This window comes from Ceratotherium simum, chromosome 1, assembly GCF_057802395.1.
Source record: "Ceratotherium simum simum isolate JZ-2026a chromosome 1, ASM5780239v1, whole genome shotgun sequence".
Classification (NCBI taxonomy): Eukaryota; Metazoa; Chordata; class Mammalia; order Perissodactyla; family Rhinocerotidae; genus Ceratotherium; species Ceratotherium simum.
In genome coordinates, this window is record NC_141900.1 from 18,933,257 (window position 1) to 19,077,435 (window position 144,179).

A 144,179-nucleotide genomic window follows, 5' to 3' on the forward strand; every position below is an offset into this window, starting at 1 on the left:
TGATTCCCTGTGTAGGCTTCTCTGACACCACACCAGTGGGGGTGGTGGGGTGCCTTGTTACAGACTGGTGAGGGTAGAAGCCATGGTTTTTTTTTTTTTGGTGGTGTTTTGCTGTATTAGATAATTATTTTCGAAAAGTTTTGTCTTGCTAGGCTGCTCTTTTCCTGGTCCTATAGCTAGGGACAACAAGATTTTGTTGGGGCTTTTTATGTCTACATCTGTTGGCGTTTCTGGGTTCCTGGCTTCTTCAGCACTCAGTCTGAGATGGGTGCTGAAAAGAGAAAAAAAGAAAACCCAGGGAACTCACTGCTGTGTTTTTCTTCGGGTTCTAAGGTCCCTAGCCTGTCTGCTTTCTCCTCTCCATTTTTCAGAGTCTTCTTATGTTCATTTTATATATAATGTCCAGGGTTATAAGTTTCAAGTCACAGGAGGAATAGGGAAAGTACATGTATTCCATCTTCCTAGAAGTGGAAGTCCTAGCCTCTCAGTTTGTAAGGTCTTTGTGTGTTTCACATTAAGCAGTTTTAGAGCATATCAGAGCTTCGAGATAACTTTTGTAGAAAAATCTAAATTACTTTAGAATGGTTCTAATGAGAAGTCTGAAATTTTTCTTGATGACTCATGCTCTATTTAGTTTCATTCAAACTAAAAATTGATGCTGTCTCCTTGGATTAAACACAAGAATGTTGGAAACAACTCTGGACTGACAGAAACCCAGGTTCTAGTTCAAGGTCTTCCACCATTCAGCTGTGTGAACTTGGGCAGATCTCTTGGCATCTCAATATTCTCATTTGAATTAAGAGTGTTGGACTCATTAGATGATCTCTAAGTTTCCTTCTAGCTCTAACATTTTGATTGTCCCCTCATCAATCTATCACTTACAAAACATCTCTAGACTCCCACTGTAAAATGGGGTTAAACTAAGTAAAATCCTCATAATTAGATAAGACAAACAAGGATAACTATTATTTATTGGATGCTTAGTGTGATCCAGGCACCATAGTGAATGTTTTACAAACGTCATCTCATCCAATCCTCAAAACAGTCCACTGAAATAGAGATTATGCCGATTTTATAGGTGAGAAAACTGAGGCTCAGAAAGGTAAACAGCATGCCCAAGGATATTTTGATTTCAGAGCTGATGCTCACAACCACTTATATATACTTTTTATTTTTCAGCCCCTTTTCAAGAAGCAAATTATTTTATAGAAGTGGATCTTAAAGCAGAGGTTCTGGGTAGCTAAGAGATATATTTTATTTTTAATATCTCCAGTCACTTTATTCTGCTTGGATTCATTTTTTAACTACATAAGTTATAAATTCAGAAAATATACACATATAGCTAGTTTTTTTTCTGTTTATTCTTATTATCCACCACTTATCAGTTACAGAAAGCATCATTCCCCTTGAGAGGTAAAGGAATAAACTCAGGATTTTAAATCATCATTCCTCAAGAACAAAAATTTAATTTTCCAACTTTCCATAAACTTTATAGTGTCTCTGTATAGTGTATAGTGTCTCAGGAGAGTCCTGGGAACTAGAAGAAATACGTTATCTTTATGTGTAAATTTTACTTACTTATGGGGAATGGATAAGGAACCATTTGTAAGAATATCTGAGCTAATACAAAGGTAGAGGTCAAGAAGAAATGTAAAAATAAGAAATTGAGGAAACAGAAGAATAGAGAGAGCAAACAATGAGAAATTTAAAACTATACAATAATTTAAACACTTTAACATGATACTAATTCCTAAAAATATTTCATAAAAAATATTGTTTGGTTTTAAATAAACAAGCATGTATTATAAAATGAACTATTGAATACTCTGCAATTTGTTGAGATGTCTTCTTAGAATCAAAATTGTGTTGAAAAAAGATTTATCCTCTTCATTGAAATCAATTCTATAAGTTTGTGTAGATGCCCGGTATGTATTTATGTGGCAAAAGACCCTGAAGTGCTTATAATATGATTAACCTGGAAGGGAGGGAATAACAATATGAGAAGCCAGGAATACATAAATTATTTTACTCTTTTCTTTCATTATGAAGTCCCCTTACTATTCTGCTGGCTTACTCTGAGTTTTTCTATGTCAATATGCAGGGGCATTCCAATGGAACTTATTCAAATCTCACATTATTATGTGTTCCCAGAATTATCAAGAGAACTAACTGTGTTGTAAAGAGTTGTTGTAATATCATTTCTTTATAAGGACTTAGGATGCTGGTAATTGGCTCTATCATCTTGTTCTGAGATGAGGGTGTGCTTTTCTAGGAAAATGATTTTCTCTTCTGAATGTTACTATGATTTTGGAAGGTAGAGAATTGGTCTCCCGGTAAGAAGTTTTGTTTTTGCCATAAACCCACTGTATGAAAAGGGTGCTCTGGTATAGAGAAGCAACTTGCAGAATATTTTTGTTTTAGTTTTTATTGAAACTAAACAAAAAAAAAATTATCTGGTTCAAACAAAATATTATCTGTAAGTCCAAGATAGGACAGATAAAAACTGCTCAATTCTGGGTGGTAGAGCTCTGTCCCTTGGTCACTCCATTCATGCATAAAGCATTTTCTATTGAACCTCTTAGAGTCTGGGCAGCACAATTTGAAAAACCTCCAGTGAAATATAAAGACCTAAACCATAGTCCTAGTCCTGCTATCAACAAGCCATATTACTGAACCCCTGTGGGTCCAAATTTCCTCATCTGTGAAGTAAGGAGATTGAACTAGGTATCTTTCAGCTCAAATATCGGAGGGAACCATTAGCAACTATATGCAAATTACAAAACTTCTGTGCTTTATCAGTTCTCTACTGCAAAATATGATGCTCACTGAAGGGTAAAATTTGCATGCCTACCTCAAAGTTCTAAGTATTAGGAGATTTTTTTGACCTTAAAAGTTAAGAGAGTGAAGAGAAAATTACAAGATAAATGTAAAATATAAAATTGTCCTGTTCCAGGTGATTTCAGTATCTTTCTTTCTCACCTCATTTCAAATAATCAGTGGTATTTCATTGATTTACTCAGCAACCATAGAGTGCCCACTATCTGACAGGCACTGAGCTAAGGACTGAGGATAGAAAAGACGACTCAAGAACGTCCACTACTCTATAAGCATTCATAATCCCCTCCCCTCAAATACAAAAGGTAATGTATTAACAACTGTTCTTTTCAACAGAACATTTTTGGTTGTCTGTGATGCTGCGTCCTTTCTAAATGATAGAGATGGTGCTGCACATGGACATACTAAAACTAAAAGTGAAGTGCACTTATGTAGAAAGAACTATGTATTTAAAAACAAGGATATTTTCTTTCAGGAGAATGGCTTTGTTGCAACGGAGCTTTGATCAACTTGAGCAAAGAGTATTTAGTTTTATAGGTATAATAGGCTTTGCTTTCCTGATAAGCAGAGTATCTATCTCTAAGTATGAAGATGGTTCCATTGTGTAGAAAAGTAGACAGTCTCACCGGTGCCGCCCATAGTACCTGAATGATTCTGGATTACTAGTGGTTGCTTGAAATGGACTGGGGCCAAAAGAGGGAAGAGCTGGATGATCGCTAAGAGGTCTTTGAAGGTTTAGAAGGGAACTGTGCAAGGCCCATTCCCTCTAGACTTAAGCCCAAATTCCCTTGCTGTGGTACAAGCAACAGCCCTTGGGCACGTCTCCCTTTGTTCCTCAGACTGGTAGATCTCCCAGCTCAATCACAAATGCACACCCACTCACTCTGAGAGTGGCTGTCCCCAAGGTGGAGCTGAAGGCCACCCCTTACTCTAGACATGGCACCCACCCCATGTACCCACCCAACTGTTGACTCGCGTTCAAAGACCACCACCATCACCCATCCCAGCACCATCTTCCAGGAACTGGCCTCTCCCCCATAAGCCCCCGCCCTCTTCCGAGAGCACCCAATGGGTGGAGTCGGGGCTGCGGTGGGCGGGGCCTGAGGCGGGCACATTTAAAGAAAGGCAGAGGGCGAAAGGAGGCAAGAGAGGAGAAGAAAGAGAAACCAGGGGGGCGAGGCGCCGTCCAATGACAAAGCCCAGGGGTGGGCGCCGGCCGCCATCTTGTACCGGGCGGCCGTAGATCCGCCCGCGTCTTCCGCCCTCAGAGGGGGAGGGGCGGCGGCGGAGGCGAGAAAAGTAGGAGACGCGCCGGGCGGGAGGCGCCAGCAGCGGCCGCCGGCGGCAGCGGGACCCGGCGAGCGGGGCGGCCCCGAGCGGCCTGCGATGCGGCGCGGCGTGAAGAGGCGGCGGCGCCGGCCCCCGGCGGCCCCGGCCGCGGCCGCCCGGGGCGACGGCTGGAGGGCCGGAGGAGGGGCCGGGCTTGAGGCGCGGGAGGAGAAGGTGGTGTACTCGCGGTCGCAACTGTCGCTGGCCGACAGCACCCAGGCGCTGGGCGACGCCTTCAAGCTCTTCATGCCCCGCAGCACGGAGTTCATGAGCTCGGACGCCGAGCTCTGGAGCTTCCTCTGCAGCCTCAAGCACCAGTTCTCCCCGCACATCCTGCGCAGCAAGGACGTCTACGGCTACTCCTCCTGCCGCGCCCTGGTGCCCGAGCCCCCCGCGCCGCCCGCCGCCCGCCGCCCGCCGCGCAGGCCGGCCCCGAGCGCCGCGGCCAGGAGGAGGCGCCGCGGAGCCAGGGCGGCCGCCGCCGCCCGCACGAGGAAGCCCCCGCCGCCGCCGCCCGACCCCGAGGAGAGCTGCCCCGCCAAGCCCGCGGCCCCCGCGACCCCCGCGCCCTGCTTCGGGGGCCGCAGCCTGGAGGAGATCTGGAGGGCGGCCACCCCGACGCTGACCACCTTCCCCACCATCCGCGTCGGCGGCGACGTGTGGGCCGAGCGCAGCCTGGCGGCGGCGCGGCGCCGGGCGCGCCAGGTGCTGCGGGTGGACCTGGACCCCGTGGTGAGGCTCCGCCGCTTCCCGGTGCCCCGGGCGTGAGGCGCGGCCCCCGGACCCTGGACCGGAGCTTCCGCCTGGAGGAGTGAACGAGTGTCAGTCGAGTGTTTACAGATCCGACCAGGACCCCGTCCCCTAGTGCACTTTACGGGCGAAGAAGTCACCGGATGGCTCTCCGGCCCCGCGCCCCCGAGATGCGGCGCCGCCGTCTGGGACTCCGGGCCAAGTGTGTCCTCTGCTGCCCCCCCCGGCACCGGGTCTGTGGAGGAGGAGACAGCTGGACCCGCGGGGAGGTCCCTTTTCTTCCTGACCCCGGATTGAGACGTCTCCAGGACTATAGGGGCAGATCCGTTTTCTCTCTTTTGGACTCTACCTCACTGGTCTGGAAGTCCTCCGAAGAAGTTAATATTTTTCCAAAGGAATTTGGTTTCGTACTTGTGTAATAAAGCCGGAATTGACTTGTGTTTTTATCCCTCTCCCCCGCCTTTTTTCTTTTTGACTGCCACCCCTCTTTCTGGACGAAAGATCGAACGTATTTTGTGGTGTTGCACTAGTTTGTGCTCAGGGTATTCTGAATCCCCTTCGTTTCCTAATTTTAACTGGATTCCAAAGCTTTGACCAAGGATATTTTCTAAGAGATTCAAGCTTGTGACTGTTAATAGTGCAAGGACGCGTATGGCTTTGAATTTCATGGGCTCAGTGATTACAAACAAAGAGATGCAAAGTACAACTGTTTAAACATTTTTAAGGTGTTTCTAAAGATTTTATATTGAAATTTAATGTGTATATTTACTGAGCTCCTAAAGAAAATGGTAGAAACTCATAAAAAGTTTCGTTTAGGAAAAGTTGACTTGTTAAATTCTTTTTAATTGAATAAAAGTTAAAGTGCATTGAAACCACATGGCTTGTGATTAAAAAAAACAACAACTAAATGAATGACTATATTATAAAGATCTGGTGTCAGTTAAAGAGATGGATGGAACCCGATTGGAAATGATTTGGCCTCCTTGTACTGGTCTAACATACAAATACAGGAATATTTCAAGGATAAGTTATTTTAGAATGAGAATAGCCTCGGAGAAATGAATGTGTGTAAACTTTGTGATTAAAATGATAAACAGAATACCCGTTAGAATTCTCAGAACTATTAATGATCTAGAGGGGTGGGGGCATTTCTTGGTATCAAATTACTGATTGAAGTTACTTTGGGCAAAATAGATTTCTCTTTCTTTCCTTCTTTTTGTTTTTGTTGTTGGATGACAAGAAATGTCCGGACTGATATCTGTCACTTTTATAAACATAATGATGATTAGTTGACTTTTTGCTCCACGAGTTTCCTTTCTTTTCTTATTTCCATTCATAATTGTGTTTGCAGTTACCGGTCTTTGACAGCTGAAGACCACAGGAATGGAACAGGCGAGCCACACAAGAGTGCTGACCCTCCTTTTACATGTTTATAATAGTGTTTATACCATATGGCCCAGTGTGGAATTCTTGATTATCCAAGTGCCTTTGGTCATTGGTGGCAGCAAGACTTAACGGTTTTTAGCCAGCGGTGCCACAGCCAGCTTTTACTGCAATACCTAAAGGGTCAAGTAGTGTTTTTGTACCACTGTTATTCTAAATGTAGGTATTCTGCCATGGAGCAGTGCATACCGGGCTGGAACTTGACATGAAATCCTCAATATTAAGGTTTATCTCTGCTTGGCAGCTTCTTAGTGGAATAATGAGAATTGCAATTTTGACTCTTGTGTTCTTAGGATTCAAATGGCATAGCTTTCTGAAATTAGTTTTTCAAATTTAATAGTCCATAGTAGGAGTTTTGTGACTTTAATTTCAGTGTCCTTGTTTTGTAAAAAAAAAAAAAAATATATATATATATATGACTTTATGCCAGTTTCCCAGTAAGCCTCTTATTCTTTTATTCACTACTCAATGATAATGCATTGTTAAAAACACTGTCACATGAGTAAATAAAAGTGAGTAATGACTTAGAAGATGGAGAGTGTTAAATTATATATGTGTGATAGGAAGCTTATATATATTCTTTTGGTTATTAGCTTCCATTGCCAATTGTAATTCAGATACAGAGGGTTTTCTTCCCCCCCAAAACTGTTAACTTTTTTAGCTAACTTAGCACCTGAGGAAAAAAAATATGTATTTGTACCACTTCACTATTGTATATAGTTTTATAATAATTAAAAAATAAATCCAATGGCCATATTAGAATGTAATTTCAACATCTAGCTTATCTTGATGGTTTCCCAGAGGATTTTGAAATTAGACTTAGCGGGGAGGAAACCTTTGCTCAGCACAAAACTGAAACATAACCATTGATGGACACCAGGCGTTTATTTTCACGGAGATTCTTAACATTTTTTCCTCTTATGCCTTGTTACTTTGGTGCACTTGAACTCGCATAAATGTTTCTTTGGGCTGTCTGATTTCAGTTTGGATCTGATTGCCCATCCTGAATTCAATATGTTATTCATCTGGTCTCTGAAAAATCAAACCATTTCTAGTTTGTGAAATAAGATGTAAAAATGTCTTTATTTTTGCCAAGTTTTCTTTAGCAAAACCTTGCTAAAGTTAGTTGTTTTACAAGTTCTAAAATGTGAAGAAACAACCAATCCAGTTGATTAGTATAGTCATGGGAAAGTGAAAGTATTTTATGGGGACTTTTGGGCAGAATGTGAAAAGGAACTTGGCGCGGTGGCCTATGGTGAGGCATCCGTTCACTGTCCTCTAAAGTGAGGACGTAGCTTCTCTTGTGTATAGTTTTTTAGAAGAAATCCCATGATCTGTATTCATTCTTTTCCTTTCTCTTATATCTCATATGGCACAGTGGAGGAGGAAGCCAGGAGGAAGTTTATCGCCTTGCTTTGCTTTTATTTTATTTTTCACTCCTGAGTGCCTAAATGTGGTGACGGGCATCTCACATAACCTTTTGAAATTCCTGATGTCATTTTTATCTTCCTTCCTGTCAACCAGCAACTTATTTTTCCTTACTGAAACCAGTAATGTCATGATTGTTGAGGGCAAGGTACATTGTCGATAGTGCAAAGTGTCGCTGTTGTGTTGTGTATTATTTTGTCTGAGATTGAGTACCCTAGTGGACAAGTGTAGCTTAAGCTGGTGGCTGACACCTATTGATTTGCTATGTGCAAACGATAGTACTATTTTTCTGAAAACTCTTCAATAAAAAAATGAAAAATATTTGAATACAAAAAAATCTGAGCAATTTTGAACTCAAAAGTTTTTTTGTTTTAAGGAGTTGCCACAGCACTCTTTAAATTGGTGGTTTTTAATGGACATTTATACATAATATTTACTTTATTGGTGTTTAAAATATTTTTCGGTAGACTGTTGAGTGTCTTGAGTGCATTAGAAAGCAATTGTTTGTAATGGAACTGAATTGTTTCCTTGGACAGTTTGATGTGCATATGATTAAGATTTACAATCTGATTGTACTTTGCTTTTTAACTTATTAACTGTAAATAAATTTTAGAGAATATACAGTGTCTGATTTTTCTAGTGATGCTGAAAGTTTTTGAAATGGGATTTTATGTTTGCATGTGAATTGGAAAGCATTTTAATTCATAATGTGATAAATTTTGACTTTTTGTGAACTTCAGCTCTTGGAAGTCTCGAGATACGTATTTTGTGCTATCTTGGGAGTCTATGTTACATCAACTCTTTAATGATCTAGTGAATCTCCAGGACAATGTTTCATGCTCTAGCCCAAGCCATTACCCAGTTTGCCAGCAATAAAGACTTTAAAAATGCATCAAAATTCAGTTTTGAGTCCTCACCCCAAAGTCCCCCTGTGGTGGTGATCAAAGGTCTAAAGCTCACATTCTTTCGTATTGTGAAAGAAAGAGTGCTCCACGTAAGCAGCAGCACAGAATAAGAGAAGAGCCAGAATTTTCGTTACAGTGTAGAAGGTAGAAGTGGAGTATGAGCAACGGCGAGATTCATAGCACTTTGTGGCCTGAATTTGTCTTTGTACCTGAAGTTCCTTCCTGTCGATAACTGGAGGCAGCATAGTGTAATAGCTGTGAATCATGGTGCCTGGGATGGAATTAAGGCTTGTCACCACTTGCAAGCGTTGTAACTCTAGGTAAATTACATAAACTTTGTGCCTTAGCTTCCTCGAGTATCAAATGTGCTTAGTAAAAGGAACTATTGGGCTATTGAAAGGATTAAAAGGGATGTTAATGGTAGACATATAGGAAGTACTTAATAAAAGCTATTAATTGGAGGCATGTGTGCTGAGAATAAGTGTGTATGTTGAGAGTGGTCCTTTGGGAGTTCAGCATCCCTGGAATAGAGTGTGCTCTGGGAAAGCTAAAAGACAAATTAAGACAAGGTAATTTGTGCGTGAATTGAATTGAAGACAGAGAAATCTTTATTTTCTTTTAGCCTGCTGACAAACAATACAGCAAGAGGTTGGATTAAGTTGATTTATTAGACAGTTTTCACTGTTGGAAGTTTTCTAGGCTTTTTAAAAAATTTGGGGTCTTTTATATCTCTGAAAGATTTTTAAAATGTGCTGTTATGTATTTTAAACTGAGAATTTATAAAAAGTAATAGCTGAAGTTGTTGATCCAAGAACTTGCCAAATTTCCACACTAAATTTTCACCTGGAGTAAGTTCAGTAAGGTTTGCTTAAAAACCATGTTAATTTACATACACAGAACTAGATTGTAATTAATTTGTGTGAGGTTTGTACTTCCTGTGTTAAATGGAAACAAGTGAGCACAATAGTTATGTTTGGAACAGCAGAAAATTATTACTGAAAGTAAAAAATATCCTCATATTTGAAGCGTTGACACACTCATCTTTAGGTTTTGGGTGTAAAGCCTGTAATTTAGCTCTAATTCCTCTTAGCACAAAGAATAATGGAACATATTCTAGCTTGATGAGCAAGCCAAAGTTGCTGTATCTGAAGTTGACACAGGAATTTCCTTAGATGGAAGTTGTCCAGCAGTAAGATGCTCAAGACTGAGCTTGAGCGCAGACTTCACACGAGCAGTGATTTTTATTTTATTTTTATTGCAGTCACATTGGTTTATGACTGTATAAATTTCAGGTGTACCTCATTATACTTCTGTTTCTGCATGGATTACATCATGTTCTCATGTTCACCACCCAAATACTAATTACAGTCCATCACCACACACATGAGCCTAATCATCCCTTTCGCCCTCCTCCCTCCCCCCTTCCCCTCTGGTAACCACCAATCCAATCTCTGTCTCTATGTGTTTGTTTGTTGTTGTTTTTATCTACTACTTATGAGTGAGATCATACGGTATTTGACCTTCTCCCTCTGACTTATTTCACTTAGCATAATACCCTCAATGTCCATCCATGTCTTATGTCAGCACTCACTCATCTGGGTGAATGTCATCCTAAACTATGATCTATAACCTGATAAACTTATCCAGAGCCCAACTGGAAGGTAACGATCATAACACCAAACACTATGGCTAGCCCAGTAAGTTTAAATAAATATTCTACTGAAGTCAAAACTGGACTTCTTTTGCTTCTGAATGTATTCGTAGGACTGTTAATGTTGAGATTCTTCCAAGTACTGAAATTAACTGTAAAATGCATATATACTTGTCTCTTCTAGGGTTTTTTCAGGTACATATCTTTATTTAAATGGTTAGCAGAAAGAGTATAGAAAAAAGAGTGTGACTTAGGGTTCTAAACTCTTAGGCTAAAAAAATTACTGAAGCATAGTATACATATAAAAAGTACATACATTAAACATATTATAAGGACAGCTTGATGAAATTTCATAAATTCAATATACTTGGGGAACCAGCACTCAGATTTAAAAAAACAGGACATTACCAGTATCCCAGAAGACCCCTTCATGCTCCTTCCATTCTCTACCCATCTTCCTTCCAAGATAACCATTATTCTGACTTCTTACAGCCTCGTTAACTTTTGCCTGTTTTTGGACTTTATGTAAATGGAATTGTTGTCATATGCCTAGCCTCTTTCACTCAAAATGATGTTTGTGAGATTCATTCATATTATTACATGTAGTTGTAAATCATTTATTCTCATTGGTATATAGAATTCTAGTGTGTGAATATTCTACAATGTTTCTGCAACTCTTGATGGGCATTTAGGTAGATTCCAGTTTAGGGCAATTATGAGTAAGGCTTCAATGAGCATTATAGAACACGTCCTTTGGTGAACATATATTTTTTTTGGAGTATTTATCTAGGAGTGAATTTGCTGGGTCACATATTGCACAAATGATCAGCCTTGGTAGATACTGCCAAACAGTTTTCCAAAGTGGTTATACCAATTTACATGAACTTTTATAGTAGTATATGAGAGATCTGGATATTTCGTATCCTTGCCAACACCAGGTATCTTTGGTCTTTTTCATTTTAGCCTTCCTGGAAGATTTAAAAAAAAATTAAAAACGTTTTAATCCAAGTAATGTATACACATAGTCTAAAATAATAAAACACCTTAAATAACACATAAGGGCTTACAATAAAAAACAAAATGCCCTGCCTCACCCGCAAACACCCCTTCCCTAGCGGTAACATTTTTTTTTAAAGTCGGGGTTTTTTAGTAGGCTATTTTTTTAGGGCAGTTTTAGTTTTAGAGACTAATCGCAGAGCAAGTACAGAGTCTCACCCCTCCTCCCCCAACACACACAGTTTCTACAGTTATTAATATCTTGCATTAATGTGGTACATTTATTATAACTGATGGGTGAGCCATTATTGATACTTGTTATTATTGACTAACATTAGGGTTCACTCTTTGGTTTGTACAGGGTCATAAGTTTTGACAAATGCATCATGTCATGTATCTACCATTACAGTATCATACAGAATAGTTTCACTGCCCTAAAAATGCTCTTTGCCGCACCTATTCATCACTTCTCTTCTGAGCCCCTGGCAACCACTGGTCTTTTTACTGTTTCTATAGTTTTGCCTTTTTCAGAATGTCATATAGTTGGAATCATACAGTGTATATACGTATAGCTTTTTCAGATTGGCTTCTTTCACTTAGTAATATGCATTTAAGTTTCCTCCATGTCTTTTAGATAGCTCTCTTCCTCCCTTCCTCCCTCCCTTTCTTCCTTCCTTCCTTCCTTTCATTAATGGAGTTTATTTTTTAAAACAGTTTTAGGTTTACAGTAAAATTGACTGGAAAGTACAGAGAGTTCCCGTGTAAACCACCCCCTTCACACACACGGTTTCCCCTGTTATTAACATCTTACATTAGTGTAGAGCATTTGTTACAATTGATTAGCCAATATGGATTCTATTATTAACTGAAGTCCGTAGTTTATCTTAGGGTTCACTCTTTGTGTTGTACAGTTTTATGGGTTTTGACAAATGCCTAATGTCATGTATCCACCATTACAGTATCATACAGAATAGTTTTGCTGCCATAAAAATGCCCTATGCTCCATGTATTCATCTCTCCCTTCCTTCCCCGGGTCCTGGCAACCACAGATCTTTTTGCTGTCTCCGTAGTTTGAGGCAACACTTTTAACTGTTTCAGGTTTTTATTCTTTTTTTTTTTTTTGCTCCCCAAAGCCCCAGTGCATGGTTGTATATCCTAGTTTTAAGTCCTTCTAGTTCTTCTCCATGAGCCGTCACCTCAGTATGGCAACTGACAGATGGTTGGTGTGGTTCTGCGACCGGGAAGCGAACCTGTGCTGCCAAAGTGGTGAGCATTGAACTTTAACCATTAGACCATCCGGGCTGGCTCAGGTTTTTATTGGTTATCTTCATAATTCTAAATAAAAGACTGTACTGCTCTTTATTGATTTATCAATTTTAGGTACCATCTACTGACTTCCTATGAAGATGAGAAGTAGTTCACTTACACCGCCTTTCTTCTCTCTCCTCTCTTCCCAATATGCTTATGTTACTGAATTCCTATCTTTATTATTGTTGCAGTCAGGGTGCAGCCAGAAAGTGAGTCACTATAGGTATTCTAAACATTTACAGAAGTGATGGGAGATCCGAGAAGCAAACAAAGGATGGTGAAGCAAGCAAGAATTAGTATCATCAGAGAGCTGTTTCCACCCCCAGGGCTGGAGAAACAGAGAGCCGTGCCTGCTAGGAGCTGGGATCACAGGAGAAGGGGCTGCCCGGAAAGGAGCCAGAATCTCTGAGGACATAAAATCACTGCTAGAGATTGGAGTGGGAGAGAGAAAAGTATCTGGGCTTCTACCTTCCTCCCTTTCTCCAGTCGAGCCTCCATTGGTCAAACCACTGTAGAAGCCAGTTGGCAAGGAACTTAGGAAACAGTAGTTTGTAGGCGAAGTGAAGGAGCTGGATCTGAGGGCAGACAGGCATAATGGATGAAGTTAAAGTATGTGTGTTAGTCAGGGTTCTCCAGAGAGACACTATCGATGGGAGCTGGCTCACATGACTATGGAAGCTGAGAAGTGTAGACCCAGGGGAGCCAGTGGTGTAGTTCCAGTCCAAGTTTGAAGGCCTGAGAAGCAGGAGAGCTGATGGTGCAAGTGCCATTCCAAGTCTGAGTCTGAAGGCAGGAGAAGACCAATATCCCAGCTCGAAGACAGTCAGGCAAGGAGAGTGAATTCTTTCTTATTCAGCCGTATTCAGGCCTTCAACGGATTAGGTGAGGCCCACCAACATTTGGGAGGGCAATCTGCTTTACTCAGTCCACTGATTCAAATTTTAACCACATCCAGAAATATCCTCACAGACACACCAGAAATAATGTTTAACCAAATATCTGAGCACCCTGTGGTCCAGTCAAGTTGAAACATAAAATTAACCATCACAATGTGTAATTTTAAACTAGATACTTAAGTGTCTATTATTTATTTTATCAAGTGTCACTCCCTAGGTTATAAGATAAATGTCTCCATTATCCTTTCTGCACTTTTTCTTTCTCCTCCACCCGCTGTCAGCTTTGGATTTTACTTTGTCATTTTTGTTAATATTTTTATTCTGCCCTGCAATCGAGTTTTTTTTAGGTTGTTCATATGTTGATTGTAAAAATTGAAAACCAATAAATGGTTTACATTGTCATGACTATGTAAATAGTATTCAAATCTTAAAACACTGATCCTTCATTGCAACCCTTGGACCTCTTGAATGAAGACGTCCCTAGCATCAAACTGAAATGGACTCTTTTTCTTTATACTCCATCAATGCTTTAAACCATGCCATATTTTGGTTGGTTCATTCAGACTAAGGTAATCTTATGGATATGTTTTGGTTTTCCTTAATTTTCTAATTGCTCTTCTTTGTTTTCTTGTGCTCTTTCTGTATTGCCAAATCATGCCATCTATGAAGTCATCTTATTTCCCCCCGAGTGTGGTCTTATTGGAGCCTTCTCTTTTCCTGCCCCAGGTTAGACTGGGGCCTCAATAGCCCTGCTTCATAGCTTTCATCCTGAGGTTTTTCTCTGCTGCTTTCCCAATTTGGTTCCACAATTTTATGGTAACATGACTCTCTGGGAAGGTAGGGAGTATTTAAGAGCATGGGCTCTGGAGCCAGACAGCCCAGGGTTAGATCTTAGTTCTGTCACTTACAAACTGTGTGATCCTAGATAAGTTATTTGGCCCCTTTATAACTCAATTTCCTCATCTATAAGATAATAATAGCAAGAATATATACTTCATAGGATCGTTGTGTGGCTAAATGTAATAATACGTGAAAAGCACTCACAACAATGCCTGGCACAATGTAAGCACTCAGTAAATGTTGGCTCTTCTTATCTTCTTTCTTTATTTCCCCTCTCCTTGTTTTGCTGGAGTACATGCTCTGATAACTTCCTAATAAAGGGTGAATAGAGTCTGAAGCTTTGCATGTCTGAAAATATCTTTATTCTGCTAAAATACCTTTACTCTGCTCTCACATTTAATTAACAGTTGTGATATATTTAGAATCCTAGGTTGTAATGACTAGTTGCCCCTCCCTAAGTTCCCCCAGACTAAAACACTGTTGGAATGATCATATGTACTTTTTATAGTGTTTCGGACTTGTACTGCCACTTTTACCTTATCCTATTCTTTTGAGACGATCCGCTAAGTCCAGCCCACACTCAAGCCAAGGGGAAAGAGGGTCCACCTTTTGAAGGGCCTAAAAGAGAATTTATGAACATATTTTAAACTACCACAGTCTGCCCTCTGGCCTCAAATTATTTACATTCACCTCACATGCAAAATGTCCTCACCCTGTCCTAAGAATCTCCCCTTTCAATGTCCCAGCCCTTTATAACATCAGCTCAAAGTCCAGGATGTTGTCATCTAAATTAGGTCTGTATGTGGATGAGGCTCCTCAGGTGCAGTTTCTTAAACACAGGTCTTTGAGTATACTTCTTCTCAGTCTGAAGGACTGTGAATTAAAGACGCAACCAACACTCCATGGTGGGACAGTCATAGGATAACCAGAATAGACACTGCTGACAAACAAGAAGGAAAACAGGAGGTTTACATGAGTCACTGGCCCATAGCAGTTCTGAAATTCTGCTGGGCACAGGTTGGCTGTTCCTTCATTGGGACTCAAGGCCTGGGAATGAGTTTCCATGGTTCTAGCTCCCTCTGGGCTCTTGATTTCATTCTTTGAGTCATTATTCCTTTTTCATGAAAGGTAGCCTGTGTCTGCAGCTGTATAGCTGTCCCAGTCTATTACTGATTGTAGAAGTTTGTGGGTCCAAAGCCCTCTTCCACTGTACTGTCTCTGTTCTTTTAAAAACTCTTCTCTATCTTGGGCTTCTGCTGAGATTGATGAAGAACAACACTCTTAAACTTCCAGTTATGTAGTAACAAAGAGAACCGCAGGTCCTACAGTTTACTTTGCTCTATGAGGGTATGCTTCTATTATAGAATACTGGGATTTTCCAAGACTCTACTTCATTTAGGAAAGTTTTCTGGCATCTTTTCTCAAATGTCATCTATTCAGCTTTGTTCTTAATTTCACCTTTGATGAGGGCTGCATCATTAATGTTATCTGTGCCAATAAAATGTGAAACTATATTTTAATGGTATTGACTAAATGCAAACAGTATCAGTTATGAATGCATTCAGCTGCAAGTAACAGAAAGCTGCCACCAGTGACTTAAACAGAGCGAGAAATTTACTCACAAAACAGGCTGCAGGCTGCACTGCTTTAAGGCAGTAGTGTCATCTGAAGCAAGCTGCATGGAATGGCAGAGCTGCCAATTTCTTTGTAACCTACTTTAAAATATTGGGAGAAATGTTGGCAATCATTAATACTAATAATACCAATATTTACTGATCACTTACTACTTGCCCTCTTCAAGGTGCATTATGTGAATGAGCATTTCAGGCTCACAATAAATAGAGGTGGAGTGGTTGATGTCATTTGAAAGTCATTTCTTTCTTTTTTTTTTTTGAGGAAGATTAGCCCTGAGCTAATATCTGTGCCCATCTTCCTCTACTTTATATGGAACGCCGCCACAGCATGGCTTGATAAGCGGTGCATCGGTGCGCACCCGGGATCCAAACCTGTGAACCCTGGGACACTGAAGCAGAGTGTGCAAACTTAACTGCTACGCCACTGGGCCGGCCCCTGAAAGTCATTTCTTTTCTTCTTCTTCTCCAAGTCACAAACTAGCTGTAATATTTCCAGGGCACATGGCTTCACCAAAATTCCTTCAAAGTTTCCTTTGTTTATCAAGACATCAAGCAAACTTACAAGAATTCTAGAATCTAATACTTTTGGGTTGTGGAGAAACCAGTTCAGTCTTTTCAAATCATGTTGGAGATCCATGCTGTTCAATATGCTTTCAGGATGAACCCTCAGAAGATACTCCTGTGAGTGTATTGGCTTTGTGCATTTTTTGGCAAAAACCTTGCTTCCCAGGAAGCACTGCAACTTTTATATAATTATCAATTAAATCATAATTATCAATTATAATTATCAATTAAAGTAAAAAAGGATTTTAGTTTGTCTTCTTGTTGACATTTTCTAACGTATGCTAAATTAACAAGTTTCATTTTATTTAATTCTTATCATCATATAACTATTCTAGTATCATCACAGAACAATGGTGGCCCCAGGTGTAGCATCAGCTCTGGAAACTTCAGATGTGGTTTTCAAAGCTCTGTAAGGTCTTCGTCAGTATAAATTTAGAGCTTTTTTGAGATCTGGATCCTACTCTCCAATTTTTTTTTTTTTTTTGGTGAGGAAAATTGGCCCTGAGCTAATATCTGTTGCCAATCTTCCTCTTTTTGCTTGAGGAAGGTTGTCCCTGACCTAACATCTGTGCCAGTCCTCCTCTATTTTGTATGTGGGACGCTGCCACAGCATGGCTTAACGAGTGGTGTATAGGTCTGCGCCGGGGATCTGAACCCACGAACCCCAAGCTGCCGAAGCAGAGCATGTGAATTTAACCACTGTGCCACTGGGCTGGCCCATCTCCAATTTTTTATTACCTTTCAATGCTGTTTCCTCCAGAGCTTTCTTTACTTCCTTTACGTTATTCCATTAGGCATTTGACCAAACGTGTCAAATAAAATTTTTCTCAAATTGAATATGAACATTTGGAAGAGCACTGACATATTCAATACCCAAATATTTTATTATCTCTGGTAGGAGTTAGTTCTCTCTATGGAAGATGAATAAGTAAACCAATGTCTTTTTTTGGTCTCAAATGAAAATGTCTTCTCTATTGATCAGCGAATATATGTGCAAGGAAACATGTTAGGTATTGCAAGGGGGAATAAGAAGGTTAGGAGTACAAATTAGATTTCCTTTCTGTTATGGAAGAAAAGATTAACTTTTTATTTGATTAATTAAGATAAACTGTGCTTTAAAAAAATAAAAGGAAAGATAGCCATGAAATTAGATAAAAGTTAAGCAATGAAATATTTTTTCCCTAGGGCAGCAAGGACTTATGAGACATACCATAACCTGTAAATTTTATACTAAAAAAGTTGCTGCTAGTAAGATTATAAAATTTATCTTTAAAAAGTTTGCTTTGTGTAGTACTATTATTCCTTTGTTCTTCAAAGCTGAAGAAGTTTTTTTCTTTCTGCTTTTAATGTGAAATGAAAAGACATTTTTTCCCTGCATTTTCTTCCTGCAGTTTTAAAGCTGAACTTTTAAAAAAGTCTTTTATGTATTAATTCTTTTTCTCTCCATCCTTTGTACAAAACCAGTTATGAGATTGGGAATAATGTTGACTATTGTTAACCCAAGTCCAGTGAACTTAAATTGTCATAAAACGAAGCATTTGAGCAGACTTTGAGTTCATCTCCTGGAGTTCCTTGTCCAGCCCTTGGGCAGGATTCCATTCAAATAATCCATAATATAGTGGCGACCCTGTCTCTGGAAAGAACTGTCTGATTTGACCTTATATGTTGATTTTTCTAGAAATCTAGGCATTGAGAGGGCCAGGGGTTGAGTGGTGGGAGAGGGAGACTTTGTAGAAGTGCAGACTATCCAGGTTTACTTGAAGCCAACTGAGCAGAGGAAAGTTCTATCTTGGAAAGGCTTGGCTCAGCCGGGCTTAGCTCTCAATTGTTGTGGAATTAGTGAAAATTATTCTTAGAACTCACATGAAGGATGCCTCCAGAACTCTAAAAGGGACTTGTTCCTTCTTTATTCAATAAAGGGTCTCGGGGGATATTGACTTCACCCTCATGTATCCTCAATAGTTCTTCACACCAATTATGTTGTAATTACCTCCTTATGTAGTTCTCTTTCTCCCCTCCTAGACCATGAATCCCTCATTGGCAGGACTCATCTTTCTATCATTACAGTGGTGCTGGCTATGTGCAAACTGCTCAGTAAATATTGAATGAGTGCATTGTGTTTATAGAGTTCAGACAAACCCGGGACATAGGCTCCCAAATTTACAGAAGAACTAGCCATGTCATTTCAGTTTTATGTGTAACAAAAGCAATCGGTAATGGAAAAAAAAAATATATATATATTTTTTACAGAAACCTATGGAATGAAGTTTTGATGAATTCCTAGCATTTTGTGATCAAATGAATTGGCTGAAAACTATGACACCTCTTAGGATCCTACTTGCGGCCCAAGACCACTTCATCATCATGACCTTAGAGTCCCTCAGCAAGAGGCAGTGTAGTGCAGTGGTTAACAGGGTGGCCTCTGGAGCCAGGCTGCCTGGGTTCAAAATCCTCCCTCGCTTTCTTACTAGCAGCAGACCTTTGGACAAGCTACTTAATCCCTCTGTTCCTCAGTTTTTTAGCTGTAAAAACAGGTGTAATATAGCACCTACCTCATAGAGCTCTTATAAGAGTTAAGTGAATTAACGTAGGTGAAACTCTTAGAATAGTGGCTGCAGCTTGGTTAGCTTTAAGTCAGTGAATGTTAGCTTTTATTAGTAATAATGTAAAAGCTTTAGAAAGTCTCAGTTTGCTTATTTGAAATTTTCACGTTGACATGTGTTGAAAGCAAAGAACAGCTCTAGTACATAAAATGTCATATTAGAATAAAACATTTGGGAGAATGAGGTCAACTTCACTAACATTGGAACGTGCAAAAGGATGCTCTAGGTCTTGTTAGGAGCACCGAGATGCACAAGACTTGCCCTCAGTACAGACTGATAGCAAAATGGTCAGAAATAGGGGGGTAACAGAGGGAACAAAGTAACTTTGATTTAATCCCTACCATTCACCAGGTACTATTCTGTGCACTTTATGCTTGTTTTTCTTTTGAGCAAAACTAACAATCTTATGAGGTAGGAATTGTTCCTATTTAATAGATGAATAAACTAAAGCTTAGAGAGCTTAAGAAATTTGCCAGATATCACAAGTCTATGCAGCAGAGATTTGAACCCACAGCTGTCACATCCCACTCCCCCAGTAATCTTTATAAACATTTTTTGAGGAAGTGAAATAAATGAATCACTTCTGGGAAGAACCTACTATGGGACTGTGAAATCCCTAGGTGGAAGACAAATCAATTTAAGAAGCCTGTTTCGTTCACCTTTGTATTTCTCCTGGTGTACAGCATAGGTGTTCAGTGTTTATGAAATGAATAAGCTTATGAATGAGTGAGCAAAAGAATGAATTCCTTTGCTCCTATGATTAGGTTGTTTAGTTTGGCCGAGGATCTCGGGGCAATCTGGCTCATGTCTAAAGCCCTTGTGCGTGCCTCCTGTTCTAACTGCCACAGGCAGGTGAAAGAGAAGGTTAGTTAGTGTAACATTTGTCTCAAGTTACTTGTAAGCCAGTGAAAAACAGACTTCCCCCAGATGGAACCACGGGGAGTCATATGCAGTTTTAAACCCTGACTCCTCTACCCCCTAGTTGCCATCCTGGAGCCTCTCTGTCCTGGCATCCTGCAGGCCCCACTGCAGACGCCTCTTCCAATTTATAAAGGTATCAGCTCTGGGGACTGCGACATGATGACAACGTGGACTAGGTTCTGAATACATGCTAATTCCCCTTTACCTCCTAAACACCTTCATAAAGTTTTAATTCCCAGGTTTTACTTAGATAAACTACAGAGCTGACAAAAAAAGAAAACAAAATGGAATAATGGACCCAGAACCAGAGATATCCTGAAATCAGGGCAGGGTATGTGGGGGAGAATGGCAGGTGGGAAAGGGACGGGGGCACCCAGAGAGTCTTTACATGGAAGTTCGCATTCCAGCAAAGGAGGAGAGTTGGTGCTTGTATTGCTTTGTGGGAACTTCTTGTCCCCAGCACGTGGTATGCACTTACTGAACATTTCAAAGGTGCAGGAGGGCTCAGCTGCCCCTTGCAGTCACGGGAGAAAACACCATCAAGTCCGCTCATTCTCTTGCCCTCTGATGTTTCCCTCCGGCTGGCATTGCTAAAACACCTATTTTCCTAATGACACCATAGAACAGGTAGATTTACCTCTACCGGCCTTTGCTTGCTTTCTTCTTCTCAGTTTGTCTATCCACCCATGGCTTCATTCAGCAAAAAGTGATTGGGCCTGGGCCTCTGTGGGCCAGGATCTGTTCTAGAGGTGAACCCCTGCCCCAGTGGCTCTTACAGGCGGGTAGTGATTCTTATGTCTGGTGCTTGCAGCCTCTACATCAGGCCGGCCACTCTGTCACCTTCCGTTGCCTTTTCATTGTCATTTGGCAGATGGCTGCCTGCTTCTTTTCTCTATTTATGTACCGAGTGGAATCCAGTGCTTTGGGGATATGGACAATTACAGTGAACGGACTCCTGGATGTGTCTATTATCTTGATGGATTGTACGTATTTCTTTCAAAATCTAGTTTACTCTTGAGCTAGATATGTTAAACAAAGCAAAACAACCAGAAGAGGCTTGTCAAAATTGTATGTCCTAAGGGTTTGACAAACATTCAGTGGCTTTTCCCAGAAGCATTTGGTTAAGGGACTAGTCATTGAGTGAGTCCCCAAACCTGGAGGCAAATGCAGATTGGGCTATCAGGCCTCTGAGAGTGGAGCTTGACCCTTGGCTGACAACCCCCCTGGCTGTCCCCAGGACTTGCCTTAGAAGCGATGGAAGGAGGAGCTGCTGCCAGGGTGTACCTGATGTGACTCCATCATTCATGGACTCTTTGATGCTTGGGGGCTCTTTATTTCAATTAAAGTGCAGCCAACCTGGACTTTGAAAAGTGTACCTTAGAACAACCTCTGGAAACAACCCAGCCCAGCCCCTCATTTTACTGTTTCAGTCCAGAGAACCATAGGGCCTTGCTCAGCTAGTGAGTGGTACAGCTGGGACGAGAATCCTCATAGTCTGAGTCTCTATCCGGTGTTTTTTCTCCCGATCGATTTGCCTGGGAGGGCTTTGCCCTTCTTGGACTTGTATTGTGTTTTGCTGTAGGAATCAAACATGAGGTAGATTTCTCAGGTAGTTATAGCTGGGGGAAGGGGCTGTGACAGCAGAGTGGGGTGAGAGGCAGGGAGACCTGGAAGGAGAGACGATACAAAAGCCAGGAGAGTGGGCGTGAGGGCCTCCTTCCATTTCGCTCTGGGCTGGCCTTAGTAAAGACGTCTGGGCAGCCTGGTCCTGAGTGCTGGTGGAGTTTTGTGCATCAGCGATGGCCTGGAGGAGGGGACACCTTCGGTAGGTTCTGGCAGTCTGTGGGAAATAGGGGTGTGTGTGTGTGTGTGCGTGTGTGTGTGTGTGTGTGTGTGTGTGTGTCTGAGAGAGGAAGAGAGGATCACAGTGGAGGGATGTGATATTTACTCTGATTGCCTATTCAAATCATTTTCACATGACTCAAATCATGGGGCATTTTCCTTAAAAAAGAAAGTAAATCCTAAAGAAGAAGAATAATAAATAATAAAATTAGATCTAGAAATTGATGTTCATTGTTTTAAAAAAATTCCTTCTAAATGTGTATTTTTGATTTTAGAAGTTGGCTCTGCTCTCCTCTGAATCCCGGAAGATGTAATGGTATATTAATGATGGTTTGGAATGGCACCTTCATTGGTGTGATTTTTAATTCATTTCACAGGTCAAGCATTCTGGCAGGAGAAACCCGAAATGCACAGGCAAACCAGTTACCCCAACCAACGTGGAGTAGAGAGCAGGGCAGGATGGGGTGAGTTCGGAGAGCGCAAGGTTTGGAAGCTGAGTTCACAGTCAGCACAACTACTGACCTGCTGTGGCTGTGAGGATTCAGGCAAATCAGGGTTCTTTCTACTCCGAAGTTTCATGATGCAGGTTAAAATTCTACATGAATTCTGTACAGTCAAAATGCATGCCTGGGGGCCGGCCCTGTGGCGTAGCGGTTAGGTGCGTGCACTCCACTGCTGGCGGCCCCGGTTCGGATCCTGGGCGCGCACTGATGCACCGCTTGTCAGGCCATGCTGTGGTGGCGTCCCATATAAAGTGGAGGAAGATGGGCACAGATGTTAGCCCAGGGCCAGTCTTCCTCAGCAAAAAGAGGAGGATTGGCATGGATGTTAGCTCAGGGCTGATCTTGCTCACAAAAAAAAAAAAAAAAAAAGCATGCCTGCATGAGTAATACAGCTTCTGATGGAGCTATTCAGACAGAAATTGTTCATCTTTCAAGTCAGTGATAGAAAATGATGATCAGAGCTCCAGGATCATATGGCTGGGGTTCAGAAATTTTATTCCTTCACCATGAGGATATTTTGAAACTGAATTTAACATTCAGGTTTAGTTCTTCGATTTTGATCACTTTTTAGTTAAAATGTTAAGTAAGCAGTGTGTTTATCTTAGTTATGGCAGAGCTAGTGTCTGTATAGGGAGATCACTTGAAAATTAATGAATAAGGTTTTTCTGTTTCTATTATAAAGGAGAGTCATCCATTAGCATAAACTATGCCTTGAGAGAGTGACCACTACATGAAAGAATATTGTGAGCCTAGGATTCTATTGTGGCATACAGGATTTGTTACGTTGAAAGATGATTATGAAAATTCCGACATTCTTACTCATTGGCACTGATGGTTAAAAGAAGAGGGGTATCTTAGTTGAAATAGGTGACTGCTCTTGAAAATAGAAATGTAAATAGGATTCTGGTGAATTATTTTGCTAATTGTTCTTCATTAAACCAAATAATGTATTATAAATGGAAAAACTAATCTCTCTTCTTGAGGAAAAATATTATTCAAGAAAACTTTGATTATAAAGGGCCCCTGGAAATGTCACAGAAGATACTCTTGTCTGTAGATTTGTTCATTTTCTCACTACCCCCTAGACGTTGTTCTGATGTTTTAGGTTGGTGTTCTAGATTAGGATGCTGCCTCCCTCAAACACTTTAAGTCTTTTCTTGTATGATTGCTTCATGTTAAAAAAAAAAAAAAGTATATTTAAGATTTCTATGATAGACCCATTCTTGTGATGATAGGCACGTAAGCTGTTGCCACCTTTTCTGGAGAGCAAATTGGCAATAAATATCCAGAGTCTTAAACTACTGCTCATACCCTTTTGCTCAGTAATTTCACATCTAGAGTTTTGTTCTAATGCAATAATCAGAGATGAAAGGCTAAATTGGTGTCCAGGGATGTTCATGTAAGAATATATGTAAGAAAATTGGAAATAAACAACATCCAATAATGGGACAATAATTGTGTAAAATATACCCAGGCAATTTTATGTCATCATTAAAGTCATGTTTTCATAGCACTTTTAGTGCTCTGTTGTTAAATGAAAAAGAGAAGCAGTATATGAAGTAATATAGAAGATATATTCCCAGTTTTATTTTATTTTTCAATCAAATACCTTAAAACATTTTGAGGTATAATTTACATTCAATAAGATTTTCCCTTTTCGGGTATATACTTTGATTAGTTTTGACAAATATGTCTATCAAGATATAGACTCTACCACCCCAAAATTTCCTCTTGCCCCTTTGTCAGCACCCTCCCTCTACTCCCAGTCCCTGGCAAACTATAGTTTTGCATTTTCCAGAATGTCAGATAAATGGAATCATACAGTATGTTGCCTTTTGCATCTGGTTTCTTTCACTTCTGAGATTCATGTGTGCTGTGTGCATCAGTACTTCATTCTTTTTATTGTGGAGCAACATCACGTTGTATGAACATACCACAATGTGCTTATTCACCAGTCCATAGACATCTGGGTTGTTTCCGGTTTCTGATGCTCATGAACCATTTGTGTACAGGATGTAATGTGTTTATTTCTCTGGGGTAAAAATCTTAGGAGAAGGATTACTGGGTTATATGGTAAGTATATGTTTAAGAAATTGCCCATCTCTTTTTCGAAGTGCCTGCACCATTTTGCGTTCCTACCAGCAATGAGAGTTCTAATTGTTTTGCATCCTCTAAGCTTGTGGTATTGTCCATTTTTAAAGTTTTAGCCATTCTAATAGGTGTGTAATGGTATCTCATTTTCCTAGTGACTGATGTCAAGCATCTTTTCATGTGCTTATAGGTCATCCATATAACTTCTCTAGTGAAATGTCTATTTAAATCTTTTAAAATTTGAGTTGTTTGTTTTCTTATTATTGAGTTTTAAGAGTTCTTTATATATGCTGTATACAATTCCTTTGTCAGATATGTGATTTGTAAATGTTTTTCCAAGTTTATAGCTTATCTTTTCATTTTCATATAGTATCTTTTAAAGAGCAAAAGTTTTTAATCTATCAACTTAACTATTTTTAATTTTATGATTCATGCTTTCCTTTAATAAACATTTTAGTTTAGAATAGTTTTAGATTTATAAAAACTAATGCAAAAATAGCACAGAGAGTTTCCCTACACCCCACACCCAACTTTCTCTCTTATTAATCATAGTATGGCTCATTTGTCACAACAAATGATTATGGTTTATGTTTTTTGTGATCTACCTAAGAAACCTTTACCTGCCTCGAAGTCACCATGATTTTCTATGTTTTTATATAGAAATTTTACAGTTTTAGCTTTTAGGTTTAGGTCTATGATACATTTTGAATTAATTTTTGTGTAATGTTGAGGTTCATTTTTTTCTTGTTTTAGCACTATTTGTTGAATAGACCTTTTTGTTTTAATATATATAAATATATAAAATATTGAAGGATATGCTTGAATGGTGGTTATTTTATTTTTTCCTCTGATATTTTCTATATGTCTCTACAATTAGCATGAGTAAGCAGAAGTTTTGAGTGAACAGACAATATGGTGAAGAAAGACAGTGAAAATAAGTGCAGTAGAAGCAGAGACTGAGAGAAGCTGGCCTCTGAAAGAGGGATCATCAGATTATGTTGCTGAGAGGGTGATGGATACCTCAGTTACCCATTTGTCGATTTCTGAACCACACTGCAGAGCCTGAGAGGCCTGGCTCTGTTGTGGTTCCTCTTATATGTGGTCTAGTCCAGTGGTTGAGAATCCTGTATTTTTTACTTCCACATCTGCCCTTACAATAAACCTCCATTACTTTAGACATCTTGAGTGGGTCGCTGTTTCTTGCAACCTAAAGGAAACTTACCAGCAAACCTACACACAGATGCAGCAGGCACCTCTTTATGGGGTAAGGATGAATGACTAAGGAAGAACATGTGCTGGCCCCAAAACTCCTCCAGGGTTTGGCCTCCATGTGTGAAATTAGAGCTATGTCTTTTATTGTAACATTATATTTCTGATACTTGTAAATATATTGCTAAGATCAAGGGATAACATATTAATATATTAACCATTTATTATTTTAAAATTTATTTTTCATATTATTCCAGCTCAGAGACCAGAATTCTGAAAACAAGTAAATTCTGATTTGGGGTGGAGAGAGAGGGTTGCAAGTAGAACATTTCTGAACATGGGCCAAGACTTGTACTTGTGAATCTGGTATCAGAGATGGCAAAAGGGTCGCCAAAGCTGGATTTTGTGTAATTGAGATATAGTACCTCATGGTTAAGGTCATGGGCTGAGGGGTCAGAATGCCTGGGTTTCAAGGCCAGCTCCGTGACTTTCTTAGCTGGGTGAACTTGAGCAGTTTACAAAGCCTCCTTAAGCCTCAGTTTCTTCTGCAAACAGGGGTGCTTGGGAGGCTTCTGTCAGGTAATGTGCTGGCACAGCGGAAGTGCTGCATAACTGTCAGCTCATCTCATTGCTCCCTAATATTCCCCAGCTCTCATGCCGGGGGGCCTGGAGGCCGTGTGTTCGTGCATGCCTGAATCTTCAGGCTAATGGTTCACTTTGCGATGAAGGCCTCCCATTTCACTGAGCCCTTGAACCACCCCATCTGTTCAGCCGTCTCTGTCTCCCTGTGTGGGTTCCCTTCTCCTTTTTAAGACCCTTAATTAGTTTTGGGTGATAGAATGATCCGCACCACCTGGGCATCAGTTATTAGCAATAAATGCAGCTCCTCTGAGTAGCCACGGCATACTAATTATTTCCACATGAAGGTAGTTTTCTGCAACTCTCATTACCTGCTAAATTATACTGGTGCATATTTTAAAATTTTTGTTTGTTTCTTTTTAAATCATTCACCTTAGGTTCATCTAGTCAATCCAGAAATACCTGCAATAACATCTGGATAAAATTCTTTTGTTTAATTTTTTTTCAATTTTTAACTCCAGCGCATTTTTGTTTTTTAGCATCCCGTTGGGAAGTTCTATTTCTTCTCTTTTCTGGCTCATGTTTCCTAAATAGCCAATTAATTGTCTAATAGATGTTATCTCTGGGAGGTTGCCGCTCTTTGCCAGGCATTAGTATTGTCAAGCCAGGCCTAGCATGTTAATTCTTTCCCTGACTTTTGCTCCAGGTCCACATGACAAAGGCAATATGCCAAAGAAGCTACTGAGTTGAAACAGCTAGAATTTCAATTTAACTAGGATTAGGTTAGCGCTTGCTAGAGATAGTGGGCATGGTGGTTAGGGTAGCAGACACGGAAACAAACCACACATGATCAAAATTGGCTGGATGTAAGAAAAAACCCTCTATTTCTAGCACTATCGTCAAGCTTTCTTTTTTTTTTGTTAAGCTATGGTGTAAGTGTGTAACATACTACAAACACATATTCTTTTGGATGCTTATTTTAATTTTCACATTGGGTCTCAGTGTTGGGGTTACATAGGGAGTGGTGTTCATGCCCTATCTAAAGGAGGTATTTAGATCTGACCGATTTTTTTCTTTATAATATTTTGTAAATAGAAATATTTTATAATTAATTAATTAAAAAACCAGACTTCAAGATTGTAATTGGGAGGAAATCTAGTCATGAGTCATTGAGGTAGTCCAGGACAGGTAAAAGTGATAGGGGTTAGAGTGGGGGCAGGAAATGGAGAGATGAGGACAGATTTGGGAATTTTTTTAAAATTCTTTTTGTTGTTTAATTAACGTACTGTAAGAATAACTTCTTTTGGTGTATAGTGCTATGAGTTTTAACAAATGTATAGAGTCAGGTAAACACCACCCCTATCATAATATAGAACAGTTCCATCACCTCCCAGTATTTCCTCGTGTTGTAGTCAACCCCTCCACCACCCCTAACCACTGACAACCACCCATCGCCTTCCCTACAGCTTTGCCTTTTCTATAATATCATATGAATGGAACCTTATTGTATTTAACTTTTTGAGACTGGTTTCTTTCATTCAGCATAATGTGTTTGAGAGACATCCATGTTAGTCATATATCAATAGTTCATTCTTTTTTTTCCAAGTAGCATTCCGTTATATGGATATACCAGAGTTTGTTTAACCATTTATCTCCTGAAGGATATTTGTGTTATGCCCAGTTTTTGTCGATTATGAATAGAACTGCTATAAACATCTGTGTACAAGTTTTTGTATAAACATAAGGTTTCACTTCTCTAGAGTAAATACCTAGGAGTGGGATTAATGGGTCAAATGATAAGTGTATGTTTCACTTTATAAGAAGCTGCCAAACTATTTTTCAAGGTGGATGTACCATGTTGCATTCCCACAAGGAATGCATGAGAGTTGCACCTGCTCTGCATCCTTGCAAGTATTTGGTATTGTCTTTTGTTAGAAAAGTCATTTTAGTAGGTGTGTAGCCGTACCTCACTGTGGCTTTAATTTGCATTTCCCTAAAGCCTGACGATGTTGAGCATCTTTTCATGTACTTAAATATTTGATATTCTGGATAAGAGACCTTTGCTGGATATATGATTTGCAAATATTTTTTCCCAGTCTGTAGCTTGTCTTTCTGTTCTCTTAACAATGTCTTTGAAACAGCAAAAGTTGTAATTTTGATGAAGTTCAATTTACTGATTTTTTTCTTTTAAATAAATCTAGTTTATAAAGCTTAAAACTTTAGACATAAAATTTGTGTTCTTTGTGGGCATGCATTTGCTGTTATATACCAGCATTGGAATGTTTTCAGATTTGCTGCTTATGGTTGCACTAGTTGTGCACTGCACAACTCTGGGAGGCATAATTTACTTGGACTATAATGAGAATGGCACCACCAAGAGCTGTAAAGTGTACAACTTGTGCAAGCATACATTATCTCTCTGGTGTCTTCCTTACTGCACAGATTGCCGTCATTGCTGTGGTCTTGTTTTATTTCTCCTGCCATTTATTGTTATTATTCGGAGTCTATATTAAAGCTCTGTTTAAGAAGCTCCTGTATATGAACCGTCTGCAGCTAACTTCTTCCCAGTGACTCTTCAGCTAGCTGACGGCCTATCCTTGGGGTTCCAGCAACCTCATGCTTTCGGGCTGGTTTCCTCAGCTGACGCTTCCCATCAATTCACGTTGATGGAAATTGGAAACTCCCTGCACTCAGCCAGTTGTAGCTGTCTAGACAGCCAGGGTTTTGAAACTTGAGTCTAAACAAATGACTAAGAACTTAAGATTTGTAGCATCATCCATTATGCAACTCTCATTTGCATTAAAAAGCGACCGAATATAAAGACAGAAATGCCACTTGCAGGTAATATTTTGGCTGTGAGTAATGCATCATTAACTCTGAGTAGCTCTGAGTAAACTCAGAGGGGGCACATGACCTCCCTCTGACAATGTGAGGTACTGTTCAGCGTCTGAGATTTTATATTCTGAATGCGTGACTGGTTGTACTTTCTTGCTCCCAGTTAAAGATGGGACCACAAGCTGTTAATCAGTCAACTGTTATTGTGAGAGCAGAACCAGAAAAGCTTCAACAGAAGAGAATTGTTCTCCGTGTGCTGCTACATCATCATCTTCCTCAGTTAATACAGGCTCTGAAGTGCTACACTGTGAGGCGGGGATAGGGAAGAAGGAGCAAGTGTCCTGTTTATGAATTGTTTTATTCAAAATCAGGCTGATTATGTTTTTATGTAGGGAAGGCACAGAATCTGATTGTGTCTTGCGAGTGAGGATAGCTTAAATGAGGAAGTTGTTAAGGAGGGCATCTTGGAAGGTGTGGACTTGGAAGGCTGAAGGTTTGGGAAGAGGGGGTGTGTAATATCATAGGTAGGTAAAAAGGTCGATTAAGAAGGGATCACTGCTTGGAGGGTCCAAAGAAATGGTTTGAGGGATGAGGGAAGGGAATGATTTAATTCTGGGCCATTGATCCTGCTCTAAGAAGTGATGATAAACAAAGGGGTAGAACCAACAGGTGTTTTCGTTTTGTAAATAAGCCCATGATGGTACTACAGGGAAGGTGATCTTTTGGGTGTCTTCCACCTACCTGGCTTCTTCATAATCAGCTATAGTATGATTTCAGAAAGCATCCGGTTTTTCACCATTAAATATGATGCTAGCTATAGGTTTTTTTTGTTTTATAGATGTTCTTTACCAAGTTGATTAATTCTCCCTTTATTCCTAGTTTGCTGAGATTTTTTTTTTTTATTTTTTATGAATGGGTATTGGATTTTGCCAAATGCTTTTTCACATCTATTGTTAAGATCATATGACTTTTCTAATTTGGCCTGCTGATGTGATGGATTACATTAATTGATTTTCAAGTGTTGAAGCCGTCTTGCATACCTGCAATAAATCCCACCTGGTCATGGTATGTAATTCTTTTTATACATTGTTGCATTTGATTTGCTAACATTTTATTGAGGATTTTTGCATCTATGTAAATAAAAGATATTGGTCTGTAGTTTTCGTGTCTTATAATGTCTTTATCTCATTTTGTTATTAGCTGGTTTTGTTAATGCTGACCTCCTAGGATGAGTTAGGAAGTGTTTTCTCTGCTTTTATTTTCAGAAAGAGATTGTACAGAATTAGCATCATTTTTCCTTTAAATGTTTAGTAGAATTCACCAATGAAACCATGTGAGCCTGATGCTTTCTTTTTTGGAAGGTTATTAAGTCTTGATTAAATTTACATAATAAATATAAGCCTATCCAGATAATCTGTTTCTCCTTGTGTGAGTTTTAGTAGTGTGTGCCTTTTAAAAAAATGGTCCATTTCATCTAATGCCCCAAATTTTGGGGCATAGAGTTATTCATAACATTCTTTTATTATTCTTTTAATGTTCACGGAATCAGTAGTGGTTTCCTACTTTCATTTCTGATATTAGCAATTTGCGCCTTCTTTTTTTTTTTGGTTGGCCTGGCTAGAGGTTTATCAATTTTATTGATCTTTTCAAAAAACTAGCTTTTGGTTTCTCTATTGATTTCCTGTTTTTTATTTCATTGATTTCTGCTCTAATTTTTATTATTTCTTTTCTTCTGCTTGCTTTAGTCTTCATTTGTACTTCTTCCTCTAGTTTCATAAGGTGGAAGTTTAGGCTACTAATTTTAGATCTTTCTTCTTTTCTAATATATACCTTCAATGCTATAAGTTTCACTCTAAGCAATGCTTTCAGTGCATCTCATACATTTTGATAGGTTGTATTTTCATTTTCATTTAGTTAAAAATACTTTTAAATTTCTCTCAAGACTTCTTTGACTCATGTGTTATTTAGAAGTATGTTATTTAATCTCTAAATATTTTGGGACTTTTTTCAGCTATCTTTCTGTTATTGATTTCTAGTTTAATTCCATTGCGTCCTGAGAGCATACTCTGTATGATTTCTATTTTTTTAAATTTGTTAAGATGTGTTTTATGGCCCAGAATGTGGTCTATCTTGGTAAATGTTCTATGTGAACTTGAGAAGCATGTTTATCCAACTATTGTTGGATGAACTATTGATATAAATATCAATTAGATCCAGTTGATTGATGCTGCTGTTTAGTTCAGCTGTATCCTCACTAATTTCCTACCTTCTGGATCTGTCAGTTATTGACAGAGGGGTGTTAAGTCTCCATCTATACTAGTGAATTTTTCTCTTTCTCCTTGCAATTATATGAGTTTTTTCCTCAAGTATTTTGATGCTCTCTTGTTGAGTATATATAAGTTAGGGATTGTTATGTCTTCTTGGAGAACTGATACCATTATTATTATATAATGCCCCTCCTTATCCTCAGAATTTTCCTTGTTCTGAAGTCTGCTTTGTCTGAAATTAATGTAATTATTCCAGCTTTCTTTGGATTAGTGTTAGCATGGTATATCTTTCTTCATCCCTTTACTTTTAATGTGTCTTTACATATATATAAAATGAGTTTCTTGTAGACAACGTATAGTTGGGTCTTGTTTTTTTATCCACTCTGACAGTCTCTGACTTTTAATTGGTGTATTTAGACCATTCACATTTGATGTGATTATTGATATAGTTGGATTCATATCTACCATATTTTTAACTGTTTTTCTATTCATTGCACTTGTACTTTTGCTTCTTTTTTATCTTTCCCTATTTTTCTGCCTTCTTTGATTTTACTTGAGCAGTTCATATTATTCTACTTTCTTTCCTTTCTTAGTAGATCAATACTTCTTTTTTGAAAAGTTTTAATGGTTTCCCTAGTGTTTGCGATATGCATTTACAACTAATCTAAGTCCATTTTCAAACAACACTATACCACTTCACAGGTAGTACAGGTATCTTATAATGGAGTATTCCCAATTCCTCTCTTCCATCCCTTATAACATTCCTGTCATCTATTTCACTTATCCACATGCTATACTCACCCAATATGTTGCTGCTATCATTACTTTGAACAAATGGTTATCTATTAGATCAATTAAGAATAAGAAAAATAAAAGACTTTATTTTATCTTTATTTATTCCTTCTTTAATGCTCTTCCTTTCTTTGTGTAGATCTGAATTTCTGACCTGTATCATTTTCCTTCTCTGTGATGAACTTCTTCTAACATTTCTTGCAAGGCAGGTCTACTAGTGATAAATTTCCTACGTTTTTGTTTATCTGAGAAACTTTCTATTTCTCCTTCAGTTTTGAAAGATAATTTTGCTGGATATGGAATTCTAAGTTGATGCTTTTTCTCCTTTCAACACGTTAAAATATTTTACTCCACTCTCTTCTTGCTTGCCTGGTTTCTGAAGCGATATCCTATGTTATTCTTATCTTTTTTTCTCTATAGGTAAGGTATTTTTTCTTTCTTACAATTTCCATCTCTCTGCTTACATTACCCATCTGTTCTTGGATATTATTTGCTTTCTTTTCCCATTAGAGCCCTTAACATATTAATCATAGTTAAACTCCCTGTCTTTAAATCCAAAATCTGTGTTGTCTCTAAGTCTGCTTCTGATGCTTGCTTTGTCTTTTTAGACTGTTTTTTTTCTTCTGGCCTTTTAGTAAATGTGCTTTTTAATTTTTTTGTTGAAAGCCAGACATAATGTATCTGATAATAGGAACTGAGATAATCAGGCTTTTATTTGAGGCTCTATGTTAATCTGGGTAGGAGCTGGGCTGTGTTTAATGCTTGCTGTAGCTGTAGGTTCTGGAGGCTTCAGTTTCTTTTTTTCCTCCCTTGTTGTCTTTGGGTTTCCCTAAGAATACCTTCTTAAATAGGGTCTATGTCTTGTGTCTCTCTCAGTTGTAATCTACTATTATTATACTGGAGTCCTGTTGATGTGGTGGTAAGATGTTGACGAGGAAAGCACTCTATAATCTTGTGTTTAATTTAGAATTTTTTTAGTGGTTTGAGTCTCTGATCTATGACCTTCAGAAGCATTTCTTAGCTTTTTTTCCTCCCCTTATGTGACACAGGAAGGCTAGAGGGGCTGGCGTTGTCTAATTGCCCTCCCCCCAGGTGGGCTAAGTCTCTGGTAAAAGACTTTCCCTTCAGGGCAGGTTTTTATTATGGAAGAGCTTTGGGTGTAGTTCAAAATGTTTACTTTTTCCCTCCCCCTGCCAGAAGCTTAAGGGAATTTTTTTCTTTAATCTTTACCTTGAGAACCAGATGGGGCTTCTGGAGGTAAAACCCATGAAAGTCTGGGGGCTCCTCTAACACTGGGCCCCCAGAGGTTTTAACTCCCAAATTAGTCCAAACACAGCCTCCAGCAATTCATTGATTATGGTTTAAATGTTCTTGCCAGTCACTGGCTCCAGTGGCTCCTCTCCCGGTAAGCTGATCTCAACCTCAATTCTCTGTGTTCTCCTGTCTGTCTAGTTTTGGGGTGGCAGTTTGCCGTGTGACCTCAATTTTTTGATGGGTCGAAGAAAAGTCACTGATTTTTCCATTTGTTCAGTTTTTATCTTGTTGTGAGGATGAGAGTGATGACTTCTGAGTTCTTTGCCTGTTAGAGCTGAAACCAAAAGTCCTCACTGTAGCTTTTTTTATGATTCACTTTTAAACTTTACACACAGTCAAATTCACTCATTTGGTATAAAGTTCTATGTTTGATAGAATGATATAGCCATCACCACAATCAAGATACAGACAGTCCCCTTAGCCCCAAGACTCCTGTGCTGCCTCATGTGGTCAGTCTCTCTCCTACTCCCAACCCCTGACAACTACTGATCTGTCTTAGAACTTTTTGTTCTTAGGTCATCTGTGGGATTGGGAACCCTCTGGGACTGCCATGGGGTGTATATTTGTGGGCATGAATAGGTCAAAGAAGAAACCTCCTTTGGGCAGATCCCAGGTAATGTAATGCACTATAGCTCCCAACTGTGTGCTTTCTGCCACTTAAAAAAAGTAAGCAATAAGAAAACAGAAATAAAATTAAGTAAGAATAAATTCAGCAAAAGTAAAAAAAAAAATAGACAAAGTGGTAATAAAGAAAGTTCAATTTAAAACAAATTTCATAGCTCCTTCTTTGAAATATTCACGTAAACAGTAGTATACAGGTGCTCTGTGCAAGGGAAGTGACCAAGATGACTACTCTCTCAAGGGCATCTTATGATATTGAGCTGGACAAACTTTGGAGATGACTTAGTGACCTAAGGAGGAGTCAACAAACTATAACTCACCAGCCACATCTGGCATATTACCTGTTTTTGTATGGCCCCAGGCTAGAATGATATATTTTTTTTTTTTGCTGAGGAAGATTCACCCTGAGCTAACATCTGTTGCCAATCTTCCTCTTTTTGCTTGAGGAAGATTCACCCTGAGCTAACATTCGTGCCAATCGTCCTCTATTTTGTATGTGGGTTGCCATCACACATGGCCGCCAATGAGTGGTATAGGTCCACACCTGGGAACCAAACCTAGTGCCTTAACCACTAGGCCACGGGGCCAGCCCCAAGAATGATTTATATATTTATAAATAATTGGAAAAAAAATAAAGAAGAATATTTCATGGCAGATGAAAGTTATATGAAATTCAAATTTCACTGTCCGCAAATAAAGTTTTATTGAAACCCAGCTACACTCATCTATTTACATATTGTCTATGTGCTTTCAAGAAAAGCACATAGAAATTCTGTCTGTGGCAGAATTGAGTAGTTGTGATAGACTGTATATGGCACTCTCATCACTGTGGACTGATGCTTGGCACACTGCAAATTGCAGTGATGCAGTTATAATTCAACAGTGTTTCAAATGTCGTATGATGACATCCCTCCCTCCTTCACGTTCTCCTTCCTTCCTTCTTTCCCTTCTCTTTCTCTCCCTCCTCCCATTTATTTACTTCAATTTATAGTAAATACCCATCAAGTCAAAACAAGGAAGGAAAAGTGGACTTTGAATATCATGCTTTTAAGACACAGTGCAGTGTAAATTATTTTGTAATAGAATTAGAGGGCAAAGCATTTTGCTTCCTATACAATGACATTATAGTTGTGCCAAAAGAATGCAATATATATCAACATAACCAAACAATCATCACAATATTCCCAGCTCACAGGAAAGCAATGGTTAGAAAAATAGAAAAACTTAAACAGCATTTCTCATTACAGCAGAATTTCTTCACAAAAATAAAAAATGAAAATGAGCCTGCAGCCAAAGAAAGTTTCAGAGTGGCCCATTTGTTAGCCAACCAAGGAAAGCTGTTTGCCAATGGTGAATTAACTAAATTGTGATTGATTGCAGCAAAGAAATGCGTCCAGAGAAAATAAACTTGTTTGAGACTTTTACCTTTTCAGTGAGAAAAGTTGCTCAGAGAGTTGAAGACATTGGGAGCAACGTCATTAGTCAATTAAGAAATTAGACAAATATTTTGGTGTTGTTTTCCTTGGCTCTTGATGAGCCGACAGATATTACTGATTCTGCTCGGTGGATGCTGTTTATTCCAGGAGTCAACGCCGAGTTTGAAGTGACTGCATGGAACAACTACAGGTGAGAATATTTTCAAAGAATTTGAGAAAGCTAATTCAGTACAACTTGAGGTGGAATCTGCTAACAAGTGTTACAGTTGATAGCAGTAAAGCTACGTGTGGAGCAGTAAAGGCTTAGTTGGACAAATTTACAAAGTTTGAGAAAATGGAAGGTATTTAAAGCCTGTGGTTATTTATCGTGTTATTCATCAGCATGTACTTTGCAGAAAAGACTTGGATCTGTCATGCGTCACTGATCCAGTAGTTCTGTTGGTGAATTCATTTGCTCTCATGGACCTGACCATAGTCAGTTTCATGAATTTTTGCCAGAAAAAGAAGCTGAACATCCTGACTTGTGCCACCCAGCAGTTCAATGGCAGTGGTAAAGTTTTAGGGTGATTTTTTGAGCATGGGGCTAAGATTGAAATTTTTTTAAATGAGAAGAACTGCCTTCAGCCACTACTAGTGAACACTGAATGGCTTGGGAAATTAGTTTTTGCTACACACTTGATGTTTCTTAATGAACTCAACCTAAAATAATAAGGCCAAACAGCGCTCATATGAGAAACTTACACTGCTGTAAAGTCATTTCGACAACTAACATGGTTTGAATGTCAAGCTGCCTTATTCACTTCCAGTGGTGTCAGAAGATAAAACAAGAGGTGAGATCTCCATTTCCATATAAGTTTGCAGTGGATATATTTTCTGAGTTCAAACTGCAGTTCCAGCAGCATTTTTTGGACTTCAATGCAAGTGGAAAGAAAATCTCCATATTTCAAAACCCATTTAACTGAGCAGTTGAGGAGCTTCCACCTAACTTCCATTGGAAGTGATGAATCTGCAATTTAAGGGTATGCTAAAAGACAACTATCAACATAGAAATTTAATGGAATGCCATAAATGCCTTTCAAGTGATCAATATGCTCAATTAAAATCATATGCTCATGAATTGATATCAGTATTTGGCAATACTTTTCTGTGTGAGAAGCCATTTTCAAAGATGCAATATTTGTCTTTGAATTGAAATACTCAATGAGGCAAAATCTCATTGTAGGTCAGCATTAACAGATGAGCATTAGCAACCCATGTTGATAATAGGCCGATTACACTTGAACCCCAATGAAGTGAAATGTTATCACCCCACAAAGAATTTCATTCTTCTCATTATAGACCTATGCTATAAAAAAGTTGTACTGAATTATTATTATATTTTGAATTTTGTCAGTAAAAAATGTGTGGAAATTTGGTTTCTTTCTTGTTACATAAGTGATTATATAGTATCCTTGATTTTGCCTTTTGGTCTAAAATATTTACTATCTGCCCCTTTACAGAAACTGTGTGCCGACCCCTGACCTAGACTGTTCTTGACTTTCCATGTGCTAGAAGACAGTCTGAGGTCCTCAAATGAGAAGCCCCAGGCACAGAGCCAATAATCTGCAAAGACCCCTGTACATTATAAATGGAACAAAAAAAGCTTTCAGGGCTTGGTCAGCTGACCTGTCAGTCAAACTGTCTCTTAATAAAACCTGGTGCTTAAACAAAAGAGGGTGCCTCTTTTCTAACACATCTGTATTAGTTTCTTAGGGCTGCTGTAAAAGAAACTGCCGCAAGCGGGGGGCTTAAAACAACAGAAATTTATTCTCCCACAAGTCTGGAGGCCACGAGGCTGAAATCAAAGTATTAGCAAGGCCATGCTTCCTCTGAAGCCTCTAGAAAAAAATCTTATTTTGCCTCTTTCTAGCTTCTGGTGGTTGCCAGCAGTCCTCAGCATTCTTTGGCTCGTGGCTTCATCATTTCGGTCTCTACCTCCATCATCACGTGACCTTCTTCCCGGTGTGTCTCTGTGTCTGAACCTCCTCTTCTTATAAGGATGCCGGTCGTATTGGATTTAGGGCCCACCCTACTCCAGTATGACCTCATCTTAACTAATTACATCTGCAAAGATCCTATTACCAAACAAGGTCACATTCTGACGGTCTAGATGGACATGAATTTGGCCAGAGTGGGGGGGCACAATTCAACTCACTATATTTTAGCAGTGAAAGGAGGAAGTGATCAGAAGCGTGCTTGGCTAGAAAGCTTCAGGACCTGTGGTAGACAGAAAAATGACTCTCCTCCCCAAAAGCATTCACATCCTAATCCCTGAGATATGTGACTATATTGCTTTCTACGTCAAAAAGGGACTTTGCTGATGTAATTACACTAAAGATTTTGAGATGGGGAGATTATCCTGGATTATCTGGATGTGCCCAGTGTAATCACAAGGGTCCTCATAAGAGGGAGGCAGGAGAGTCAAAGGCAGAAGAAGGAGATGGAATGACAGAGCAGGAGTTGGAATGATGACCTTTGAAGATGGGAGAAGGGGCACTGAGCCAAGGAATGCCTGCAGCCTCCAGAAGCTGGAAGAGAAAAGAAAGTAGATTCTCCCTGGAGCTTCCAGAAGGAACACAGCCTTACTAACATCTTTATTTTAGCCTCATCAGAGTCATTTGGGACTTCTGACCCCCAGAACTGTAAAAGAATAAATTTGTATTATTTTAAACCGCTAAGTTTGTGGTAATTTGTTATAGCAGCAACAGAAAGAGAGCTAGTTCACCTGGTTCCTACAGCTGGACTGAGTGCGTCCTGGCTGTGGATGAAGGAAGGAAACGGTGGGGAAACGGATGCAGGAAAGATCGTGCAGCATTGGGTGCGTGTGCAGCTGGGGCGAAGGAGAAATCAGAGGTACCTTCTGTGCTTCTGCCCTGTTACAGGCACATGTTCTTTAGGAGAAGATTTCAAAAGACAGGCAAATTCCATTTTTGGCCTGAAATTTTAAATAAAAATGATTTAAGTTTGTAGAAAAGAGGTGTTTTTTTTTTAAATGAACCCCAGCACTTCGGAGGTACATGCAGTTTTTCAGATTCAAAACACTCCCAAGTGATCTTCAGAACCTTCGTTCCTTCCAGATGGCCTCCCACAGATGCCCTTGTTCACTTCACAAAACACACGCGTGCTGGAAGGACCTCTCAGAGTTTTGTATCCAGGGATGTTAAAGTCTCCACTTTGGCTTAGGGAGCTAAGAAATACTTGTAGCTAAGCAAACATTTCATAGATGGGATGTTCCCTGAAAAGGACGGTTTGCCCACAAGCATAGAAAAGTGTCAGGGCAGGAAAGAGAAGTTTGGCGTTACTGTTTGCTGTGGAGCTTGGATCCGAACCTCTAAGCTATAAATAAACTCTGCTAGCCAGCTCATTCTGTCATGACCCCAGACTTCTTAGGAAACAGTAATGCTGGAACTGTTTTTCAAAGACATAGCAAATTAAGAGAACATCATGCCAAACAGGGGATAAAAGATCAGATGCCCAGAAAAGGACTTCAAAACCATTTAAAAATTATAAAAGCAATCTTTTATTTGAAAAATAAATTATGATTACTGCAAGTTTCTTTTAATACTTGATTTTATTTCTTTTAAAGAGGAACACTATTTTATAAGGCAAGGGAGATTCTAAAATTGTGTCCCCAGAGATTCTTAAATAAATAAATAAAAATAACAAGGCATCTATTTTCCTGGGAAATAGAATATATTCCTGGATATATTCCTGGATATAGAAAATAACTGCCCATTCATAGGTGAAAAGATGAGATCAGAACTTTTTAAATTTGGCTGCCAATGGTTTTGAAGTGCTTTTCTCCAGTTAGAGAGCTTTAAAAAATACTGATGCCCAGGCCCGAAATCTGGATATTCTGATATAACTGGCTGAGAAATAGGACTAGATGGGGCCTGGAGTTCCTTGAAAATGTAAAAATTCCTTGATTCACAGATATTTTATAATTATGATCACAATTTTAATAAAGTGATCATATTTATGGTTACTTTAATTTTAACAAAGTTATTTAATTTTATACTTATGGTCAAAATCTTAAAATTATGACCACTTTAGTGGGATGAATTCTTTAACAGATTTTCATTTAGCAAACATTTATCACGTACTAGATATGAAGGCTTACTTTTAAGAAACCCTGGTTCAGTAGGGAAGTGACGCATGTAAAAAAGTCAGAATTCTCAAGCTGTGTGACATGTACCAGCACGGAATTGTGTTTAAATTAGGAGGTAGCAGAGTGGGAGGAGAGGTTAGATCTGTTCAGGGTGGGCTGGGGGTGATGTAGAGATAAGAGAAAGCTCTGGTCTTAGCTGGGTTTGAAAAGCTTACTAGAGTTTGTCGGGTTGGCAAGAAAAGAGGGTATTTCCAGAGCCAGAGAAAGCATGTGAAAAATCACAGATATGAGTGAGCATGTTCAGGAGATGATCGTTAATGTTGCTAGAGGGTGACAGAGGGTAATGTTGCTAGAGATAAAGCAGGAGTTGGGAATTGGCAGAAGGTAGGAGGTGAGGCTAGAGAGTCAGGCTGGCCCCACGAAGGGTGGGGGACCTTCACCTGTTCAGGCCTCGGGAGCCACATCCTGGACACGATCAGACTTGCTCTCTTGCAGGATCCCTCTGGCGGCCCCAGGAAAGATGAGTCTAGGAGGAGTAAGACTGGGGGCAGGGAGATGAGTAAGGAGGCTGCTGCCAAACCCAAGAAGAAGATTTGAACTAACATGAATAGAGAGGAAAGGATAGATCTAAAATGTATCAGGGAAGCAGAATGAACCAGACCTGGCCAATGGTGATAGATACAAAGGAGACAGGGAGTCAAGTTGACCTCCAGGTTTTTTTATTTGACCAGCCAGACAGCTTATGACAGCCAGCAGGCACTAAACGTTGAAGCACAATTTGTTCTGTAGACTCAGTCATACAGGAACAGATATCTTCAGGCTTAGCTCAGCAGCATGGAAAGTGAACCGAGTTTCTGCAGGTCACCCCAGCCTCAAATGTGTAGATGTGGGGATAGGGGTGTGGAGTGTGTGTGTAGGTGTTCAGGGTAGAATATAGGAATGAAGTAATGGCTTTTGTTTTGTTTTGTTTTTTTAAATTATAGTAAAATACAAAAACTTAAAATTTACCATCTTAACCATTGTTAAATGTACAGTTCAGTGGTATTAAGTATATTTACATTGTGCTGCAAGTATTACCACCATCCATCTCCAGAACTCTTTTCATCTTGCAAAACTGAAACTGTACTCATTAAATAAAAATTCCTTATTCCCCTCCTCCTCAGACCCTGGCAAGCCTGACTCTACTTTCTGTTTCTATGAATTTGACTGCTCTAGGGACCTCATATAAGTGGAATCATATAGTATTTGTCTTTTTGTGACAAGCTTACTTCACTTAGTATAATGTCCTCAAGGGTCATCCATCTTACAGCATATATCAGAATTTCCTTCATTTTTATGGCTGAATAATATTCCATTGTATTGTATACCACATTTCGTTTATCCATTCACCCATTGATGGACACTTGGATTACTTCCACCTTTTGGCCATGGTGAACAATGCTCTATGAACACGGGTGTACAAATATCTCTTCAGCACCTTGCTTTCAATTCTTTTGGATACATACCCGGAAGTACTATTGCTGGAGCGTATGGCAGTTCTAGTTTCAACTTTTTTGAGGAGCCACCATACTGTTTTCCACAGTGGCTGCACCATCTTGCATCTCACCAACAGTGCACAGGTGTTCCAATTTTTCTCCATCTTCACCAGCACTTGTTAATTTCTGTTTTTTAAATTTTTTTTTATTTTTAGTAGCAGCCATCATAGTGGGTGTGAGGTGGGATGTCATTGTGATTTGGCAATGGCCTTTTGCTCCAGCCTCCATTAGCTAGAGCAGCTGTCACCTCAACCTTCAAATCGTCCCTTACAGGTGAGGGTCCATGCGGTTTTCTCAGGGGGCTCATACCACTGCTCGTGCCCTTGCTTTTTCCTGGCCACTGTCATGATAGCCCTTCTAGACATGGATGTTGTTCTGTTGCTGAGCCAGTGTCCAAAATGGCCACTCCTGCCATCCCTCATGATGTGCCCACACTGGCAGGTGGCTACTTCTTGCTCTGCCCCAGTAGCCATTAAGCTGAGCAGGACAACCACCCTCCTCCCACTGCCTATCAGTCCCCACAGCCTTGCCCTCGCAGCCTGTTTTCCTCCGGTGCTCTGAACCAATCATGTGACTTGCATTTCAGTCCATTGCTGCGCTTTCTCTAACCACCTGACACAAGCAGAAGGGCCGGATAATAAGACGGAAGACACGAAACTGGGCTGTACTCCAGTGTTGCCCCTCTTTGCAGGCTAAGCCTGTCCCCTGTCACTCCCTCCTCGTCCCCTTGTGCAAGTCCCTCCCCTAGCCTGGATATTGTCTTGGAGATGAAGGAACAACCCCTGGTCTCCACCTACTTGGAGCCTTAGCCCTGCAGGATGGCTTCCAGCCCCACAGGATCCAACCACTGTCCACATGAGGCTTATGGGGTTTTCCTGCACAGAAAACCCTGGTCGGCCTACTCAGGCGTCCTGAATTCAGCCAAGGGTATGAGCTTAGGTCTTCCCACTGGCCTCTTGCTTTAATGTCCTAGAGATTTCAGGCAAGATTGTTAGAATTTTAGCACATTCTTCTCTCTAATATAGAAATTATTCAATTGCAAGTGTTGTATAAATCCTGGCTAACCAGGTTCCTGCAGTAGGTCAAAGTAATACTTCCTGAAAGTAATTTTCTATTCACTTCTGTGCTCAGACCTGAGGCATGGGGCCTGTGTTAGCTTTCCAGGGCTGCTGCCACAAATTACTACAGACTGGGTGGCTTAAAACAACCCAGACCTTTCTTCTCCTACAATTCTAGAGGCCAGAAGTCCAAAATCCAAGTGTCAGCAGGGCTAGTTGTTTCTGGAGCGTCTGAGGAAGTATCTGTTCCATGCCTGTCTTCTAGGTTGTGGTGGCTGCCGGCAACTCTCGGCATTCCTTGGCTTGTGGCAGCAGAACTCCAATGTCTGCCTCTGTCTTCACATGTTCTCCTTCTCAGTGTCTCTGTGTTAAGTCTCCCTTTCCTTTCTCTTATAAGGATACCCATCATTGGATTTGGGGCCACCCGAAATCCGGGGTGATCTCATCTCAAGATCCTTAACTTAATTACATCTGTAAGACCCCATTTCCAAATAAGGTGACATTCATAGGTATAGGGGGTCAGGACTTGGATATATCTTTTTGGAGCCACTATTCAACCCACGACAGGACCCAATGTCATTTCTGCATCAATTGTTCCACCAAGGTGGTGACCTAGAAAAAAGGTTTGTCTGATAATTGAGTTTTTGGAATAAACTGGGAGATGGCCCCCTTCTGCCTTTAAGGTTAGGAAGATTATATTTGGTGCTCTGAAGAGTACTAATTATTAACGGGGTTTAGGGTCACACACACATTCCAAAAACAAATTTATTGTAATTTTCTACTTTAAATAATCCTCCCATTTGCTGGGGTGAATTCCCCTCTCAGTTTTCCACAAGACATTCCATCCTCTATCTTTGCCCAGAGTTGGACAAGTGATTTACCTTTTTAAAGAGTGTCTTTCACTTGTATTCCTTAAGGCAGCCCTGGCATAGGGAATGCCTCTTCTCCACACGTCCCCCCGCGTGAATTTGATGGTGAAAGGATTCCTGACTACCCCACCCTCCAGTGGACTCCAGCTGGCAATGACCACGTGCTCCTCCTGCTCAGAAGCCGGCAGGAAACAGCACCTGGGATGATGGCACTACTTAGAGTCGTGTGATTAGTTCTCATGTTGCTTGACACACAGGCTTTGCCATTTGATGAACTTATAACATCGGCTGCTGATATCGGTTTCCACTTAGTAACTAAGAAGAATTACTACTTACATCATCCCAGATTGATGACTTGGAACCTTTTAGGAAAAAAAGACTCAGAGACGAGATTTATTGCCATTCTCAAGTACTTCCTGAGCGGAATCAAAAACTTTCTTGGAAAAGACTGTGAAATAAGAGTCTCCTTGGCCAAGAGAGAATAATCTAAAGTCTACAGAGACCAGACACAAATACCAAGCAAGGAAACAAAGTCCCCTGGGAGAAAGAGGGATGACGAGGACATGTGGCAGCCAGAGAGAGAGAGAGAGAGAGAGAGAGCTAATGTCAGCCTGTTCCCAAGAACAGCCACCCTGCTTACCGCAGGGGAGCAGAGGCCAGTACGGAGAGGGGGCTCTTCTAATGAAGGCCTCAGTCCCTGTTCCTTTGCCCCATCACTCGTACCCACTCTGTGTTAGACGATGCCAAGGCCAGGAAAAAAATAGTGGCTGAATCTCATTGAAGGGTCCCTTAGTCTCAGTGGTGACACTTAAATGAAGTCCCCTTTAGATACCTTCAGAATTGGTTGGACACCTTGGGATTGGCTCTGGAAGAATTAAATCTGTGGGGCGGAGTTAAATAGAGACGAGAACAAGCTTCCCAAGATTAATGCCGGATATAGGACTATGCAAAAAAGGACTGAGACCAGAAGGTGAGGTAAAACACCTTAAATAAAGGGTTACAGTATTCTTTACATTCACTGGACTGAAGCGGCTACAAATGAGGTGTATTTCACCTCCTTAAATTAATGTGGTAAGATGCTCCTTATCTTCCTGGGACCGAAACAGCTACAATAACCTACACATGTATTTAATTTAATTTAATTTAGTGACAAATTGTTAAATAACCTTTTTTCCATTTTACCTGCCTAAGTTTGCCCAGAGGAAGGAGACTCGAAATCACACTATTGGCTACTGCCTGCTGTCCTCTGGGCAAAAAGTCTCTCAATATGGAAAAGACAATCAACCTGAATAGCTCAGGAATAAGGGAATTCATCCATCCATCCATCCATTCATCATCCTACAAACACATTGACTACCTAGGATGTATTGGGCTCTGTAAGGGATGTAAAGAACATATCATGGTGCTGAAATCACATGGCTTTCAACCTCAGGATCCTGTGATTCTGTAGTTTTCCCCTTCAGATGATAAATCCACCAGTCTTCCTTTAGCCACACTAAACAGTTGAGTACCAGAGAAAGAGGTGTCTGAAGTTAAAAAGTTTAGATTCAAGTCCCAGCCCTATCACAAGTTGTTTGATTATGGGTTAATTAGCTGAACTCTCTGGACCACAGTTTCCTCATTTATAAGTGAGAAATAATTCCAACTTCAGGGAGTTATGTGGAATAAAGAAAATATTTAAAACTCCTGCATATAGTAGTACTCTTCCTCTTAACTCTTATAGGAAGATCTATCCCTCTAACAGGAATGTGGCATTTCTCTCTAAAATAGTCTGTAATTTTTAATTTTTTTTTTTAAGTGAGGAAGATTAGCCCTGAGCTAACATCCATTGCCAATCCCCCTCTTTTTGCTGAGGAAGATTGGCCCTGGGCTAACATCCATGCCCATCTTCCTCTACTTTATATGTGGGATGCCACCACAGCATGGCTTGATAAGCAGTGCATAGGTCTGTGCCTGGGATCTGAATCTGCGAACCCCGGGCCACCGAAGCAGAACGTGCCAGCTTAACCACTACACCACTGGGCCGGGCCCCTAGTCTGTAATTTTTAAGACTTTGGTTTAAGGCCCATAAAGAAAGGAATTTAACTGTATACCCCAATTCAGGATTACCTGGCAGGTCTCCTGGTTTTTTCCATAATATCTCCCTTCCAGGATTCTTAGAATGGCCAACTCTGAGGAGGTTTCAAAGCTCTCAAGCAGTCTCCTGCTTCATGCTCCTTAACGGTGCTGCATCTCCTGGAGTATTGGTGGTTTTAGTGCTTTCTAGTGCATTGGAGATGTCCAAAAGAGCCATTATTGCTCCTACACAGGCTTAAATATTTGCTCATCCAGCCTAAGGATTCACGGACACACACAGGGAGCCAAATACATTTCCCAAGTATGTAGGTCAAAGGCTATTTTTTATCATTTGGGTCAGAAACATACTATTTATAAGCTTATATTAATTGGATTTTAGTTTTTTTTAATCCTGAGTTCTCTTCAATGCAAACTTTGGAATCAGAAAACATTTATTTCTAAATGATATTCTTTATTATTCAAAATGCATTCGTGGTTCTTTTGAAAAATAAGATGAGCATTGGTAAATGTCATTTCAACCAATATGGGAAATGTCAAAGGAGGTAGAAATTCCACAATGTTTTGCTCATTTCACAGAGATTACATTGTGCAAACTGTGGATTTTTTAAAGACCTTGCGCCATCAATCCCTCCTGCCAACTAGCTCTGAGACTGTGGGCAAATCATCTCTCAGAGTTTATTTTTCTCATTTGTAAGTGGGGCTATAATACCTATGTTCAGGATAATTGTAAGATTACAGATAATGCCTGTAAAAGGCATAGCAGAAAGCCTAGCACGTCACACTCAATAAACACTGTGTTATTATTATGATTTCCTTTCCATACTTCCCACTACTCCCAGATGCATTATATCTTAACGGTGAGGCCTTTTGTAGGTCAAAATGGCATCCCTATGTGGCTTAAGCTATCAAAAATGCAATATTTTTCTTTTATGCTTGGGGGATATGACCCTTCACTTTTTTATATATGAATAAAGACTCCTTACAAGTAATTAGTCAAATGAGTTGGTGGTAGAGATTATTGAGGACTTGAATCTACGTTGTAGTGTAGCACACAGAGAGGTAGTTGGAATTCCCTCTATTGCAAACCTTAGGTGTCAGGCTGCTAGGCTCAGGTACACAGTGATGAATCAAATGTATATGGTGCATATTTTCATGATGCTTCAAGCCTTAAACAAACACAAAAGTTACATGTATAATTACAAATTGTGCTAAGTGCCATGAAACAAAAGACTAAAGGCCATGAGAGAGAATGATACGGGGGATAAAATTTAGATTGGGGGATTGGTCAAAGCAGGCCTCTGTGGAGAAATGACCTTTAAGCTTTGACTTATGATAGGAGATAGCCAGGAAAAGAGTGGACACAAAGTGCATTCTAAGTGGAAGCTGGAAAAAGCAGATCTAGTTTGAGGAACCAGGAGAAAATAGGTCCCAATCACCTAATGAAGGGGAGCATGAAGAAAAATGGCATTAGAGAAGGGACAGGGAAGGACCCTCCAGGGTCTTGTAGTCATGTTATAGATTCTATATCTTATCCTGGGTACAATGAGGACCATAGGAGTGTTTTAAGCAGGGGAATGACCCACTGAGATTCAGGATTTTTAGATGACATTCTAGCTGCTGTGTACAGAATGGATTGGGATTGGGGTGGGAAGAATAAGGAGGGCACAGACGTTAGGAAAGAAAACAGGGGGACCAGTTGGAAGGTGGTGAGAGATCAGCTGGCTTGGCCTAGGGTAGAGGCAGAGCTGGGAACACCTGCTGCTGGATGGATCAGGGGAAAGAGATTGATGAGCGAGGGACAGAAGATGAGTTACAGGTTTCTTGCTTGAGCAGCAGGGAAGAATGCCCTGTTGACAGAGCATCATAAGAGTGGTCTTAAGTTAGTTGGTCATGGATTTCAGTTGCTGCAATTTTTGGTATTAATTCGTATGTTTAGAGAATTTTGTTTAGGATTTTCTTTTCTGAATGTTTTGTTTCTATTGAATTGTTTAGTTATTACCATCTTGATTGTCTGGTTGATTGTCTCCAATTCTTTGCTGTCAACAAGGTCTTCTTACACAGGACTACGGAACTGGCGGGATACATATGTACATCATCTTCTGCTCTGCCTTAGTCACAGTCATAAACTTTTAATAACCACTGCTTTAGAAGAATCTCAGACTCCAACAGGATTGTTCTCATTGTTCTCTGATCATCTGCCCCCTTCTTTTCCTGTACCTTTGCCCTTGTCTGCAATGCCCTCCTCCTTCCTGCCTGCCAGTTAGAGTCTGACCGTCTTAAGATTCCATTCATGCCTGCTGCCTCTGAGAAGCCTGTACTGATCACTCAGCTTACTGGGCTTCTCTGACACATCCTATTGGCCTTGAAATCTTAGTTTTCTTTGTATGAGTGTAGGCCTTCTCCACCCCAAAAGATTGTAAGTTCCTTGAAGACAAGCATGGTGTTGTTATATGCCTACAGAACCTTTCATGACTCCTGACACATGGTCAAAGTTCAAATGATGTTTCTTGGTCAAATGGTTGAGTTCATGTCAAGCTAGGTAGGAGAGGAGACTGGTGAAGGAGTTATTCTGGGTTGGATGGGAACTTAAAACAAGTCTCACGCCACAAACTGAAGGCATTCAACAACCTGACTACACACAAATAATATTCAATTTCTAATGTATCACAAAAGAATTATATTTATGTTCTTTGTTCTCTCCTATCTACCGATGCATTTGGAGATTGAACTCGAGTAGGAACATATTTTTAGAGCTTTGTGATATTTCACTGCTCTCTGTTGCTGTACTTTCTGGAGCCACATTGTTCATTTTTCTTTTTCATTCTCTGAAATACATTAATCAAGACAGCTTCTGGGCATGGGTCCAGAAAACAGTTTTAAGAAACCAGGGAATTAAACACTACCAACCAAATTTTCAGTTGCAGCAATAATTATTAAGTGGATCTCATTTAATTCCAGGCTGTGATCTGGACCCTGGAAAATTGTTGCCTTTTTGAAGTCTCACTATTCATGGAGTTGGGACACCAAACTAATGTCTCTCTAAATATTTGATAGCCAATCTCCCACCCAAAGTGTGCCAAGTCATGACACATGTATCTTTAAAACATGTCTAAAGTAACTTTGTGTTAAGAATTTGGGGAATTTTCAAAATAATCTGGAGGCCACTTACAGTATCGTAAAGCCAGTACATGTAGTCTTTTGGTTTAGGAGCTCGAAGTAAAAAAATGGAAAGACAAAGTCAATATGGACACCTAATTTTCACGTTGCATTTTATTGTCCCCTTTCAGGAAACAATTCATTCAGAATTCCCTGAACTGGATTCCTCTCCTTCTTGTGTCTGGAGTTTTCAACATCTAGCTCAGTGGTTCTTAACCCCAGCTCAGATTAGAATTACCTGTGGATCTGGCGCCCAGGCACCAGGGTGGTTCTCATGTGGAGCCAGGGTTTAAGACCAAGGTGGCTAACTCAACATGAACACACTGTAACAGATATGCTTCTATCTAAGCACACTGGAATGAGAGTGTTCATGGCAGCCTTCATTGTCACAGCTTGAGTCTGGAAACAACTCAAATGTCTATCCACAGTAGAATGGATGACTAAATTGTGGAATACTCATACAAGAGAATACAATACAGCAATGAAAATAACTGAGTTACAGCTACTCAAAGCAGCATACATCATGAGCTTCATAATGTTAAGTGAAAGAAGCCAGACACACAAAAAATACATGTTGTTTCATTCTATTTTTATAAACTTCAAACACAGACAAATCTAATTTACAGTATTAGAAGTCAGGATATTGGTTAAGTTTAGGGAGAGAGAGGGGGCAGCAATCGGGAGTGACCACATGGTGCTGATAATGGTCTATTTTTTGAGCTTTGTGGAAGTTAGAAGCCTGGGGTTATACAACAGGAGATATGTTTTTGCTTTATCATTTCAGTATGTTCTAAAATTTATACACTGAAATAATTAGAGAGGTTCACCTGAAATATCAATCAATATAATCTTTTGGAAGAAGATGTTTGGTCAAAAAAAAAATAATAAGATATTTATCATTGTGAGTCATCTACTAGTTCTTGGTCTTTTAAATACAATATAGTCTTTGAGACAGCCCTACTTAAGACAATATTTTGGAAGTTAATATATTAATCACAGTAAATGGGAGTCCAAGATGAATCTGTTCTTTTAATTCTGTTCTAAAGCAAATAGCATATGGTATAAAGCCAATTACATGATTTTCAAATATAATATCTTATAGACTCACATTGTAATAGAGACTTTAGCAGTGTTAACACTGGACTATTTTAAACCACCCTTAATATCTTCAGGATGCCTAATAAATTTATGAGGTGAACTATTTTATTGATTCAAGTGATACTGGACTGAATTATTTAATTCACTTCTAAATGTTATTATTTTTAATTATGACAGTAATATAGATTTACTATAGAAAAGTTAGAAAATAATAACACTCATAATTCAACCACGTGGAGGTAAGCACTTTTAGCACTGTGGTATGCTTCTCTGGGGAGGAGGAAGGATGTATATATGCTCGCATTTAAACAAAATTATCTACATAGCTTTGAGTCCCACTTTTTTTCATCTAGTGGTATAGTATAAGCATTTCCCTAAGTCATAAATGTTCTGCAGAGCTATGAATTTTATTTTATTTTATTTATTTTTTTTTTGGTGAGGAAGATCAGCCCTGTGCTAACATCTGCCAATCCTCCTCTTTTTTTTGCTGAGGAAGACTGGCCCTGGGCTAACATCCGTGCCCATCTTCCTCCACTTTATATGGGACACCGGCACAGCATGGTTTGCCAAGCAGTGCGTCAGTGCATGCCCAGGATCCGGGCCAGTGAACCCTGGGCTGCCGCAGCGAGCACGCGCACTTAACTGCTTGTGCCACCGGGCCGGCCCCCAGAGCTATGAATTTTAAAGGTCACATAGCATGCCATAATTTACTTACAGTCTATTGTTGGACATTTAGGTTATTTCCATTTTCTTGCTTCCATTAGATGCTAAGAATAAAATGCGCCTTGCATGGTGGAGAAAACAGGCTAAAGAATGTCAACTAAATCTCAATTAAAAAAAAAAAAAAGAATTACAGCAGGTAATGTGAGGGTGAGGAGCTGGCATGGCCGAATTTTGCTATGCCTTGTCTATTGCTGGCAGCATTTGCATCCTTCTCTCCCTCCTCTTCCTCTTCTTCTTTCTCCCCTCCTCCCCCTCCTCCCCCTCCTCGCCTTCCTCCTCCCTCCTTTTCTTCCTCCTCCCTGTCCTCTTCTCCAGCCACACCAGCCTCCTTACTGTCCATCAATACACCAGGCACTCTCCTGCCTGCGGAAATTTGTGACTCCTGCCTGGATTACTCCTCTGTTCTGTCACCATGTGGCTCCTTCACTTCCTTGAGGTCTTTATTCAAATGTCACCTTTTTTAGTGAGACCTTCTCTGGTCACCCTTTCTTGCATTTCACACACATAACCCCAATTCTTCTATCATCTCCCAAGCTTTACTTTTTGTCCTCTAGCATTCATTATTATCCACCATAGATTTTATTTCAGTTATTTTTCATTCTTGGTCTCCCCCACTGGACTGTAGGCACCAAAATTTCAGGGATCTTTGCCTCTTTTGTTGACTGCTGAATCTTCAGTGTCTAGACCATGCCTGTCTCATTCTAAATGCTCAAAAAACATTTGTTGGGTGAATCAATGAATCAACGTGACTGTCTTCATAAACATCATCAACAGCCCATTTCCATCAGGAATGCTTTATTGAACATCCAAGCTGAATGTAAATTTTTAATCTGGTCAGAGCGATTGGATACATAATTTAGCAGACTTCATTTTGTAAAGTGACCCAGGCGTGAGTATATCATCACAGACAGAGCAAACCACGAAGTTGAATAGATGGTCTTTATTTATGTCGCTAAACGTAACCGCTAGACAAGAAGCTGGAAACACTACCCTAAGTACATAATTAACCAGCTTAAAATGATCCAGAGGGGATTTGTGAAGGACAGGGAAGTTCAGGATTAAGAAGCCTCTTAATCTCCCCAATTTTTTTCCCCAAATATGGAGACTAATTTATTGAGATGATGGGTTTATCCTTCTTATCTAGAAGAACAAGACAACCTGACCTAGTCTAGCCGCGGCAACTGTGCCAAACCCCACTACTGGATCAACTCAACAATACGTTTTCTTTGTTCCTCCTCCTGCTCCAAGACCAATAGATGCTGTTGAAGGAAACCGAGTAGCCAGCCTCGTTGCAAATATGCGATACCCTGCCTCAGGCGGGCCCACAGCTCTGCTTAGCAAACCTGGAATGGAGTGGTTCTCAAAGTTTTTGGTCTCAGGACCCCTTTTTACTAAATTATTGAGAACACCAAAGAGCTTTTGTTTGTATGTGTCATACCCGTTGATGTTTATTGTATTAGAAATTAAAACCGAGAAATTTCAAAAATATTATTTAAATCATTTAAAAATTGCAGTAATAAAACCAATACATGTTAACACAAGTAACATATTTTTATGAAAAATAACAGTATTTTCCCAAAAAATCAGTGAGAAGAGGAGCATTTGTTTGCATTTTTGCCAATCTCTTTAATGATTGGTTTAATAAAAGACAGCTAGATTCCCATACCTGCTTCTGCATTAATCTGTTGAGATATAACATTCCATGTAGCCTCTAGGAAACTCTACTGTCCACTCGTGAGAGAGTGAGAGTGAAAAGGTAAATAATGTCTTATTATTATTATGTAATTTACCCTTCACTCTGCTTCAATTTGTCATGTGCACTGAATCTCTCTCCCCAAAAGTCCCCAATAGTTTTTATGTTATCAATAACCTCCTAATTATTGTCAAGTCCAATGATAAGTTTCATTGGCTGGAGGGATTGGAGAAGGCATTATGGGCATTGAGGTAGTGATTGAAGACTGACTCTAAATTTGCCAAATGAAGGTGAAAGACAGGATGAAGATGGCTGAGAATACAGAGCAAACAGTCCCTGTGATGGGGGTGCTGGAAGGTGAGGCTGGAAATGTCCTGATGAGTCTGGACTCCTCCTGGGGGCATTAAGAAACCATGGAAGGTGACAGGGAGACTAGCTTGGGAAGAAGGAAAATTGAGCAACACTTCTTCTTTAGGACAGGAGGAAAGAGAGCAAAGGATGCAGATGTTGGTATTGGAAGAGGTGCAGTTTAGAAGAGTGGAGAGCACTCATTCATCTCTTCAAGACGTGTTTATTGAGCTCCTGCTAAGTACCAGATAATTGATAGTTTCTATTTACTCTGTATTATAAGATGAATGCCATATGTTAAGAGTGAAGGGAAGAGGAGTGTGGTTATAGCTTAGACGAGCAGTAAAGATTTGGAACAACTTCTGGAACTGGGCATTGTTGAGGGCCTCACAAAGATTGACAATCATAGAACCACCTGGGTTAGTCAGTGGCTAGACCAATCCACAGTTGGGAATTGTCAGAGCCAGTGAAGCAGAAGACCAAAAGGGTAAGTGAACTATGGGGTGCTCATGAGAGTGTGCTTAAAATGATTGGTCCTGGACTGCAGTCTTTTTTTTCAGATTTATTGAGATAAAATTCACATAACATTAAATTAACTATTAACCATTTTAAGTGTCTGATTCAGTGGCATTTAGTACATTTACAGTGTTGTGCAACCATCACCTCTGTCTGGTTCCAAGATATTTCATCACCTAAAAGAAAATCCTGCACCCATTAAGCAGTCCTTCCCATTTGCCCCTCCTCCTAGCCCTAGGCATCCATTTGTCTACTGTCTGTCCCCATGGATTTTCCCGTTCTGGATATTTCATATAAATAGAATCATGCAATATGTGACTGGCTTCTTTCATTTAGCATAATGATTTCAGGGTTCTTCCATGTTGTAGCGTGTATCAGTACTTTATTTTTTTTTTTTGCTAGCAAGTAATATTCCATTTCATGAATATGCTATATTTTGTTTGTTCCTCAGTGATGAACATTTGGGTTGTTTCCACCTTTTGGCTATTATGAATAATGCTGCTATGAACATTCATGTACAAGTTTTTGTGTGGATATGTGTTTTCGTTTCTATGGGGTATATTCCAAGGAGTGGAATTGCTGGGTCACGGGAAGAACATTTTGAGGAAGTGCTAAATGATTTTCCAAAGTGACTGTAACATTTTACAATTCTACCAGCAGTGTATAAGGGTTCCATTTTCTCCACATCTTTGCCAACAATTATTATCATCTCTCTTTTTTATTGTATCCATCCTTGTGGGTCTGAATTTGTGATTTTGATTTGTATTTCCCTAATGACTGATGCTGGTAAGCAGCCTTTCATGTGCCTATTCACCATCTGTACGTTTTCTTTGGTGACGGGTCTGTTCAACTTTTGTCCATTTTCTATTTGGATTGTTCATTCTTTTACTGTTGAGTTTAGAGAGTTCCTAATATATTCTGGATGCAAACCTTTCATCAGATGTATGATCTGCAAATGTTTTCTCCCAGTGTGTGACTTGTCTTTTCATTTTCTTAACAGTGTCTTTTGCAGATCAGGAGCTTTTAATTTTGTTGAAATCCAATTTACTATTTTTTAAAAATGTATAGATCATGCCTTTTTGTGTCATGTCTAAGAATTCTTTGCCTAACTCTAGTTTCTGAAGATTTCCTCCTGTGTTTTCTTCTAAAAGCTTTAAAGTTTTATACTTTACCTTTACATCTATAATTCATTTGAGTTAATTTTTGTATAAGGTGTGAATTTAGGTCAAGGTTTGTTTTATTTGCCTACAACCATAGTCATGCATTGCTTAATGATGGGGTTACGTTCTGAGCAATGCGTCATTAGGCGATTCCGTCATTGTGCAAACCTCATAGGGTGTGCTTACAAAAACCTAGATGGCATAGCCTACTGCACACCGAGGCTATATGGTACTAATCTTATGGGACCACCATCGTATATGTGGTCCATCCTTGACTAAAATGTTATGTGGCGCATGACTGTATTCAGTTGTTCCAGTAACATTTGTTGAAATACTATCCTTTTTCCATTAAATTGGCTCTGCACCTTTGTCAAAAATCAGTTGGCTATGCTTGTGTATAGGGCCAATTTCTGGACTCTCTATTATGTCTGCTTGATCTATGTGTCTGTCTTTTCCTCAATGCCATACAATACCATACAATACTGCCTTGATTACTACAGCTTTAAGTCTTTGTAAGTCTTAAAATAGAGTAGTGTGAGTTCTCCTACTTTGTTCTTTTTCAAAACTGTTTTGGCTATTCTATTTTCTTTGCCTTTCCATACATATTTGAGAATCAGCTTGTTGACATCTATAAAAAATTCTGAAATTTTGATTGGAATTATGTTTCATCTATAGATCAATTTGAGGAAAATTGATATCTTAACAATATTGTGGCTTCCATCTATGAACATGACATATCTCTCCATTTACTTAGGTCTTCCTTGATTTCTTTCATCAGTCTCTGTCAGTCTTTTATTAGCTTTCAGCATACAGATCCTGTAGATATTTTGTTAGATTTAAATCTAGGTATTTCATTTTTTGATGTGATTTTAAATGGTACTTTTTTTTAAGTTTCATATTCTAATTGCTAGTGTATAAAAATAAAACTGATTTTCATATATTGACCTTGTATTCTGGGGCCTTATTAAACTATATATTGGTTCTAGGAACTTTTTATGTAATTCCTTATGATTTTTTCATGTAGGTAATCATGTAATTTGAGAGTTTATATACTTTTTTTTTTCTAATCTGTAAGCCTTTTCTGTGCTATGCTGTGTCAATACCATGCATGCACTCAGGAGAGGTACTGGGGTTTGTGTTAGTTCATGCACAGAATTGGAATATTCCCTCCTTCAATTCTCTCCTTTCTTGGATTTTTCTCACACTCTCCACATTCAAAGGGCCCCTCTTCTTTGTCCTTTGCCTGGAAAGCTAGGATTTCTTCTGGAGTTTTAGTTGGCCTGCTATCTCACATTTCCTCTAGATTCATCTGCCTTTGGGGCAAAGTGGCAAGAAATTATAGAGCGAAGAAATAGTGGGGATTCCCCTTCATACTCTTTGCACCACAGGACTTCTTTTCTTGGTTCTGCTGGCCAGAAAGATGTGTTTTCTCTTGGGTTTTAGGTGCCCCTTCCACTAGAGTACAGCTCTGCAGCTGAGACTGTTCTTGGGCCAGGGAAAAGAAAGGAAAAAAGAGAAAAAAATAAGAAAAAAACCCCAGGGGATTCGTTCCACATTCTCTGGTTAATAGGAGCCCGTTTTCCCAGTCCTCTGGCCAGGAGGACAGGGTTTCTCTCCATTTTGTTGCCCATGTCCACTTCAGAGTTTTACACTAGGGCCACCCTCAGGTCAACCACAGGAGAAAAAAGAGGGAAAAACACAAACTTTTCATATAAGCGTCTATATTACTCAGGGTTCTCCAGAGAAACGGAACCAATAGGAGATATATATAGACATGTGATTAATTTTGAGGAATTGGCTCATGCACGCATGGAGGCTGAGAAGTCCCATGACCTGCCATTTGTAAGCTGGAGACCCAGGAAAGCCAGTGGTGTAATTCAGTCTGAGTCCGAAGGCCTGAGAACCAGGAGAGCTGATGGTGTAAATCCAAGAGGGCAGAAGAGTGATGTTCCAGTTCAAGCAGTGAGGCAGGAAAAAAGGGGCAAATTCCTCCAGCCTCTGCCTTTTGTTATAGTCAGACCCTTAACAGATTGGATGATGCCCACCCACATTGGGAAGGGCAATCTACTTTACCGAGTCCACCAAATCAAATGCTAATCTCATCCAGAAACACTCTCACAGACGCACCCAGAAATAAGGTTTAATCTGGGCACTCCGTGGCCCACTCAAGTTGACACATAATAGTGACCATCACAGGGTGGCTCTTCAAGTTTTGTTTCCCCTCTCCTATTTGTCTGCTATCGTCAATTTTTAAGTTTCTCACGTAGTTGCTGTTTATATTTTGACTAGTGCATAGTTGCAATTAGTGGGAGAAATAGGCTGCAGTGGGCTCACTCCATTTTGGCCCACCAGAAGTCTGAGGTAGGTTTTTGAAGTGGGCCAAAGTCAAAGGAAGTCTAGGAAACATGAGGCTTGAGCATTAGATGGATCATCAGTGAAGATGTTGAAATTATCTAGATGATGACAGGAATCTGGGTGGAGAATGCCTGGAAGTCAGGTGCCAAAGTTTTTAATGAATAGAGGTGAGTGTTGTGGGTAGAAGGCGATGACAGGGACAAGGATGGGCAGAGGGAAGCATGAAGACTGTCACCTGGTATATGAGGTTCACAGGAGGAGTTGTTCAAAGTAATTCAAAGTGGCAGAGCCGTAGTCTAGATGTGGCAGCAGAATCCTGTGTGAAGGTCCACCTCATCTTCTAAGGGATGGGAGATAGGTAGGTTATGTAAGACGAGCAGCCTTTGCTTTGAGAGCAATTTGAGGGAAGTTGTGTTGTACAGGGAGTGAGGTTTCAGTTAATGTGAGAATGTTCTGGATAAAGGAAGGGAAGAAGAACTTAGTGAGGGCATCAATATGCCACCCACTACCTTAACACTAAGAGCCCTTAGCTCACTGAATCTCGACCATGCAGATGAGAAGGCGGTAGAACACTGTGGTTGAGAGCATGCGTGTTGACGTAGAAGCAGAGTTGGTGCCCATGCCAGTCATATCACTTGTGTGTGATCACACTTGTGTGTGATCTTGGACAAGTTACTTAACATCTCTGAGTCTCAGTTGCCTCATCTATAAAATGGAGACAATAACAAAGGGGTGTGAGGATTAAATGACAATATGCGCAAAGTGCTTAGTGCAGCACCTGACAACACAGAACAAGTGCTCAGTAAATGATAGCTATTATTATCCTCACTGTAATAGCTAAGAGGAGCTGAATAATCTGAGATCACATACTTAGGAAGTGAATCTCAGGTCTTCTGACTTCGATTCTTTGCTTAGGAGGGAGCCCAAGGCTGGGATGGCCCGATGAGTAGGAGTGGGCCAGTAAGCCAGTCCTCTACCCAGCTCTTTTTTGACAGTCCACTGTTGAGGATTCATCTCTTTGTATTTAAGACATCCTTCCAGTAAAAAATGCAAATCCCTCTAAAAGAGATAATACATGGAATCTTACATGTGATATTAAGTGTCAGGCACTGTGTAAAACTTTACCCGCATCATCTCATTTAACTCTCACAGTGATCCCCTCATGTAGGAGTTCTTATTCCAGTTTCCAGTTGAGGAAACTGAGACCTAGAGAAGTGAAGTGACTTCCTCAAGGTCACATAGCCGGTTAGTGACAGTGTTGGGCTACAACCCTAGACTCTTACTCCAAGTCCAGTGTTTTCCTCTTTACCACAACTAGCTCTCTCCCAAAGTGAATGATGCCAGATAATCATTTCAACAAAGTAGTAAAAAGATATACTTAAGGCTTTTAGTTCTCACTCAGGCACTGTTCTCTGGGTGACTTTGAGTTTGTCACTTACTCAACAATTTTGATGTTATTCTCTCTGGGAAATGGAGACGATGTATTTCTAAGCGTTGCCTTTGTTGGTCTGCTATGAAGACCAGGAAAAAAATTAGTAAAGCTCACTGGCAGATTAAACTTTCCAAGTTGAAAAGAGTAGTTTAAATCCTTCTGCAGCCACATATTAGGTATGTTAAAGGTAAGAGTTGGGATTTCAAATGGCTTTGATAATTTCATCAGTTCTTTTCTGCAGGATTTGACTGCTTGTTCTCATTCCATTCCTAATTCTTTCCCTTTTTTCCTTTTTAACTATACTTCCCCTCTGTCAGCTCATTCCTTCTAATTTCTCCCCATGTCTAGCAATTGTCATTCCCCGTATGTCCACATTAAATCTACCATCTAAGAAGAAAAAAATCAGAATACAAAATGAGAGAAGACTCAATTTTAAAATGTAGTTTGGAGTTAACTCTTCTACTTCCTGTCAAAATATAATAACAGGGACTGGATTTATACTCCTCCTGGAAACAACTAAAAAAGTGGACAAAATATATGAAACAACTGTTCTCAGCATCAGATATCAGTTGATGAAGGACAGTGATGCCTGAGATTGGGAAAGAAATGAAGTGATCCCTACAGTGCCCTAACTTACTATCTGGACAGAGTTTCGAGGCTGTGGTGTAGAGAAAAGAAAAGCAGAGCCCAGCAGTTCCCCTAAATTGTGGAGATGGTGTCACTAGTTCAGAGAGGCTGCTAGATTTCATAGGGAGGTGTATCATATCAGAGAGGAGAAAGTTGCACAGAAAGAGAACTCCAAAATCAATAGTGTGTCTGCCTTGAATATTTAATTGAGTACTGATCAGCTTACGTGTATAAGGAAACTATCTGAAACCGGGTGAAGAAACACTCAGAAGGATTAGAGGGAACAATACCTGGGGTCACACAGTACCAGGAATAATGCCTGTTCCCAATAGCCAGTGTGGAATACCTCATAATTGACATGCCATTTGACCACTTGGAAGAATACTTAAGAGAGCCTTGCATCAGTACTGGGGAAAAATTATCCCTCAACTATATGCTGTTCTTGTCCTGTCTAAAAAAGCTTAAAAGTAAGACCCAAAAGGATCAAACTATTTCCAAATAATTTAACTGTGTCCCAGAACAAAGACCAAGCATATTTTTAGGAATATAAAAATATCCAGCACCCAACAAGGTAAAATTCACTGTTTGGCATCCAGTCAATAATTACTGGGCATGCAAAGAAACAGGAAAATACAACCCATAATAAGGGGGACAATCCAATTGAAACTGACCCAGAAGTTACACAGATGGTAGAATTAGTAGATAAAAACATTAAAATAGTTAATATAACTGTATTCCATATGTTCAAGAATTTAGAGGACAGATTGAGCATGTTAAATAGAGACATGCAAGTAATAAATATAACCCAAATAAAACTTCTAAGATGAAAACTATAATGACTAAAATGAAAAATCTGGTCTACTGAGTGGGATTAAAGGCATATAGACGTTGCAAAAGAAAAGATTAGTGAACTTGAAGACATAGCAATGGAAACCATCTAAAATGAAACACACAGAGAAAAAAGACTTCAAGTGGCATAATATACAAGTAATTGGATTCCCAAGGGTGAAGGCAGGCATGAAAACTAATTGAATAAATAATCGATATGAATTTCCAAAGTTGATGAAAACTATAAATGCATAGATCCAATAGGCTCAATGAACCCCAAACACAGGAAACATGAGGAAAACTACACCAAGGCACACCATAATCCAATTGCTTCAATCCAGAGATAAAGAGAAAATTTTAAAAGAAGCTAAAGGAAAAAGATAAAAATGAAAGCAGATTTCTCATCAGAACCAATGTAATCTAGAGTACAGTGGAACAACTTTTTTTTTTTTGGTGAGGAAGATTGGCCCTGAGCTAACATCTGTTGCCAATCTTCCTCTTTTTGTTTGAGGAAGGACGTCGCTGACCTACCATCTGTGCCAATATTCTTCTATTTTTTATGTGGGATGCTACCACAGCATGGCTCAATGAGCAGTGCATAGGTCCGTGCCCAGGATCTGAACCCACGGACCCCAGGCCACCAAAGCAGAGCATGTGAACTTAACCACTATGCTACTGGGCTGGCCCCTAGAACAACATTTTTAAAGTACCTAAAGAAAAAGTTGTTATGACCTTGGATTACGCAAAGATTTCTTAGCTACAACACCAAAAGCGTGATTCAATAAAAGAAAAAAAATAATTGGACTTCATCAAGCTAAGAACTTTTGCTTTTAAAAAACTATTAAGAGGGGCTGGCCCTGTGGCTTAGCGGTTGGGTACGTGCGCTCCGCTGCTGGCGGCCTGGGTTCGGATCCCGGGTGCGTACCGGCGCACCGCTTCTCCGGCCGTGCTGAGGCCGCATCCCACATACAGCAACTAGAAGGATGTGCAACTATGATATACAACTATCTGCTGGGGCTTTGGGGGAAAAATAAATAAATAAAATTATAAAAAAAAAACAAACAAACTATTAAGAGTATGAGATGACAAGATAGTGACTGGGAGAAAATATTTGCAAATCATGTACATGACACGGGACTTGCATCTAGAACATATAAAGAACTCTCAAGACTCAGTATTGTAAAGATAAACAATCCAATAAAAAATGAGCAAAAAGATTTGAAAAGACACATTACTAAAGAAGATATACGCATGGCAAATAAGCACATGAAAAGCTGTTCAACATCATAAGGGGAAATGCAAATAAAAACTACAATGAGAAAGAGTGACGTCAGCGTCATGGCAGAGTGAGCTTTCCAGTAAACTCTTCCCCTGATAAGATACAACAAAAGGAACAGTCACAGACAAACAACAGACTCCTAGACAGCGAAAAGCAAGATCTGAAAGATCCACACTGCCGCACATCTGAGAGTGGAACATGCTGGGGGCCCTGGAGGAAGTGGGGAGATGTAGGGAGAACTCCTCTCACTCCCCATCAGATCAGCGATCCCGGTCTCCGTGGCTCCCAGAGAGGGGGGAGCGGCAGCCCTCTGCGGGGAAACTGCAGCTCTTCGGGCTCTTTAAGCCTGTGGGAAACTCCCACACAGAGGACTCAGAACTGCTACAGGGGTACCATCAACATCTGAGTACCCCAGGAGAGTGGATAAGGAGGGGCAAGCGAGAGGCCCCCCACGCCAGGGACCCAGCAGGCAAAAGAGAGAGCCCTCCCCCCCCCCACATGCCAGACACTGCAGCTCAGTCAACCAAACCAGACAAGGGGCCCGTGGATCGCAGCGAGCAGCCGGGGAAGAGCACAGGGGCTCAGATTACACAGCCCTTAACCCCCACACGGTGGCGGTGGGTGGAAATTGCAGCCAGATAGCTCCAGGATGAGGAAAAACAAAGCCAATACAGGACTACAGTGTAAAGGTACATGAAATCACTAGACCAGAAGGAAAATGACAAGCACCCAGAAACCAACCCTGAAGACACAGAAATCCATAACCTAAATGACAGAGATTTCAAAATAGCTATCATAAAAAAACTCAAGGAAATATGAGATAACACACACAAACAATTCAGTGAGATTAGGAGTTTCATCACAAAAGAGATTGAAATCATAAAGAAAAACCAATCAGTATTGATGGAGGTGAAGAAAAACAATGGAGGAGATAAAGGAGAATCTGGAATCTTTAAAGAACAGAGCTGACAATATGGAGGAAAGAATTAGCATTATAGAAGATAGGAATACAGATATGCTCCAGATGGAAGAGGAGAGAGAACTAAGACTAAAAAGAAATGAGGAAAGTCTCCAAGAAATATCTGACTCTATTAGGAAATGTAACATAAGAATTATAGGTATTCCTGACGGAGAAGAGAGGGAAAGAGGAACAGAGAGCCTATTCAAGGAAATAATAGCTGAGAACTTCCCAAATCTGGACAAGGAGCAGGAAATACCAGTAAGTGAAGCCAGTAGGTCGCCTAAATATGTCAACAGGCAAAGGCCCACCATGAAATGTAGTGGTGAGGCTGGCTAAAGTCAATGACAAAGAAACAATATTAAGGGCAGCTAGACAAAAACAAAAAATAACATACAAAGGAACTCCCATCAGGCATTCAGCGTATTTCTCAACAGAAACTTTACAAGCTAGGAGAGACTGGAATGATATATTCAAAATACTGAAACACAAAAACTTTCAGCCAAGAATACTCTATCCAGCAAAAATATCCTTCAAATATGATGGAGAAATAGTAACTTTCCCAGATAAACAAAAACTAAAGGAGTTCATGGCCACAAGACCCCCACTACACGAAATACTCAAAAAGGCCCTCAGGCCTGAAAAAAAGAAAAGAAAAGAAATACAAAGCTTGGAACAAGGAGAAAAATAGGTAGACAAAATCAGAAAAATAGTAGATCTTTACCAGAATAGGTTAGCAACCACTTAAATACCAAAATCAAAGATGAAAGGAAGGAATTCACCAAAAATAAATATAACCTCATCACTGTAAACACACACCTACAACACAAGATAGAATAAGGTATAACAAGAACAACTTAGAAGGGGAAGAGGAAAGTGATTGAATGGACTTAGTATAGGGAAATAAGAGGCCATCAGATAATGGACTATCTCATACACAAGATTTTTTATACAAACCTCAAGGTAACCACTAAACAAATAATCAAAACAAAATTACATATGATAAACAAAGAGAAAACTAGAAGAGTCATAAGACAGAACAACCAAACTGAATTGGCAGTCTGAAACAAATGGGACAAGAAACAAAGGAAATGCAAAAGAACCAGAAAATAAGTGACAAAACAGCAACATTAAGCCCTCATATATCAATAATTACCCTAAATGTAAATGGATTGAACTCTCCAATCAAAAGATACAGAGTGGCAGGATGGATTAAAAAGCAAGACCCAACAATATGCTACCTCCAGGAAACACATCTCAGCTCTAAAGACAAGCACAGTCTCAGAGTGAAAGGATGGAAGACAATACTCCAAGCTAATGGCAAACAAAAGAAAGCAGGTGTTGCCATACTCATATCAGACAAAGTAGACTTCAAGATAAAACAGGTTAAGAGAGACAAAGAAGGGAAATATTATATAATGATAAAAGGGACACTCCACCAAGAAGACATATCAATTATAAATATATATGCACCCAACATAGGAGCACCAAAGTACATAAAGCAACTATTAACAAACCTAAAAGGAGACATTAACAACAACACAGTAATAGTAGGGGATCTTAATACCCCACTTACAACAATGGATAGATCATCCAGACAAAAAGTCAATAAAGAAATAGTGGACTTAAATGAAAAACTGGACAAGATGGACCTAGTAGACATATACAGAGCACTCCATCCAAAAACAGCTGACTACACATTCTTCTCAAGCACGCATGGAACATTCTCAAGTATAGACCATATGTTGGGAAACAAAACAAGCCTCAATAAATTTAAGAAGATTGAAATCATAACAAGCATCTGTTCAGACCATAATGATATGAAACTGGAAATCAACCATGAAAAAAAAACTGGGAAAGTGACAAACATGTGGAGATTAAACAACATGCTACTGAACAACCAATGGATCATTGATGAAATTAAAAGAGAAAGCAAAAACTATCTGGAAACAAATGAAAATGAAAATATGCCATACCAAATCATATGGGATGCAGCAAAAGCGGTCCTGAGAGGGAAACTCATAGCGATACAAGCCCACTTAACAAACAAGAAAAAGCCCAAATAAGCAACCTTAAATTACACCTAACAGAATTAGAAAAAGAAGAACAAACAAAGCCCAAAGTCAGCAGAAGGAGAGAAATAATAAAAATCAGAGCAGAAATAAATGAAATTGAGACCAAAAAAAACAGTAGAAAGGATTAATGAAACAAAGAGTTGGTTCTTTGAGAAGATAAACAAAATTGACAAACCCTTAGCCATACTTACTAAGAAAAAAAGAGAAAAGGCTCAAGTAAATAAAATTAGAAATGAAAGAGGAGAAATTACAATGGATACCATGGAAATACAAAGGATTATAAGAGAATACTATGAGAAATTATATACCAACAAATTGGACAATCTAGAAGAAATGGATAAATTCTTAGATTCATACAACCTCCCAAAACTGAACCAAGAAGAAATGGAGAATCTGAAAAGACCAATCACAAGCAAAGAGATTGAAATAGTAATCAAAAACCTCCCAAAAAATAAAAGTCCAGGACCAGATGGCTTCTCCGGTGAATTTTACCAAACATTCAAAGAAGAGTTAATACCCATCCTTCTCAAACTATTCCAAAAAATAGAGGAAGATGGAACACTTCCTAACTCATTCTACGAGGCCAACATCACCCTGATACCAAAGCCAGACAAAGACAATACAAAGAAGGAAAATTACAGGCCAATATTGCTGATGAACACAGATGCAAAAATCCTCAACAAAATATTGGCAAACTGAATACAGCAATACATTAAAAAGATCATACACCATGATCAAGTGGGATTTATACCAGGGACGCAGGGGTTGGTTCAACATCTGTAAATCAATCAACGTGATACACCACATCGACAAAACAGAATAAAAACCACATGGTCATCTCAATAGATGCAGAGAAGGCATTTGACAAGATACAACATCCATTTATGATAAAAACTCTCAACAAAATGGGTATAGAAGGAAAGTACCTCAACATAATAAAGCCTGTTTATGACAAACCCACAGCCAACATCATACTCAACGGGGAAAGACTGAAAGCCATTCCTCTGAGAACAGGAATGAGGCAGGGCTGCCCACTCTCACCACTGCTATTCAACATAGTACTGGAGGTTTTGGCCAGAGCAATTAGGCAAGTAAAGGAATAAAAGGAATCCAAACAGGCAATGAGGAAGTGAAACTCTCACTGTTTGCAGATGATGTGATTTTATATATAGAAAACCCTAAAGAATCCGTTGGGAAAACTATTAGAAGTAATCAACAACTACAGCAAAGTCGCAGGGTACAAAATCAATCAACAATAATCAGTTGCATTTCTGTATGCTAATAACGAACTAACAGAAAGAGAGATCCAAAAGATAATACCATTTACAATTGCATCAAAAAGAATAAAATATCTAGGAATAAATCTTACCAAGGAGGTGAAAGACCTATACAATGAAAACTACAGGACATTATTGAAAGAAATCCATGATGACATAAAGAAATGGAAAGACATCCCATGCACATGGATTGGAAGAATAAACATAGTTAAAATGTCTATATTACCTAAAGCAATCTACAGATTCAATGCAATCCCAATCAGAATCCCAATAACATTCTTCACGGAAATAGAAAAAAGAATACTAAAATTCATATGGGGCAACAAAAGACCCCGAATAGCTAAAGCAATCCTAAGAGAAAAGAACAAAGCTGGAGGCATCACAATCCCTGATTTCAAAACACACTGCAAAGCAATAGTAATCAAAACAGCATGGTACTGGTACAAAAACAGACACACAGATCAATGGAACAGAATTGAAAGCCCAGAAATAAAACCACACATATACAGACAGCTAATTTTTGACAAAGGAGCTAAGAACATACAATGGAGAAAGGAACCTTTCTTCAATAAATGGTGTTGGGAAAACTGGACAGCCTCATGCAGAAGAATGAAAGTGTACCATCTGCTATCGCCATTCACAAAAATTAACTCAAAATGGATCAAAGACCTGAAGGTGAGACCTGAAACTATAAAACGCGTAGAAGAAAATATAGGCAACACACCATTTGACATTGGTCATAAAGGAATCTTTTCGGATGACATGCCTACCCAGACTAGAGAAACTAAAGAAAAAATAAGCAAGTGGGACTTTATCACATTAAAGAGCTTCTACAAGACAAATGAAACCAGAATCAAGATGAACAGACAACCAACCAGCTGGGAGAGAATATTTGCAAAGCATACATCTGACAAGGGGTTGATCTCCATAATATATAAAGAACTCACACAACTGAACAACAAAAAAACAAACAACCCGATCAAAAAATGGGCAGAGGAAATGAACAGACACTTCTCCAAGGAAGATATACAGATGGCCCATAGGTACATGAAAAGATGTTCAACATCACTAATCATCAGGGAAATGCAAATCAAAACAACACTAAGATATCACCTCATGCCTGTTAGAATGGCTATAATCACCAAGACAAAAAACAACAAATGTTGGAGAGGATGTGGAGAAACAGGAACCCTCATACGCAGCTGGTGGGAATGCAAACTGGTGCAGCCTTTGTGGAAAACGGTATGGAGATTCCTCAAAGAATTAGAAATAGAAATACCCTATGATCCAGCTATCCCGCTACTTGGAATCTATCCAACAAACCTGAAATCAACAATCCAAAGAGGCTATGCACCCCTATGTTCATTGCAGCATTGTTCACTATAGCCAAGAAGTTGAAGCAACCTAACTGTCCCTCAACTGATGATTGGATGAAGAAGATGTGGTATATATATACAATGGAATACTACTCAGCCATAAAAAAAGACAAAATTGTCCCATTTGCAAGAACGTGGATGGGCCTGGAGGGTATTATGTTAAGTGAACTAAGCCAGAAAGAGAAAGACAAACACTGTATGATCTCACTCATATGTGGAATATAAACCAACACATGGACAGAGAAAACTGTATTGTGGTTACCAGGGGCAAGGGGGGTGGGGGCTGTGCACAAGGGGCGAAGGGAGACATATATATGGTAATGGACAAACAAAAATGTACAACCGCAAATTTCACAATGTTATAAACTATTAAAATATCAATAAAAAAAGTCAGGTATAAAAAAAAAACTACAATGAGATAACACTACATACCTATTAGAATGTCTAAAATTGAAAGGTTGGATTGCCAAGTGTTAGCTAAGATATGGAACAACTGGAACTCTCATACGCTGCTGATGGGAATGTAAAAATGGTACAACCACTTCAGAAAACAGTTTGACAGTGTCTTAAAAAGTTAAATATACCCTAGCATATGACTCAGCCAATCTACTCTCAGGTATTTTCCCAAAAGAGACCAAAGTATATATCCATACAAAGAATTTTACATGAATGTTCATAGAAGCTTTGTTTATAAGAGGCCAAATGTCGAAACAACCCAAATGTCCACTGGCATGTTATTGGGTAAACGAAAAAGTAATGAACTATTGATACACAAAACAACATGGATAAAATTCATACCAGTTATGCTGAGTGAAGGAGCCAGACTCCCCCCCTCAAAAGGAAAGAATTATGTCTTTTATGATTTCATTTATATAATATTCTAGAAAATGCAAGGTAATCTATAGTGACAGAAAACAGACAAGTGATTGCCTAGGGATAGGATTTGGGGAGGTGTGGGATGGAGAGATAACTAAGGACACAAGAGAAGTTTTAGAGGTGACAGATATATTCTTTGCCTCGATGTGGTGATGTGTACATGGGTGTGTACATATGTCAAAATTATCAAATTATATACTTTAAATATGTGCAGTTTATTGTATTATCATTTACACCCCAATAAAGCTATAAAGAAAGCACAATTAGATATCCTGCCTCTCATCCTTCAGTGCTGGTCCTCCAGCATCCACTGATTCTCAGAATCCCCAGTATCCTTCAATAAATCCACTGTTTCTTAAAAATAAATGTAATTGGGAGAAAGGAGAAACACCTTGGCAGTTATAATGTGTAGCAATTAGAGACGTGTCACAGCTCTTGGAACTATAGTTCATAGAAGGGAAGGGTGACATAGTACATATCTTTTTGCTTTTGGCAACTCAGAGCTGGTGATAGGTCCCAGATGCTAAGTCCCAGTATGCCTTTTACCTTGTCACAGTATGCCCTTTACCTCGTCTCATTAATTACTTGTTTACCAGTAAGTTGTCCTCTGCCTCCTCCTACTATATAATAAGCAGGGACTTGGTCTGTTTTGATCACTTCTATGTTTATAGTAGACCTATAAATATCACATAGTACATGCTAATTAAATCTTTATTGAATGATTGTTTTATTGCATCTGTATAGAGCATATATCCAGATATTTGACAATCCTAATGGTAAAAGTCCCCAAACCATCACAATTTCACTGGTTTCAAGGTTTTCTAGCCTTTAAGCAAAGTTTAGGTTTTATTACAGCCACCACAAACTTGCCCTAAAGCTTAACTTCCTGGATCATACAACGCCCCTACACCCCTCTCATTCACAATCTTGTGCAAGTAAATGAAGAAGACTCTATAATTTGATCCTCGTTTAAGGAGTCCATGTTCCTAATTTTTTCTGTCGGACAGAATTAAATTTGACCCTGTGAAACTCTGCCTGTGATGTGGCAACAAAGATAAATAGGATCCATTCAAGTTGAACTCTCTGGGCTGATCCTTGTAAGCTGCCTAGGGCAGTTAAATGGAAAAGCTGCACTCAGGAATTTGTATACTGCTTATCCAAATAACAAAAATCAAGCATTTAAACAAGTCAGTCGTTTCACTGGAGAACGGTTTTGTAAGAGAGATTGAGCGGTGGAAGATCGATGACTTCTTCTTTAGGGCCTTTCCTTATTGCGGAGGCAGAGTTCACCATCTGGGGGTGTGTTAACAGAAACATGAAACCTGAGTACAGTCATGCATTGCCTAACGACAGGGATACAATCTGAGAAATGCGCCGTTAGGTGATTTCGTCGTTGTGTGAACATCATGGAGTGTACTGAAGGGGAACAAAATCTGCCACCCCAAAATGTGTTTCTTTAACATGAGGCTTATTTTAGGCTGATTATTTTTAAGAACTAGGTGGTAGGCAGGGAGGAACCTAGAAAAGCCTGTTTGTTGGCTCCCCTGTGTGTTCTTCTGTTTCTGTGTAGCCAAACACTTGTTTTCCAGACATTTGCTCCTTTTCATCTACCTGTAAATCGCCTTCCTTTTCTTTGAAGTCCCTGATTCTCCCCATCCCCAACATCTTTTTTTGTCTTTAGCTGAGGATGGTATTGAAGGTGAGGACTTCAACCATTCCGGTGAGTTACTTGGTTTTCCTGGGTTTCTCCTAAGTGTACGTGTTATTAAACTTTTGTTTTTCTCTTGTTAATCTGTCTCATGTCAATTTAATTCTTAGACCAGCCAGAAGAACCTAGAAGGGGAGAGGAAAATTTCCTCCACCCCTACAGTACTTATGTAAACCTAGATGGCATAGCCTACTACACACCTAGGCTATTTGGTACTAATCTTATGGGACCACCGTCGAATATGTGGTCCATCATTGACTGAAACATAATTATGTGGCACGTGACTGTAGTTGTTGAAAGGGCAGGGTTGTCTGACTGACAACATTCTCTAAATTGTGCCTTACACATTGACATGAGAATCCAAGGGAGTCATTATGCATTTGTTATAAGTGGCATAGAAGTTGACAGTTTCTACATGCTTCAACACCTATTTATAATACTTAGTCATGTCTGCACTTTACACATGAACATCCACTTGATAGTCATTTTTTCCCCCTGAAAAAGGGGTCTTATATATTCCAGGGGATTTGCAAATTTATTCTTCCTGAGTGGGATAGCAAAAGGGGATCCCTTGATATCCGTTGTTTGATTTAATTGGATAGTTATGGACCTAACCCTGTAAAAGGATTCAGACTTTTTTCAGTCTGTCTTCAGATTGAATTGAAAGCCCATTGCCTATATTCAGATCAACTTAACAAACATATTACATGTCAGACATTGTGAGACATATAACTGAAGGAAAATTGCTTCCCAAAGATCACCTGTAATGGATACAGTAGATTGACCCTCAAAAGCAATCTACTTTCCTAATGATGCCTTATGTTTTGAAGGGTCATGAAACCATTTAGTGGATCAAGATCAGCATGGTTTAAAATGAAATAGAACCATAAAGAAAATATCAGAGTACATTACTCTTAGTAAGGAAAAGTAATGTTTCATGAAATTTTGTTTCATTTAAATGTATATATATGTGTGTGTGCCTACACTGGGTTGTGATGAAATATGTGTTTCTTATAGTAGATTGGGGTCAAAATGCTTGAAAGACACTGATCTGATGTACCTTCCTGAACTGCCTGACTCCTTTGCAGCTGGAGCTCTGGGTAGGACTTAGGTTCAGCCAATCAGATGTACTTGCGTGAGATTTGGAAAATGTGATGGTTAATTTTACATGTCAACTTGACTGGGCCATGGGGTGCCCAGATATTTGGTTAAACATTATTCTGAGTGTTTCTGTGAGGATGTTTTGGATGAGATTAACATTTGATTGGTAGAATCAAGTGGTAGAATACAGCCAATTACCTTCTCTGATCTGTAGGTAGGCCTCATCCAATCAGTTGAGGCTTGAATAGAATAAAAATACTGACCTTCCCACCAGTAAGAGGGAGTTTCTCTTGTCTGATTGCCTTCAAACTGGGACATTGGTTTCTTCCTGCATTCAGACTCAAATTGAAACATTGGCTCTTCCTGGGATTCAAGCCCACCAGCCTTTGAACTAGGACTACACCATCAGCTCTCTGGGTCTCCAGCTTGCCAGTTCGCCCTGCAGATCTTGGGACTTGTTGGCCTCTACAATCATGTGAGCCAATTCCTTATAATAAATCTCCTTCTATGTAGATATACATACTATTGGTTCTGTTTCTTTGGAGAATCTTGACTAATTCAGAAGGTGAAAGGTGTATCTATTGGTTCTACTGCTTTTTCTAGCAAACACAATGTGGTAGGCAGAATTCTAAAAATAGCCCCCAAGGTTCCCTACCCTAATCCTGAGAACCTGTGAATATGATGATATACCGCTTCTGTGATTATGTTGTGTTATGTGGTTCAGGTGATCTTAAAATAGAGCGATTATCTGGGTGGGCCTCAAGTCATCACACAAACCTGTCTAAAAGCAGAGAGTTTTCTCTGGCTGGAGGCAGTAAGGGAAGTCAGAGGGATTAGCGTGAGGGGATTCCACATGAAGGATCCTGCCAGATCCCTGTCAGGGACCCCTGGCCAATAGTCAGGAAACAAAGACCTCAGTCCTACAACTGCAAGGAACTGAATTCTGCCAAACGTGAATGAGCTTGGAAGTAGATTCTTCCCCAGAGCCTCCAGATGAGAACCCAGCCTGCTGACATCTTAACTTCTGCCTGGTGAGACCCTGTGCAGAGAACCCAGGAGGGCCTGCCTGGAATTTGGATCTACAGAATTGGGATAATAAATGGGTCTTGTTTTAAGAGTTTGTGGTAATTTGTTACACAGCAGTAGAAAACTAATACACATAAGCATGGAGATATGTTTTCCTGTGGCAGCATTAGCAGAGATTTAGGGGCCAGTCATTGGTATCAAGAGGCAGGTTGTAGGACATCTGTTTTGGCTGGTGTGGACCTAGGAGGTGTAGTGGCTCTGGAGCCAACAGTTCCAGTGGTGCCCTTCTTATTTCCAGCTTTCCCACTGTGGCAGAGGTTGGGGTTACTCTGGTAGGACAATTCTGCAGTGTGATCCTGGGATTCCAAGAGTGCAGTCTAGACCCCACTTATCCAGCCCTTCTAATGATGTTTTGAGTGCCCAATTTCTCATATTAAATCACTCCTTAAATATAAGATAATTTGTTATATGCTACTGAACCTTGACTGTTATCTCCAAATCTCTCCTACCCATTAAACACAATCTATTTTGCTGGCTCATTTTCATTCAACAAACGTGTTGAGCATCTACTAGGTTGAAGACACCGTATGTGCCAAGTGCAGGGGCCCCATCAAGAACAGATCATGGACATTGTCCTCCAGGGACTTGTCAATACGTGAACAAGAAAATATAGTGAGGTGATAACATCTATAACAGAGAGGGATAAAATGTACCCTGGAAGTCCAAAGAGGAAAACACATAAATCTCTGGGGTGGTCAGGGAGCACTTCACAAAGATGCTGGCACTTGAGATGAGTCTTCTAGAGCAGACATGTTTCAGATAGACAAGGTAAGGAAGGCCATTCCAGTCAGAACGAACGAGAGGGCAAAGGCAGGGAAGTTTGAAAATATGACATATTAAAGGAGCAGCAAGGAGTTTGCTATGGCTGGATTTCTAGTTGCAAATGGGAGATTGGTCGAGATAAAGTCAGGATTTGTATGGAAGGTGACATGTTGATTGGATCCTAGAAGCAAACAGAGTTTACTCGAGATAGTTATTGTGCTAAAATTCCTAACCTTTGATGACTGCCCATTATATTCAAATAAAGTCTGAACTCCTTGGCTTGGTTAGAAGGGTTGTTCATCACCTGGCTAAATCTCTAGTATCACTCTCATCCCTTTTTCCTCTTCCCTACCATCCATTCACTCATTTACTCATTCATTTATTTAGTCCGAGAGGTGTGGCGGGTGCATATCATGTAGCATATGCCGGTCACCGAAAGGACTTTGGCTTTTATTCTAAGTGAGGTGGAAAATCTGAATGACCTGATGTAATTTACATTTTAAAAGAATCACCCTGGCTACTGTCTGGAATGAGGTGGGAGGCAAGGGTGTGAGCAAAAGGACAAATAAGGAGGTTATTGTAATAACCCAGAAATGACTATAGCTTGGATTGGGATGGAAGTGGTGGAGACAGGAGAAGGGTCCTGATTCTGTATATATTCTAAAGGTGGAGATAATAGGATTTGCTGGTGGATTGAATGTGGGATATGAGAAAAAAGAGGAATCAAGGATGATACCCAGGTTTTTGGCCTGAGCCACAGGATGGAGATGGTTTCCATTTGTGTGTTAGAGATCATGGGAAGAGTGGGTTTTAGGGGAAATATCAGGAATTGTTTTTTTAACATGGTGATTTTTGAGATGCCTATCATACATCCGAACTCCATTTTGAGTATGCAGTTAGATAGAGGCATCTGGAGTTAGGGGAGAGGTTCAGGGGGTCTCGTGGGTGGTTTACTTGGTATTTAAAGCTATGAGGAAAAAAATATATAAAAAATAATAAAGCTATGATATTGGATGAGATCATCTGGGGAGTGAGAGTAGATGAGGAAGAGAAGAAGTGCAAAGACTGAGCCCTGGGGGCTCCAGGTTTTAAAGTTCTGGCAGATGTGGAGGAACCAAGAAAGGAAATTGGAGAGAGTGGCCAGTGAAGGAGGAGGAGAGATATCAGGAGGGCGTCAAGTCCTGGAAGGTAAGTGAAGAACATGTTTCAAGAAGGGAAGGAACAAATGGGTCAAGTGCTGATGGCAGGTCAAATAGGATGAGGTCAAAGAAATGATCATTGGGTTTTGCAGCGTGGAGATCATCGACACATGACAAGAGCAGTTTCAGCAGTGTTGGGGAAAAGCCTGATTGGAGTGGGTTCAACAGAGAATTGGAAGACAGGGACTGTAGGCAGTGGGTAAGGCAATTCTTTCAAGGAGTTTTCTTACAAAGTGAAGGAGAAAAATGAAGCAGTGGTGGGGAGAGAAGTAAGTGGGGGTGGGGTCAAGAGAGGGCTTTTTTTTTCTTTTTAAGATTTGAGAAATAACAGCATTTTTGTATTTTCCATTTTGCTGATGGAAATGATAATATGGGAGAGTGGAGAAGAACTACTTGCAGCAATGTCCTTGAGAAGGCCAGAGTGCCTCAAGTCTAGTGTCCAAGGAAGAGTTGGCCAAGAGAGGGATGAACAGGTCATCCATACTAATGTTGGTGAGAGCAGGGGACGTGGGAATAGATGTAGGTGGGATGGTAGATGCGGTAGCAGGTGACTTTGCAAGTTCTCTTCTCACTGATTCAACTTTCTCAGTGCAGTAGTAAGCAAAGGTATAAGATGAGAGAGAAGAAAGGCTTGTGAACAGATGGAGGTTTGCAGGGAAATCAGCTGTGAAGCAGTAGTCTAGGGATGTGAGTAAGTAGCCTTGTGACCTCACTTGAGGTCAGTGGTCCTGAAGTAGTTGTTGTGTGTTTTTCTCCAATCACATTGGGTGTTGACACAGACAAGAGGTGAGTTAAATTGAACTTCTTGCAGTTCCCCTCTCCTTTACCTTTGCACAGGCTGTTCCATCTGCCTGGAATGCCCTCTGTACCCTGTTGACTCGTCTTTCAACTTCTGACTCAACTGCCACTTACTCAAGCCTACCAGGCAGAGTTAATTACTCCCTTCTTGGAACTATTGTGGTGCCATGTACATCCTTCTATTGTAATAGTTGCCATATTATAATAATTTGCTTCCTGTCTCCCCAGTTAGTTTGGCCACTCCTTGAGAGTGTCAGTTTGGTCATCTCAATTCCTGGTATGGTGTTTGGCCCACGGTTGGCATTCATTAATTGCCTATTGAATTGAATTGAATTCCATAGAGAGAATAAGCAGAAAGAGTTGGGGTAGGAGAGTTAGGGTCTGGAGAAAGAAAGAGTAGTGACATTTAGAACCAGGCCCGGCTGCTCTACAAGGAGGGAAGCTCCTACTCCTTAGGATAGGTAAGAAAACTGCTTACTCAACTCTAATCGTGGAGTGAAATGGAGCCTGAACCTGAAATGAAGCCCGTGTAAATTGGGTCAATAACACACACTTCTGTGAAGTTTGCTTTGAGGATCCGAAGACTTCATATATGTGGAAGAATTTTATCAATAAAAATGTACTACACAAAGTGAGATATTATTTCTTATGACACTATATGGCAAGATAATAGAAATGTGTTGAATTTGTATATTTTACTAGAGTATATAGGCTGTATGACAAAGGAAGAGGAGGATGGGTTAAAGACAAAATGAGTGATTGTAGCTGTAATCTTCTTGTTGGCCTTTCTTCTCTTAAAAGTCTCTACAGAAGATGTCATCACGGTCTCTTTCACTTACAGCATGTTCCAGCGCCTCTCATTGTCTCTGAGCCAAGAGCCCTGATGTGACCTACTTTGTGAAGCCAGGTGGTATCGTGGACGGACAAAAGTGCCAGCGCACTCTGCAAGAAGCAGAGGATGGGGAGCCTGCTGATCTGACTGGCTGTTGTCACAATGCACAAGTTTGGGAGATGTCTGGCTGAGAAAAGGCCAACCTTCCACAACATTCCAACCCTCAAGGGAACTTTCTAACACATTGGCAATATTAACAATTCCAAAGCAATCAGGTGTTTGATCCTTGATGCTGACAGGAAGTAGTATTACTTTAACACACTCTCTGTTTTTTATTGTTAGTTAATTGTTCATGTCTACTTGTCTTAGCTTTCCCTTAAGTTTCAAGTCTCTTAAGGGCAGGGACCATGTCTTATACTTCATATCCTCTGCCCACACATGCCTACCACAGTATTTCATGGGTACTCAATTACCATCTGTTACTGATTGGGGTTTTTTTTTTTAGTAGGTGTCAGACAGCTGTCATGGTGACCAGGTACAGACAGCGTCACGAGAAGCAAGTATGGTGCTTTTCCTACTATATAAACCACGTGTTGATTAACCTGAAATCCTGGGAACACAGGATGTCCTGCATGAATGACTGTGGGTTTAGGACACTGTTATTCTACCCCTTATTCCCAACAATTAAAAATATCTTTATGGCAGATTATCTTCCTTTCACCCCCTAACTTAAAATAAATTTACAGCATTGCCTGGGCTACATGCTAACATGGGATTTAAATTCAAGCTTCTAGACGAAGCTCTAGAAAACACACAGCTGTTGCGTTTTGAGGTACACCAGAAGGCTGCCTTGTTTACTGACTTTGTAGGGTGGGTTGGGTTACAGCATTAGATTTCTCTTGGAAGGATTTTCCAAGATGCAAACATATCTCTTGAGCAGAGTAGCAAGTTAGGCCATTATCCTCTAGTGGGAAACTCAGCTTACTTCTAGTCAAGTTGATCGTATTAGTCACATTAAGGAATGAAAAACAGGACAGATTAGTTTTGATGAGAAAAGGCATCAGACGGTCTGGGAAAATGGGATGCCTATGGAAAAACAAAATAGGAGCACAAGGCTGGGGACTCAAATTGAGAGTCGTCCTGGAAGGCAGAATCAAGATGCCAGAACAAAGAGCAAAGATAAAGGCTGTCTGATCTGTAGAGGTTGGCGAGTTTGCTCTGGGAGGGAGAAAACTCCTTCAGAGTTAGGGGGGAGGCTCGTCAGTATTCTCCAGGCTCCTCATTACCTTCCGTATCTCATGTAGAAATCCTTTCTACCCTCCCTTGAAATTCCTGCCTCCATCCTCCTCACTGCAACTGTTCAATCCCTGGGCACCACCTATTTTTCACTGAACTCTTGGGAACCCTGTTCTTACTCTTCTCACCTTGCTCCTGCCTCTGTTATGGGTAATTTTATAGCTTCAAAGTTCTCTAACATCTCCGCCACCCACAACCTTAACCACCAGGTCCCGTTTTCAACCAGCTTCCGTGGCTGCACTCTGGGCTCTGTCATCACCCAGATGTCCAACTCTGGGATCTCAAACTCAACATCCTAGTTTCTCAGAAGAGCCTCCCCTGACCAGGTGTCCCACTATCTTACCCCACAACTTCTCGTCTTTAGCCTGATGGAGACTTTTAGTCCCTTACTCCCTCACTCTTGTTTCTCTGTCTGTTGTCCCTCGCGGCTCCATTTTCCTTCCTAATCCAGTCTGTACTCACAGTGTGTCACTTTGTGTCAGAGCCCCTTTGTCCTCTGCCGAATCTGCCTTGCTGGCCTTGAACCTTGGATGAGTCCCATTATCAGCCCCTCCTCTCTCACACTCAACATACTGAGCTCCCAGAAGGAATCATACAGTCATTGGGTGGGGTCACTGCCACTATAACTTTATTGTTGCCGGTGTCAGCTGGACCCTTAGGGCCCATTGACAGTCTCAAATGAGTCTGGTCAACTCCCACTTCCACTCTCCGCAGCAGCTATTCCAAACTTTCATCATTTCCTCAACCTATCTTTCTCAACTTTTTCTTGCCAAATGACTCTTACTTCCTAGATAGAACTTAGATTACAGGCGCTTTCAAACCCTCACCCATCTCCCTACAACCACAACTTTAACATGCTCCAGTACCTCCTTCCTAGTCTAAGAGAGAGAAATGTTTCTTCTCCCACTCCATACTTATTCATTCATTCAACAATCGTTGAAAGCCTACTCTATCCCAGTAAACTCGGTGCTATATACTGGGAATATTAGAGATGAAGAAGATACAGACCCTAACCACAAGGAGCTTAAAATCATGTAGAGGGGACAGACTTATAAATGAATTATAATTCAATGTGCATTATGGTATAATGATAGAAATATTTGTAGAGCATTATGAGAGCATGAGGGGAAAAGCCACCTAACTAAGCCTTCATGGGAAGGAGATGAAGTGTCATGAGGGACTTTTTGGCTGGGGTGTTACTTGAGCTAACCTTTTAAAGAGTGAGTAGGTGTTAACTAGGCAAAGTTGGGGTGGGAAGCAGACAGGAGAATCAAGGATTAGAGGGCAGGGAAAAGCAAGATTGAGTATAGGACGAGGGTATAAGTAAAAGCATGAAATTGAGTTACTCATATTCTTGACTGTGTCCCAGACCTCGTTGTGTGGCCATCCCACAAATAACGTCAAACTCAACACATTTTCCCCAAATTTCCTTCTCCTTCTTTATTCTTTACCTTAGTATATGACACCCCCACCTGTTGGTTCACCAAAAATCTAGAATATTTCTTCAATTCCTCCCGTTCCTCACCCCCATCCTTCAACTCGCAACTAACTTATGTTGATTCTAAGGCATCAACATTCTTGTATGCCTCTCCCTTCTCCATCTTTGCTCTGCATCAGTGCAATAGTCTGGCAATTGACCTCACATCCATACTCTCCCAGAGTGATCTTTCTAAAGTGCATAGTCGATTACATCACTGCCCGGCCAAGCTGTGGTTCCCCACACTTCTACCGTGATAGGAAAGGCCTTTCCCATACAGCCCCTGCCCCCATTTCTGCATCCTTATCATTCCCTGGCCGATTTTCCATGCCCCTAGGTTCTAGCATGATCAACTATCAGCAATTTCCTTAATATACCCTCTGATTTCATGCCTAGATGTCTTTTTGCCCCACAGGTACAAGAACATCAATGCAGCATCTTAATATGAACACATTTTGATGCAGTCTAAAAGAACAACCAAACATTTAGCTATTTTGTTTTTCTTTCCTGAGTGATGACTGTAATAGGCACTCTTAACCCATTCCTTCACCTTTCCCTTTGGATTCTCTCCAGGATGAGGACGACATCAATGACCTTCAACAGATTGACTCCCATTTTAGTCTTCCATCAACAGTCTAAAGTTAACTTAATTATCCTGCTCCAAGTTACATTGTTTCTGCTGCTTTAAATGCCCTTCCCTTTCACTTGTCTTCCTAGGGCACCCCTACTCACCTTTTATTGCCAACCACCCCCTGAACACTCATACTCTGAGGAGGTCCTTCTAGTCACCTGTCCTAGTCCCTGATTACAGTCAACCACGCTGTCTCTGTGCCCTGACTCTAATCTCTATATTCACTTCTATTGACGCCTCTTACACTTTCGCATCCCTTCCGCAAGACTTAATCTCTCTGAAGGCAGGGCTCATTCATTTTCTTAATTTCTAGCACCCCTTACAGTTTTGGAACAGAGTAGATGCTCAATAAATTGATGCTGAATCAATAAATAAAGGAGAAATGGGATCCAAAGACAAAAGCCTCCCCAAGGACTGTGGTGCTTTTCAGTTCAACCCAGAGTAAAACCAGAGCTTTTGAATTCAAGCAGAGGGTCCTTTTGGTCAATTCTAGCAGAATTCACTGTGTTCTAAGAGCTGTCAGCTGAGAGAGTAAGATCTTTTTGCAGAAACCTGAAGGGTAGTTTAATTTCCTAACAGGCCAGACCTTGAAAGGTTAGCTGTAAGAACTACAAGTAGGTAAGAAGATTCTGGATCATGGAAAATCAAGTGCAGTGAGGGCAGTGGCCACATGGGGAGAACCACAATGAGGACCACAGTGGCCGCAGGGGGAGGAGGTGCTGCCCTTTCTTAGAAAGGAGGGTCCGGGGCTGGCCTGGTGGTGTAGTGGTTAAGTTCATGCTCTCTGCTTCGGTGACCTGGGGTTCGTGGGTTCAGATCCTGGGCGCGGACCTACACACTGCTTATCAAGCCATGCTGTCGCAGGCGTCCCACATATAGAGGAGGATTGGCAACAGATGTTAGCTCAGGGCTAATCTTCCTCAGCAAAAACAAAACAAAGCAAAACAAAACAAAACAAAACAAAACAAAGGAGGGTCCTGAGTGGCTGTGTATGGAGGAGGGGATAAAGGCAGGACAGAGAGTGGAGAGGAGAGAATGTTGGAATCCCAATTAAGTAATGGAATATCAAAGGAATGCTATTATCCCATTCATATGCTTCCCAATACGTCTCCTGAGGAAAACAGTATCTTTTCCCTGAACTAGTTTTTTTTTTTTTTTTAAAGGTAATATATACATGGTAAAAATTCATATAGTGTAAAAGGGTGTTCAATGAAAGTGTATCTCCACCCTACCCTAGGCCTCCATTATTCTTCCCCAGAGGTAACCACTATTATCAGTTTCTAGTTTTTTCATGAAACCTTTAAATATATATAAAACACACATGCAAATCTATCTAAATCCAAATCTAAATATATATTTATATCTTTATTTTAAATATAGTCGGTAGTGTCCTATCATGAAGAGCTCTTCATTTTAGCTCATACAGACTTTTTGTTGTTGTTGTGGCAAGAACACATAACATGAGATCGACCCTCTTAAAATTTTAAATATATGGTATAGTGAGACACTTTTTTGTGTGTGTGTGTGTGAGGAAGATCAGCCCTGAGCTAACATCCATGCCAATCCTCCTCTTTTTGCTGAGGAAAACTGGCCCTGAGCTAACATCCGTGCCCATCTTCCTCTACTTTATGTGGGATGCCACCACAGCATGGCCTGACAAGGGGTGTGTCGGTGTGCGCCCGCAATCTGAACCCGGGCTGCCAGCAGCAGAGCACACGCACTTAACCACTACACCACGGGGCTGCCCCGAGACACTATTTTTTGTGTGTGTGTGTGAGGAGATCAGCCCTGTGCTAACATCTGCTAATCCTCCTCTTTTTTTGCTGAGGAAGACTGGCCCTGGGCTAACATCCGTGCCCATCTTCCTCCACTTTATATGGGACGCCGCCACAGCATGACTTCCTAAGCAGTGCGTCGGTGTGCGCCCGGGATCCGAACCGGCGAACCCCGGGCCCCGCAGCAGAGTGGCGCACTTAACCGCTTGTGCCACCAGGCCGGCCCCTTGAGACACTATTTTTTAAACCGCTACATAATATTTTTACTCTGAGTGCACTATATGTATTTAATCAGTCCCCTATTGATGAATATTTAATTTGTTTCTAGTCTATTGCTGTTTCAAGCATTGCTGCAATGAAAATCCTTGTACATATATGCATCAGCCAGGGTCCAGGAGGAAGCAGATGGTACATCCAAAGCTTAACTGAAGAGAGTTTAATGGAGGGACTGTTGACACAGGTGCTGGCAGAATTAATGGACTCAGCAATAAGTGGTTAAGTGCTCAGGAACTAGCGAGAGTGAGAAGTCTTCACCTCCCCTAGGCACAAAGGGACAAGGGGAGGGAGCAGTGTCAGTGGAAGCCAGTGAGCCCATAGCCGTGAGAGAGGCCACCCAACAGGAGATGTGGCCATAGGTTGAGGAATGCAGCCACTGCCAAAACTGCAGCCTTCAGAGTAAATATTCTGACTGCTCCCTCCTCTTGCTCTCTCCTTTCCTGCTGGTACATCCGCCAAATACAAGTGGAAGCCAGAGGACAAGAAAGCCCGAGAGATGCAGTCCATGGAGGTCAGGTCCCAGGGCACAGGCAGGCAGAGCAGTATCAAAAGCATATCTGGAAGGATAAATGGAAAATAATCAGTATAATATGTTTTTGCATGAATGTGCCATTCATCTGTTGCAAAATTTCCTAGAACTGAAATTATGTTGTCAGTAGGAAGGAAAGAGCCCTCTCAATATCCATTTGCCTCCCCTTCCTGGTTGTTACCAATGCCGAATTGTGCCTATGGCTGCTCAGAATTAAGACTACATTTCCCAGCCTTCCTTGCAGCCAAAGCAGTGCAAGAGGAAGTGTCATGTGGCAGCGTCTGAGAAACTTGTTTGAGAGACAGCTGATGCGTGCCTTTTGTCTTTTATTATTTATTCTTTGCTGTAATTCACATGCTGCCTTGGACCATGAGCTCTAGGGCCACACCCTTTGGATGGTGAGTGTTGAGCTGAAAGGAACCAGAATCCTGAGCACTTCATAGAATAGAGCTGCCCTACCAGTCTTGAACTGCATCCCTCTACTCTTTCTTTACTTGGGAGAGAAATATACTTTTACCTTGTTTAAGTTATAGTTGTGTTCTTTTCTGTGTTGTGTAGCCAACCCTAATCCTAATGAATAGGTATAGATAGTGGGTATTAACATTTTGAATTTTTATGAATGTTGTCACATTTGGCATTTTAAACTGGATTTTTCAGACTGAGTTTGAATCCAGCTGCTCCATTGATTACATATGTGATCTTGAGCAAGTTTCTTAATCTTTTTGTGCCTCAGTTTTCTCCTAGGGATAATAATAGAAACTACTTCATTTTGTTGTTATGAGGAATAAATGAATTAAAATATCTGAAACACATAGACCAATGCCTGTTCAACATAGCAAATACTCAATAAATGTAAGCTATTACTATTATTATTATTACTATTATCATGTTTAATTGTTCTCCAAAGAAGATGCACCAATTAGTCTATTCAAGTCTGAAAGTGTCTCTTTCCTCTTCCCTTATCAATACTATATATTAGTGAAAATTTTTGTCCAAGAGATGAATGGTGGTGTTTCATTTTTATTTTAAATTGCTTTCTAAAATTATGAGGTTGTACGTCTTTTCATATTTTTTAAGCCATTTATATTTATTTTCTGGCAGACTTTTTTTGTGTCCTCTGTTCATTCTATTGGATTTTTGTTTTGTTTGTATTGGATTTTGTTTTTTTTTAAAGTAATTAAAGTATTATGGAAATTAGCCTTTTGTCTGCTATGGGTGGTACAAATATTTTCCATAATTTTCATTTGCCCTTTGATTTTCCTTTTCCATACAAAAATTTTAAATTTTAACATAAAAATAATCCTTCTTTTCCATCAAAACATCTGAGCTTGATGTTCCCATCTTGGAAAGATCTGTCTCACCTGGATTATAAAAATAATTCCCCCATGTTTTCTCCTAGGACTTTATAGATTGGGCTCCGTCTTTGTTTTTTTCCGGGTGGTTTGTCAGTTGTTATCATAACGATTGAAAATACAAGCTCTAGAGTAAAACTATCTGCCCATGTACTTCCACTCTGCCACTTTTGAGCTATGGGGTCAGGTGCCAAGTTTACTTCACCTTTTTATGCTTTGGTTTCTTCTCTGTCAAATGGGGATTATAACATAGTGTGGGGCTTAAATAAATACATGAAAAGTGCTTAAAAAATTCTTGGCAATAGGTGCTTAGTAAATATTAAAAAGGCCTTTCCCAATCTAGAATATAAACATAACTGTCCTGAGCCAGCCCTGACGGCCTAGCAAAGTTCTGCATGTTCCGCTTTGGTGGCCCAGGTTCGGTTCCCAGGCACGGAATCACACCACTCATCTGTCAGTAGCTGTGCTGTGGTGGCAGCTCACATAACAGAACTAGAATGACTTACAACTATACGCAACTATGTACTGGGGCTTTGGGGGGGAAAAGGGAAGAAAAAAGGAGGAAGATTGGCAACAGATGTTAGCTTAGGGCGAATCTTCCTCTGCAAAAAATAAAAAAATAAAATAGGACTTTTCTCCTGGAACTTTACAGATTCATTTATATAAAAAATGTATAACATTCATAACAAATGTTATAACATATAATAAGTGTATAACATTATAACAAAAATTAAAAGATTTATATGAAAAAAGTATTATAACTTTTTGAATAGTATCGTTATTGTTAGTATTTGAACAATGCACTTGCTTCGAAATGTCATTTGGTCATACACTAAATTTGCATATGCATTTGAGTCTAGTTCTGGATTCTCCATCATGATTCATTCATCTAGCTTAATCACATTTGCTTTATAATATACTTCATTATCTGGTAGAACTTGCTTAGCTCATATGCTTCCTTTTCAGAAATTTTTTTCTGGCTAAACTTGAATTTTGATATGTATACAAAAATCTTAGAACCAGCTGCTCTGATTTAAAAAATCAATTAATATTTTATTGAGGTTGCAACAAATTTACATATTAATTTAGAGAGAATTGTCATCTTACAATATTAGTTTTTCCTATTCCAATACAAAGACTAGCTCTCCATTTATATTCGAGCAGTTTTTCTTTTTAAATGTCTCTCAGAAGAGTTTAAAAATTTTCTGAATTCTTCTTTTTATAGTTCCTGCATGTTTCTTGTTAAGTTTATTCCTGTTTTCCTTCCTTCCTTCCTCCCTTCTTTCCTTCCTCATCCTCCTCCCCCTCTTTTTTCTGTTATGGTAATTGGCACCAGTTCATTTATTATATTTTCTAATTACTTTTTGTTTGTATGGGAGAACTATTGATTGTCCCTTTGTGAGCCTGGACCATGTAACTGGATCAGAAAAACTAATGAAAATCTTCTAATCTCCCTTCCCTCATTGCATTTATGTGTAATCGCCATATGTTGGAAGGAGATAAACTGAGTCAAGAGAATACCTCTTTCAGAAGAGAGGCCCCAAAGGAGATAATAGCCTGAGGGAGCAAATGGGGAGGGAATGAATGTGCCTGAGAGAAGGGCCGGTTGTGAACAGAGTGGGTTGGGGGAACACCCCAAAAGCAGCTTGATTTGGAATAGCACAAATAAAAATTGTTGGATATGATCAAAGCTGTACACAGGCAAACTTAGGCAAACTTATGGTGTTGAGTGCTTTCTATTATTTTAAGTGACTGAATTAAAACTAGATAAATGAAGGCTTTTACTCAAGATGGTTGACACAAAAAATCAGAAGTATTTCAAAAACAGAAAATTAATAGCATTAAGAGATAAATACAAGGTCTGGGTTTTTTTTGGAAAAAATAACCGAAATAAAATCAAACTAGTTTTTTTTGTAAACAGAAAATTATAGTAAACAAAATTAGAAAAGTAAAAGGTGATAACGGTATAGAGCTTTTTATTGTTATAAAAAATCTATATACCTATGCCAATAAAATAGAAAATAAATGATTTGGGAGAAAATGTAAATGACTAAAATTGATTTAAGAAAAAGTAGCAAGAGAATAAAAGCTATTCAAGTCATTTTTAAAAACTAGCATAAGCCTGATAGCAAAGAGGCGATGGCCAAGACCCAGGAACCAGATAGCCTGGCTCGGATCTGTTTCACAAACACTTATGTAGTGCTTACTCAGTGCCGGGCGTGGTTCTGAGCACTTCACAAACATCAATTCTTATAATTCTCCTAACAACCCTGTGAGGAAGGGATAACTATTATCCTAATTTTACAGATGAACAAACTGAAGAAGTCAGAGGTTAAGGAACTTGTCTGCTACCCAAGGTCACAAAAGTGGCATGTGATGGCCCTGAGAGGTGGCATGAAATAGTGCCCTAAAGCATGTCCTTTAGCATCAATCTACCCAAGTTCAAATCCCGGCTCTCCCATGTTCTGGCTGTATGACTGTGGGGACAATTTTTAATCCTTTTGTGCTTCAGTTTCCATATCTGTAAGACTGAGAAATAAATAAACTAATCATACAAAGAATTTAGAACAGTATAACGACAGATCATCAAGTGTAAGGAAGCATCATTAGAGACCAAGGCCAAGATCATCCAAACCCTCGTGTTCCCAATTGCTATGTATGGGTGCGAAAGCTGGACGATGAAGAAGGCTGACAGGAAAAGAATGGATTCATTTGAAATATGGTGTTGAAGAGAGCTCTGCAGGTACCCTGCACTGCCAGAAAGACGAACAAGGGGTCCTAGAGCAAATTAAGCCTGAACTATCGCTGGAGGCAAAAATGGTAAAACTGAGGCTGTCCTACTTGGGGCACATCGTAAGAAAGCAGGATCCTTTGGCAAAGACAACAATGCTGGGAAAAGTAGAAGGCAGGGGGAAAAGAGGAAGACCAAATATAAAATGGATTGACCCCAAAAAGGAAGCCACAGGCAGACGTCTACAGGAGCTGAGTAGGGCTGTTGACGACAGGACATTGCAGACATCACTCGTTTGTTTATAGGGTTGCCAGGAGTTGGAGCTGACTTAATGGCAGGTAACAACAACAATCTGGAACATAGCAAACACCCCTTAAACATAATGCTATTAGTATTGTTATCATTACTAAATCAGGACAGAGAATACATAAAAAGACTTCATTCACATATATGCACAAAATTTATTTTCCTGATACCTAAATATAAGAAAATCCTAAGGTACTCTAAAGCCTGTGGTTTTTCTTTTAACATTCTCAGCAGTATTTGAAGTTTGGAAGGGTTGCTAATAGACAAATCATTTGTAAAGAAAAGCTGCTGAAAATTTCAGAAATGTTGGCAATATTTTCAGATGCAATATTTATATAAATTTGAGAACATTTTAGAGATTGACTTCAAAACTTGTCATCCCAATTTTATACAAACAAATCTTTAAGAGGTTTTACTTTACATCATCTAATATCAAATGACATTTTTGAGGTAATCAGTTTTTTTTTTTAAATAATGGATTAAGGCATTATAACAATTTTGCCAATAAAGTTTCAAAATTAAATCATGGAAAAAACAAGAGACCTAATTTTTTGATCAAACAATTTTTTTATTTTGGAAGAAAATAAATATAAGCCAAGAACACACGTATGATATACAAATTTACTTTTCCTCTTAAAACAAGTTTGTTTGGAAAACAATATGAAAATTTCTTTAGAAATGAAACATAGACTTATCATATGACCCAGCAATCCCACTCCTAAAACTCTACCCAGAACAAGGAATGTACATGCACACATAAAGAAAAGAAAAGACGTCATTCTAAATTATAAATAGAAATGCAAACTGAACTCAAAACAATAAAGGAATTATCCACCATGGCCAAGTTGAGTTTAACCTAGGAATACAGGATGCTTTATTCGTCACTTGAATATGTCAAATAAGAATATATGTATAATGCAATCATCTTTTTCTAAACTAAAAAACAAAAAAAAGAACAATCTTAGACATCTAAGAAGAGCAAATCCTTCTTAAACGTGATAAGGAATATCTCTATTAAATAAGCAGCCAATATCATACCCCATGGTAAATTACCTGGAACTGAGGGTCTCAATTCTCCGAACATAAGAGTCACCTGGGGAGCTTTTAAGGCCTGCTGTTGCCTGAGACCTACCCATGACCAATTAAATCAGAATCTCAGGCGCTTGGGACTCTGGCAATAAAGTAGAGAATAACTGGTCTAGAAAAAAGCTAATTAAGATCAAGAGCTAAAGGAGGATGCATGCCATGACCATTTTTATATAACATTATTTTGGAGGTTCTGGTGCATACACTAAAACATGAAACAAATAACAGATAAAAATATTGGCCAGGAGGAGATAAAATCATTTGTAACCGATGTGATTATGTACTTGGAAAACCGTGGAGAATAAACTGAAACACTTGAAGTATTTTTAAGAGAATTTACTTATCTACAAAGGCAGCTTTCCTATGTATCAACAACAATGCAAGTTAGAAGATGTAATGATAAAGATTTCATTTAGATTATTAACAAAGAGAAAATAGAACTAACAAAAAATATGTGGAACCTAGAGAAAGGCTATAACAAAATTTAGTTGTGAAAATATAGCCTAGATCTGTGGTTTTCAAACTGTACTTTTTGGAGTCTCAGGGCAGCGATGACCTGGTATGCAAGGGACAGGACAAATGGGTCTGAGTAAGAGAACCACAGGACCCCCACCCCTGCTTTTGAAGCAGCTGCTTTTTTCTTATTTTTCAATGTTGACTTTCTGCATAAGATTTTACTTGAAGCAAGGTTTTCGCCACTAACAACAACTAAATGTTTGAAAACCTCTAGCCTAGGTCAAATGTTCCTTAAGAACATCCAGTTCCTTTTGTTCGTTCATTTATTTGTTTAGTCACTTGTTCTGTGTATCAAGTACACACAGTATACAAAAGTTCCCTACATTTTTGGGGCATCCACTACGAGCCCCTACTGTTTTAGATGCTTTATGTACTTTACCTCAATTAATCTTTGCAAACACCACGTGAGGAAGGTATTATCCCCATTGTTGACAGACAAGGAAAAACATTCAAGTAAGGAACTTGGCCAAGCTCCCACAAGTGGTGAGAGCTGCAGCTGTAACTGGACGGTATTTCAGCCTGCCTTCAGAGCGCCTTTTCTTTTGCCAACACACCACACCACTTCTTAGCATGTAGGAAATAGTGATGGTATTTGAGATAGTGATAATGATTGTGTTGATGTTCTTGACCTATTGAAATATTGATGAGGATGTTGATATTGGGGGGTGTGGAAGAGGAAATAAAGGTGATGTTGATATTGGAGAGGGGGATGTGCGTGGGATGTGTGTGATTCTGGTAGTGGAGGTGGAGCTGTTCTCTATTGGGTCTGGAGAGTAGAGAACCGAGGGAATGGTGTTCAAGGACAGGAGATGTGGAGTGAGGGGGCTCAGGTTAAAACCGAGTCATCAGCACAGACTGCTTGTGCAGAGCAGGTAGCACGCCGAGAAATACTTGCTCCACCTATGGCAGTTCTCAGAATCACTTCGCTGTTACAGCAATTGCACACGTGCCGATAGACCCTGCCTCTGTGCATAAGTGAAAGGAATGGAAGCAGATGGTATAAAAGGTCATTCTGATCACTGATTGTATTAGTCTGAAATCTGGAAATTAGGCAAGACGTGCTTTGCATGGTAGACACAAAGGTTCTTATTGCTTGAATGGTGTCTTTTGTTGCAAATAATTACTGGCATACAGCTTGTGCCGGGGCCTGATCATTTTAAAATAAACTCTCTACTTAAATTCTAGATTCATAGCACTGAGCATATAAACTCCAGTTTGTAGTAGCTCTACCAATGCAGGGAACCCCTGAGTATTCTAAATCCTGCCTTCAAACGACAACTCCTCTCTGTCTTGATGACAATATGACACACGGAAATTTATAGAACACATTTTCTGATGAAGCAACAATATGAAATAGAAACACGATGTCATAGACTCTATGAAATAAAAGTTCGTATTTTTAATGAGATCTGTCACCATTTCAAACCTGCATGAGGTTGAAATAAACACTGAACAACTGTTAAGAACTAGCGTTTCAGAGTGTGCTAGCGTTTCAGAGTGTGAGGAATTAGAGGTGCCCAGACGATTTAGTTGTGTCCCAAGCAAGATGTCCTAATTTCAAAATTATTCATGTATTCAAAGCCACAGAATAAATGCTCATTCTATTTAAGAGGCAGTGATTCTTTTACCCAACTAAAAATGCAGCACATACACCCAAATTCTGGACTGAAAATAGAAGATTATTAGCATTGTAATTTATGTAAATGGATGCTCTATTCATGTGAAAGTAGTTGGTATCTCTCAGTCATATGCTAATTATTACATAAACAGATTATAAATAATCATGAAAGGATTTCATTTTTTAAGCTGAAACCCTACTTGTTTAAGGGATCTACTATTTTATTATATAAAACATGAAAAGTGACTCAGATGTGTTGTAATGCTCTAAAAATAAAAATTCTGTTTGGTGTTCTAAAAATTAGATTTGTTAGATTTGGTAGGCATAAGATATATCTACGATCTAGAGCAATGATTCCCAATCTTATTGGAACTTAACGAATGTGTTTGTCTTGGTGGCAGTCCTTGGGAGGAAGAATGGGCATAAATTTCCCAAACTGAGTGCATCAAAATCACCGGGAAAGCTTGTTAAACACAGATTTCAGGGCTTCACCCCTAGAGTTCCAATTCAGTGGGCCCGAGCTGGGGCCCGATGATTTGCATTTCGAACAAGTTCTAGGTGGTGCTGATGCAATTGGTTCCAGCACCACACTTTGAGAATCAGTGCTTTAAAGCATGGATATGGACTTGGACCCCGAGGACTGGAGGAACGACTGGACTCAACGGCTTGTCGACGTCCCCTTCCCCTGAAGGTGAATGGAGACATCTTGTGGAGGGTGTGTCCTGTGTCAGAGACCTGCCTTTGCTTCTGCTGGGGGCTTCAGGGGCCTTGCCCACCGGGACTCTTTTTATGCTTATTTATTCACTTGTTATTTGGCTACTCCACCGAGCCAGGGGAGGCCCCTGTTTATGAATTACAAGAGCTTTTTGGTCCTCAATCCAGAGCCAGGCCAAGGCATGCAGTTTCTTTGCAGTCTCCCTTTGCCAGTGGACAGAATTTTCTCTAATGCCCTCTTTCCACTGAAGTTGTACTCCTTCAAGGGCTCTAGCTTTAGGTGGCACCCATGTGTTGTCTTTTATGTTTGTTTCAGTTCTTTATTACTACTATTATTAGATTTCATTTGCGGTTCTTTATCTAATTTCTCAACGTAGATGCATAGATCATTGATTTTTCGGCCCTGCTTTTTTTCTAATACAGGCATTTAAGTTTCAACTTTCTACCTGGGATGGGATCGAGGCTTAGTCTTCCTTCTCCAAGTGGCTATTGAAATGCAGATCCCTTGGTTGGGAAGACCAGCCAACACCCCAGGGCAGCCAAAGCCCTTAGGGCTTGCCGACCAGCCTGGCCTTCCGCTTCTTCTTTATTGCTGTTTTCACGCCTAGGGAATTCCTTCTCTTTCTCACCAGCTCAGATTTGTATTTACAAGTCTGCTTGTTAAATTTTATGAATCACTTCTAGGTATTTTGCAGTAAGAGGCTTTTCAGGATATCTATTCTGTCCTAGAAGTCTAGAGATAACAATACCTAGAGATGGTGAGAATAAAATGAGAGAATACATGTAAAGCCCTCAGCTCAGTAGCTGCTAGATAAGAAGTTCCTGGTAAATATTAGCTGCTATTATTATTATTATTATTATTAGCAGCATACCTAGATCTCAGGGAATAACCAGTGGCAGAGGTAAGAAATGGAGTGCTACAGGAAGCAAATCCAGCCAGAAATGATGATAGAAAAAGGAGGAATCATGGTAAACTCAAATTTTAACAAGATTGTGATAACTTAGTGAGGATATACATTGTCTGCTTTCTGAATAGACCCAGAAAACTGACCCAATCCTAAGAAAATTCTTATACAGAGAGAGAAATCTTGGAACCAAATTCAGGGGTACCGTAGACAGCTGCCGGGGCTCAGCGGGCACAACTCTAGGGACACAATTCACGGACCAAGATGTCGCAGTGGCTGTGACCAGACTGAAGATACACTCCTCCAAGGTTCACATTTTGTCAAAGTTAAAAAGGAAGCAAGGATGTGTAGACAAGCTAGATGTTTTTTAAGGCAGTGATTAGGAGTATCCCCGCTGCCTCACAGGTGCACACCCTGTGTTAAAAATAAATTAATAGCTGAGAAGGAAGCTTAGTGTAGCTTTCTGTGTGTTTCCTATTGACGTTGCTTCTCTCAAAGCCCTGGAAGCCCCCTGATGAATCAGGTGGGTAAAATCAAGTTGCATTCAGTCCCTCAAAACTATTTGAGGCGGAAGAGCTAAGCACTGGATTCCCCACAGCTGTGCCATTTAGCTCCTCTCCAGATATCCCCTTTTTTTCTTTTTTCCTGGATGTCCTTTTCTGCTCTTTCCTCATCTGTGCCTTTTCTGTCTTCTATTGTCCCTTTATGGATCACTTTTTCTCTCATCTCTAGCAGTGAACATCAGCCGCTCCCCCCACTGCACCAGGTCATACAGCAGACAGTTCTCTTCAGTTCTGGTTGGGTTTTAAGATGGAGGCCATGGTCCTTGGGAGGGCTGGTGGCAGCTAGCCAGACTGTTCCCTTTAGAACTCAGGTGCCAGGCAAATGATCAAGAGTGCCAGTGGAACTGGGAACAGGTAGGGCCTGTTCACGGTAACCTTGTGGAAGTCGGTTATCAGAACGAGGGTCCAAACAAGGTCAGAGCAGCAAGAACAAGGAAGCTGTCACTACAGCTGCTGCACAGGCTCCTTGCATTTACCTGCCCAGGTTCAGGATTGGCCCATAGCAGAGAGTTGTGATGGCTAGGAGGGAGGGGTCAGGCTACAGGGAGGGGGCGTGGAGGGGGTACAGAGCTGGGAACCAGCAGGCCATTCCCAGGGGTCTCTGGCTGGGGCCTGGGCTAAGCAAGGAACAGAGTCCTTGTTCCCTTGAGCACCTCCTCCAAACCAGAGTCAGAGGAAGCCCAGGAGGGGAGGGCGAGCTCAGCATAGCTGGCACTGTGGTTCCCTTCGCCTGGGTTGGGTCACCTCAGGGAATGTGTGTCTTTCTTTCTGGAGAATTTCAATGTAAAATCTTTCAGAGAGATAACAGCTTCTCCTCAAAGTCAGAGAAGACCGAGATATCACCATGCCATTTCCAAAGTAGATGAGAGGAGAGTCCATGTTCCAAATCCAGTGGACATTTGCTAGAGGCCCGGGAGAGGGGAAAGAGTAAAAGGTAGGTGAGATGAGTGGGCCCTAAGATGCTGGACCTGGCCTGAGCTGCCCAGATTACTCTGTGGGCATCTTTCTCTGTGGAGTACTGAGCAGAGACAGTTAACTCTGTGTGGCCTTGTAAACATGGAGGCCAAGCCAGCAGACACCCCAGAGGAGTGTGGTCATCTTATGACTTACTCTTGAGCCCAGGGATGGTTTCACTGCATTCTTCCAAGTAAAATAGCCTCATAACACACCTGTCCAAGCACTGCTTCTTGACTACTTCTTTGACTTTTTCAAGAGTTAATGGGAGTCCGAGAAAGGGGATGGGGCAGGCACTGGGGTCTCCAGTAATTCTATTCTAACCTTTTGAAGTCATGGACTATGCAGGAGGGAAGGAGAGAGAAGGAAACAACATGTAGACACACCCACCCAGGATCCTGATCAATACTGAATGGGAATGGGGGCTTCTAAATGGTGAGGAATATATTCAGGATCTAAAGATAATGTTCACAACAAAGCAATCAGATTGCAAATTAGTTATATTGTTAAGCTATACACAGAGCAATTAAAATTAGAGCATTACAAAGTGAGCCACATGTATCATTGTATTTGCTCATAATCAGTTCCACTTAGAGAGTGTTCACTGTGAACTCGGCCCTATATGCAAATTATCTCATGTAAGTCTCACAACTTCTCTATGAAGAAAGCATTGCTGTTATCCCCAATTTTATAATGAGGCAACTGAGGCCCAAAAAGGTCAAATAACTTGTCCAAGGTCACACACAGCTGGTAAGTCAGAGCCGGAACTGTAACCGAGTTCTGAGTTCACCACTCAAGCTTTTAACCAAGATGCTAAACCACCTCACAGCAGACCTGACAGGAGGGGACTACTAGCTGTGTTTCACAGGGCAGGAGATTTTGCTTTATAGTAGGCTAAACTATATGAAATTGCTGATTTTATCATTTTTGACTTACAAAAAGGACAATGTCATATGCCACAACCTAATAGAGACTAAGTGAATTAACCAAGGTTATCCCAGGTAGTAAGTGTCCTCCGAAGGCCCTAAACCCACATTCTCTCTACTACTATACTCAGTCTGGGAGTAAATGTCTAATTTACTCCCAAATTACTAAAGGTTCCCACCCTTGGGGGGTCTCATTACTTTGTGGGGGTGAGGTGATGGGACAAAGACTCAGGGTGCCCTTTGTAAATCGTATCTTGATGGAAGTTTCTAGGTGAGGTTCTATGAGATTGTGGACAAAGTCCTGGAGAGATGCGGAAGGCTTCCAGCCCACATTCCAGATTGAGGGAGTGGCTCTTGCAGTCTAGGACATGAGAAAGAACTGTGCCTTCAGGGGACTTTAAATAGTTGGGCTTGGCTAGAGCGTCCCTTGACTGGGAGTGGAGAATATTGTGGGGGTCCATCACGAAGTGCCTGGCAACATTACAGAGGCTTTTATTCTCCCACAGAACAGCATTTACTTACTGTAAGCACTGAAGTGACATAATCAGATTTATGCTTAGAAGACCCTCCCTGTCCATCTGTGCAGGCTAGATTAGAAGGGCATGCCTGGGGGACTAGTGACAAGAAATCCAGAGAAGACATGATACGTGCCTGACCTAAGTCACAGAAGGGATGAAAAGCGGGAATGACTTGGGACTATTTAGGAGGTTGAGTTGACAGGCCTTGGTGACTGATTTGGAAGCAAGGGGCATTCTACAAATAATAAACATGTTTGGAATGTACAAATAGATTCTCAGGCTTAACCAGGTCTTAAAAAGACTCGCTCAGACTTCCAGAAGAGGGAAAGGTGAATCCTCTAAAAGAAAGAGCCTCAGGCTACAAAGAGCTTTGCCCTCTTTTTAGGAAAGAGGGGAGCAAGCGAGGAATCTTCCAACCTGGAGGCTGGTCACTGGGTGAAGTCTCCTCACTCATGACGGGGCTGACATTCTGCGATATGTGCTGATCTGACATATTGGCCAACATCCATATGGATGGAAGAATGCCATGCTTTATGTGCTGTCAAGGGTTTTGGTCATCATTCCTGCTTTTTCACCAAGGGGACAAACCCACTAACCGACTTTACTGGTGTGAGAAGTGCTACACAACGAAACGTACATTCTGAATCCTTAGTTGCTTGATGGAAAACTTATTTTTGAATATCCCTAAATCCTTGGGAGGAAAGGAAGATTAGGCACCAGAATCTAAGGACAGGGATTGCTAGATGGTATGACATGTCCAGGGAAAAAAGAAGGAAGTTCAGAAATATCTTGGGCAGAGTTTTAGTGCTTATTTGGTTACTTGCAGGAGAAGGCAGGTCTAGCTTTGCTGGAAGCAGCTTGGATCTCACACTGAGAATCTCAGTTACTCTGAGCCCTCTGTGTGGGTTAGTCATCCTGGATCTATGCAGATTGTTCCCATTCTTGGAACCTTGTGGTAGTGTATGCAGTATTCCAGCCTCCCCACAGGAAGTGGCAGGAGGGGTTTATAGATGGATTTCTCCCGCTGACCACCAATTTAGTGAAATTCGATAGAAAAAGTAATTTCGTACATACCCATAGGAAAGTTCTAGCACCTTCCTTGTGACTGAAGTGGATCAAAACTCAACCTCTTGAGAAAAACTTAGTCTTATGGAATTAAAAAAAAAAAAAAAAGTCTCCCAGCCCTTCCCTGTTGGAAAGTGAGTTAAAGGAGGCTATGTTATCATTAGGCATGCCCTTTGGCCGGTTAGCAAAGTGAGATTCTGAAGAGTAGACCACAAAAGAAGTTAAGCCCATTTAAAACTTGTCCCTGGAAACCTTGATTTCTCTTCCCCGTATGTTCTATATAGCCTAATAAGGCTTTTCAGAGGGCTTTAAAATATGAAGAAGACTTTTTAATCAACTCTCCCAAGCAGCCTAGTGAAAAAGTTTCCAAGGCTGGGAAGATGGATGCATAATCAATAACTTTCAAAGTAGCAAGACTCCCAGCGATACTCAGGAAAGACATCTGTCAGCAATGGTGAGCTGCTTGATGGGAGCAGAAAACAACATAAACTGCTGAATCAAATCATTCCAGAGATCTGTGTGTTGGAAATGCCTCATGGTCCCACAATTTAGGTATCTATAAAATGACAGCATTCGACTGCTATGAATTTTCAAACTTTACTGTCTCTCTTTGTCTTGCTCTGTTCTCTATTTCTTGGTCTCCGTGTTTCTGGAGGTGTGAATATGATTATCACACCCACACACACAATCAGGGACTCCTCAGATGAGGCCAGTCATGGATTTGGTCCAAGACTGGCCTTCATGGGAGGCTGAATGTTCCTGGAGTTGCATTTGGTGGAACCTGGAATTGGGGCAGAGTGAAGGCAAAGGATTGCCTTGGGCACCAGGATAGCGCAACACTGCACCCATCTTCATGTATCCTGTAAGTATATCTAGGGCAACGTGGTCTCTAGGAGCACAGTTCCCCCAACAAATACAGGATGAATAGGTTAAAATGGGATGGAGTGTAGTCTTGATCCATCATCCTCCACTGGGGCCCTGTATTCCCCAAGTCAAAGCTTAGAGAATGACTAATGCCCAAGAGAGGAAGATTTATTTTCTTTATGCAAATATAGGGCCCTCATGGCCCGAGAGGGGCCCCCTTTCCCTGATTCAGCCTTTGCTGTTTCAGGAGGCCCCTCTTTTCCTTAGATAGGAACAGACAATCTGCAGTCATTAGGAATGTATTTTTTTTCCTTGAAATGATGGAATGAGGGGTTGTTGAGTATAGATGAAAAAATGTATTTCAAAGACATTCTAGGCTAAAATAGGTTTTGTTTATTGGTCTGGGAAAATAACCATCAGAAATAGCAATCTTTCTATGAGGAATTGCTTTCCAGGTTACAAACAACTGATGTACAGACATAATTGGGAACCCAACTCATTTGAAAGTTAAAGAATGCCCTTACGACATACAGTAGAAATTTACAACAGGAAGATATTAAGTATTCTGTGGCAGAGACTGTTAGTAATCCAGTTTTTAGCTGAGCACATGGCCTGTCAGAAATTCCCTTTCTAAGCCTCCCTTGCAACTAGGTGTGGCTGGTGACTAATAGGCTAATAAGATGACAGCATTAGTGGTGCTTGATGGTGTGTGTATGTGATATGTGTTATGGAGGACTTGGACCTGGGGCCCTTTGCCTTTTCTTCCTCTTCCCTTCCTTCATCTTGCTGCTTGGAATGTACATGCTGCCATCTTGGTTGGAGTCAAGGCCACCATGGCAGTGCAAGCAGATGAAAGAAGCCTGGGCCCCTGGCACTATGAAGCATCCTTCCTGGATGTTTACGTAAGAGAAATAAACTGACATCCTGTTTAAGCTAGTGTCATTTGGGGGCTTTCCGTCGCTCACAGCTCTGCCTAATTCTAACAAACATTTATTATCATAACTCTTAATACTGACAGTCTTGATTCTGCCATTTTGGTATTAGCTCAGCACCTAGATTAAGTTGCTTTTGTAAATGAGCTTTGCAAGCATGCATCCTCTCACTTTAGTATAAATCAGCTCAGGCTTATAGGTAAGGTTTCATAACTGAGGTTTTCAGTATGGTCTTTGATTAGCATGCAACTATAACACCAATATTTCTGTTATCAGTTGCTTCCAATTGCCAGTAAGCCTGGAAAGAATCAATCAATTTTGCAAGTGGATTGATTCTTTTGAACTCATCCTCAAGGTCTATGTTAAGAAAAATAGGAGGACTTGATTATTTTCCCTTTGGCCCTGCTAAAATATGAAAATAATTGAGGGTCTGGTCTGACTGAAGGTAGAATTAACTAGCAGACTTATTGACCAGAGTGAAAAACAGCTTTTAAACATTCTACGTGTATCAGTTAGCCACCTCTGGAGCTGGCTGGTCTAGGATGGCCTCACATCTGGCGATTGGCTAGCTGTCAGCTGAGTCAACAGGAGATCAGGCCACGTGTCTTTCATTATGTAGTAGGCTGGCCTGGGTTTGTTTACATAGTGATGGCAGGGTTGAGAGAGAGAGAAAGAGAGAGAAGAAATGTGCAAGATCTCTAGAGGCCTAAGCTCAGAACTGGCACGCCGTCACTTTCATCATATTTTATGCCAAAGCAAGGCACAAGGCCAGTCCAGATTCAAGGGGTGAGGGATATAGACTCCACTTCTTGATGGAGGAGTCACAGAGTCACATTGCAACAGGTATAAATGTAGAGAGGGGTGAAGAATTGCAGCCATTTTTGTAACCAATCTAACACACTATGATTCTTGCATAACAACTCTCTGACCAAGCTGATCAAAGGGGACAAGACACTCCCAAGAAAGTAGATCAATTCCTCCATGGACTGATGAAGAGAGTAGTTGTCTTAGTCTGTTTGGGCTGCTGTAACACAATGCCATACACTGGATGGTTTATAAACAGCAGAAATTTATTTCTCCCAGTTCTGGAGCTTGGAAGTTCAAGGTCAATGTGCCAGCAGATCCTGTGTATGGTGAGAACCCACTTCCTGGTTCTTAGATGGTGTCTTTTCACTGTGTGCTCACAAGATGGAAGAGGTCAAGGGACCTCTCTGAGGTCTCTTATATGGGCACTAATCTCAGTCTTGAGGGCTCTGCCTTCATGACTTAATCACCTCCTAAAAGCCCCATCTCCTAATACCATCACCTTGGGGGTTAGGATTTCAACATATGAATTTTGGAGGAATGCAAACATTTAGTCGATAGCAGTAGTGTGGTTGTGATTTCTCAGTTGAGAATCAGGGGATTATAGCTTTAGTTCTCAGATTCTCAAGCTAAATCACTGTATTCATTTGGTAACTGAGTTTCTAATTTAATCTCTTTTTACCCCAAACCACACCAGCCAGGAGATGACAGTCAAGGGATCTGTGTACCAGTGGAAGTGGTAATTAAAGTAGCCTTTGCCTCTGAATCTCACTATTCATTCGACTAGAATTTATAAAATTCTAGGCTCTTTGCTAGGAGGAGGGATGCAAATTGAGTGAGACTCAGACTCAGTCCAACCCCTCATGGAGCCATAGTCTAGTCAGAGAGAAAAATGGAAACAACCTAGAGTAATCTAGTGTGGTAGGTACAGATAATAGAGGCACACTTTAGGGACAAAGATGACACAGGAGGTTTCTCTCTGGGGGCAGATCAGGGACGACATTCCCAGTGCCCCAGTCCCATGCTGGCCTTTCTAACAGTCCTCGTGGCCCCAGTAATTTTCTCAGTCTAGACTACATCCTGTTCCTGTGTTCCTATTGAGACCAAACCATCAGGCACCTCTGTCTGGGCCACTCTTGGAGTTCCTATGGCTGTTCATCCTCAGACAGTGGACAGTCCTCTCTGATCAGAGTTGTTTACAAGGCTTCTACCAGGACAGGCTTGTCTTTGGAGTGTCTTACAGCAGCCCTGATGTCTCCATGTCTCAAGTCTTTTTTTTAGACTCTCAGTACTTTCATATTCCTCTTCTCTCTCCAGAAATGAGGGGTGGGCGGGGGTGGTGGTGGAAGAAGCTCCTCTGAGGGTGGTGGACTTTTGAGAGGCACTAAGCAATGCCACTCCCCAAAGTAACTGTTCTTAACAAGCACTTGGGGACCCAGGATGAAGACAGACATCAGCTTCAGGCTGGGAGTGTCCTTTGTCATTCTGTTTTTCAAGAGTTCTTGTTGACCCAACAGTCCTCTCAAATTCTTTGTCGCCATCTCTTCCTGTCCAAATTCTTTGTCCCCATCTCTTCCAGAGAGCCCCCAGACTCTTGTGCAAATGCAACCTGTGACTATGCCATACCCCCTGGATGGGAATGCACCTCCTTAGGTGGTCCCTTGGATTTGTACTTCTTACACGGTTAGATTTCTACGTAATTGCAATTTTTAAAATGCAGTCCTTTGAGCCATAAACTGTCCTCTTCCTAGTAAATGGCCGCAGCTAAATATCCTTTGCCCACAGTGGCATCTGCCTGGAGCTGGTGTCCTCAGATTCTACGAACTGAGGTTAAAGCCAGTAGCGTGGAGATTCCAAGAACTGGAAAGGCAATTTTCTCTTATGTACAAAGCTTTTCTGGAGGGTGTTAAAAAACAGAATTAGATATTTTTCTTGATAGGTTTGAAAGCATTTATCATATGGACTCTGGTTTCCCACCCACAGTGTCTGTTTGATACTTGATTATGCAACATCCTTGTAGTTTTGCTTTTCTGCCACATAAATACGGACGACTACACCTGGTGACCTACTGAAAAACAGGCAAGGAAGCCCTAAACCAAGTGAAAATCAGATATGTGACACTCATTCCCCTCCTACTGACAGGTTACAACGCACAGGAGTTAGATATCAGCACTGGGGCTTGTCTGCTTGAGCTACTGTTTCCTCATCTTGTCTGCTAGAGAAAATGACTGGGAAGGAGCACAGAGACCTGAGAAGCAGGGTGAAGGGGGATGGCTGATTATCTAGGTAGAGTTTCTTTGGAGCTTTGGAGATGCTGTCCGGGCTGGTAAGGTAGGAACTAGAGAGGGCAATTTTCTGGAACAATGCTCTCAAACTTGCATGTGTACACAAATCACCTGATTTTGATTCAGTAGGTCTGGGTTGAGTTTTGAAATTCCGCATTTCTGAAAAGCTCCCAGGTGATGCTGCTGCTGCTGTCTTGGCACCACACTTGACACAGCAAGAGTCTAGACTGTGACCTATCTGCCTTTCTACCACCATTTCCCTGGAGAATAGTCTGGCTGAATGGCAGACCAGTGAGTTGGTATTAGAGCACTATAAGTGTGAAATACCTACTCTGTGTTAGGAACTGTTCCATGGGCTTTCGGTGCACTATCTTCTTCAATTCTGGTTACAACTTTATATGATAGGCAATATTATCCCTATTTGAGAGATGAGGAAATTGCAGCACAGGTGTTTTTGGTTGCCCATCTGCTATGTTCCAGAGTGAATAAAGAATGACAGTATTTACAATACTGGGCATGGTGCCATGAATGTAATAAGCACTTAATAAATATGTTGACTTGATCCAATGGCTGATCAGGCTCATATTTTTCCAAGGTTAAATAAATTCCCCCAAACCTGTTCAAGTCTACCTCTGTTTAGATACCTGAGCTTATGAATTGTTTCAGCCAATACACTACTCCTACTAGAGCAAGAAATCAAAGAAGACAGGCTTCTGGACTGTCCAAACTTCCCAGGGATTTTCCTTGGGAATCTCCTCCCCCCCAAAAAAACGAGAAAGTCTTTGAAGTCTGGAATGATTAGTAGGGTTGCATCATGTATTTGTACAATGTACAATCTATACAAATGTCCATGTTATGTTGGTCCTGGTGATAAGGAATGATGATAACTTCAAATCCATAAATGCCAAACCCAAATTACAGAGAAGGAACTCAACTCATTTCTGGTGCTCTTCATTCCTTTGTGTAGATCCATGGATCATGCCTTTGGTGTTGTATCTAAAAAATCATTTTTCATACCCAAGATCATCTAAGTTTTCTCCTATGTTATCTTCTGGAAGTTTTATAGTTTTGCATTTTATATTTAGGTTTGCAATCCATTTTGAGTTATTTTTTGTGAAGGGTGTAAGGTCTGTGTCTAGGTTCATTATTTTGCTTGTGCATGTCCAGTTGTTCCAGCACCATTTGTTGAATGCACCATCTTTGCTCCTTTGTATTGCCTCTCCTCCTTTGTCAAAGATCAGTTGACTATATTTATATGGCTCTACTTCTGCGCTCTCTATTCTGTTCCATTGATCTATTTGTCTATTCTTTCATCAGTGCCATAGTGTCCCGATTACTGTAGCTTTATAGTAAGTCTTGAAGTCAGAGAGTATCAGTATTCCAACTTTGTTCTTCTCCTTCAATATTATGTTGGCTATTCTGGGTCTTTTGCCTCTCCATATAAACTTTAGAATCAGTTTGTTGATATCCATAAAATAACTTGCTGGGATTTTGATTGAGATTGCATTGAATTTATAGATCAAGTTGGGAAGAACTAACATCTTGACAATATCAAGTCTTCCTATCCATGAACATGGAATATCTTGCTATTTGTTTAATTCTCATTTGACTTTTGTTCATCAGAGTTTTGTAGTTTTTCTCATACATCTTGTACACATTTTGTTAGATTTATACCTTAGTGTTTCATTTTTGGGGGTGCTAATTTCATATTCCACTTGTTCATTGCTGATATATGGGAAAGTGATTGATTTTTGTATATTAATCTTGTATCTTCCAATCTTGGATAATTACTTATTAGTTCCAGCAATTTTTTAAATCAATTCTTTCAGATTTCCTACATAGATGATTATATCATCTGAAACAGAGACAGTTTTATTTCTTACTTCCCAATCTGTATACCTTACATTTCCTTTTTTTATTGCATTGCTAGAACTTCAGTACAATGTTGAAAAGGAGTGGTGAGAGGGAACATCTTTGCCTTGTACCTGATCTTAGTGGGACAACTTCAAGTTTCTCACCATTAAGTATGATGCTAGCTGTAGGTTTTTTGTAGATATTCTTTATTAAGTTGAGAAAGTTCCCCTCTATTCCTAGTTTTCTGAGAATTTTTATCATTAATGGGTGTTGAATTTTGTCAAATGCTTTTTCTGCCTCTATTGATATGGTCATGTGATTTATCTTCTCTAGCCTATTGATGTGATGGATTGGTTAATTGATCTTCAAATGTTGAACCAGGCTTGCATACCTGGGATAAATCTTACTGATATTATTTTTTGGTATTTTTTCCTCTCAGTGTTTCATTTTGGATAATTTCTATTGCTTTGTCTTCAAATTTATTATTCTTTTTTCTGCAACGTCTAAATTGTCATTAATCCCATCAAATGTATTTTTTAATCTCACACATTTTAGTTTTCTTCTCCAGAAGTTCAATTTGAGTCTTTTTTAAAAGTATCGTCTATGTCTCTACTTAACATATTCAGTCTTTCCTCTAGCTTTTTTAACAAATGGAACACAGTGGTAATGATTTTATGTTCTTGTCTGCTAATTCTAACATCTATGACAATTCTGCATTGGTTTGATTGATTGGTTTTTCTTCTCATTATGGGTCATATTTTCTTGCTCATTTGCATGCCTGGCAGTTTTTTATTGGTTAACACAAATTGTTAATTTTACCTTGTTGGGTGCTGCATATTTTTTTGTTTCTAAAATACTCTTGATGTTTGTTCTGGGATGCAAAGTTATTGGAAAGAGTTTTATCCTTTCAGATCTTGCTTTTAATCTTTTTCTTTCTTCTTTTTTTTTTAACTTTATTGAGATATAAATTGTAAGATATTTATTGAGGTATAATTGAGGTATAAATTATAAGGTATTTCAAGTGTACATTGTAGTGATTTGGTATAGATAAACATTTTGAAAGAACTCCTACCATCTAGTTAATTAACACGTCCATCACCTCACATAATCAACCAAATAGTCACCATGCTTTACATTAGATCTTCAGACCTTACTCATCTTACAGATGACAGTGTGTACCCTTTTACCAACCCTCCCACTTTTACCCACCTCCTCAACCCCTGGCAACCAGTTTTCTACTCTCCATTTCCATGAGTTTGACTTATATGTGAAATCTAAAAAAATAAAATAAAAAAACAAAAGTGATACCGTGCAGTATATGTCTTTCTCTGTCTGTCTTATTTCATTTAGCATAATGCCCTCAAAGTCTATCCATGGCTCTTAAGCTTTTTTAGGAAAGACCAAAGCAGCATTTTGTCTAGAGCTGATCATTTCCCATTACTGAGGCAAGATGTTTAGAGTACTCTAAATGCTCTATCCACCGCCCCATGATTTTGAGATTTTCCAGTCTGGCTTGTAGAAATAGGCACTATTTCAGGCCTTATGTGAGTTCCTCTAATCCTTTCAGGTGGTTCTTTCCCCAGCCTCCAGCAGTTTCCTCTCATGCATGTGAGTAGTCAGCTAAATACTCAAGGAGGACTCTCTACAGATATCCAGCGTTCTCTCTTTTACAGCATTCTCCTCTCCAGTACTCTGTCCTGCAAACTCAACCTGCCTTGGTCTCCCCAGACTCAGCTCTGTCTCCTCAACTCAGAGAGTCTGCTGGGCTCTGTCTGGGTTTCCTGTCCCTGTGCCAGGGCCTGTACAATGAGAGCAGTCAATGAGGGCAACATAGGGCTCACCTTATTTTTCCCCATCCCTTGAGATCACTGTCCTTATTTGCCTGATGTCCAAGTCTGGAATGGAAACAAATCATTGTTTCACATACTTTGTCCACTTTTTTAGTTGTTTCAGGTAGGAGGGTAAAATCTGGTCCATGTTGCTCCATGCTGTTCAGAGGCCGAAGTTCCTGTAATAGCATTTTTTTTTCTGAGTAACTAACAATACAATGCAATATAATGGAAAACAATTGCCAAGTGAAATCACTAATGATAAAAAAAAATGCCCTGACAAAAGTGATCTTAGGGGAACTGCTCAAAGAATACACAAATCTTTTGATAACATTTGTTAGGCCAGAATACGATATGCTATATGTATTTCCTGATGGAAGGACCATGTGAGTCAGATCACAGGAATATATGTCAATGGCACTCTGAAAAAAATTGCTATTATACTGCACCAGTACCTAATATTACTTCCAGTAGCCCCCAAGTCTAGCAGACTTCTGGTAGACTACCAAGAGTTTTTAGCTCCATAAATCAGTTTTCCCAGGACCTGATAGTCTCTGGATTAATCATACTCCAAGTTTTTTTTTACCTTTTGACCTCCTTTACCCATTGTTTTCCACCCCCCACCCCTGGCAACCATCAATTTGTTCCTCTGTATCTATGAGCTTGTTTTTTGTTGTTTGTTTTTTTAGATTCCACATATAAGAGAGATTATATGGTATTTGTCTTTCTCTGTATGATTTATTTCACTTAGCATGACGCCCTTGAGGTCCATTCATGTTGTCACAAATGGCAAGATTTCATATGGCCAAATAATATTCCATTGTGTGTGTGTGTATATAATATATATACATACACACCAAAATTTCTTTATTCATACATCCATCAATGGATACTTAGGTTGTTTCCATATCTTGGCTGTTGTAAATAATGCTGCAATGACCGTGGGGGTGCATATATCTTTTCAAGTTAATGTTTTTGTTTTCTTCAGGTAAATACCGAGAAGTAGAATTTCTGGGTCATATGATAGTTCTATTTTTAATTTTTTGAGGAACCTCTATACTGTTTTCCATAGTGGCTGCACCAATTTACATTCCCACCAACAGTGCACAAAGGTTCACTTTTCTCCACATCCTTGGCCACACTTATTTCTTATCTTTTTGATAGTAGCCATTCTAAGAGGTGTGGGGTGATATCTCATTGTGGTTTTGATTTGCATTTCCCTCATGCAAAACAGCATTTTGAAGCAGTTTCTCATTTATGGCTACCTAGTTTGCACACCTAGCTTAGTCTTTTTGGATCTTGGTTTCCCTATTTGTAAAATGAAAGGGTAGGACTGTATATTAGTCAGAATTCTCCAGAGAAACCAGTGGGATATGTGTGTGTGTGTGTGTGTGTGTGTGTGTATGTATCAAGTAAATAAAAATTTAGAAATATGTATTACAAGGTATTGGCTCACATGATTATGGAGGCTGAGAAGCCCACCATCTGCCGTGTGCAAACCAGAGACCCAGGAAAGCTGGTAGTGTAGTTCAAAGGCTTGAGAGCCAGACAGCTCATGGTATAAATTCCAGTCTGAGTCTAAGGGCCTGAGAACCAGGAGCACTGAGGGCAGGAGAAGATTGATGTTCCAGTTCATGCAGTCAAGCAGAGAACGAATTCAACCTTCCTCCACCTTTTTTGTTTTATTCAGGCCCTCAACAGATTGGATGATGCCCACCCACCTTGGAGAGGGCAATCTACTTTAGTCAGTCTACCGATTCAAGTGCTAATCTACCCAGAAACATCCTCCATAGACACACCCAGAAATAATGTTTAATCAGATATCTAGGCATCCCATGGCTTGGTCAAGTTGACACATAAAATTAACCATCACAGACCAGAAGAAAGACTGACTGCATTGTAGTTCTCAAAGTTTTTGAGTTCATGAAATCATTATATGCTATACTCCCTAAAACATAGCTTAGCAATCACTCTACCCTGAGCTGTCTCATAGTTGGTGTGGAGAACTTTATGACTCTGAATCTCTTCCCTATAATTCCTTCTCTTCCCTTCATCCATCTATTCAGTCATCTACAAAATATTTAGTGAGTACCTACTATGTGTCAGGCACTATGGTAGGCTCTGGGGACACAGCAAGAGACTGACCAGGGGATTACGTTCTAGTGGATGCTTACTGAGCACTTGTTAGAGGCATGCTGGGCCCTATGCAAAGCACCTCACCCGTGTTATCTTAATCTTCACAACAATCCTATGAAGTCGGAAAAATCACTATACAGACGAGGAAAGTGAAGTCACAGAACCACTAAGTGATGAAGCTGGGATATAAACCCAGGCAGTCTGACTCCTGATCTCCTGTTGTTAATCTCTTTGCCCAAGATTCTGAAAGGTGACCAATGGACAAAACTCAGCTTGCATATGTATTTGCTTTGCTTCACACTGATATTTTACAAAAAATTAAATTAGAATTTCGTGAAACTCTCCAGTTTGCCATGGTCCCCACTATTTCCTATTCTTTCATACCCAGACCGCTTCTTCCATTTACCAGCCTGGCCCCTGAAGACACGTGGATTTTGATTTCTGCACACTTCTGTCCTGCCTCCTTCTCAGAGTAATTTTGCATGTCTTCTTCATTTCTCAACTCCAATAACTGCACCTCAGGTAACCTCTTTATCACAAGCACACTCCTCACTTTTAATCCTTTTCTCTTTCCCATTTCTCTTTAATTTCCTGCTAAGTTACCTCAGTTTCTCTCAAAATTTTCTCATTCTTTTTCCTCTGTTTTTAAGCCCTCTCTCCATTGGCTATGATTGTAGCTGATACCCCTAAGATTATTGGCAATAATACTATAGCATTAAGAATAAAGAAGAAAGTAAAAATGAACATAATAAAAGAAGTTAATTCCCTAAATGTCTAAAACCTTTGAAAAATCCGATATATTTCTTCAGATTTCAAATAAAATAAAACAAATATGACTGAAGCTACCACTTTCTTAGCTTTTCTTCTCTATTAAAATGGCATTAAGAGAAACAAAAAGCTTTGTTTTCCTGTTTTGTTTTAACCATAGTATCTCTGGACTTGCCTGGAAAGCAAACCATTGTTTATAATGTTTTTTGGGGAAAAAAAAAAAACTGTTTCAAATTCCAAACAATTGATTGACCAATGCAATTTTGAAACAATCCATTTGTAAATCTTTCTGTGCAGAGTACTTCAGAATTTGCACCTTCTCTCTGACTGAACTGTGAATTCCTTGACACCTTCCACTTGGTGTTCTGAAAGCTCTATGTAAAATACAAATGAGGATATTGCAGTTAGAAATTCCTATTTTTACTTATTGTGGGCTTCCTCCATCCCAGCATTCCTGTAACAGGAGGCTCACTGATGTGGCTGTGCCAAATAGTTGATACTTATTCTATTTCTGAGCCATTTTGGCCAAACTCAAAGCACTGTACTTTTTACATTAGGTTAAGCAAGGTAACACAAGATCAATTTCTCAGGCTGCCAGTGTTTAAAAAAACACTTGAAGTAGCCACCAACTACATGTGGCTAGTCTGCATTGAGATGTGCCGTTAAGTTGAATACACACAAGATTACAAAGACTTAATACCAAAAAAGAAAAAAGAATGTAAAACATCTCATAATTTTTCATTGATTATGTGTTGAAATGATAATTTTTATATCAGGTTAAATAAAAACATTATTAAGATGGAAAAAAATCAAACACAATGAGCAGATATTTGTAGCTCAAGAGCAATGAAGGTGAAGTCTTGACATAGTGTGTAGAATTTTGAATATTGACAAAGGAGATGAGAGGTTCTTTTAGTTTGTTATACAATAAAACAGTAAAATACAGGAGAAGAGGAATTTAGCTCTTTGACCAGAAAGCTTTTAAATTCAATCAAAGGAAGACACATTTATTGAGTCCCTCTTTTGTGTTCTTGGTGCTGGGAAAGTGATGAGAAGCACTAAGAAGGTGTGTTCACAGCACATTCTTCTTTGAAGAGGTGAGAGTAAGCACCCTTTTCTGGGGTACTGTTTATAAAGAGTACCTAGTGTGGCTAGATAATATTTTGAGGTATTGTTTTTTTCCTCTGTGTATTTTCTGCCTTCATTCAAGCTGACAGTCTATTCCATGCTTCTTGCCTCAAGAGGTAGAAGCAGGCTGGAAAGCAGAAGTGATCCACAAGTCTTTCTAGCTTTTGTTCCCCAAAAGCCTGATTCCTAGGGGTCTGGGAAGAATTAAGAGGGAGAACAGGATTTGCTGATATAAATAGAATATCTAGAAGGAACCAAGTTTAGTTTGGAGCTTCACTGTCACACTGAGAAAAGACCACTCCCTCCAGAGTTAGGAGGGAGAGGGGAGAGGACTGTGTGTCCAGGCACAGCAGAGATGAGGCCATGGGGAATACCTTGGGGGACAACAGGACCCCAGAGGAGTGGTGCATGGTGCATCCAGGCAGAAGGGCCATGGGCAGCCTGGTCAAAGAATTCTGTGCCCCAAGTGTGGGACACAAGCAGCAGAGATTCACCAGACCATGGCCGCATGTGGACCTGGACAGTAGATGTCTCAGTGGCCGCCTGGACATTCCAATCTAGACAGGTTGAGACTTTGTAGGATCCCGGAACTATGGCACTTCACGTAGGCAGCAGAAGGAACCTTAAGGTAACATTTTCTACCAGTACAGTGGAATGTAGGCATCAGTCAGAAATTCATTCAAATCAAAAACAATAAAGACAGTCATGTGTATTTTATAATCTGGGTTTACGGATGGAAGATTGACCCCCTACTGCGATAATGATGAAAAATGTTTGGGGCTATGAACTCCTCTTTTCTCCTCCAAGTTTTCTCCCTGGAGACTCCCTTCTCAGTATATAAACTTGTAGGGGCACAAGGTAAGAAGATTAGATTGTCCTTTCTTCTGATGCTGTGAGTTGCATCTCTAGGAACTTGCAATTCACATTTCTTCACAATTGCCCCTCGGCAGGAAATCTGGTGATCCCCTCGTATGGACTGGAGAGTTGCATCCTAAATGATTCCCATTGAACTAGAACCTAACTAATTTTTACTTCCTGGGAAATTTTTCATGACAATAAAGGGATATTTTTTTCTTTCTATGAGATATAATTTTACAAATTGGAAAATCAAGATCACTTAAAAAACTTCTTTATCAGGCAAAGCTCTTATCTAGGAAGACAATCAAGCCCCACCCCAGCACACTTCTCTCTCCCTAAGATAAAAACTCGCTCTGAGTGGGAAACGTCAAGTTGATGCCTTGACCTGAGTTGGGGGACATGCTTACCCACTGTCCCCTCACCTATTGTATCCCATGTTCTGTTTTTTTCTCTCAACCTTCCTTCCCTGTTCTAACTCCAGTGGAGAAAAAAGTTAAACCATTGCTCATTTTTAAATACATACTACTATTTTTTTCTACTATGAAGGAGGAAAAGCAATAATCAATACTTACAGGGTCAATATCCATACCTTGGAATGTGTCAGAGTATAGGCGAGATTGAAAAGCAGACGGACAGACAATGGAAGAATTCTCATTCCTTGGCTGTTTTAGAACAACAAACAGAATTTGTTAAAATAATATATCGGCCAGTTATTAGTTGCCTTTAACAAAAATAATGTCTCTGTTGCTGCAGAGAATCTAGATCTGGTCGCTGGCCTTTTCTATCACTGCATCCATAGGCCAAGTTCAGGGACCGAGGTCCGAGTCCTCATTCTTCCCAGAGGAAGAATGGGGCAGGTACTCGTGAATGTTTGCTGACTGCTGCCACCACTGTGGCCAGAGAAGATGCTGGCGACTACTCTGGTCCCAACCACCAGGGTAGCAATAGCCACTGCAGCATGGAAACCCAAATTATATGATGGTGATAGGGTAGTGACCATCACTAGTCAGTAATAGAACCATGACACTCTAGACTAGAAGAAGTCTTTAGTGACAGTATGGTGTAACCCCTTGATTTTACAGACAAGGAAAGGGAGAGCTAATGAGGCCAACCAACATGTCCACAGTCCTGTCACTGGTTACTGGAAGAGTTAAGGGCCACAATCTTCTTCTGATACCCAGCCCTGTGTTCTTGTTATCCACTTAGTAACTTGAGTGATGACTATGGCTCGACCAGGGGTCACAAATGTAGCACAAATGAGCAAAGCAAGCCTATTGGTGAACAATCAGAAGTAGTGAGCCTGACTTGGAGAGTGCCCGTCCTGCCTAAGGCATTCAGATTTACCTCTTGTATTAGTTTCCTATTGTTGCTATAACAAATGATAAGTAAATGAAAAACAATAGGATATATTGGAGTATATGAGGAAGCCATTTAGTTTAAAACTAATTTGGCCTGAACTTGTTTTTCCAAAAGGGCCTGATGTGGCCTGTTGAGTATGCATTGCACATCTACTTTAAACATTTACGATGGCCCAAAGGCAAGAATGATGCCCTTAAAGATAAGGATGTATCTTCCCCCATATTGGCATTCCCTTAAGGATAAGCATCTCTTCCTAAAAACTAAGGATTAATTACCGACCTGCTGTGCCGGCAAAGCAATCTTATGACTATTGTAAAAGAGATATTCCTGTCATATGTGATGCATGTTCTTTGTTCCAAGATGGTATATAACCACTCTGTACATCCCACTTCTTTGGTGCCCTTCCTTCCTTGAAGAAGGAAGGCCCCAGGCTATAGTCCTCAGACCTGTCTCGTAACAAACTCACCCCAATTTTTATTTATAGATTGATTATGGATTATTCACATCAACACAAATAACTACAAATTTAGTGACTTAAAACAATACAAATTTATCTTACACTTCTGAAGGTTAGAAGTCTGAAATGGATCTCACTGGGCTACAGTCAAGGTGTTGGCAGGGCTGTGTTTCTTCTGGAGGCTCTAAGGGAAAATTTGTTTTCCGCTTCTAGAGGCCACCTGCATCCTTTGGCTCATGGTCCCCTTCCTCCATCTTCAAAGACAGCAACAGCCAGTAGAGTCTTTCTCATGATGCCATCTCTCTGGTTCTGACTCTCTGCCTTCATCTTCCATTTTCTAAGTATCCTTGTGATTACATTGGGCCCACCGGAATAATCCAGGATAATCTTGCTATTTAAAAAATTTTAACTTAATCACTTCTACAAAATCGTCTTTGCCTTATGTGGTGTAGCATTACAGATTCTGGGGATTAGCATGTGAATGTCTTTGGGAAGTCATTATTCTGCCTGCTACACCCTTTATAAAACTGGCTAAACTGAATACCTTTGCAGGCTGGATGGAGCTCATGGGCTGCCAGTTTGTGATCCTCCGTTTATTGCTATGCTAAGCATCATGAATGCACATAAGAAATATGATAAAGTCTTTAACTTTGAAAATGGTCAGGCTGGAGGACAAAGACTACAGCACAAAGCAGAGGGGCACCATGTGCCAGAAAGTATACAGGGAAGCGTCATATGGCACGGGGCTGCGATGCTGCCAATGGCTCTCCATGTTCTCCTAGATGCCCGCAAGTCTTAGATCTCAATTTTAGATGGGAAAGAAACCCACGTTATGATTCACTTGTCTTGCCTGAGAGGAGACTGAAGCCTTTCCAGGGGAAGTGACAGAGTGAGTTAGTGGTTGAACTGGGATTAGGGTACCGGTATCCTGATGCCTCAGTTCTGTTGTCCTGCCACCCTGGGCTGTTCTGTACCAGCGCTCTTGCCTGATGTTAGGGCCCTTTATTCTCTGACTCCTCTCTATCATCTACTGCCACCTTCTCCGGTGACCCAAGGTGACCTTGCTCTCATCACATTGTTCTCCTGGTTGCCCTAAGTATGCACACGCTTGTTCATTCATCTGTGTGTTCATCATTCATTTATTATTCATCTATTGATCACCTATGATTGCCAGGCCCTGACCGGGCTCTGCAAACACAAGGGCAAATAGAACCCAATCCCCTCCTTGAAGGCTTCTAGCCCAGTACAGTGGTCCCTACCTTGTTGTGCCATGGCACAAATGATGGAGGATTGTTCAGTCCTTTGTTGGCCTGCCGGCTATAACCCTGGGCACACCCTCTCCTTCCTTCCCCTCTTAAGAGGGGAGAGCAGGAGGCCAGCAGGTGAGAGCACTATTATTCAAGAGAAAACTTTAATCTTTTCTAAGTTACAGAAAATTATTTTTAAAGTACTTTATTGGCAAACTTATATATAAGTAGTAGATGACTTGGGTCCTGCGGATGTGACCTGCAGGTAGGAACCTGTAATTTAGTGCCTCGTGTGGCCCTGCTTGCTTAGTATGCCCTTTTTTAAGTGAACAGTGGAGCTTTGACTAGACCTCATTTTCCCAAAGAGAAGAAAAGCAACTCAGCAATAAGGAACCCCACACCCTTTTGAGGAGAGAACTTGCCATCTGATCTTTCACCTTCATGTTCTTTGAGTCAATACCATAAACGTATAAAGGAACTGGGAGTGTTAGACTGAAGAAGAGAGTGCTGGAAAGAGAAACTGACAGGAGTCACCTGTCTGAGGGGAGAAATTTATTCTGTTGGTTCCAAGGGGTTAGTGTCGCTGAGAGGAAGCTGCAAGAAGTGTATTTACACCCATGTGACTCAGTCCCCTAAGCCTTGTGGTCAATAGCACTGAATGAGGACAGAACCCCAGCACAAATGAGCTGATCAAGACAAGAAAGGAGGAACTTCATAATGACTGAAGAAGCCAGGGATAGAGTGACTTCAGTCAACTCTTGCAGTGGAGAAGGGAGCCACTGGCATCCCAGTTATACCCTGTAGCTCAGCGTTAGCCACCCCTTGGATGAGAGCAGCCTCATTCACAGCGGCTCTAGTACACTCCAGGTATTGACTTTCGCTGAACTAAACTCTATGACCTTGGAGAATGGTGCTGATTGGCTGAGCCGGAGTCACAGGCTGCTGCTAAAATGAGGGTGGGGGAGTAGGAGCCAAGGGCTCCCTCGCCCAAACCTCATAGCCTGAGAGTGAGGTGACCTCCCCCCAAAAAGAAAATCAGGCTGCTTAATTGAAGAAGGGGGAATGGGTGACAGGTTAAAAGAGCAGATGCTCTCTGTGTCTCCAAGACAGGTCAGAGTAAATGAAGCCCTTCCCACACGTTTTCCACATGAGGGCCACGCAGAAGTCTTCAGCAACACTTCTTAAAGTTCTCTGTTATTCTATCCAGTTCCACCCTCCTACATACCACAGCCTCCCTCAACACCACACTCCTCAACTTAAAGACTTCCCCCTTCCTCTGCCTTTCCACCTGATTCTCGTACACCCAACTGAAGAACCGGTCTGACAGGTAGGACTGTGGAGGCGACAGAGCAAGCCTGTGTGTGGGGTGGGGGTGGGGGAGCTGAGAACACTGGCAACTGGATTGCTTTATCCCATAACATCAGGAAAATCTGAATTCTCCCAAGTTGGAAGGTCTACCTTGCAAGACCCTGAGTTCCCAATCCTGGAGGAGAGGCTGTGCTCATAGGACATTAGGAACCCAGAGATTTACGAACCTCTTTGGTGCCCTGCTGCCACATCCAAACTTTATACAAGCCCACTTCATGTGTCTTGAGGAGGAAATTTCTCTTCTCACCTGCTATCAGAGGTATTGCTAATCATTTAAAGCTTGTTTTATCTGCAATCTGGTCTGTCACATCTGAGACTCAAGCTTCAAGTGCTGGATTTGATAAAGACTGTCCAGTAGCAAATAAACAACCAAGCACGACAGAGAGAAAAAAAATAGAAAAAGCAAAAAAACCCCAAAAACTGTTACCACCCATGGGGGAGTTGTCTGCCCCCCGCAAGACATGCCAATAGTCAAGAGGCAAGGAGGTAGAGAGAAAGGACTTTATTACAGCTTGCTAGCAAGGGGGAAGATGGCCGACTACTGTCCCAAAGAACCATCTTACAGAACGAAGACTACAGGCCAGTTATACACAGGGCTGGTGTCCGAGTGGGGGAGGCATCTGGTCTGTGGGCAGACATCCGGACCTTAGTTCTGATCTTAGTTCCTGATGGTCTTTTGTTTTACTGGATATGCATCAGAGATGGAGCAACGCCCTACACCCTGATCTTTCAATTGTCATTGATGATGGCTATCAGCATAGACTCTCTGCCTGGGGGGTCATCACATTCTTAAGGAACTCAAAAGAACAAAGTTATCAACTTATAGCAGCTGGGAGGGGCCCTAAAATCTACAGAGCATGTCTGGGTTAGTTAATCAAATGTCATTCAAAGTTACAATAGGGTTTCTTTTCTACAATATGGCTTCCCTCATGTCAACCTTGTGTTGAGCTCGTATCAAAACCGATAACAAACAAGTGAAAAAACCTGGCCAGCCTCTTTACATGATTGGAAGTAAAAATAATTTGGAAGCAGCCACCTAGAAGGGAATCTAAAGCCCTTTTGATCTTATCATCCATTTCTGAGATAAATAATGGATTCAATACAAATGATTCCAAAACCAAAGTTATAATTTTTGGAAGACACCTCCCAGTATTTAACAAGGCACTGATCTCCTGGCCAATTTTTTGTCTTGGAAGGTACACCAGCAAGGTCTATTTTATTTCTCTAAGTTAAAAGAGCTATGGGAGCTTTATTGAGATTTTTATTGTTGATTTAGGGGCCAAAGTGTAAGAAGTGGTGCCAAAAAACACGATGCTGCACTTACCATAAGCAGGCTTGGAGAAACTATTCACAACTCTGAGGGTTCCTCCTACAGGAACTAGAATTCCTGAATGAGCTTGTATTTGCAGGCACCCCTCCCCTCCAAGTCCCAGGCCTTGTGGGGAAGTGTAGGTTTTGGCCCAGCCCTCACACTGACCTTCTCTAGGGTGAGGCACCATGGCCTGGGGTGGAGAAGCCTGGGGAGTCAGTCCGGGTTAATTTGGGCTGTGATACTGGTGGTCATTTTGCACTGGGAGGAGACCCTACTAGCTATCATTATTTTAGGCAGTTGTCAACCCGGACTCTGAAACTTTACAGCAGGGACTTCGTTAGCGCCCTGGGACTGTTTTATGGAGATTTTATGGCTTTAACTGACCCTTATCACTTAGGGACAGATGCCGTGCCCTGGGGTTATGGAGATCTGGTCACCCTCGCATAATTTGAATGTGCTCTCTAATCACCGATTCAAAGTACTGTTTTAAGCATTTAAGTTCCTGCCAGTAATTCAGCACAGGCAATTATTGCATCATTTCACACATTCAGACAGAACACTCAGGCCTGGTAGTTATTGCATCAGCTCAGAGCAACCTGCTCTTCCAATCCATTAAACTCATTGCGCTGGAACACGTGAGAACTGCCAGTCACACTGGAAATCACCACCTCACAACCTACTTCACAATGAGCTGGCCAAACGAAAGGACTTCCTCAAAGTTAATCAGCCCCACCTCGGGGCAAGCTAGTCTTTAAGGAGATTTTCCAGGGTCTCCCAGGAACAACCCAATTAGATATGCGTGTGTCCCTGGGGAAACCCTTCTCAGGTGTCTGTTCCAGGAATAGTAGTGCTGCTCCCTACTTGCAGTTGGTTTTTGTCCTAGGACACTATGAATGATGAAACTAGTTGTGTTTACTGTTTTTTCCCCTTTATCTGTTTTCGTTACACCAGTAACACATGCTTGTTAAAGGAAAAATCAAAATATACAGCCAAGCAAAATGAAGAATAATTGTCACCTAAATTGTCACCACCCAAAAGCTACCATGGCTAAAATGTCAGTGACCCTTCCAGTCTTTTGTGTTTCCTCTCTGAATTGGCTGCTAGAAAGAGCCAGATACAAATCCCAATATGAATGAGAATTTAACACATAACAATGGATAAAAGATGTAATATATAATTGATAGTACCAGCTCTGCATTTGGAAGAAAACGAACATGAACTCCTACCTTATACTATATGGAAAAATCCATTTCAAATAGATTAAATGTTTAAATGTAAAAAATACAACAATGAAGGTATTGTTTAAAAATCTGGTAGGCTACATGTACATTCTAGGGGTAGGAGAGAGTATTTAAAACCAAGACCAGAAGGTATAAAGGAAAATATAGTTATATTTGATTTTTAAAATGATAAGGAACACTTGTAGATTTGTAACACAAGTGACAAAGTTTATATATATAATACAAATTCTTAAATTTGATGAGAAAAAGACAAAATGAGAGAAAGAAAAATGCTCAAAGGATGCAAATGAACAATTCAGTGAAGAATAAATTCAAATGGCCAGCAAGCCAATAAACATATGAAAGGTTCAAATTCACTAGTTATCAGAGAAAGGCAAATTAAAGTTAACAATAAAACACACCATTTTACACTTAGACTGGCAGAAAGAGCCATAATACCACATGTTGGTGGAGAGAGAAGGGAGGGACAGAGCCAAGTAAAAAAAAAAAAGGTAAAAGACAATAAAAGTTCACTAAAAATAAAATCTATGCATATGGTCATATTTATGCCTTTATATAAAATTATATATATATATGTGTGTGTTTTATGGATTAAATTGTTTCCCCTAAAAGAAGATGTGTTGACATCCTATCCCCTAGTACCTCAGAATGTGACCTTATTGGAAATAGGGTCTTAGGTAATCAAATCAAAATGAGGTCATTAGAGTGAGCCTTAATCCAATATGACTGATGTCCATGTAAGAAGAGGAAACTTGGACATAGAGTCAGACACACAAAGAGAAGATGATATGAAGACACACAAAGAGAAGGCCATGTGAAGACAGGGAATTGGAGTGACGCATCTACAAGCCAAGGAATGCCCAAGATTGCTGACAAACCATCAAAAGCTAGGAAGAGGCAAGGAAGGATTCCCCTATGGCTTTCAGAGGGAGCACGGCCCTGTTAGCGCCTTGATTTCACGCTTCTAGCCTCCAGAACTGTGAGACAAAAAATTTCTGTTGTTTTAAGCCCCCAGTTGGTGACGATTTGTTACAGCAGCCCTAGAAAGTGAATTCAATGTGTATATGCATAAAAAATCAAATAGCAGATTTAAAAAATCCTTATCTAAGACAAAATTCTGTAAATTCAGAGCCATATTTATACCTCAATCCCATTGACTAGCTTTGCCATATTTATTTTAGTCCTATTTTGCCCCTCATTTATATAAACATCTTGATAGCCATCTTAAATTATTTTTGAAACATGGAGCTGTAGGGTTATCTTGGGCCATACGCAATAAAGGAAACCGACTGAGGTTAGAGGAGAGGAAGATACAGGATGAGGTGACCACACAGCCTTTGATCATCAGAAAGAGATGAAAGACTATCAAACCACTCAGAAATGGAGAGAACAATCTAAGGACCCACTTCCAATTCCAGCTCCAGTTCACTTTCAGCCTGGTCATATTAATTTCTGTGAGAGTTATCTTTCCGAGAAATCCTCTTTTAAGCTAATTTAAGTGGATGTCTGGTTATTGTAATCAAACTTAAGGAAAGGACTACACAAGTGCGTGGTGGCTAAAGGAAAAATTGTTGGATAGTGAATTCTGAATTAAGGTGTTTAATTACGTAGCCAAAGGATTGAGTCCCTCTTATCCTCACTTAACGCTACCATGGACAGTTGTGTAAGGGGTCCCACATTACATCACAGCAAATTTTGATATATTTTTTGATGCAGAGATAATTAAAAGAGAGCAAAGTAGTAAATAAGAACTTAAACTTATTCTCTGGACTGAAATTAGGAAGAACCTACATATGAGAGATGAAATCAATGATCAGTAAAAGTAACCCCCTGAAGAAATTGGTAACTGAAAAGATGTAAGAATTAAGGTAGCAGAGACCAAATTGCATGAGCTAGAATATCTCAGTAGAAGACTTGTGTCCCTGGAATCTGGAGAAGAAGATCGGAAGATAGAATGTGGCAGTGTAGCTTCAACACTGAGCGAGGGGAGAAGCCCTGACTCTCCAGGGCACTCACATATTTGTTGGAATGTTTGTTGGAATGTGCCCATAGTGGAAAGGAAGGCAGTAGTCTGTCTGACAAAACTTGAGGGCACCCATCATTAATACCCTGAAGACAACCACTCTTGCTTAGACTTGATGCTTATTCAATAACCTCCTGATTGTAAGCCTTCTCTCCAAATAGATTTCTCTGTGGGGAGAAGACTCTGACAGCTGTCATAGGCATCCTGCCCACTGGGCACTTGTGTTTTCTCTAAGAAGAAATAAATGATGGGCCACTGTATGTCAGACTCTGGTGAATCAGTCTCCTCAGTCCACTCATGTGGGCAAATTGACAACATAGAGTTTCTGGCCTGCTGTCTCCCTAGCTAACAGCACCAGGGCATCCTTGTTTTATCTACCTGTATCAGCTAGCAGATGAGTGATTGGGGTTGTAAGTACCAGAAGGAAGACTTGGTTAACTCTGTAGGGTTATCTTGATGAAAAATCGAGGTGGTGGTGGTGCTGATGCTGCTGGGTGGTGTTTAGAGTCGTGTGCTCTGATGGTGGGTTGACTAATTGTGGGAACAATATTAGCGGAAGGACGCAAAATTCTGCCTAGGTTCTAGCCATCAATCTCAGTAGTGCTTTCACAGAAACATGGTAAATGACAACTACAACTTTCAGTCTACAATTTTGAGTTCCTAGGCAATCCAAAACTACGACATGGGTCACCAAAAAAACTTTTAATTGTTGCCTTTAGCTAAAATGGGATGAGTCAAGAAGGCCAACAAAATAAAATGTATCTTTTTTCTCTAGACTAACACCCTCCCTACTGGCTAAGAATCAGATTTATACATTGGTTTGTAAGAAGTTTCCCTAAATAGACAAAACCCAAGTCTCCTGAGCCATACCCACTGCTGGGAAATCAAAAGTGTGGATTAAAACTTAATTAAGCTTAATTAACTAATTAGTTCATTCATGTACTTACTACATGCCATGCTGGGTGTAACATGCTTGGCACACACACCCAACTCCGCTCAGCCCCACAGCTCTTGATCCCATTCAACACCCAAAGTCAACCTGCTCCAGGATACCACCCACTCTGGCTCTCTGTGCCTGGGCCTCCCCAGTGCACTCTGTGAGTTACAGTTATGCCACCCCAAAGGGAGTGGCATACCAGCTTTCCCCTTTTTATACCAGAATCGTGTTTTTGGGAACTGCATTGGAGAAGTCACTGAACTGGACTCACTTCTTGTTCAAAATTTCCCTGAGCCCAAAGTGAGCTGTGTACTTTCTAACTCTTGGCTATCTGTTCACTTATCCCAGGTGAGTTTCCTGCTTCCCCTTAGGGATTGCAGGGCAGTGACTACCACCTTTTTGGTCCAAGTATGATGGATCCCATTACGAGCCCCTAAGTCCTTCTCAAAGGACCCAGAGGAAGGTGGGTTTAAGTGCTCTGGTAGGGCCTGCCCCGCGGCATAGCGGTTAAGTGCGCGCGCTTGGCTGCTGGTGGCCCGGGGTCCGGATCTCGGGCGTGCACCGATGCACCACTTGTCAGGCCAAGCTGTGGTGGTGTCCCATATAAAAAAGTGGAGGAAGATGGGCACAGATGTTAGCCTAGGGCCAGTCTTCCTCAGCAAAAAGAGGAGGATTGGTATGGATGTTAGCTCGGGGCTGATCTTCCTCACAAAAAAAATAAAATAATAAGAGCTCTGGTAAAAATGGTCTGGCAAGTGTTCAGATTAGATCCAAACTGTAATCTTAATTAAATAAACAGTAAAAAGAGGGGACTAGTCAGACTCAGTGTCTGGAAAGCCTTCATCTTGATGTCAAGTCTCTGTAAGCCGAGTGTTTGTGTTCTTGGGAGACGCCGTGCCCACTGGTTTCACTTTTAGGAAAGGGAATGATGTGATTTATTTGCAATAGGTTCCAAGCCCACTAGCGTACAAGGATTCTGCAACTCTGGTCTGAAGCCAGGATTTTGATGTAATCCGAAAAGGTAGAAGAGAGAAAGTACCTTAGTACTCCCGGTATAACTGATTTTCAAGTTAATATGCTTATTCCCAGCTGTCTGAGATTTCCCTAGAGAGGTTGTGTGACTGCTGATTTCACTCACATCTTCTTTTTTCTTTAATTTAATTAATTTATGGTTAACCCTTTGAAAGAGAATGTTTAAAATAGACACAGCAGGCCGGCCCCGTGGTTTAGCGGTTAAGTGTGCTCGCTCCGCTACTGGTGGCCGGGCCCAGATCCTGGGCGCACTGATGCACCGCTTCTCTAGCCATGCTGAGGCCACGTCCCACATACAGCAACTAGAAGGATGTGCAACTATGACATACAACTATCTACTGGGGCTTTGGGGGAAGAAAAGGAGGAGGATTGGCAATAGATGTTACCTCAGAGCTGGTCTTCCTCAGCAAAAAGAGGAGGAATAGCACGGGTGTTAGCTCAGGGCTGATCTCCCTCACACACATAAAAAATAAAATAAAATAGACGCAGCAAGTATGACTGTTGGGAATAATGCTGGCTTACACTTTATTACAGAGAAAGGAAACGGTAGTTCTCTAAAAATGAACCAACATGAGACATGTTTTCATTTTTTCCAAGTGCTGGTGGCATTTTAGAGGGAAAATAGTGGAGCTGCTGCCCTGATGGGGAACTAACCTGGGGTCCTCTGAACTGGGTTAGACGAGGTATAACCTGGGTATAGAGAAGCCACAGGACACTTGGTAAATAGTGTAGGGCCCAAAGGGCTGAAAGGGACTGGTTAGGACTTCCCCAGCCCACACACAACCTGCTCTTAGTAAAAGTGCTGCCTGGTGGAGGAGGCTGCCACATCCCTTTTCCTGCAGCCTCCCTCATAGCTTCTGTTGGAAAGATCCAGGCTAGGCTGACTCATGGGAGTGTGATGTGACTGAGATGTGAAGACCTGAGTCTCTGACCTTCTCCTGGCTCATCTCCTTCTCTCTCTCCCTCCCAAAAACTCCTTATTACAACCACACACAGAAACTTTAGTGTGTTATTTCTGCTTTCAAATATTCTGTTCAATCATTAAGTTCTGAGTTTGATGCTGTCTCAATTTTTCTACTTAGATAATATGTTGTCCTCTCTTTCCTGCACACATGTCCTCCCCACAAAGGAGAGGAACCTTCGGGGGACAAAATAAAGGAAGGGGGGAGAAAAGAAAGTAAGATAAGGAGGAAAGGAAGAAAAGAAATATGGTTGCCACGCTGTTCTCTTTCCATTCTCCAGAGACTCCATTCATTAGTTACTTCATTTAACAAACATGTTATAGTCTTTATTATGTGCCAGAGGCTGTTTTGAGTGCTAAATCCGTATTACTTTATTTAAATAAAGTAACAGAAACCATGATAATGGCTTTATGAGGTAGGTTCTATTATCTTCCTCATTTTACAGACAAGGAAACAGAGCTGAGCCATTTGCCCAAGGTCGTGGCTGGCAAGAGCCAGGTTTGAACCCAGACAGTCTGGTTCCAGGCTCTTGCTCTCACCTACTACATTTTGCTGCCTCTTCCTTCTCGTATTTTATTTTTTAAAAGTTTAACCTAAACATTTTATGACTATGTTAATAGTACGTTCTTAATTTAGGAAATTTGGAAAGGAGGTAAGGGATAAAGAAGGAAAAAAATAATTCCAATAATTCCAGTATCCAGAAACAACTGCTGTTAATATTCTTATATTTTAAGTCTTTTCTCTATGTGATTTTTTTTCACATATAGAGATCATATTATATGTACAATTTCATTTTCTAATTTTTCCTTATTATTATAATCATTTTCCAGTGGTCACCAAATATTCTTTAAAAACATAATCTTAAAGACATAATACTGGGCATTTGAATTGTGCTAAATTTTTACTCATAAATCTAGCTGTGTTTTGTCTTACAGTTTTTCCTTTTTTTAAAAAAAGGAAGATACTCGTGTTTTAACGAAAATGATTTGATTATAAAAATTCTGATTACACAAAATTTGGTAAGAAAAACTATTCAATCTTTAAGTCCTTAAAGTTTTGTTGGGCACCCTTCCTATGCCAGGCACTATAAGAAGCTGAAGATACTCAATGGTGAGCAAGACATAGTTCCTACCCACAAGGAGCTTACACTCTGGTGTAGTAGACTAATATTGCATAAGGTGTTAAAAAGAAAATAAAAGAAACTCTTAGCCCCATCACCCAGAAATAACCACAGCTTGCAATTAGGTGTATGACCTTTCAAGCATATATTATGTGTACACATAGTTTAAACAAAAATGGGATTACATTGTTTATGGTTCTATATTCTGCTTTTCAGTCAGCAGTATCATTTTCTGTTATTAAATATTCACAAAAATGTTACTGTTAATGGTAGCATAGTTTTCCATTTTATATATGAAACATAATCATCCTTCTATTGTTAAATGTTTAGATTGTTTCCAGTGTTTTGAATTACAAACAATGCTTCAATGAATATATTTAAAACCTTTTTTCCATATCTCCCTATAAAATCTCTAAAAGTTGAATATTCAATTCACAGAGAATGAACATGTTTAAGACCCTTAATACTACAAAAGTATACTTCAGGAAGCCTGAATATTTTTTACTCCTATAGGAATACATGAGTCTACACCTTCACTGTGTCTTTGTCCACATTGTGTATTATAATCAAAGTAAATCGTTGCCAAGACCTTGTTTAATTGCCGTTTTAATTTGCTTATATTTGAGAACTGATAAGGGGCAAATATTTTTTTACAAGATTATTGACTGTGTGATTTTGTTTCTATTTTTTCAATCCTTCTTCTATTAGGATTTTCTTTTTTTGAAACTCATTTGAAAAATTTCTTAATGTATTAAAGATATTATACTTCTGTTAAAAATTTGCAAAGTATTTTCCTAGTTTGTCACTTTCCTTTTAATTGTTAATCATATTTTTTATATACAGACGTTTAAACGCTGCTACATTCCTTGGCTGATGCCTGCCTTCCTCCAGCTTCAAAGCCAGCAACTGGCATCTCTCTGAACCTTCTTCCATAGTCACCTCTCCCTCTGACTCTCCCCTTCTGCCTTCCTCTTCCACTTTTTATGACCCTTGTGATTACATTGGGCCCACTTGGATAATCCAGAATAATCTCCCCATCTCAAGATCAACTGATTAGCCAACTTAATTCCATCTGTAACCTTAATATTCACAAACTTAATATTCAATTGGGAATTAGGATGTGGACATATTTTGGGGACCATTATTCTGCCCATTATGATATTTTACTATTATATTTTCTTTACCAAATATCTACCTCTTCATATGTCTCTGTCTATCAATTAGTCTTATTTTTTGATGCATTTCAAAGTAAATTGCAAATATCAATATACTTCTCCCTAAATACTTCAGCACGAATGTCATAAAGTAGAGTTTATTATTTGCTTGTTTTTTTTAAATTTAAAAATTTTTTTAATTTTAAAAATTTACATACAAGAAATTGCACAAATTTGAAATGTACTTTTGCTGAATTTTAACAAATGCACACACTTGTGTAACCCAAACCCCTATCAAGAAAAGGAATGTTAACATGACCTATCATACCCCTTCCCAACCAGTGTTCTGATTTTTTTTATCATAGATTAGTTCTACCTGTTCTAAATCTTCATATAATGGAATTATTCAGCATGCAATTTTTTATGTAAGGCTTCTTTCACTCAGCTTGCTTTTTTTAGTATTAGTAGTTTATTCTTTTTATTGCTAATATTCCGTTGTATTGATTATCGCTATTGCTCGATTGATGAACACCAGATTTCAGTTCTTGGCTCTTATAAATAAAGCTGATATAAAAATTCTTGCACAAGTCTTTTTGTGGGCATGTGTTTTTATTGGTTCCAGGTACTCTCACTGTAAGCATCAAATATTTTTGCTGCATAACTAATTTGCTATAAGGCAATTTTGCCATAAAAGATAACTGGATGACATTTACTCCCATTGTTATATTATATAAATCTTAGCTCCACATTTCCCAGAGAACTTCGAAATATCTATCAACAGACATGTAACAGCACGCCAAGAACAAACAACAGTGTGGAAGGCTTTCACACAGCAATGCGAAGCTCAATTACAAACATGCATCCTGGTGTTTGGAAACTGATACCTCTCACATTGAAGAAATTTTAGCAAAAAAGAGAAAGTGTGATGTATGCCAAATGAGGAGATGAATCAACAAGCAAAAAAAGAAAATGTGTAATACTATGAAAGAAAGACGTCAAAGGCAAACCACAAAATAAAATCAGTTATTTGTGCGGTATTGCCAAGAAACTACAGACATATTAAATGTATTCAAATATTTTGTATTTCACAATATAGTGTTTTTAATTTTGTTCATTTTTCATGTTTCATTATGCCCTTTTTATTGTCCCTCTTTTATTTTTTGTTATTTGATCTTTTACGGCAAAATTGCCTTACAGCCAGTTGGTTATGCTGTGAAAATGTGATGAAAATGCTTGCAGCAGAGATATCTAGGCAAAGCTACTTATGAGGAAAATACTGGACAAGGATTTTTTCTCTTGGGCAAATACCCAGAAGTAGAATTGATGAACTATTGGGTAAGTATATGCTTGGTTTTATAAGAAACTGCCAGAACTTAAAAAAAAATGATTGTATTATTTTGTACTTCCACCAACAACAGATGAGAGTTCCAGTGGCTCTAAATCTCTGCCGACATTTGGTGTTGTCAATTTTTTAATTTTAGCCATTTTGGTGGGTGGTAGCTTTGTGGTTTTAGTTTGCATTTTGCTAATGACTAATGTTGAGCACTTTTTCATGTACTCATTCGCCATTCATATATCTTTTTTTGTTAGAGTATGCTTAAATCTTTTAGTCATTTTTATTGTTTTTGATAGTTTTTTTAAGTATAACTTATTCTATACCTCATTTGTTTTTACTTTAGTGGATGACTTGAGAAAGAAATTAAAAATTGTTTTCAAATATTTAACTAATTGTCCCCATATATTTTAAAAATTATCGTTTATATTTCAACTGATTTTAAAGGCCATCTTTGTCATACTATTGGATACACTAGATTTTGTTTCACAGCTTTGTCTTCTGTTCCATTGTAATGCCTATTCTTTCACTGGTACAACATAATTTTAATTGTTGAGGACGTAGAATACACATTAAAAATTGGCACAACAAACTCACTCTCCTTGCTCTTCTTTCTTTTTCAGTATTTTCTTATGAGTCTTTCCTATTCATTTTTCCAAATGAACTTTAAAATCACTTAGTAAAGCTGCATACTTTTGTTATCTCGTTATGATTTTGACTGGAAAGTCCTCAAACTTATCAACTAATTTTAGAAAAATTGCCCTTTTTACCTATTTTGACTTACCATCAAGGAACATAGTATCTTTAGTCAAATTTTCTTTAATTTTATTGAGTAAATTGAGTAAAATTAAGTTTGTTCTTTGGAATTTTATTTTATTTTTTTGGTATTGTGAGACTCGCTAGTATTTTGGGTCTGTCTCTAATTCTCCTTCTCTTTGTAAATATTTTCTGGTCTTCCTATCTTTAAAAGAAACAAACAACCGCAAACCAATAAACATATGTTCTTAACAGACACATCTCAGAACCTGGCCAATCAAGGCCTGGTTAATTAACCATAGCCCCATGGCAGAAGACTTTCTACATAAATATAGCCACAGATGCCAGACAAAGTCTAGTCCATAATATTCTGTCTACAGGATGCCCTTTCCCTTATTCCAACCCCAGAGACTAAGCAGACCACCAGGCCCAGTGTTATGCTATGGTCTTTAAGTCTTTGTAAGCTCCAAGTCTTTAAGTTCCCTTCCACCTATAAAGGACAGTGGTCCTATATCTATCAGAGGTTCTCAGCCCTGGCTGTACCAAAGATCTCCCATCCCAGAGGTTCTGTTTTAATTGGTTTGGGGACTGGATCATCTGTACTTTTTTCTAGTTTTATTTAGATAGAATTGACATATAATATTGTATCAGTCCATGGTGTACAGCATAATGATTTGATATATGTATACATTGAAAAATGATTTCCACAATAAGTTTGGTTAATATCAATCACTTCACATAGTTACAAATTTTTTTTGTTGTGATGAGAACTTTTAAGATCTACTCTATTAGTAACTTTCAAATATATTACTATTAACTATAATCACCATGCCATACATTACATCCTCAGGACTTATGTGTCTTATAACTGGAAGTTTGTACATTCACCAATTTCTCCCACACCCTACACCCTGCCCCTGGCAAACACCAATCTGCTCTCTGTATCTATGAGTTCGATTTTTTTAGATCCACATATGAGATCATACAGTATTTGTATTTCTCTGTTTGACTTATTTCACTTAGCATGATGCCCTCAAGGTCCATCCATGTTATTGCAAATGGCAGGATTTCTTTCTTTTTTATGGCTGAATAATAATCCTGTCTGTATGTGTATCACATTTTCTTTATCTGTTTATCTGTTGATGGATACTTCGGAGGTTTCCATATCTCAGATTTTGTAAATAATGCTGCAGTGAACATGGGGTGCAGGTACCTTTTCAAGATAGTAATTTTGCTTCCTTTGAATATATATCCAGAAGTGAAATTGCTGGATCATACAATAGTTGTATTTTTAATTTTTTGAGGAACCTCTATACTGCTTTCCATAGTGGCTACATCAATTTACATTCACACCGGCAGTGCACAAGGGTTCCTTTTTCTCTACACCCTCAGAAGCATTTGTTATCTCTTGTGTGTCTGATGATAGCCATTCTAACAAGTGTAGGGTGATGTCTCATTCTGGTTTTGATTTGCATTTCCCTGTTTAGTGATGTTGAGCACCTTTTCATGGACCTGTTGGCCATTGGAATGTCTTCTTTGGAAAAATGTCTATTTAGTTCCTCTGCTCTATTTTTAATTGTATTTTTTTTTTTTTTTTTGCTATCAAGTTGTATGAGTACATTTTGGATATTACCCCCTTATCAGATATAATGTTTGCAAATATTTCCTCCCATTCTGTAGGTTGCCTTTTCATTGTTTTGATAATTTCCTTTGCTATGCAGAAGCTTTTTAGTTTGATGTAGTCTTTATTTTCGCATTTGCTTCCTTTGCTTTTGATGTCAAATCCGAAAGGTCATTGCCAAGATCAATGTCAAAGTGTTTAACCTCAATGTTTTTTTCTAGAAGTTTTATGGTTTCAGGTTTTACATTCAGGTCTTTAATCCATTTGGAATTGACTTTTGTGTATGGTGTAAGATAGGGGTCCAGTTTCATTCCTTTCCATGTGGCTGTCCAATTTTTCCAACCCCACTTTATGAAGACACTGTCCTTTCCCTATTGTATATTTTTGGCTCCTTTGTCATAAATTCATTGACCATATATGGGTAGGTTTATCTTGGCTCTGTATTCTGTTCCATTGATCTATGTGTCTGTACTTATACCAATATATAGAGAGAATATAGAATATATATATTTCCTTTTCATCTTCTTACATTTATTAAGACTTGTTTTGTGGCCTAACATATGATCTATCCTGGAGAATGTTCCATGTATGCTTGAGAAGAATGTGTATTCTGCTGCTTTTGGATGGAATGTTCTGTATATGTCTCTTAAGTCCTTCTGGTCTAATGTGTCATTTAAGCGCAATGTTTCCTTCTTGATTTTCAGTCTGGATGATTTATCCCTTGTTGAAAGTGGGTTATTGAAGTTCCCTAGTATTATTGTTTTGCTGTCTATTTCTCCCTTTAGGTCTGTTAATATTTGCTTTATATATTTAGATGCCCCTATGTTGGGTGCATAAATATTTACAAATGTTATATCTTCTTGTTGGATTGACCCCTTTATCTTTATATAATGACCTTCTTTGTCTCTTATTACAGTCTTTGTCTTAAAGTCAATTTTGTCTGATATAAATATAGCTACTCCTGCTTCCTTTTGGTTTCCATTTGCATGGAATATCTTTTTCCATCTCTTCACTTTCAGCCTATGAGTGTCCATTAAGCTTAAGTGAGTCTCTTGTAGGCAGCATATAGTTAGGTTTTGGTTTTTTATCCCTTCAGCCATTTGATGTTTTTTAATTGGAGAACTTATTGCATTCACATTTAAAGTAATTATTGATAGGTATGGACTTACTATTGCCATTTTCTTAATTGCTTTCTGGCTGTTTTGTAATTCCTTTGTTCATTTTTTCTTCTCTTTTCCCTTGTGATTTGATGATTATCTGTAACGGTATGCTTAGATTCCTTTCTTTTTATCTTTTGTGTATCTATTATAGGTTTTTGTTTTGTGGTTACTATGAGGCTTATATAAAACATCTTATATTTATAAGAGTCTATTTTAAGCTGATAACTACTTAAGTTCAAACACATTCTAAGGCTCTACATTTTTATTCCCCTCCCCACATTTTCCCTTTTTTTTTCAATTTTTTTTTTTTGCTGGGAATGATTTGCCTGGAGCTAACATCTGTTGCCAATCTTTCCTCTCTTTTTTTTTTCTCCCCAAAGCCCCAATACATAGTTATATATTCTGGTTGTAAGTCCTTCTAGTTCTTCTTTGTGAACCACTGCCACAGCATGGCTACTGACAGACAAGTGGTGTGGTTCCACTCCCGGGTTCGGAACCTGGGCTGCCAAAGTGGAACATGCCGAACTTTAACCCCTAGGCCATCAGGGCTGGCCCACATGTTATCTTTTTGATGTCACAATTTACATGTTTTTATCTTGTGTATACCTTAGCAAATTACATAGTTATAGGTTTTTCAAAAATACTTTTGTCTTTTAACCTTCATATTAGCTTCATGTGATTTACCCACCACCATTACAACATTAGAGTATTCTGAATTTATATAGTTACCTTTACCTGTGAGATTTATACTTTCATATGTTTTCCTGTTACTAATTAGCATCCTTTTGTTTCAGCTTGAAGAAATCCCTTTAACATTTCTTGTAAGGCCAGTCTTGTGGTGAAGAAATCCTTTAGCTTTTCCTTGTCTGGAAAACTGTTTATCTCTCCTTCAATTCTGAAGGACAATTTTGCTGGGTAAAGTATTCTTGGTTGGAAGTTTATTTTCTTCTAGCATTTTGAATATATTGTGCCATTCCCTTCTGGCCTGCAAAGTTTCTGCTGAAGAATTTTATGAGGGTTCCCTTATAAAACATAATAAGCTGTTTTTCTCTTGCTGCTTTTAAGATTCTCTCGCTGCTTTTAAGATTCTCTCCTTTTCTTTAACTTTTGACATTTTAATTATAACATATCTCAGAGTAGGTCTCTTTGGATTCATCTTTTTTGGAATTTTTTGGACTTCCTGGATATGGATATATGTTTATTTCCCCAGGTTACAGAATTTTTCATCCATTACATCTTCGAATAAAATTTCTACCCCTTTCTCTCTTCTCCTTCTGGGACCCCACTAATGCCTGTATTGGTCTACCTGTTGGAGACCTGTAAGTCCCTTAAGCTATCTTCACTTTTTTCATTCTTTTTTCCTCTTTTGCTCCTATGATTGGATGAATTCCATTGCCCTGTCTTCAAGTTTGCTGATCCTTGCTTTCATTTCATCTGTTCTGCTGTTGAATCCCTCTGTTGAATTTTTTTTAGTTCAGTTATTGAATTCTTCAGCTCTGTGATTTCTGTCTAGTACTTTCTTATGTTTTCTCTCTCTTTGTTGAAATTCTCATTTTGTTCACATATTATTCTCCCGACCTTGGTAAGCATCATTATGACCATGATTTTAAACTCTTTATCAGGTAAATCACTTATCTCTGTTTCATTAAGGTCTGTTTCTGAAGTTTTATCTTGTTCTTATGTTTGAAACATATTCCTTTGTTTCTTCATTTTCCTTGAGTCTTTGTGTTGGTTTCTGTGCATTAAATAAAATAGCCCCCTCTCCTCATCTTGAAGGACTGGTCCCTTGTAGGTGATGAAACTTATCATTCAGCCCAGCTCTAGCTCTCAAGCCTTTGTGATTGTCTCTCATATCTTTGTGATTGCCCAAGCTGCCTTCTTTGTTCTTAGTGCCTCCTAGTAGTTGAGGGTACGCCAAGACCTGTGAGTGTCCCAAGGGGGAGGATCTCAGTCAGTACCTAGACCGAGGCTGTTTGGAAGCCAGACCCTCAGGCAGCAACATTTAAAGTATGCAAATAGACCTCTTTCAGAAGACTGGGAAATGGTTGTTTCCACTCCCTTTGCACTGACCCCTGGGGGTATAGCCAGTTAAGAACTGTTTCTTTGTTTGTTACAGTCCTGGGGGACTGGTGAATGTAAGCTCTGCTGGCCACCAGAGCCAGGCTATCAAGGCTTGTGTTCTCTGGGCGGCAACTGCAGAAGCCAGGGTGCCAGACATGTATTCAAGTGCCTTTTAGGGGGATACCAGTGACCTGCAGGAGGGCAGAAGGAGAGCACCAAGATGGTGCCTGCCAACCTCTCTGGTCTCAGGAGAGAATTGCAGTCAGCCCCTAAATGTATGGTAAATTAGAAGCCTGACTCTCAGGCTGTAGCTTTTAAGATGTGCAAATAGGCCTCTTTTGTGAAAAGACTGGGAGTTGGGCATTTCTGATTGCTGCCTCTGTGCTGAGCCCTGGGTGGGTAGCCAGTTAAGAATTGTTTCTCTGTTTGCTACAATCCTGTTGCAGGTGCAAACACAGGCCCCAGTGGCTACCAGAGCCAGGTGATCAAGGGGTGCATCCCCTGGGTGGCAGCTGCAAAAGCTGGGGTATCAGATGTGTGCACAAGATCTTTTCACAGAGATACCAGCAACCTGGAGCTGGAAAGAGGGAGAGTGAGAAGCTGGTGCCCACCAGCCTCCCTGGTCTCTGGAGAGGATTGCAGTTGGCCCCTAGATTTGCGTTAAATTAGGAGCCTGACCCTCCAGCTCCATCATTTAAGATAAATGAATAGGCCTCTTGTATGGAAAGATTGGGAAGTGGGTATTTCAGTCTGCTGCATCTGTCCCCTGCATCCCCTGGGGCGATAGCCAATGCAAGGCCTCGGGAGCCTGTTTGTTTGCTATAGCCTTGTGGGAACAAGCCCGCTGGCTTTAAAGCTGGGTGTTTTGGGGGCCCCACCCTCTGGTGGAAGTCTTAAAAGTTGGGGTGCCAGATGTTGGGTGAGTCCAACCCCTTCACTCTGCAGAGAGAAGCTGGGAGTTGTGAGTTTCCCCTTAATTGTATGTCACTGCACCAGGGATAAGGTTTGTGGTCAGATTGTGTCTCAGCCCCTCCTACTCATTTTGATTTGGGTTTTTCTTGTTTGCCTGATGTGACAAGAGCCTCCTATGTCACCATCTTGAACCAGAACATCTGTATTTTTAAAAAATCTCCCCAGAAAATCCTGATTTGCTGCCAGGGTTGAGAATCATTGTTCTAAATTCTCAACTAAAGTGCTGGAGTGGAAAGTTTCCTATAGTGTCCATACCCTGTAACTCGTTTCCCAGGAGTCTTTTCAATGGACTAGAGAAAGGGAGGTTCATGCTTCTGTTCAGAAGACCACGTTCCTGTGGATGAAATGTTTTACAGGTAGGTATGCAGATTTGGAAGTGGGATAAATGGGCATGGGGAGGTGGGCAACAGACAAATAGCTGAGAGAGTTCTCTCAGCCTAGGGAAGATTAAGGACCAACCAAAAAGCTGGAAGTTTCAACCGGCACCAGTGGAATGGTAGAAGTTGGGACTCTTTCTCTTTGGCAAGTGAAAATCAACCATTGTTGGTTGAGAGGACGGTGAGTGAGGGGCAGGGGGGTCTGGGTATTTGGTCAGCAGATCCATCACCAAGTTGATGCATTTAAGAAAGGATCGGGTGCTGAGATTTGGCAGGATACTCCATGTGAATAAAATTGGGCAAGCCAGCCTCCCTAGAGCTTGGAGTGTGATGGCAGATGCATGCTCTGTAGAGAGCTGCCCACTCTGACATTGTTGATGCTCAGATGGCCTTGCCTTCTTGGCCTTAGTTAATCATTCGTGGGGCGGAGTGTTAGAGCGTGGACTGCAGTGGGTATTTCACATGGAAGGTGGCTGACCACACGTGCCTTGGTATACCCTGATCTATGCCAGTTGTTCAACTCTCTGTTTACACTGTGCTAAAGGCACTTGCTCTGCTTCCCATGACCACACTTGGCAAAACGTAATTCCTGGCTTCAGTTTCTTTACACAACATGTGACTCCATATCATTCCCAACAGGAAATCTGGGAAGAAAAAGCAAAAGTGGGCTTGCCTCCTCTCCAGGCAGAGCCAGCTGTGGCCTTGGTTACTTGAGACCCCACAGGAAAAAGGTCATGATAGCCCGATTTTCAAATGGAGCTCGTGAGGCCAGATTTGTGATCTGATAAGCCATTTGGACTATCTAAAACTGCAAAACAATAAAACTGTCAGTTAACACAGTCGTTTCTACATATTAGGCTCTGTTCTAAGTGCCTTCTATTTATTGACAAGCTATTTCTCACATGACAGATGTGATAATACAATAAAAACAACAAAAAATTCAGTTCTCTGACCATGTCTCCTAAACACCCTTACAAAGAAGGCTCTAGAGCGGCAGTCAAGAGGCAGACCTTGCAGACCCTGGTGCCTGGGTTCAGATCTTGCTCCACTATTCACAATTTGTGTGACCTGTGCATGTTCCTTAACCTCTCTGTGCTTCAGTTATATGTGAAATGGGAGATGATAACAGTACTATTCATAAGATTGTTAAGAATTAAATAAATTTATTTCTGAAGCACTTGGAACAGAACTAGCACACCGAAAGCATTATAGAAATATCTACCATTAATACTGTCATAATTTTAAGGAAAATTGGATGAGGAAAGGCTAATGGTTGAGTTTTACCTGTAGTTTCTATAGGTAAAACAGAAGGCAGGCCTATTGACATTACTATCAACGAATCAATAACAACACATTGCTATACAAATGGTAGTAGCACGGAGTAGTGAGGAGCCCAGATGGTGAGCCAGATTACCTGAATTCAAATTCTGACTGCCACTTATAAGCTGTGTGATCTTGGGCAAGTTGCTTAACCTCTCTGTGCTTCAGTTGCCATATGGGTAAAATAGTGATAATGATAATAATAACAGCTACCACATAGGACTGTTGTGAGGTTTAAATGAGCTAATCCATGTAAAGCAGTTAGATCAGGCCTTGGGATATAGTAAGTGCTCCATATTAGCTACTGTATGAGGAAGGGTATTTTAGATATTACATTTTTTTTTTCTTTTACATACTTAGATTTCTTCTTTTTCTTTTTCTTTATATCAGTCCTCACACAACTATAACTCTTTCCTCAATCAGATTTAAAGAGGTCTCTCCAACATTTTTTAAGCAGCTTCCACACACAGCACACTGTGACCTGTACTTTGAGGATTAGGATACAAATATGGACTCTGCCCCTGAATAGCTCCCAAGATCTTAGGAAAGATTGTGACATAAACATCCAATGAGAAGTCACACTTCGATAAACGTTATAAGAGAAATGGTACCACAGTAAGACAGGCTCCTAGAGGCTGGGCACAAAGACTCTGACTGGAAGGTAAGAAGGCCTTGCAGAGAGGGTGACGTTTGGGCTGGGCCATGACGCAGAAGCAAGATTTTGTCAGGTGAAGATTAAAATCGGTTACAAACAGACATTCTCAACCTTTAGCAGTGCCTCCGAATCATCTGGGGGTATGTCAAAGCTCCACTCACAGACATTCTAATTCAGTGGATCCAGGGTGGGGCTTGAAAATGTGCCTATCTAACAAGTTCCCAAGTGATGCTAATGGTGCCGGTCTCGACACACTTTGAGAACCACTAAGTTAAGATCAGTAGTTCACTCTGGCTTCACTTCATCTTAGGATCCCCTGGGCAGCTTAAAAAAAAAAAAGCAACTCTCAGGCTGGCATCAAGGCATTAGTGTTAAAAGAAAAACAACTCCTTAGGTTATTTTCATTGGCAGTCAAGGTTGAGAACCTTTAGGTTCCAGTTAACTTTTATTCAAATGTGCTTGCATTTTACACAGGACTTTCACAGACTCCATTGATCCTCCCATGCTTTGAGGAAGGTATTATTATAGCTGTCCGAGTTTATGGAGGTTTCAGTTTCGACATGGAGACACAGAAAGGGGAGGATTTGTTGAAGGTCACCAAGTCCTTGATGAAGCTGTGCTCAAACTCCGGTCACTGGCTGACCATGTTGCCTGTTTTGTACCTATGACCCTCCTGGGGACAGAGAATGCATCCAGAGGGAATGGTGTGAGCACATGAAGGAGTGAACGCAGGGTGTGTCGAGGGGTGAGGAGCAGACTAGGATAGCTGGGCCCTGGGTGCCTTGGGAAGATGAGGCTGAGGCAGTTTGGGACAGCTGCGGAGGGGCTGGAAACTCATGTTTAGAAATATGGGCTTTATTTGGTCAGCATTAGTGAGCCATTAAAATATATTTATTAAGAACCAACAATTAACATTTTTTGAGCACCAAATTCTGTGACGACCACTGTGCTCCATGGTTTATACACATTGTCCCAAGTTCTCGCAACAATGCTACAAAGTTGGGATTATTTGGCAGATGGGGGAACTGAGGCCCTGAAAGGCTCACGGAGACAACAAGTGACAGAGCCTGAATTCAAAGCCAAATTTGTTTGGCTCTAAAGTCCATAGGGTTTTCATGATGTCACACCAGCATGCTTTGGAGGTGTTTGAAGAAGCGCTTTTTTAGTTTTTTATTTTGAAATAATTTTAGACATACAGAAAAGCTACAAAAGAAAATAGTAGAGTTCCTATAAACCCTTCACTTGGCTTGCCCTATCCATTGTACATAGCCAGGGTACAAATATCAAAATGAGGAAATTAACACATAGGCATAACATTCTTAACCAATCCAAATGTCTTATTTGATTTTCACCAGTTTTCCCACCAGTGTCATATTGATTGGTCCAGGATCAGACTAGGATCCCAAGTGTATTCAGTTCTCATGTCTCCTAATATCCTCCTTCATGTCCTCCAATTGGAGAGAATCCCTCAACCTTTCTTTGTGTCTTACAACCTTGACACTTTCAAAAAGTGCTGGCCAGTTATTTTGTGGACTGTCCCTCAATTTGAGTTCGTCATGATTCTAAGATCTGTTTCTATTCACAGAATGCTTCTGATACCGAATATGTGGGGTTTTTCTCCCTACACCAACCAATTCTCCAACTCTCTGGACACCAACTGGGCACCCAATGACTAAATTCAACTCTGGGTAGTTAGTGGCAGACCCCACAAGTTAAGGACTCAGTCCCACAAGACTGCCTGCCATTTCAGACACCAGTCACAGGTAATGAGTGCCCAGGGTACCCACACTTCTATTTGACTTGGCTACAAATTTGGGGGCTCATAACCCTCTCCTTGGGTTTGATAATTTGCTAGAAAGGCTCACAGAACTCCAGAAGGCACTTTGGAGTGCCTTACTTACTATTCCTGGTTTATTACAAAGGACGCGATGCAAATGGAAGAGATGCATGGGGCAAGATATTGGGGGTGGGGGATGGGAGATGCAGAGCTTCTGTGTTGCCTTTGAGCACGCTGCCCTCCTCAGCACTTTGAGGTGTTCACCAACCTAGAAGTTCCCCAAACCTCATTGTTTAGGGTATTTACGGAGGTTCCATTATGTAGGCATGATTTGTTAAATCACTGCCCATTGGTGGTTGAACTCAATCTTCAGCTCCTCTCCTCTCCGTCCTGGGCCTGGAAGTCAGGGGATGGAGCTGAAAGTTCCAACCCTCCAATCACATGGTTGGTCTTCTGGCAACCAGCTCCCTCCTGACACTATCTAGGGGCCCACGTAGAGTCATCACATTAGCATAATCTCAGGTGTGGTTGAAAGAGGCTCATTATGAATAAAAGATGCTGCTTTCACCCCCATCACTCAGGAAATTACAAGGATTTTAGGAGCTCTGTGCCAGGAACCAGGACAAAGACCAAATATGTATATATTTCTTCTTATACCACAATATCACAAATGATTAGGTTGAAGTTGTACATTTTTGGCAAAAATAGAAGAGATGCGCTCTCCTCTGTGCATCATGCCAGGGCATGAATGATGTGTGTGTGTCGTACTTTGTAAATGATGCTAACTTTGGTCACTCAGTTAAGATTGTGTCTGCCGGGTGTCTCCACTGTCAAGTTGCCATTTTCCTCTTTGTAATTAATTAGTGTCTTGTGCAAAGATACATTGAAGCTATGTAAATATTTTCTTAGCCTACTTTTGCCCGCTAATTTTAGTAATCAAAGAGAGCTTTTGCTTGCAACAGGTGTTATTGTGACTTGTCTAATGGTGGTTTTCTATTTCTATCATCCTAGAAGAAAAATTTTATACTTTCTATGTCCTCTCTTTTAAGCCCCACAGATGATGATTTGAGGTCTGGCTGCCTTCTGTAATTGATTTGTGTCCCTTCAGCAGCTGTACTTATCACACAGGTCCTGCCTAAAAAGAGTGAGTTTGTGCTCATGTCTATTTGATTTTTATCTCCCTTCAGCTGTCAGAGGACTCCAGATAATAACTATGGGATTTCGAATAAGAAATTGTCACATTTTTATCGGCCTACCCAACAGCCTGGTGTCTGGCTTTGTGTCACTATGAACTGGAGTGGTCTCAGGGGTCCTGAATTCAGTCGAGCCCCTGGATGCAATGGAGGATGCTGCAGGACCTGGAAGGGGGTCAGCAAGTCAGGAGAGCAGCACGAAAGGCAGCAGGCTGCAGTTACTGGCTTGGGGGGGAAAGGACACTTGAATTTCCCTTCAGATTTTATAGGGTTTATTCCATAGTAGCCAGAGTGGGGATATGGCAGATGGTGGCCTACTCCCCCAAACGCTGAGGCCTGGTTGGAGGGGCTGCCTCAGACTTGTGATGATTTGAGAGAGCCGGACAGTCGCAGGCCTGGCGGTGGTTTCCAAGTTTGTATATTCTCATTGTTATATACTGTGTAACTGCATACATTTCTAGAAGAAACATAGCTAGAACAGGCTGATTACTCGGATGGGCAAGAGAGAAAGGCCTGTTCTGAGCACAGTCAACTCCTGTGAGCACCCATGAGGTATGATTAAGGCACTGCTTCTCAATTTGAATATGCCTAGGAGTTTCCTGGGTATCTTGGTAAAGTGACTGTTTTGATTCAGTGGGTCTGGGTTGGGGCCTGAAATTCTGCATTTCTGACAAGCTCCACGATGATGACAGTGCTGTTGGTCTGAGGGCCACACTTTGAGTAGCAAGAATTAAGGGACATGGAAAGCCCTAAATGTTCGAAAATATGTTGTCCATAAAGTATCTGAAATACTACCATTTGAATTGTGTCTTTGCTTTTTAGAACCCCGGGACCTGTAAGAACATCAAGAATCCTATAATTTTATGGCAGAAAGGAACCTTGGGGATCAGACTCAGTGCACGCGGTGATTTGATTGCAGAATGTGGTAAAATTGGCAGAGCCAGCAGGCTAGGGATCAGCTCGGGGTTGGGCTTTTCTTTACTTCATATTTATCAAGAAGCTGCTTTGTGTAAGCCGTTATAGTAAGTGCTGCACCTACTAGAAAATCTTTGTACTTGTCTATTTTTTCCGGCAACAAGATATAGATGATGGTGTTCGTGTGAGTGACACACCCCCATGGGCATATGCAAGGGTTATACACAATTTCTGCTACGGTGACATAAATACACCCTTTTCCTTCCCACTCAAGGAAGAATGTCATAATGCAAGTGAATGAGATAGGTAATCTTGAAATTCCTCTCTAAATTGTTTGCAAGTGTTGGTACTTTGAGCTATTAGTAACAAATTACTCACAATATATCTCAGAACTGATAGTGACACATCAGTGTGTCACCTCAAAAGAGGCTGAGAGCCACTGGTGTGCCTGGCAAAGCCACTCTCGCTTGTCACAGACTCTGCCACATGAGCCTGGGCCTCCTGGCTGCCTTTCTTCTCTTGTGAATAGCCTGTAACAAGAATAGTCTAGAAATCTGTGATGTCCAATAAATAGCCACTGGCCACTTGTGGCTACTGAGTGCTTGAAATGTGCCTAGTCGGATTGAGATGTGCTGTAGGTATAAAATACACAGTGAGCTTCAAAGACGTAGTATGAAAAAAGAGTGTAAAATGATTCATTAATTTTATATTTTGATTATATTTAGATCACCTGTTGAAATGATCATTTTTTTGATATGTTGGTTAAAAAGAATACATTATTAAACTTAATTTCACCCTGTTTCTTTACTTTCCAAATGTGGTTACTAGAAAATTTAAATTTCACATGTGGCTTGCATTATGTTTTCATTGGCTATTGCTGGTCTCAGAGCATGGGGTTCCCCGCTCCCCATCTCCACCTTTCTTTCTGGTACACCCACTTCTGAGAAGCTTGACACCTGTGCCCTTCGGGGCCTCTGTGAGCAGTGAGCAGTGGCCCTGGCAGCTACTTGGACTTTTTTTTCAGGTAAAGGGATTTGAGACCCATCGCATGTATGACTGACTTCTATCAATTTCTGAATTTCAAATGTATGCGTGCATGTGCTATTCGTGAAACACCTTTTCTAGTTTACTAGAAGGCCTCAATAAAATTATTGACATATAATGACATCCTAAACTCTGGGAGGCCTTTGAGCAAGATGACAACCATGGATATGGGATTCAATAAGTTTTCATTTTCTAACTATCTCAGAATTTGTTTTGGCTCTATGCCAATTCCAATGACACAGAGGAGGGGGGCAGGCAGTAATTCCTGCTTAGGTAGAGTTTATAGGATCTGGTTTGACTTTGGATTTTTCCAAACTGTGCACTGAGGAGAAGCTCAGAGAGGTTCAGAGGTAGGCAAATTTCATCTTGATTCTAAGGTTTACTTAATCTTTTCTCTCTCTCCCTTTCAGTGAGACTTCAAGTGTCTACTCCCAGCACCAAGTGCTCTGGTATCAGACTCATCTCCAAGTGTCTTACCCCATCCCATCCTCTCTGTCATGCTCCCTATCTTACAAAACATGCCTGTCCCCTGCTCATTCCTTCAGAGCCCTGGCCTCTGAGAACCAGCTGATTGAATTATCGTGGCAGTGAACGAGTAGCTAATGCTCTTAGGTAATATTGTTGAACCTGGGGATCCAGTAAGGTAGGCCAAGGTGATCCTTTCCACTAAAACGTGATTTTGATTGATACTAAGGATGTCAGATTTCATGTCAGATGGTACCACTGGCTAAAAGGCAGATCCCGCAAAGCAGCAGGTGATGGATCTAAGAATGAGACTGACTTAGTGGTAAAAGGAGGAGGCTACTTGGAGTGATTGGAGGGTGTGGAAAAGCCCTACTGCTCCTAAAACACTTCCTCTTCCCCAGGAGATCAAATTCTTTTCTCAGAACAAGTTTGGATGGGAGAGGAGGGACACTGGATGGGAGAGGTTCTTGAGAGAAGGAATGTTAAAGAAGAGCTGGGGGAACCATCTTCCAGGAGGGTGAGGATGGTATTCTCCTCTCTCCAGACAGGAAAGCAGCTGGGTACCTGGAGGGCAGACTTCTTGAGGGTGGAAGCTCCCTCACCTCTTGAAGGCAAGGGCACTGTAGGTGCTTAATACATATTGAATGATTCACTGACTGGCTGATGGAATAAATGAAGTGAAGAAGGAAATGGCTGACTTTGCGTTCTATCAATAACTGCCCAACATTCAGCCATAATCTCGAGGGACTCATAGGCATTGAAGTGAAAAAATGGCATTATGTAGCCTTCACTGCAACTCAGGGTGAGTTGCCTGAATTCAGGGGGCTCATATTGAAGGGGTCAGCCATGAAGAAGGGGAAGTGTCCTTTATAAGGGGTTGTGTGCCTGGGGCACAGTACAAGGCACCTTGTAAAGCAAGTGAAACACTCATCCCTTTGGCAATTCCCCACTAAGACTTTACAAAAAAGAAAAGATTCTAAGAAGAAATTTTTTTTTTGGTGAGGAAGATTGGCCCTGAGCTAACATCTGTGCCAATCTTCCTCTGTTTTGTATGTGGGACGCCACCACAGCATGGCTTCGTGAGCAGTGTGTATGTCCATGCCCGGGATCTGAACCTCCGAACCTTGGGCCGCGAAAGCGGAGTGCGTGAACTTCACTACACCACCAGGCCGGCCCCTCTAAGAAGAAATTAATTCTATCTTTCTTCAAAATGTCTTATCTGATTTCCCCCTTTTCTTCTACTTTTCCCTTTTCTCTCTCCTATATTGGGTTCCAAAAATTCTCTTCCTTTTTATCTCTTTCCTAGTCCATAGATGGCCTTCCTGGAGATTTTTCTCTCTCTCTTTCTCTCATCACAGAAGCTAGCTGAATTGCTTTTTCCAAATCTCCATGGCCACATTACTACAAATTTTTTTAGGTTTATTTGCTCTCCCACTTGATTCCAGATCTGATGGAAGGATCTAGGCCTCAAATCACTCAACCTTTCAGCTTTTGCTTATGTTCTTTCCTCTCTTTTCTACCAACTCTGTAGTTTATCCCTCCATTCTGGTTAATTTTAATAACTTGTTTCCCACATAAATCCTCCTTTAGATGACTTGGTTTGTTCCTGAATGGGCTTGAGCCAGTTTATCCTTATATGTCCGACTCTCTTAACGCTGCTCCCCTCCCCATGATCCTGGCTCAAGGGCAGAGGCAGGGCTCAAGTAAGTGGGTGGGGAGCAAACCAGGAGGTGGTCTTACAATGTCTGAGGTTCCTTGTATCCTGAGTCAGCAGTGAACTAACCAGGAGGGACAAGTCTTGGACATAGCATTTCAAACAGGCAAAAACCCCTTAGGGCTCTAGTATGTATCTAGTATGTATCTAAATCAGGGTTTGGATATGTCTTGGTCCAAATCTCATGCTCTACCCACTACAGCTAATGGTGTTGAAACACCGGGTGACTCTGCTTTAGCAGTCATGGTGTGAGAGGAGCTGCTGCTTTCTGCATTTGTCATTCTGATGCATCTTCAGGAAATTTAGCCAATAATAATAGCAATAATTGTCAATATGTTCTGCTCTACTGTATTGAATGAACTCCATGGCAGATGATCATCAAGAGAATGTCATATTGGACAATCTCACTAGAGATCTCCTTTGATGGGGGAATGGTGGGAACTTGGGACTGCACTACCTTGCAAAGACCAATGTTTGTGAAAACAACAAAAGAGTGATGCTCAGGTGTAGATAGATCAGCATCTAGAATGATTTCTGGTTTGCCTTATAAGCCCTCATTTAATCTGATGGGGATAGAAAAGGCAAAACCTCAGTAGGACAACACTTTATTAATTCAGCAGAGCTGACTCTTGTTGAAGTTTGCAGAGTAACTTGCTGAGTGGTAAGAAGCCTACCCAAGTCTCATTTGCCCCAACAATCTACCTCAGGACATATTTAGTCTTTTTCATTGATCTTTTGCGCACAAATGGTGAGGATCTGCTCCTAGATTCCTTCCTAGCCATAAGTGTCTTAAACAGGACAAATAGATATGCAGTCCCACTGTAAAAAACAATAGTATCTAATCATCATATGTGGCAAATAATTAATTTGACAATTATTTTCTGGGTGTGCCTGATACTAAGCCAGGTATCAAGGATGCAATGGAGACCGAAGTAAAGACAGTCCTTGTCTTGATGAAATATACTTCTTTAATCGCAAATACAGAAAAGCCAAAGGAGATTACATTACAAAAATATCGACTTATGATTAGTAGTTTTTATATTTAATTCTATTTTTAAATATTTAAATCATTGATCCATGTGAAATTTATTTGGTCCAGGAATGATATAGAAATCCAAATGTTGTCCCCTAAAAACTAGTCAGTTGTCACAATATCACTAATTAAACGAACCATGTTTTCTCCACAGACTTGAGATGACAGCTTCATCATGTACTAAATTCTCATATCCACGGGACTATTTCACTACTCCATTCTGATCCATTGAAGTATCTCCCTATTTTTGGCTCAATACTGGTTTTTAATATCTGTAACTTTATACTGTGTTTTCATAGTTGGCAGGCAAGTCTTCTTTCTTCTTTACTTTCTTGCCCTTCTACCTTTCCAGGTCATTCCCATATATATATTTTTCCAGATGGCATTTAGAATAATTTTTTCAAGTCTCCCATCCCCCTCAAATTCCTTTAAAAATAAAACAAAACAAAAACCTGGGGCTGCATGGGCTTTTTTCAGTCCTATTGACAAAGCATCTATTGCAGAAGTTTTTCTGCTAAAATAATTCTAGAAATTCAATAATGTTAAACTAGGATTCCTGGTCATTCCCCATGGAGAAAAAAATTCCTCTAGTGTATTACATTGAGTAGTAAAACCTATAAAAGATATTCCTTTAGAGTATTTTAAAATATAAAATTCAATTCCAGATGCAGCTTCTAATCAATGCTGTTGTGCCAATAGTTCCCGAATGTGCTTTATATAATATGGATAAGGTAAATTATCAACTGCCTGCTGAAATTTAAAAGAAAAAATTCCCTTATAACATATACCCTTTATAGGAAGATAATTCATGTTGATAGCTGGAGAACAATTTGATATATTTGAACATTTTCCTTGATCATCCCTTTCACACAAATTCAATAAATATAGATCTGTTATGGAATCTTAGAGTATTCTTTGACCAACTAAGAGCAATAAATCAATGAAATATAATATCAAAATTTCTGATGGAAACAATACAACATATTCTGGTATCTGCGGTAGCCGCTGATTCAAGCATCATATTAGCTCTTTCTCTTCCAAGCTTGTAGTGAAACATGTAATCACAAGCACGAAGCAGAATGCAGCAGGGCAGCATCCACGGTGACATAATTAAGGACATAGGCTTATGCTTAAGAAGAGTCCCAAAGGAGGCTAAAGATCATTAAAAGCACAGAGAAATCATGGAACTTAACTTGCACAGTAACAAGGAAATAACAAGGATTTCTTTATCACTATGAAATAAGAAGAATAGTGAGTATATTAAATATCTGAATCTTTGGTTTGAACCCAGCATACATCATTTAATATGACCATGACCTCAGGAAATTTACTTAATCTCTCAGAACATTAGTGTAATAACTTTCTTGCCTACATCCTAGGGTTCTTGGTGATGCATCAGTAGAGACTGAAAAGTCAACATCTTGATGCCCTGGAGAGCACTTTTGGACTGAAATTCTAACACCAGTCAAAAAAGATAATAAAAGAGCTTACTGATTACCGCCTTTTAGGAAAGAAAAATATCAAGAAATTGAAAAGCCTCAAGAAAATATTTGATTGTTCTTTTAAATCTATTTTAATTCAATCAAATTAAAAGCTTCAAACACCATTAAAGAGTAGTTTCAGTTTAGATTGCACTACTGTGCCTTGAGTGGAGTAAATATTAGTGTTAGGGCATGTGGTAGAGTGTGTTATTGTTCCCAATTATTTGTGAGGTATATACTTCCTCACCCCGTTGATGTCAAGATGCTCCTTCCCCACATCAGGCCATCTGATTTGCTTTGGCCAATGTAAGTGAACCTGACACTTGGCATTTTTGAGCTATTTTTCATTTCTTTTTTCCCTCTGCCACCTGAGTTTCATGACCCAAGATGTGCTAGATCTGCTGTTTGAACTTGGTCCTGGATTGAAGATGTGGAGCAGAGTCACAGCTAAACTGAAGCTAATGTGTAATGTGATCAAAAAATAAATTGTTGCTGTAAGCCTTTGAGATTTGGGCACAGTTATCTATCTAGGCTAAGCTGACTAATGCAGAGCATTATTCTAAAATGGCAGGAATAGAAGTTCTGATGTCCCATTTCCGCTTCTTCACTGAGATATCTGGTTTCTATAAGCAGTATAGGACTCTTATTATTTCCATGGATTCATCCTCTGTTGGTTCCATAATTAGGATATCATTGAAATACGATGGCTTGGAATTCCACACAGCTGTTTATTGAAAAATCCCAAAGGCAACGCAAACTTATGTGGTAAAGTATTTAACTTTGGTAATTAATGATGTTTGAGCATTTACAGTGGCTTTATAAAAAATAAGCTGTTGGTAAGACTTTGTGAAAACAAGTTTGACAAAGGCCTCTTCTACTCCTGTACAGTACTCAACCACTTTCTCTCTGGGCCAAAGTATGTGTCAGGGAACCAAGGGTGGAAGTGGAAATGGCACCTTCCACTATTACTCCTAATTATCAACGCACAAAATTTTTGCTTTCTAGCCCCGTGACACTGGCCTCTGCAGGTTTCGAGGCCTGAGTACCCAAGGAAGGAATGCTTCCACTGGGGCGTCCAGGAATGGTTCCACTGAACTGGAGCTGAGATAGCTGCCCAGATGTTTTGGATAAGCAGGCAAATGCAATTGGGTAAACAGGCAAAAAATAAAATGAGATTGGCTGGGTGACTGCTCTTAATTACTAAGGAAAAATAGTGTACTTGATATACAATGGGAGCAGGGCCCTTTAATATAGTATATCTTGGCGTATAAGTTATTGGAAGACTATAGCAATCTCACATAGGCAGGACTGTCCAGGGCTGCATCCTTTAGGAAAGATGGTATGGGTCAACCTACTAAAAGAGGAACCCCAACTACCTGAGGTGCTGACTGAAGACAAAGAAAACATGGAATGAATAGTCGAGGGTGGAAGTCATAAATATCAACCATGGCCTTGTGAACAGAGGCAGAAACGAAGATTATGATGTCTACCCCTATTTTCTTTCTTACTGTATCATTTAAATATGTATATGTTTTAAAATTTTTTCATTTTTTCCTTCTATTTCTTATATAGAGTGTATTGGTTAAGTTTATGGATCAGTTTATCAGATTCAGAATACACAGATATAATCATGACAGAATTAGAGGAGAAAGGTATATTACCTGGAGATCCTGGACTTGAAGCTGGAGGTAGTAATTGATGAGACTTTCTCTTCTCTGCTTTTGAGGAAAGGACGAGTGTGGTTTTGTTTGTACAATGGAGAGGTGGCTTACGTTGAAACGGTTATTTTGTTGTTAGTGGTGGTAGCGTGGTTATAAACTGCATGTCTGAGTATGGAAGAAAGAGCGGATTGTAGTGGACATGCGTCATATTTCCGTCTACCCAGCTTGTTTGCCCATCATGCCTATTTTGGGTGATTTTCCACATTATGAGTCCAGCCTCTTCAAGGAAGGAATTTCTGCCTCCTTTACCTGAGACCTACATGTGACCTAGACTCTGACATCAGGTATACCTGAATAAGACTAAGACTTCACTTTAGAAGAAAGTGATGTAAAGAAGCAGTCATCATCTAGAAGCCATGCTTTGGCGGTAGCGGTTGCGCCCGTGTTCTGCTTTTAGGGGACAGCATATAGCATCTAGTGCACAGTGTCATTGGTACAAGCTGCTTTCTTTGTCTTTGGCCACGGGGAGCAGGGGGTTTAGGGAGCTGTCCTTTGGTATGTTCTGGGTGTTGTTTCTGGTTGGGTAGACTCCAAGCCTGATTATCTAACTCTATGTGAGATTCTATGAGCTACCTAATATCTATTAATAAATTCACTTTTTGATAAACTAATTAGAGTGGACTCTGCTGTTTGCAACAAATAATAAGAGTTTCCAAAATTTTAGGGAGATACACTGTCCCCTACCTCACAAACGAGATTTTCTTCAACATGTCAAATAGGAGCTGTTTATGTGTTTCATTCACAAAGCTCTGTTTAGTAGGTAGCTGTTTATTTGATAAAAGGTGAGGTATGGCTAACTTGATAAATTGTTAAATGACTTTATACCTTTCAGGTGTCCTGGCCCTTTCTACGCTCATTAGTTAAATAATCTTTTCATTTAATCAGTATTTACTGTATTGAGATCCTACTAAGTGCCAATCACTGTAATACGGGCTGTGACTACAGCAGTACCTAATACAGACAAGGTCTCTGTCCCCATGCAGCTCACAATCAAATGGAGGAGGAGGCAATTAACAAGTAAACCAATAAATAATGAAGCTGATTGAAAATGTGATAAAATAAAGTGAGTGATGCAGTAGAGTGAAACAGCAGATGGAGGAGATATCAACTTTGGAAGGATGGTCATAGAAGGC

The 144,179-nt window shown here is 40.2% G+C and overlaps 1 protein-coding gene and 1 long non-coding RNA gene across 2 annotated transcripts; both read left to right on the forward strand.

Moving 5' to 3' along the window:
* Nucleotides 1-4,001: 4,001 nt before the first annotated feature.
* Nucleotides 4,002-8,404, forward strand: CCDC71L (coiled-coil domain containing 71 like). Its single transcript, XM_087438815.1, has one exon. It carries the CDS (start codon nt 4,222-4,224, stop codon nt 4,930-4,932), a length of 711 nt encoding a protein of 236 aa, XP_087294941.1. The 5' UTR covers nt 4,002-4,221; the 3' UTR covers nt 4,933-8,404.
* A 13,848-nt stretch (nt 8,405-22,252) lies between these two features.
* LOC147918151 (uncharacterized) lies at nt 22,253-75,249 on the forward strand. Its single transcript, XR_015553042.1, has 2 exons — nt 22,253-22,409; nt 74,550-75,249. It is a non-coding gene; the product is annotated as an uncharacterized LOC147918151 (long non-coding RNA).
* The last annotated feature ends 68,930 nt before the right edge of the window (nt 75,250-144,179 follow it).

What these genes read in the sequence shown, in the direction of transcription:
- CCDC71L (XM_087438815.1), top strand. Translation starts at nt 4,222, where the DNA reads ATGCGGCGCGGCGTGAAGAGGCGGCGGCGCCGGCCCCCGGCGGCCCCG.